The sequence below is a fragment of the Gymnoscopelus microlampas genome (genome assembly GCF_963454915.1).
Source record: "Gymnoscopelus microlampas genome assembly, chromosome: 21".
Lineage (NCBI taxonomy): Eukaryota > Metazoa > Chordata > Actinopteri > Myctophiformes > Myctophidae > Gymnoscopelus > Gymnoscopelus microlampas.
In genome coordinates, this window is record NC_139958.1 from 20,548,528 (window position 1) to 20,677,784 (window position 129,257).

Sequence of the window (129,257 nt, forward strand, 5' to 3'; positions counted from 1 at the left end):
TCATCGAGGTTTGGATACAATTTATGGAGCAGGAACTGTTTTGCATAATCAGTTTGGAAATTTGTAGCAATTTTACTCTCCTCTGCTTGGCTGCTGGCAATTTCCAGATGTGCAACAATAGATGTTTCCACATGTGCGGCAAGAGGGGAAATCCAATATTCCTCCATCTTCATATCTTCATGTCTGGCTGAGATTAGTTTCATTCTGACCAGATAGATTACAATGTTGGAACTACAAAATTGCAGAAGTCCATTTAGAAACATTACAGAGGCTCTCTATACTGTGAGCTAAGTTATGCCTAATTTATCTTCCAATTTATCAACAATATATTTCTTGAAGTTATATCTAGAAAGCCACTGAATGAAAATGGTGTTGGAGGAGAGTTAAGAAAAAAGATGACATTAACGCGTCTAAAACCTATAATTTTTATAAACAACTAAACGAACATCATAAACAACTAAACGCACAGCACACACAGACCAATTATGGAAAAAAAAAAAAATAGAAAAAAAAAAATACATATATATATATATATATATATATATATAGAGAGAGAGAGAGAGAGAGAGAGAGAGAGATCAGAAGTCTATATATATATGTATATAATATATATATATATATATATATATATATATATATATATATATATATACACATATATATATATATATATATATATATATATATATATATATATATATATATATATACATATATATATATATATATATATATATATATATATATATATATATAATATAATATATATAATTATTATTAACAATAATGTAATATCCTACTATAATTCTAGTTATTATAATCATTATAAAGCTCAATGGTTCACAAAAATCACCACACTCATTTGAGCATGCGCTGTGACGATCAACTCGCGAGATCCTCTGGCTCGCGGAGCTAGGGGTCGGCACGTGTGTTGCTCGTTTTTTTTTTTTTTTCCTCCTGAAGTGTGTGTATCTCTGGGCTCTGCGTGTGTGTGTGCGAGCGTGTAGTGTGTGTGAGTGTGTGTGTGTGCCGATCGAGGACCTCGCCGCTCGAGCTGCCTGCCTGCTGCTGCTGCTGGATGGCGATGATGGCGGAGCTGGTGCATCAGGGACCAGGACAGGCCTCGGTGTCGGTGTTGGCTCAGCCTGGTGGTGTCGGTGGAACCAGTAATAAGGATGACTTCGCAGACGCCATGCACCGGATCAGACAGGTAACATGAAGCAGGGAAACCCCGTAGTAATAATAATAATAAGGCTTTCAATCGGATGGCATAAAAAAAAAGAAGCCAGACCCACTCTTTCCTTCCATGTGGCTTTTGGAAGTGCATTTTGTCCAGTACAGCCGTACCCCCCCTGAGCCCCCCGAAGTCCCCCCCCCTGCTGAAAACACTCCATAAGCCGTGTTTATAATTCGCCCGTACGACGGTGTCGCGCGTCAAAAATGGCAGATCTACAAGCTCGCGGGGCGTAGCTAACGCGATGCCCCGGGAGCTTGTAGATCTGCTATTTTAGTCGCGCGAGCGACACCCTCCTCCGTACGACGGGGAGTTTAACTTGGCTAATACACCAGCAAGCTCCTCAGTCACAGTGCTAGCAAAAAGCTACACAACACCAGCTCCCTACAACAACCAATGTGTGTGTGTCTATACATTAAAGTAATAAAACTACAATAACAACGAACAACACATGTCTGACGTGTCAAATAAACGTCTCATCTCAACGTCGAAGCGAATGTAACTTTTTAATAATGAATAAAGCGACACGAGCAGCCCAAAGTGCAACCTGTTGTGAAGTTTCAGTTAGCCTATTAGCTCAGCACTACTACTAACACGAGCTCTGAGCATAATGCAGCCTAGCTGCTGTTATATTATAGTTCCCTAAAGAAACCAATGGCTGACATGTAGAAGTTGAGCTCTTAAACCACTTGCACTGTTTAATAACAACACGAGCAATAGAACAGTACTGTTTTTGTCACTGGAAACGTGTTATGTTTAAGAGATTTGTTGGAAAGAAAAGCAGTGTCGGTGCTAGGTTAGCTTGTCACACACTCATCCTTAGGTCCCACTACTAGACGTTTAGCATGCATTAGCATGGTGTGGTTTGGGCGTACTGATCAAATGAGTTTATTAAGGATCACAATAACCTCGTTGGGCAGCTTTAGTAGAATTTGTGAATTTTCTCACAAGTGGCAAAATCGGACGTAGCCCAATGTATGCCAACAGCCACCTGTTCAAATAAGCCCAGCCCTTGTTTAATACACTTGGGATTGCCCTTTTTTACTTGCAAATAGTTGTGGAAGACACAATAAAACACTACAACATATGTTTTCAGAAGACTGGTTAGCTGATATTCCTCCAAGTTATTACAACCTATAGGTATGTTGAGTTGTCATAATGTGTGTGTCTTTCCAAAGTTGCTTGTTTCATAGTTGCACTAAATGTAAATGTGCCTGGGAAAGAGGAGTTTACCTGGACACTGCTGCAGTTTCCACAGTGTCAGCCATAACTTTTCCCATAATGCCACTTAAGAACATTTTATGAAACCTCTTAAAAGTTGGACAGAATTCTCTTGCATTGAATAGACATTTAGTTACAGTTTGTTCCTTCAGAATCGCCCAGATAAGCAAAAGCACATCATGCCTGGGTTGTACTGGTGTCTACTGTCTATTTCATAATAGCGTTGAGGACTCAGCTGTGTACTTCGCATTAGAGCTGGGACTGGGAACTTGTGTACCAATCTGCTTCATCACACTAGTGTTTCTGGTTTTAGTCTCCCGGATTGAAACAGTTGTTGTAGCCAGCTGTCCCTTCCCAGCATTGGGGACCAACCATAAATAGACTTAACAAAGCATCAACTCATATCATATGTATTAGTCAAAGTTGTAGAAATCTACTTAAATTCAGTGAGTTGATATTGCATGGAATTATGTGTTTTGACGCTAGCACTGACACTTCACATATACACTCCCAATACTTAAAGGTACTTTTGCAGTATTTATTGGCCGGTGAGTTACACATCAATGCTAGAGAATTACACTTGATGTGTGCACCGACGATCAAATAAAAAAATTAAGTTGGCCAATCAGTCTTTCCCCTAGTAGTTAATCAATCAGAAGCCAAATATATGAGAAGCAGTTTGAAACTGGAAGAATCGGTAGAAAAGCGAAAAGATAGAAAAATGAAATCAGCTTTGAAAAAATATATAATACATAGGAGGAGGATTTAGTCCCTAAATGTTGTTGTGATAATCTGAGGAAACACAATAAACTTGTTGTTACACCTCCGGCAATGCCACAGAGACCTGTATGAGGAATGCATGACACCTAGAACAAAATATAAATGCTCTGCAAGTTCATTCCCAGGCAAGTTAAGTTGATTGTTGTTGATACTTGTGACTGAGTGTGTTAACCTCAGAGTGAATCTCACAGAGGCACAGATGTAATTATGTAGGCTAAGTAAGTAGGTCGAACTGGCTTATTGTCAGTATCGGCCGAGCAACGAGGGCCTCTATCCCCTTTACAATGTACTAGACCCTGGGAGATGGATTGCTGAGGTGAAGAGCCACACCTACTGCCAGCTCCCATTACTTACCATGTATCTTAGTTACCCAAGCCGTGCTACTCATACGACGAGTTGGCGGTGCCCAGGATCATCAAACTAAGAACCTTGCTATTCAAAGGCAGGCGCTTTACGGACTGATAGTCTGTGTACCTTAAGGCCAGTCCACACCAATGCAACTCTGTGCAACAAAACCTTTTTTGCAACAAAAAACTTTAGAGACCGTTGCAGTGGTCTGGACTGACCAGTTGCAGACTGGTACCATTTGGGGATATTGCTTGCAAGGAGTTGCATTGCTGTGGACTGGCCTCGGTTAACCATATCTGACAACAAACACAAAATAATTGCCCAAACAATCGTACAATTCACCCCTACTGCTCTGCTATATTCCCTGTACAAGTGCAATATTATATAGAGCAAAGGGTATTTTTTGGAAAAGCGATAGCAAGAGCTTAAGGCTAATAACACTAACCAGTCTTATCTCACAGTATACTTAACCTATAGCAAACACACTGAGACAAAAGCTAGTCCATCATAATCGATTTCTAACACACCTGAAACTGACACATGTTGACATCCTCACAAAGAACAAAGAGAAGATACAAACTACACATACAAACAAGAAAGGGGTGCTCAGTGGGGCACATATCTCCACCGCTAGGCATGACTTACTCAGGGCCATGTAAAAGTCAGAACGTGACATGGGCAGGAATGATAATTTGGAGCCTGGCATCCACCCAAAAAGCATGCACATGGGCAGACATACGTGAATGTATAGTAAACAAATGACTGTGGATGTCACATCAGGAATTCTTTATTAGAATCTATAGGCCTAGACATATACAGTTTGTTGTGATAGATGCAATGTGAGCTGTTGCAATATTGCAAACACAAAGCTGTATGATGGCACTGTTGTTCCAGTTGTTCCGATAACAGAGATGAAAGTGTTACAGATTGGCTGAATAAATTCAATCGTTTGACTTCATTAGACTACACATTATGCTATTGCATACTATGTACATGCACACTGCACAGCACTATAAAATACAAGGTAAAGTTTTGTTGACAGTTACAAAACAAAGTTTTATAGGTGTGCAATAATGTGACACATTTACATGCATACACTAAATTGGGGGGGAAAAGTGTGTTTGTTCAGCTACTGTTGGTTGTATAGGGAAGTGTGTGAATGTGTGACTGTGAAAGGCTGCGTAGGTGATGTAACAACGCTTGAAGTTGGTAAAGCCTGTGTTTACCTAACAAAATACACATATATATGGGCTCATATTCTGTTTTGCAAATCTATAGTGCGCCTATCAGTGTTAGACCAATATTGGTGACCTGTTTTAATCCGTTTCAATTTATTATGGTTTTGATTACTAGGCTACTAATCTGACACAGTGTCCCAAACTGTGAGCACTGGAGTCACACACTTAAGTAGGTCACCAATTCTGGTGTAACTAGCCACCAAGACAGTGAAGTCATCTGTGTTATTTTAGCTCTGAGAGTGCACCAGTGTAACCAAATGGACCCGAATTCGTGACATTATAATTACGAGCACAATACACAGAAATCAACAATAAAATCCTCAGGAGTTCATTTAACTCAGATGCTGAGTTAGTGGCGGCAAAAGATGTAATCGGCTACACTGTCGTTGAGTTGCGCTGTTACTCAAGCCACACTGTGTAAATAAAAAGGGTAGGTTTTAACGGCACAGGGAACTGGTTAATGGCAAGAATTAGATTTTCTTCCAGGAAGCAGGAATTGTGGGGAGAGAAAAGGTAAGGGGAAATAGTGCAACACAAATATATTTGACGCTTCACTGCGTCATTGGAGTGCTGAAAAAAGTTATCACGTCACGCAGCGACAAGTGTCGGGCGTCAGTTTGTAGCTTAATGTTGCTGACTTCCATTGAAAATGACTTGTAGCCTTTTGCTTTTTGGCCACTAATGTGATCGCAGCTTGAGTGTGTACAAATAGGGGAGAGGGAGGGAGAGAGAGAGTGGAATTGGGGGAGAGAGATGAAGCAATCTTGACCAATGAGACCAACAGTACTTGACCACAACAATGTTGGTGTGAATAGAAGACAAGAGTTGCAGGAAAATATATATTTTTTACATGTATGCAATATCAACTATGAGGCAATAGTAGCACAGCTTTAAGTGAAGGACGGAGCAATGAATTGGCATAGTGTAGATGCCAGATAAGACAGCTTGCTCCAGATTGGCTAGACCTACTGCATACCATCGAGGACACATATATAGCCTGGATGTATGGTGTCTGAGAATAACATAGTTGTCATTGACAGATGGGAAAAATATTCCCGCGGATACAGACACACTTGAGCGCTTTTATCACCCGTATGTGTGTCTGTGTGTCTGTCTCCTGCCCAGCCTACCGGCCTGGTGGAGATGACCAATATGGCTAGCCAACCGTGACAAAAGTATTCGCGAGCTTGTGATGTAAACAAACAGTTTCATTGTTTGTGGCCAGTGGTTGCCTGGATGCAGATGGGGAGTGGGTTGTGTCAGTATTGCCAGGATACATGGATCGGCATGGCTGCAGAGGCAAAACTAGGGATCTGGTCAAGGCATGTTTTAATTTTGATCGGTAACGGCTAAATTAAGCTTAACTTTCTGAGCATTTGTATATCTTCCACACCTCGCTCCTGACCGTTGCATGCAAGCTACAAGCATGTATGCAACTATATTGCATCCTATCATTTTGGGGGTCCTTGACATGAGAAACGTTTGGGAACCACTGATATTATAGCAATAAGTGAAAAAAAAAAAAAATACAAAACTGTTAGGATTTAGAAAACATTTGTAGAATCCCCAGAATCAAAGATTTGAGTTACAAATGTTCGCTTTAAAAATATATATAATCTTCAAAGATTTGCACAAATGTTCACGATTTTTCTACAAAATAGCAGATCTACAAGCTCGAAGCTTGTAGATCTGCTATTTTTGAATAGCCCAAAGTATAAAATAATGGTTATAGCTGAAAATCTAAAATGACACAGTAGCCTATGCATTCCCGGATTGAATGGGTTAAGTGCATCCAAATGCTTGCTTTCAAACTGACACAGCTGAGTGAGCCACACTGTTTGCTGCGCAACAGCTATGGAAGATGGGAAGGCAATTCCACATTAGTGGCAGCAAAAAAAAATAAATAGATTTTTGGCAAATGTGAATTGATTCAGAATCATAGAAATTGAGAATCTCGATTTTTACATGAATCACCCCCACCCCTAATCCACAACTTGTGACAGCTAGGTAGAAATGTGTTTACCATTTAACAGCGGTTAAAATGTTGAAAGTGCAGACGAATTGGATCGGCAAAGCTTGCACCAAAACTAATATAATACAGTGTTGTCTTGACATCAACCATAGACATAAAATGGCATGTTTTGGGTGATTTGATAGGGTCATCCTTCATTATACGTCTAACCGTTTTGCTTGACACAAATAACACATTTTCAACTGGAAAGGCTCACAAAAGGCATGTACACTGTTGATTGATCGATAACCAGACATTTTTTGCTGAGGTGTAGTGTATTTGTGAATTGGAACCTCTCACTCACTCACACACACACACACACACACACACACACACACACACACACACACACACACACACACACACACACACACACACTCACACTCACACTCACACTCTCACACTCTCACACACATGGGGCACACAGGTCTCATTCCTGAGACTACTTTTGTCATTCCAAAAATCTAGGTTTAAGAAAACAAGACTGGGTCAAAGCATTACATAAAACATGATGGGTAGCATTCTTAAACAAAGTTTGTGAGGTAAAGGGCAAAATAACGTCATTGCGGAGCAAACAAACACATTGCCGAAGTTCGTTTCGGCAGTTCTTTCACCTCCCAAGATTTAGCCGAACATCACCGCAGGTGCAGAGACACCAATGCGAACATTGTGTGTGTGATTGGTGAGAAACTCAAAGCGCTCGTGATTCATAGTTTTATTTCTGCAATCTTCTGTCAGGGACTGCAAACACAACCAGATGGCAATTAATTAATAGAGGGTGACAGCACACCCTTAGTCCACTGTGTATGTCACCTGAAATGGTGAAATCTCAGAGACAAATTATGTTAAAGAATGTTGGAGGTTGGTGTAAACAAACAGTGGAGACCCAGTTGTCAAAATCATTGTTGAGGCACTGTATATACAGTTTGCTGAGTTGTAACGAAATTGTATCAAATGGGGGCTTGGGGCCTAATGCATATCAAACAGGTTGAGAATCACTGCTCCTCTCTCTGTCTCCAGGTGGTGATGGGTGACCAGATAGACAACTCCCTGTACAGCTATGGAGGACAGAAACATTCATTGGATGATGTTGGTAAGGATCCTCACAATTTCAGTATGTAAAACAATAACAGCATTGTCCTGAACATTCCACTATTGTGAACTTCCTATTTGTACTAGCCATTGCCCGGGGAAATCACATAAACTCTAGATCAGATCAATCAAACTACTCATTATTGTTATTGCTTTAATTTTATTTTATTTGTCAAGTGGTCCAGCTGTGCGAGGCTTTTTGTCTCGGCCCCTGGAGGAACAGATGCATTGGACCGATTGGCGTGAAACTTTGCATGCACACTCCCAGTAGGCCAAGGAAGATCCGCCGCCCCAAATGTTATAACGGGCCACTTCACGTTTTGGCCTGTAACTCTTGAACCCTAGGTCGTTAAATCAAAAACAACTTTCGCCAAAATATAATTGTAATTTCTTCAACATTGACATTAAACATTGACGTTCGTGCATCTCTCTCTCTTGCTCTCTCACGCACACACACGCTTGCTTGCTTTCTCCCGCACTTCAGCTTTCTTTCCCAGTGTTTGCACTGGACAGATGGCGAGAGTGAGAGAGTCCCCAGTATATACTGTAGATGTTACGTCTATTCTTCTTACCGATATGTTGAAACATATACTACTATGCAATGACTCATCATAATGTGGTTTAGTTCAAGACAGTCGTTGCTGCTAACCTTTAAATCCAAAAGCCATTTCAAGCCCTGTATGTATACAGTCGGGTGACCAATGTAAGGAAAAACCTGAATAATTAAGGGGAGAAACATAAAGAATGCCACTGCTTCTATGCTGGTCTCGCATAGCCAGACGATCAGAGATCTCCGCCTACTGATAGGTCTGGGGAAATCAAAATTTGAACAGTGGAGAAAACCAGGCCTAACAAATCTGCACCCACTGCTTTAAACAAACCATGATTCCGTGACAGTCTCGGTTTGCATTGGTTCTGCGCTGCTGTTCTATTTGTTTTATTTCCAAATTGTTTCCACCCAGTTTTGAGTCCATTCAAGGCCTGAAAGCTTAACCCCTTCAGTAAAGGGGCCTGGTGGCTCCATTATGCTGTGGGAGGCATTTTCCTGGCATGGTTTGGGTCCACTTGGGTCACTGCAAATTAATACAAAGTTATTGTGAGTGATCATCTTTATCCTACCGCTATCCTGTATGATGAAACGTTTCTAATCCATCCTAATGGGTGTGATCTCTTCTAGGATGCCTCAATCCACATAAAGGGCACGAGGGGTCACTGAATGTTTTGATGAGCATGAAAATGATGTGAATCATAGTCACCAGATCTCAGCCCAGTTGAACACCTATGGGAGATTTTGGACCGACGTGTTAGACAGCATTCTCCACTATCGTCATCAAACCACCCAGCAAAGGAATATCTTTTGTTAGAATGGTGTTCCATTCCCTCCAGTAGAGTTGTAGAGACTTGGTCAAAAGCTTCATTCATTGGATTGCGATTGGTATCCTAAATTTAGATTCAGACCACTTTTATTTAGTTATTACTTTATTTTACTTATACTACACACATTGTGGAGTATTCCGCAAAGTCAGTTTATGTGATAGGAAGTGGATATTCAGCCATTGGACAGCTTCGTGGCCAATGCAAATGGCCAATGCATCTTAGGGCTGTCCTCTGAGCTCTAAAATGACATTCAAATTTTGTTCTTAAAATTGGCATATCATTTTTATTTATATTTTATTATTATTATTATTTTGCATAGAGAATTATGCACATGCATGCTATGTCAGAACGGGTCACTACCGTTACATCTACAAGAGGTAGCTCCCAGCCGATGGTCAAGAACAAGCTTACAAAAGGTAATGTGAACTAATATTTATTATCTCCGCCAGGCCAGAACGGCTGGGGGCGGGGATTATGTTTTTGCTACTGAGAGTCTGTCTGTCCAATGTCCATCTGTCTGTGGGCTGCTAATCTGGGACACAGCTGGACCGACCTTTATTACATTTTTGCCAAGGAAGAACCACCACCCCAATTTCTTTTCATCAGTATATGCCAGTATATACAGTATGGGCTTATCGGTCGGATCGGCGGTCACTCTCTTGTTATTTCAAGAGCAGGATTATCTGCTCTCTGCTTGCCACAAAGTGAATTAAGTTAGGTCAGTACAGTGACAGATTTCTTGCCACCCATAGTAGGCCACCCAGGGAATAGTTCTAGCTCTCTCCTCCCACGTGCTGCACTGCTGAAGAACCACGATGAACTCCAGACACCACCATTGTAATAGATTCTCACTTGTTTAAGAAAGTCAACTGTGCTTGGTGGCACACCACCCAAGTTGTCTTCCCTTAGAAACAAGCCGTGTGTAGCAAGCGCAAGTGAAACGGGTTTGTGGTCTGAGAGGCAAAGTCCACTGTGAAGATAAACTGAGACTGTGTGACTGCCACTGATGGTGAATTGCCAATTCAGTATATCTGGGTAGTTGGACTTTTCTGGCTAGGCTTACGTTTTATAATTGTAGTTTTTGCAGTATATTTCACCTTGTTAACCCGGGATAGAGCAATTGCTTTTGACATTTTTAGGGTTTTTCTGATGTGTTGGATGCTTTCCCTTAAATTAGTTTTTCATGTTGGCATCTTGTATTGTGCAATCATGCAAAACTATTCAACATTACTGCAGTATTGCAGCCTTCCCATAAAGGAAGCCGTTTGAATGTTGTTGAAAAAGATCTTGGTGTAGAACAATTTCTCTCCAAATGCATGCCTCTGTAATGTGAGGAACGACATAAGAAAACTGCTTCTATAATGCTCATAAAGATGATGTTACTCTAGCCTTCAACGTTATTAGCAAGGATTTTATAAGGCATGAAAGACATATCTGATATTTACAGAGTCGTTTTTTTTTTTTAGATTGTCAAATGTCAATTTAAAGCGGCCATCTTGAACTTGTTTTAATGAATAAAATGTTACTTCAACTAGTCGGTATGGTAGAGTATGTTGATATAGTTAGTGCATCTGCAGTGGTTGGAGGTGGTCTCCATACTCTTCCATTAAGAAATGTAGACCCTGATGTCGGGTAGGACTAGGACACCTACTAGAAGGCAAACGGTATTGCAGCACAATATCTCCCCAGGCCAAGCAGGTGTTGTACTTGGTCTCTCTAGTATAGACCCAGGTTCGATACCCAGTAGGACATCAACTTATGGAACACAACTATTGTGAAGTGTAGCAGTATGTGCTGTACTAGGGTAGTGTTTTTTTATGTTTACATTTAGAGGCATTGTGTTTGAACTTGAAGATTCATTTCTTATTTGCTTTCATCTACAATATGGTTTTAAGCATGGCTTCCATTTGTAAAGGTCCTTACACACCGGCGAAAATAGCGAATATACGCAAAATTCGGACTCGTTCCGAATAATTAAAAGACGCTTTTTCGCTTCGCTTTTTCGCTTTTTCGCTCCATGTACGGAGCCATTGACTTTATAAGGTTTTTAAAAAAGACGCATTATTCGCACGAAAAAATCGCCCCGGTGTGTAACAACCTTTATAGTGTATTTAGATAAACCCTCATATTTTAGCGGAGGCTTTTATTTTCCTATTGAATAAGCTCAATAGTAAGCTGATGGTCTTCAATTACAAGGGATTTGCCTTTACTGACTTCAGGTGACAACAGTGCTTATGCCTATCTAGCTCATGACAGCTCCTACTGAGCTAGATAGCCAGCTAAGCAAGCAGATCTGGTGCCAGCTGTAAGGCCCACTGCCCACAATTGCAAAATTACAACATCACTTTTAGCTATTCTAAAAATATAGCAAGTATCTGCAGATGTTTTTGCAAACATTGTCTGAAGACAACAAAGTTATGGCAAAATCTAGGCCAGATCCGAGGTTGGTCCAGTCACTTCGCACTGGCCTAGTCACTCTGCACACACGTCATGCAAAGTCCGGCCCCTCTGGCCTCTCCTCTCGGCTCCTCTCCTCTCTCCCCGCTTTGCGGCCCTAACCTCTAGTCCCAACCTCGGTCATGTGATAAAGAGGTCAGACTTCCTGTATCTGGTTGCTATGGCAAACTGCCAGATCAGGCTGAGGGTCTGATAGGCGAATCAGAGAATCAATCAAACCGAGAGTCCGATCACTGATTGAGGTGGGGTAAGATGCCTGAAACATAGCCATAGCTCTGATCAACAGTCTGTGACGGGTCTTGGAGACATGTGGAGTGATCCTGTGCTCGCGAATCGCTGCCGAACTTCGGAGCTTTTGTCAATTATATATAATAAGTAAATTAATGCAATTTCCCCAAATCCTCTAAAATGGTCATTTATCGTGGCAATATTGTTTGTTTGCTATCTTGACACACTGGCTAACCAGCTCTCATTTGTAAATGTCAAAATAAGTCTGTGCCCTACCACTCACTGTGAGAATGCTCTGATCCTACAAATGCACTGTTCTCTTATATTGGGTGCCATGCCACGAGTACGACTGCCCATTTTCCCAAGTACCATTAGTCTGACGGCAGCACACATTATAACTAACAATACTAACCCTAACCTCACACTAACCTGACAGTTTTTGGACTATTGAAATTGGGACATACTGCAGGAATAATGTGCTGTCAGACTAATGGGCAGCCCCCCTTATCTCTGAATGCATAGCTTGATCAATTGTAGCGTAACTAGTTCCGTGTGTCTGTGTTTGCTGTTAGTCTGTTTTACTTCAATGTTTCACTATGTTAAATTATTGAAATTATACACTGCAAAGCTGTTCTCTGGGTAGCATTTTGCTAGTCTTGTGAGTTCAGGGCATTACAGAGTTTGTTAAACATTGACAAACACTCCAATGACATAGGCTAAACCCAATGTTTTTCCAACAGAAATGAAACGGTGCAAACGTCCATAACATTGATTGAACCTGATATCTATCAACAGAGATGTTGAGGTTGTTTGCAGCATATCCTTAAGTGACCCCTGGCTCTAGTGGACCCCCTGCTTGGTGCTACCAGTCAAAATTCAATTTTACTCCATCAACCACTGACCCAGCGGCTACCTTCTTTTTCCGAACAACCACAATCGAAACAACACTCAAAAGCCTAATTTCCATACTGATGCAGACTCCCTGCCGTGGGTCAGATACTAGGACACACAGGATTTGCAGGACCATCTCCATCTGCTCCCAGCTCCTTTAGGCATGACTTATTATATCTAACAGGCTGAAGGTTTGTGTGTGGTGTGTATATCTGTGGCAAATCTCACAAACTACTAAAGGTCTTACATTGTCCATCTCAGATTTCATTTTGTTGCTCTGCTTCAACTTAAGGGATTCTCTCAACTATGCTCTAGATGGCTGTGTCTTTCTCCTACTCTCAGTTCTCTATTGTTGTACTGTCTCCTCCACTTCATGTATTTTCCTCCACTTCATATATTTTCCTCTTAAGAACTAGTGTCTGTAGACTTCAGTATTAAGGAAAACACAGGACTTCTTAGTTAGCGTGCGTGTGTGTGTGTGTGTGTGTGTGTGTGTGTGTGTGTGTGTGTGTGTGTGTGTGTGTGTGTGTGTGTGTGTGTGTGTGTGTGTGTGTGTGTGTGTGCTAAAAGGAGGAGAGAAAGTGACAAAGAAAGTCACAAAGATGAAGATACAAAATTGATAATGAAAAAGATAATACTTCACAGAAAAAGAGATGAGAGGAACTAAAGAACCAGGCAGACAAACACAAAGAGATGAAACCGAGAGAGATGGAGAAGGGGTCGATGTCGCGTTGTCGCCATAGTCTGTGTCACACACTTGAAATACATACGCATCGCGAGCTGTCTGTGCGAGGGAAGGGGGAATCATACTCCCCCCCCATCCCCTCCTGCATATCATACTGCCTTGGCACAGACCAGAATGGCTCTGGAGAGAGGGCACACACACGCAGCGCTATGCTTCCACACAGTTCTCACACATTTACGCTGGCTGATGATATTATTAACAACGCTGTAAATGTGTGCTGAAATCTCTTGCATAATAATTGCTGAATTTGTGGGAATAAATGAAGGCCCTAACGCGAGACACTCTGGTGGAGATATGTCCTCAACTGAGTTCCTTTCCATTACTTTAGTCTGTTTTGTTGCTTTTGATTTAGTAGAGATGATTTATTGGCAATTGTTAATCTCAGTTTATTACTTGCATGATGACTGGTTTTCTCTTCTGTCGTCTCTCTCTGTAGGAAACCACATTGCTGGAATGGTACATCAAAGGTGAGATATCTATGTAACACATGGGTATGTGCTAATGTACATTTTTTTGCCAGTATTTGGAAGAGATACACCGGACCCATACTACAGATAGAATTAGTTTCAGAATTGATTGTATGCAAGGTTCAGAATTTATTGTATGCAAGGTTCTAAATGGTTTTGCTCCTGAAACTGACTCTAATCAGACCTCTGATCATTAGACACTTGTGTCCTAACTACCTGTACCTAGAGTAATATCTAAATATGCTGATGGTGTATTAAGTAACTTTTGGTTTTATTCTGCAACAAACTGCCTGATGACCTGAGATCTACTGCAGCTGAGGGATCTTTTAAAAGCAGACTTAAGGCCTTCCTATTTTGTCCTTGGGTTATTTTGTGTGTGTGCATGTTGGGCACATTACTGTATCCTGTGTGAGTGTGGTTATGGTATCAGAATCAGTATCACAAGGACACACAGGAATTTGTTGTGGTGTAGCACAGCTCAACGGATAGAAAAACAGACAGCACAACAAAACAACATACTCAGGATATGATACAATTCTAAAAACTACAGTGAACATTTCTAAAATGGTATATAGATGCTGTATTTTGTGAGTGTGTGTTGGTGAGGGGCAGAGAGGGACTCTTTATACATGTTTATTGTGAAGCACGTCAGGTTTACTTGTATGAAATGTGCTTAAACAAAATGTAATTTACTTGACCTCTTTATTTGACTCGGTACAACTTACAAAACATGTTTTCTATGACAGAAACCTTTTGTAGATGGATCTAGATTATCCATTCATCCTTGGTCAACCAGGGTTAATCATGATGTCTCTGATCTCTTACAGGGTTCTTACCACAGAAGACTTCAAAGTGCCTGATAAGATGGTGGGATTCAGTAAGTAGCCCTTGGGATCACCAAATTCTGTCCTGGTATTGACATTATTCTGCTTCATTTTTGGGTCATTGCTGGGGTTCCAATTTAAATTCACAGGGGCTTAAAAACTGGCCTTTTCTCTACCTTCCCCTAGTCATTGGAAAAGGAGGAGAGCAGATCTCAAGAATTCAATTGGAATCTGGTTGTAAGATCCAAATAGCTGCAGGTAAGATAAACCTGTGGACAGCTTCCTGTTATCCCTGCTCTCTTTTTCCTACTTAGCTGTGTGGATTTACCGGTTATTACCAATACAAATATCCGTTGTCAGTGGCCTATATAGAGACACATCAGCAAGGCCTTTTCGGATATTTGCCAGTATTCTAACCTGGAATTAGTTAAAGATGTTAGATTTCAGACCAAAGTATCTCTGATATTCCAGAAGCCATGCTATTTCATTGTTCTTTGCTAATTTTATAATAGCTATAGTGAGCCAGTCAGATTTATGAACTCCTGAAATAAATTATATTGGGCCCAATTTCTACCTTCTTAGATCATTAAAGGGGCACTTCGCTGATTTTGAACCCAAATCCCCTCTTCATGAAGTTGAGGACATGATTATGCAGTGTTTCTTACGTGTTTTTGTGTATTTTGAATTGGAATTCCCCCTTTCGCAATCCATGACGTATGAAAGGTGATCTCAGTCTTTTTCGGACTACACCGGACTTAGATCCCTTATCAGATAACGTCACACTTATAGCAGCCAGTATGTGAGCGCAGGCTGGCTGCAAAAGAACCTGACCGCTCATAAGGCACAATGGAAAAGAAGTCGCAGCACTCGCATGTGAAAATGCATTCCATCAAACGTTCAGCTGCAGTTTTCCTGCAAGTGCAGGGGAAGAAGGCTTAGGATGTTGACTGATCTCTCCCTCTTGAAATGCTACTTGGATTCTGTTTTGAATAAGCGATAAAAAAAAAACAGTTGTCCTCAAAACCCTGCCTCCAGTCGCTGTGATTAGCCATGAGAGGCACGGAGGGCAGTCACTCTCCCGGCGTCTCGCCTCGAATGAACCGAAACGGTTGTAAGCATTCCGGTACTTGTAGTAATATGTTGTGGATAGCAATTCTGTCAACCTGACTCAAACGCACAAAGACGACATTCGTTTTCCAGTCATACGGTGCCAATTTCAAACATTTATACTTTTTCAAACCGCAAATAATACTAACTTTGAGTGATTGCAGCAGTGAAGTGCCCCTTTACGTGATGTACAGTATATCTGACAGGTTTCTTAATGCTTTTGATAGGAAAAATGGTGTCCACATTACATGAATGTATGCGTGCATGTATTCATACATACTGTAGCCCGATGTGAATGCATGAAAGCAAACTGACTAGACTAGACTTTTGTGCTTGGTATGTAAATAAACTAACCTGGTCATTGTTATTACACAGACACCAGAGGAACGATAGACAGACCCTGCACTCTCACTGGAAGTCCAGAGAACATTGAGTAAGTCCCCAAACTCAGTGGGCCTCATTCACAAAATGTGCTTACGATCATATTTGATTTTCATGACCATAGTCTGATTTTCTTTGTCTTAGCTGAATTTGTTTGTTGGTACACACACAACTTACGCTTGCTCTGTGGCATGCCTCTGTGTCTGAAAACATACGTGAAGTCACAATGCCTTATTCTTCATGCAAAATCAATTATAGTACTGCCAAACCAAAAAACAAAATGGCTTTCAATGCCCAACATTTGTCAAATAATATAAGGATAAAAAAGAGACGTTTAACTATCTATTGCTCCTTTTTTGAAGTAATCACGTAACTGGGCTTATAGACATGATGACCATTTAAACATAATTATGTCCCTCAGCATGTTTGACGTTTCTACCAGTGTGGCCGAAAATGGGCAAAGTGGACCTGTGACGTTGCTGCTTAAACTTTGTAAAGCTATCTTCTCATTAACACATGAGTGCAAACGTTTCATTTCAGTGTCACAAAAATTTGTTTTAAAATGGCATGCGCGAATCACTTGTCAAAAACACCAGATATAGCCTTTAAGCTGACAAGGCATTGCGATGTGTTGTCAGTAGCTTGTAGATGTGCTCTTTTTGATGACCAACACCGTCGTACTAGTATGGAGTATAATTAGGCTTGTTGCACACGACCCTTCGGTGCATGCTGTTTAACACCCTGTGTTTGATCAATGCAAATGATTTACACAGGCACGTGCATCCAATACACAATGGGATTCTTCATTAAATACACCTTTGTGCACACAAATACATACTCTCCCTTTACTTGAGAGCAGGGCTCCACTAAAATAGAGTAGAAATTTGAGAAGAGTTTTGTGAATGAGGTCCACTTTACTTTTCATTGACAAACTGAAAGGCTACTTTCAGCAGCAGTTATCATTTGCCGGGTACAATGCATAACATGCTCAATTTATACCTCCTACTTAATAGTGAAAAATTGTTTTCTCACAACCTCTAATCAATCACTGAACACTTCTTTTAAATTGCACTGTGCGTCATGGTTAGGGTGTAAAGCTATGATATTCCTTGGGTTGTAGAAAGATGACTCAAGTCTATTTCCCTTACTGGTTCTCCAGGAGAGCCAAGAGACTGTTAAAGGATATAGTGGAGCAGTGTCGGTATGGGCCAGGATTCCACAACGACATGGATGGCAGTTCCATGCAACAGATTCTTATCCCTGCCAATAAAGTGGGTCTTGTCATCGGCAAGGGAGGAGAAACCATCAAACAGCTGCAGGTATGATACACTCTGTTTGCGCATTTTAACCCTTTAAGACCTGAGGCCGCTTCTAAGAATTTTCTAAATCCTAACAGTTTTTTGGAAAAAGAACAAAAAAATATTTTTTCATGATTTTTCAAAAATATCAAATCTACAAGCTCGTAGCGTGGCACTCGGTGCTGCGCTATGAGCTTGTATATCTGATATTTTTGAATAGCAAAAGAAATCTAAAGTGACACAGATGCGTTCCAGGTATTAAGATATACTTTGGAGCCTTTTACTTTATTCTAACACAAAATGTTTTTTCCCTGAGAAACAAGTCCTGTGCATCGAGAAAATGAAACAGGTTTGTGGCCTGAAGCAAAGTCCACTGGTGAAGATCACTAAAATGGCATGGCTCCATGGGTGTATTGAAATGTTGACGCCACACATTGCTGATTCAGCAGATCTGGATAGTTGGGATGCAGTCCTTTATGGCTATGACATTTTGAATTTGTAGGCTATCCAGTGTATTGGATCGGGTCATGGCTCTGAATGTCAGATATTCTTTGGAACATATGACTTTACCTTATGTAAATGGTGAGGAAGGAAAATATTGGTTACCTCATCTTGCGGCTTATACGGTAACACACAGCACTCGATATCACTCTTCATACGCATCACGCATTTCATTATAAGGGACCGCAATGGAAATAAGCTTTCGGCTTTTTTGCATGATGGTGGTGTGTAAATGTGTGTATTTTTGTACATATGCATTGTCAATAAATATCTCAATAGAGAATAACCTGACCATCCACCTGAGCGACACTTGAAATTCTTGCCTACCAGGCTATATAATGTTTGTTGCTTTGTTCTAGTCTACAACTTGGCAAAGCAGTTGTGAAGCGTAGGTGGAACACTGATACTAATTTCTGCCAACAAATATTGGACACCTTTACAAACTAGTGCATAGCTAGAGAGAAGGAAATTTCAGTTGCTCTTATATATAATTACATGGGAAATACTTAAAATGATAAAAGAGTTAACAACTACTTAAAAGGCTGCAAACTGAGTTCATGACCCATGTAGTGTAGCTATTTGGACCCCAAGCTAGGGCTCGGCAATATATCAATATTGATATTGTGATCTGAGACTAGATTGTGCCTATATGGCATAAGTTTTCTTGGTTTTAAAGGCTGCATTACCATAAAGTAATTTCCTGACCTGACTTCTAGCTTTTCTATTATTAGCCTTTACCCACTTAGTGATTTAAGAATTATTACTCATGATTATTTATCATCAATCTTATTGTGTAAATGTGTTGTGAAAGCACCAATAGTCATCCCCACAATATCGATATCTGGAGAATTTGGTCAAAGATATTGTGATTGATTTTGTCCATATTTTACACCTGCAGGAGAGAACAGGAGTACAAATGTTTATGATTCAAAGTGACCCGTTGCCCACTGGAGCAGACAAACCCCTGAGAATCACCGGAGACCCCTACAAAGTGCAGGTCAGTCATGTAAAACTCGGGGTGTGTGAAATGTATTCACAGTTTACTCTCAATTTTACATATTTTATGCCGTCAGTGCTGCACGTGAAAGCCTACTGTCTACTACTTTACAGTCGTGCAAATTTATCCTATTATAGATAAAATAAAATATATTTTCGTAAACGGAAATGGCAAACAGATGCCAGCTTCTTCTCTCAGATTCCGAGAGGTGTAGTTCCAGACACTCTATAGCATTCGGAGATTGTGGAATAGTTGTCTGGCTACGCAAGACTATTTCTACACTGATGTTACTGTGTAGATTGAGGTCCCTAAAATAAAAACATATCAAATGGGGGTCCCTGTCCTAAAGAATATCAAACGGGGGGTACATGAAATTAAAAAGCTTGATAATCACTGACCTAGCCACAGCAGATCAGTGATTACTGTCCATTTGAGAATATGGTTTTAATTCAAGATTTCCTGTTTTTCTATTGATTTCCAGCTAGCCCGGGAGTTGGTGGTGAAGCTCATTCGGGACAAAGAACAGACGGATTTTAGAGCTGGCAGAGGAGACTTTGTACCCAAAATGGGTGGAAGCACGTTGGATGTAAGGATCTTAATGTTTGTCTTTATGCAAAATGTATACTCCTCTGTACGATGGTGTCCCATGGTGGAAATAGCAGATCGGCTATTTTTGGCACGGGGCACCTTCATACAACAAAGTATAAATCACGTTTTACTTACTTTGTGCAAAGTTTAAAGTTGACAGTTAATTTAGGCAGAAGGACGCCAGGCATATTAAAAAACAGTCAATTAGAAAATAACAAATACAAATTAATTAGCAGCTTTTAATAGCTAGAGATCTCAGCATGATCTTGAGATATTAAGCCTTTCCTGGAATGTTTTCTAATAATGATAATAATAATAATTATTATTATTATTATAATAACAACAATAATTATAATTAAGCAAGTTAAGTAATAAAAAATTATTCTCCATCTAAAAAGTTACATTTCTTCCTAAATACCTCTGCAGTCTGTTCTCTCTGCCCAGGTGTCTGTGCCAAGATTTGCTGTGGGAATCATTATTGGCAGGAATGGAGAGATGATTAAGAAGATTCAAAATGATGCTGGTGTCAGGATCCAGTTCAGACAAGGTAAATAATACTGCCAGCAGTGATGGTTAAACAAAAAAGTCAGGACAGATGGATACAGAATCCGTAGTTTTTCAGTTCTCGACAACCGCTGGTCCGGCCGAATTCCCATGTCGGCACACGCCAAGTTTGAGGTCAAACATTCGGACGATGGCGGAGTTATTCCCACGACAAGTCACTGTTATACAAATGGACACACCCAGACAGACTCAGGTTTTGGGAATTTATAGATATATAATCACATGGTACAGTAACAGTATATTGTTATATCAACCCCTTGTGATATTCATGTGGTGTGATATAACCACATGAACCCTAGCGTCCCTATTCTAGGTAGCTAGGTAAACAGTCAAAGAACATTTATTATTATTTTTGGTAAAGGTTGTTATGCAACATTCATGTTTAAAATGTTTGCACATTTCTGCCTCCCGAATATTGTTAGCAAACTTTTAAACTAGCCATCGATATTGAGCAACTGCTCGGCCTATTTCTCACCTAAAATGTTATCGGAAGCTGTTTTTTTTGGACATAGTACAGTAGGTGAAATAGTAATTGTTTGCAGTACAGCAAAGACCGTAAAGCTGCAGCCACTTGCCTCGTACTATACCTCTCGCCTGCTACAAAGGAGCATGTACAATGCCAATGTATCAACCAATGAGAAGGCATGATTTAACCAACCTTTTAAAATGTCTTCCAGATGATGGGGTCAGTACTGAGAGGATTGCCCAGGTGATAGGCCAGCCTGACCACTGCCAGCATGCAGTATGCCTCATCAATGAGCTGGTCCATACAGCACAGGTACTAAAACCATAGTCATTTTATACATATTGTTGCCCGTGGTGAAATGTGAGTTTCGGTCTTTAAAACACTCCTCACTCCTGACTGTAGTCTACTAGTTAGACAACATTAGCATTGTAATTGTTTGGCAATAACCAATAAATGACAAGCTTTATCATATTTATTTTTATACTCAAGAGACATCACGCAAATCATAGTCTGTTTGATTTTACAACATGTCATAAGTGATTCAGTGGAAAACTTTGATTTGCTGGTTAGATACATTTGCAACCAAAATTAACTTAAATGTGTTCCTATACTAAATATATGCGATTACCTTGTATGCGAGTACCTTGCTTATAAGTCGCTCTAGATAAGCGCTTCTGCTAAATGCCTAAATTGTAGTTGTAAATCATCCTTGTCCGAACCCTGCTTCCACATCATTCTAAGGGTATCACAAACAATAGCACACCAACAGTCAAGACAATGAGGAACCGTCTTAAGATCATCTTCAGAGCAACAGTTTGTGATGTCATGAATGCTCGTTTTCTCATGGACTGTTACTGTATAATTGAAACTACTAGCTAGAACTGCCAAGGACCTGGGAAGTGGTCCTGGACAGTCAGGTGTCCTTCTAGGCACACATTGCAGCGATCGCTCACTCCTGTAGGTTTGCACTTTACAACATCCAGAGGATCACAGTCAGACCCTTCCTCACCAAGGATTCTACCTACGCTGTAGAATAGATCCTGATCCAAGCGGCAAGCGTCAGTCATCTCCGAGCTTTACTACTGCACCGCCTTCCTTGCCAGTCTCCCAGCATGCTCTCTCAAACCCCTATAACTGATCCAGAAGGCTGCAGGTCACCAGGACTACAACTTTCCAAAACTTTAACATCGCCCCCCTTTTGAGCTCCCTTCACTGGCTTTTGGTTGCTGCCTGCATCCAATTCAAAACACTTGTGATGACCTACAAGGCGATCAAGTCCATAGCACTCCCCTTACTCTAGTACATGATCTAACCATGATCTAACCCTAGTATACTATTACACTATTGGGTGGTTTGCCAGCAGCCGAATTGTACGGCTGGCGTTAACGGACTAAATGCACTTTCTAGCTTTTTAAATATCATACTTAATCTTATTTCATTATGAAATAAAATACATTATTATAAAACAATAGGGGCAAGACCGCTTAACCCCACTGAAGGTCTCTGCAGAGTATCATGTATCTGCCAAGTGTTTTTCACTAAGGATCCCTCTCTACAGGAGCGAGATGGCTTTGGTGGTCTGCTTGGACGCAGTAGAGGCCGCAGTGACACTAACATGGGAGGGCCTGGGGCAGTGCAAGAAGTGACGTATACCGTACCTGCTGACAAGTGTGGCCTAGTGATCGGAAAAGGTGAGGAAATGTGTATTAAATTACGGTAAACTAGTTGAACTAGTTTCACTAAATAACCTATTGGTGTTGAACTTTTTCTGCTCCACCTGTGCAGTTGTCTTTGTTACTAGCTTGAATGTAATGGCACAAATTTCAAGTTCTTATTGAAAACAAGATTTGTCTGGCCTTCGGTTGCATTTTGCAGTCAGATGTTGTTTAAGTGATGAGTGAGTAAAAGTGTTCAACATTAGTTATTAACTTCTCCTTGTGATGTCACACCAGAAACAATTTGCATAATGTAGACTGCCTTTCCAGTTTGGCTCGAGCTACAGGTTGGAAAATCTATTCTGGCCATTAGAAGTGGGATGTCACATAGCCACTAAACCTCTGCAATGCCTTCCTAAGGATGGAGTTAGTTGTAGTCAGTGGCTGAAATTCATGCTAATATAACAGCCATGTTGCATTATTCTGTTCACACTACCGGAAACAAACAGGCTACAAATCAATTCCAATGGAAGCCGGTGACATGAAGCTACAAACCGACGGCCGACACTTGTCACTACATGACGGGCGTGACGCGCTCCAAAATAAGTTGAGCTGGCTTCAACTTGTTCCAGTGCCCCAATGACGTAGTGAAGCGTCAATCAATCATATGTTTTTGTTTCACTATTTCCACTCTCATTCTCTCCCCCTACAATTCCTGCTCCATTCCGTAAAAAGAATAAAAAAGTAATTCTTGCCATTAACCAGTTCCCTGTGCTATTTAACCTAACCCTTTTCATTTACGCAGTGTGGCTTGAGCAACTATTCAACAGTGACTTGGCAGCAATATAGCTGGCCATGCTCGGTCATTTTGTAGCTTTTTGTGTGAAGACTGTGAACACAGCCTTTTCAGGAAGGTGACAAACAACTTTTGATGAAAAGAATATTACAGATGCGTTTGATACACATAGAGTAGTTAGACCAATTTGTAAAAAAAAAAAAGAAAGTTGCATCATACGCCCTCATCTAAACGTAACAATATACAGTAGGAGTAAACTTAAGTATAACATAGCTTAGCAAGGTATTAGATAACTTTTTTGCATCTCATAACTGAATGCAGTGTGGCGTTCTAACACTGCGTCAAACTGAAGAGAAGAAGAGTGCGTGACCACCCTCCCCACCACCACCGCCACCCCAGGCTCATGTATACAGCACAAGTGGCATTCATTGGTTTCACTAAGGGCTTAATGACGGGGATAATGCGTGTAATGTGACATTAATTGTTAAAGGTGCATAATAACAGCCCTCAATCATGTGGAAGGCTGCCTGGCATCTAATGAGGGCCTTTCAGCCCAATAGAGTGCAGCGACGGAATGAAAAGGAGGAATTAGCTTATTGGCTATTCATTCCCACTCTATTGCCAGCTATTTAAAAGTCATTGACCACTGCATTGGAAGAAGGTGTGTGTGTGTGTGTGTGTGTGTGTGTGTGTGTGTGTGTGTGTGTGTGCGTGCAGTGGTGGGCGTGGTCCAAGGGGGCCTCTTTACCTATGATAAAAACATGGCAATAGAAATGTCAAGTGTCTTTTGTGCATTTAGTGAGGCCAGGGAAACAAATAAACCTGGGCGTTACGTCCCCTTCTCAATGCATTAGCATATGAAGTGGGCCAATATGGTGGAGATGGCGGTGGGGTCTGGGTGCTGTCAGCAATCCCTTAAAGGATGCAGTGATTAATATCTTTACGATGCCATATGCAGCCCATTTGCCCTTCTGTTCTGACCCCCCGTACGCACATTCTGCCTGTTGATGAATCAAGCCACCCACCAACCTGCTCCAACTTCACTAAAGAGGAGAATTCAGTTCAAACGGCATAACAGCCAATCTATTTTAGACATATTAGTCCATATGATGTCAAATTGCCATTCATAAACATGGAAATTCAGTAGGAGCAATTGTGTCGCAAGTGGGTAAACTTGATTAATTTGTTTCCTGTTAAAATTCCCAAAATTTCAAGTGTATAACTTGAAATAAAAGGTCTTATTCTTACTGTCCTGGATAAGCAAAGCTAAACTAGTCATCCACAATGGTTTTCTCAAGTCAGACGTAACATGATTTCACCCTTTTTTGTCTAACAGCTAATAGTTGTTAATAAAAGATCCTATGCACAGGACTGAACCACTTAAGTCCTATGCACTTGTTTGTATGATGAATAGCACAAATAGCCTATCTACAAGCTCACAATGCATCGCAACATGTAAGCTTATCAGCCAGTTTTGAAAATATTTAAATGTTTGACCTTTTTTGTTTTGTTTTTAATTTTTTGGAAACTGTTTAAAATTGGCATACAAGGTTTAAAGTGGTTAAAAGACACTTTTCATAGCCTCTGTTCTGTATGTTAAAAGAAATTCCCCATTGAATTTGTTAGATTTGTGTATTTATTTCCCTTGATACCTAAGAGCTAGTGTTAACATTTTCACATTACAGACACAGCAGCTAACCAGGCCCTTGGTTGTCCCCTAAATGCCGCCACCAGTTGCACTTTTGTCTCCCCGTCTTTTCTCCAGTTCACTAAACCAGTCTCATTAATAAGGCCAGTATTATTTGTCTGCACCAAAGCCTAGTCCATGAAATGAATAGTCAGGGTCTTCATTGCTCTCTGCTGTCTGACTAGAGGAGCTCATAATGGCTTCATTAAGGCAGAAGTTTCATTTGGTTGACAATGGGTTAATGGCCCATGTGCAGTCTATTGGCAGCAAGGAATAGGCTACAGGAGGAGTCGAGGTTTTTGATGAGCGTTTTCATTGCGAGGTCAGCCGGGGCCATCTTGAGTGTCAGCCACCAGTGAACAAATGTGTAATTGATGTTGGGACAGCCCCGGTGTCCCCCCGGGAAGCACCCTCAGCCCCTTTGTTGAAGCGGGCATGTGGAGGTGGTTGTCTTCGCCGTACTCCCACCCCTCATCACAGAGGACAACACAGAGTCAAGAATGAAAAGGCTAAAAGAGAGACAAACGATATCCCAGAAGGAGGATACGCTTCAATTTTGGCCCTTTTCTCCTGCCTGCAAGGTTTCATTTCTCCCTGCTGGTTTAATTGCTCTCCCCACACGTCGGCAAGCTGGCATCTGATTTGTCAACTTGGGAGGAAGGGGGGGATTCCTTTGTCTCTGATTTACATGGATGTTAAGATAGAATGGTGGCGAAGTGTTAGACACATGCTATGATGTTATAAGATATCACCACCATGTCAGTTCTGTCACGTGAGTCAAAACGGTTCTGATGAAGAGACATGATTCCTAGTAGCCTGATACATTCCTTGTTTTAACTTTTTTGAACTTGGATATAAAATTGAACCAGAAGCTGCTGTTTCCTGTGCAATTATCATTAATGCTTGATTCTTAATTTTTTAGGTGGAGAGACCATCAAGAGCATAAAAGAACACTCTCGTGCCCACGTGGAGTTACAGAGAAACCCGCCGCCCAACACCGACCCCAATGTACGCATCTTCTCCCTCAGAGGAACCCCTGAGCAGTTGGAGAAGGCCCGTCAGCTGATCGATGAGAGAGTTGGGGTAGGTGGTCTGGGGATCTGGCCCCTTATGGTACCCCCCAAAACGCTATTGTCTGGGCTGATATTCATGAGTGCACATGTCACTGTGGGGAGCTGCTGGGGCGAGCTTGGTTCCTGTGGTCCTAGCAGCCAGCAGGGTGTCACCAAGGGTTAAACATGAAGAATCCATCAAATGGACTTAATGGAGTGCATCAGTGGCCAGCCCTGCCCTCTGACCTTGCCTGTTGGCTCCTTTAACCACAAGTGTGGTCTCTCACTTGATTCCTCTTCCCTTTCTCTGCTTTAGGCCCCAATAATGGGGAGCAACAGCAATTTTGGTCTGAATCCTGTCACCCAAGGACCAACTACTCCTCCTCATCAGTAAGCAGCTTTTTTAAAACTTGTTTGCCCCTTCATCGTACCTTGTTTACATCAGTTTTGAAATGGATCTGCTAAGACATTAAGTGCTTCATGAATACGTTATTTTTAATTACCACTTAAGCCATCTATATTTTGTCCTACGATGAAAATGGCTGATCTGCAAGCTCAGCAAAGCATTATGAGCTTGGCGATCGGCTATTTGTCGTACGGCATAATATAGGGCGTAAATGATTGCCTAAAATGTGGATGCTGGTGGTTTTAAATTAATCTTCTAATAAGCTGTTAAGTGCTTCATGAATGTGTTCATGTTGAAGTTATATTTACATTACATCAGTTTTAAAATGGCTTGAATTCACATCTGCATGTTTCTTTCTGTTCTTGTAGTGGGCCTCAGACATTAATGACTGGAGGAATGGGTACAACATTTCAGATATGGCAGCCTCAACAAGGCCAACAGGACCACAGTAAGTTATTTAAGAAATATTATTGAAGGCCTACTTTATGGATCATCAATGGGAAATTACTTTCATTAGAGGTGTCTTCCTGAGCAAGGAAAAGATCTGTTTGATTCATCCATTTAAAATCAAACTGTTTCATAACTTTGGAAATGGCAACTAGTTGCTGATTTATTTGTAGTGAATTTATTACATTTGACTTGAACTGCAGACTGGGCTAGTTTTCTCACATTCCCTGTGGCTAGCCATGTTTTCTCTGAATGGATAAGAGGTGCTTCTCCAAATTAGCTATTCATGAAAGTTGTCAGGAAAGAAATGAGCCAGTATAAGACAAGTTGTAAGGGCTGGTGGTAATCGAAAACAAGGATCCCTGTCTGGATGGTAATCTGCAACCCAACACATGAGGCCATCATGTAGTATCTGTGTCTGGTTTCAGGTCACAATACACCCCATGTGAAACGGATGGACTGGATGGAGTATTTTAAAAAGCTAGGCAAGTGTCATTTAGGGATATCACAAAGGGCATAGGTGCCGTTTCTGCAGTATGCTTACTTGCTCTTTCACCTTGTTTTTTTTTGGTGGTAGCTTATCTTGTTTATCCCTCTCTTAATTGGTTCACAGTGGCTTAGTACAAACTTTCGTACACATTTATTATCTCACTTTTCATCCCAAGACTTTTAATAGATGATGTAATAAATTAATGTTGGCCAAAGTAACATGTGCATTATGGTTTTCTAAATATAATCTGAAATGATTGTGCTTCTGTTTGCTTACAGGACAGCATAACCCTGAATACAAAAAGGGCTGGGGTGAGTAACATTACTCATTACGTTTTAATCCATAGTAGCTGTGGAATTTGACCCACAGCTATGGTGCTGTGGACATCACAAATTAGTTTTCCTGGGTTTCACCCCTTGATTTATCAGCCAATCCAGTGGGAATGTTTAAGTTACGCATCAAATGAGAAGTTGAGGTAGACTTAAACTAGCCATAAGTGTGATTTATTTATTTACTGCAATCACGTCAAGCGTGTTTTTCTCCTTCTACGTGTAATGTAAACATCTTTAAACTATATCATTAAGAAATCTCACCATGGCAGCGTCCACATCCACTCCTCATTGACATACAGAAAGTATTATTTGGACAAAAGTGGCAAGAGGCACAAAGAAGTCGAGCAATGTAAAGACGTGTGACACAGAGGGCAGGGAAATCGTCCGTTACTCGGTTACTTAGAGTCTTAGAGACTCACAATCTTAATCCATTAAGACCGGGAACGTATCTGTGTCATTTTAGATTTCTTTGTCTATTAAAGAATAGCAGATTCACAAGCTCACAGCGAGCTTGTAGATCTGCTTTTTTTTTTTTTTATCGTGAACATTTTAGCAATTTGGCCGATTTACAAATGTCGTTGAAGGTTTTTGGAAAAAAACGTATATTGCTAGATCAGTGGTTCTCAAACATTTTCATGTCAAGGACCCCAAAAATGATAATTATGTATTTGGCCGCGGACCCCCATCAAAATATTTTGTTCCAGGGACCTCCAGAAACAGAGTTGAGTTAAAAATGTTGCTTTAAAAAATATATATTCAAAGATTTGCACAGATTTTCATGATATAAAAAAGAATAAGCATTTGCACTGCACAGCACGGCCACTCGCTTGCCTAGCGGCTCGTTTCGGGGGTGTCTCACCAAGGGCTCATAGCGCGTCCGCGCTATGAACTTGCAGATCTGCTATTTTTGAGAAATCATGAAAATTGGTGCAAATCTTGGAATATATTTATTTAATTTTAAAAGCGAACATTTTTTAACTCAAATCTTTGCTTTTAATATTTTAAGATGGGGGTCGGCAGCCAAATGCATGTCATTTTGGGGGTCCTTGACATGAAAAAGTTTGAGCACCACTGATAGAGCACCATAAGTGTTTTCAGAAAACTCTTAGGATTTAGAAGACCATTTTTTAAATCGGCCTCAGGTCTTAATGGGTCTTAACCCCTCGTATCCCTTTCTGATGCTCTTGTCCGTGTCTCGTTCTTCCAGACCCGGAAGCATCCCCTCGTTCCATCCAACAACACACTTATCTGGTTCCTCCGGGCCAGACGGCTGCTCCCAGCTCCCAGCAGTACACCTCTGAGTTCCAGGTCTCGGCCAGCGACGTTTGGAATGAGTGGGATCACATATTCACGCCAATGACCCTCCAGTCTGTAGTGGGGTGCACAGCAGACCTTGGCCAATGGCCTGCAGGTGAGAACCCAGTGGTGGGAAAAAGTACTCAAACGTTTTACTTTAGTAAAAGTATCAATACTGCAATGTAGAAATACTCTTGTTACAGGTAAAAGACCAGAATTAAAAATTCACTGGAGTAAAAGTACAAAAGTATTGGTATCAACATGTACTTAAAGTACCAAGTTTTCAAATGTCTAAAAATCTTTTGAAAATAGCAGATCTACACGCTCACAATGCGTCACATCGACACATTGTTAGCTTGTAGATCGGCTATTTTCAAATGGCCGAAATGTACATAGGGCTGAAATGGGTAATGTTTTGTAACAATAATCAAAATCTACAAAGTAACTAGTAACTTAAAATTTCAAATAGTTGTAGTGGAGTAAAAGTATAATATTTGCCTCCGAGATGTAGTGGAGTAAAAGTACTGAAGATTGGAAATCAGTAGTGTAAAGATACCTCAAAATGTTACTTAAGTACAGTACTTGAGTATATGTACTTAGTTACTTTACACCACTGTGAAAACCCATGTACAGCATCCCAAAGGAGGACATGTCACACAGTTGTTTAAACGTAATTGCAATCTTAGAGTTCAACAATAGAAATCGAGTGATTGAACTTTCATGAAAGGCACTGATGCAGATAATGGGAATGTGAATAGTTATTGCTTACGAATTGTGACCTTTGTTTTTTCCAGCATCACGAGAGGATTCCCTTTAAGATTTTTCAGTCACTGAAAGGATGGGAAACAAAACCTTTAATAACAGGGGTTTCTAGATTTGCAACGCCTTGAAGAATTTTGTTAGTGAGAAACACTAGCTTTAGAATGACTTATAAGAATATTTCTAAATCAGGAACAATTTATTTGTTACTAAATACTTACGTATACTGTTATTTTGAATAAACTATATCTGGGATCCCTTTTGGACTATAGAGACCTGTTTTGTTTTATATATTTACTTTGTGATTCAGATTTAATCGCCAAAATGAACCCAGGAGATGTAACATTTCAGAAAATGAAATATAATCTATTTTTTCTAGTTCTGTTGCAATAAAATTGTTAATGGGCTTAGCGGTCTTGAATACATTTTGTTTTGTTATGTCATAAGATGTTTAAAGAATGTGTACAATTGTTTGCTTTCTTTCCTTTTACATAAATCAGTGAAATGAAACTGTGATGTTTTGTTACAGGAAATGTATTTTTTTTTGTTACAAAGTAATAGGAGTGACTGTCAGCAAATGGCATTCACTTCCAAATGTAATTCCTGTGCTTTGTATTGTTTTTCATTGTCATTGTATTGTACTCTGGTTTAAAAAAAGGTGCAATATCTTATTTCATTTTTGAAACAAAGATGGGTTCTATATTTTGAAAGATTTTTAACTTGTAGTTTTAATTATTTTTTTTAATATGGAAATGTAATGGATAATTTATTTCAATGATATACGACTTAGGGGGATGTTGTTCAGTTATTGTTGTTTTTGTTTTTTTGCCTTTGCTATCTTGTAAAACATGTATATATGCTCAGATACTTGACAAAAATAGTTTATTTAAATATATCTATATCTATAACTGTATATAGATATAGATATATAGAGCGAGATATATAATTGAATCAAAGATTTTTTTTTTCATGGAGTCATTATCACAGGAAAACTGTCCCTCTTTTATTTTTTCATACTGAAATTGTTCAAAGTTTGTGAATGTGTAATATGAAATTTGATGTTGCATCTTGCTATGGACAAAAATAAGAAATTATAGGATTTTGTGTATTTTATGTACCTTAACTATTCAAGACTGCTAAGCCTTTGGAAGTGTATCTGTGTGATGATTAATTGTAGTGTTTTGTTTTGTTTTATACAGTATATACAAATGAATGAGCATTTAATTTGGAAAACCCCATTCACCTCGTTCCCACTTAAGTACATATTGTGCACTCAAAGAGTTGGACCCAGTCCAGTGCTAATAACTCATTTATTTTTATTTTTACTTTGTGTGATCTAATGCATTCATCATGACAGAAATTATTATAGTATTAACTTAATTTCCTAATGAAAAGGGATATAATTATGGTGTTTTCTTGTTTTCCCCTCATGTGTACAGTTAAACATGTATTAAAAACTTCAAGACTACTTTTATTGTCGACTGTTAAACTGATGCTCTTGTTTTCTCTATTAGAGTGGCTTGGTGTTCCAAGTCTCATTCCAATACCAAGTGTTGATTATGCTGATTTAGTTTTGCATTTGAAGGTTTACCTTGGACTTCTATAGTATAATGTACAAATTATGTTCTAAACTTATAGGGATATATACTGTAGGTGCAACTGTATGTTTTCTTGTTTTATTAAAGGAAAATATATTTTTTTCTATAGTGCATTTTCAGTTCCCAATTCAAATAAATGTTCCGCAAGCCTCTCTTGTGGTTGAAGCATGCAATTTCTTTTATTTCATAATGTTAAGTGCCAAAGATGTATGTCCTACAAACATCACGCCATTCTTTAATTGTCATTCAAGTGTATATAGTCTATACACACATGCAGTTAAAGTTTGTGCAGCACATAAAATGAATGCAGTCAATTACATATTTTACCAATCTCAGTAGAAAAGCCATGGAAGAAGGGAAAGCCATTTCATTGTCGGCTCACAATGTTTGCAAAAGGTTTCACATTCAGTTTTCTCCTGCCACCTCAGAGTAAAGCTCATGGGCCAAATCTCAGAGGGAGGGGTGGTCTTACTTTGCTCTCATGGGAAAGAAGTTCAGAATTGTATCAGTATTTGTTTCTGTCTTAGATCCGTTTAAACACGGTGAAGAGATGTGGATAAGCCAGTATTTGGACAATTTTCTGGAAGCATAAATAATGGGGTGGTAGCCTGTCATTTTCTCAGATTGGTATTTTTTATGGTGGGGTTGAAACTATTTGATAATAGATAAAAAGCTGAAATGCCTGCTACTCTTGTCAACCCCTCACAAGAACAATTTGAACGCCTTTTGGCATAATTGATCATCTATTAGAGTGCGAACTTTTCGGACTCAGACCGACCATATTCATTATCTAACAGTCTATAGGCAACTGTGATTCTTGCAATTAAAATATTGAAATCTAGGCCAGCGGTCCGGGCACCAAGGCTCCAAAGTAGCCTGACAGCACGTAGCGGGTTCGGGTCCCGATCCCGATGGCCTTTGCTGCATGCATGTCACTCCCCATCTCTCTCCCCATTTACTGTCAACCTACTATCCTATCAATAAAGGCATACAAAATCTTTGAATCCATTATCCAAATGGAAAATTAATTGTGGTTTTAGAGCACAATGACTGTTAACCTTTATTTTTTGCATTGGCAGTCCTTCAAATTGTTCCCATTAAATATCTGTGATCGTTTGCCTGTGATAAGTAGATCCTTGAGGGTCCTTTGGGTCGAATCGGGTGTCCGTCCGGTGGGATGGATGGCCCTCTCCTCTTCCTGCAACCATCTCCTCTTGTCATGTTGCATCTTTGCACTCGGCAGGGAGGCTCCCAACACAGAGGGACCCTGCTCGGCTCCGTATTGGCCCTCCCATTGATGCTGTGCAGCTGTTTCCAAATCCAGCCCTTGATTTTGATCCTCTTCCCTTTTTAATGTGCCGACCCTCTGTGGGACAGCTCTGGCCTGGTGGTCCATTGTTGTCCTGTCATAATTTAGTTCTCTGCAGATCACTGCCAGGCTGTGGTTGGAGAGGCACAATTATTAAGGGCCTTAAATACCATTCACTTTCAATGGTTTCTTTATGTTACCGTATTTGAAACCTAATGTGCAAGCAATTGATGTGTAGTGTATATATAGGGCATAGCAGTGGCGGCCATTTTGTGGTTCCACCGATCTAGTGCCCATCCATTTTTCCCATGGAGATTTACAAAATGATTTGTATCAATTATTTTAAGCCTAGAATCAAGTCACTCCAGGCTCCTGGTGAATCATGACCATAAAACTTTTGATTCTGTGAAGAAAATAAAAACCCACCAAACGAAGAGTATTTATTAAAAATTGTATAATTAAATATTCAAACTTTTTTTTTTCACAGAATCAAATGTTTTATGGTCATGATTCACCAGGAGCCTTGATGGTTTAATTCTAGGCTCAAATAATTTATATCAATATTTCTGGAAATCCCTATGGGAAAAATGAATGGGCTCTGGATCGGTGGAACCACAAGACGGCCGCCACTGCTATGCCCTATAACAAGTGAATGGTGTACCATAATCTGGGATCAAAATACTGAATGGTTGTGCGGTGCCGGTGCGTTAATGTGCATTCATTCTGCCAAGCTTTTCTCACGAATAGCTCCTCCTTACTGCAATGAATAGTTGATTTAATGAGCCTTATTGATCTCTTTATGTGTCCGTCCATATACTTTTACTGTTGCCATGTCTTTGGAAGAAGCCAGTGCACTGGGGCTGAAATAATCGAATGTATGTGGTTCTAATTCAATGACCTGATACAGCTCTTTTACCTAATTAATTGTAGCCTATGTACCCATTCAACCAGCATGGCACACTGGTCATTGTTAACTCTTTGGGAGGTTGTTGAATAGCTTAGTAAGCCTATACCAAAGTTATCTGTAACTTTGCCATCAACCCAGAGCTAAATCAGTGTAGTAGGCTAGCCCGGTGGTAAGTGGGGTCCGGGGACCCCCAGCCCCAGGGGTCCTTGGGAGGACTAGAGTTCAAGGGGGTGCCCAGCTAAATTAATTAATACATTGTAAACCCTTTATCCATTCTACATACGTTGACTATTCAAAAATAGCAGATCTACAAGCTCACAGCACTTCTTCTCTTCTGGGGTCCCTGGCACAAAACATTTTCAGATGGGGGTCCACCGTGGTCAAATGGATATCAATTTGAAAAAGTTGTGGCCTAGTCTAATTTTACATTATATGCAGAGAAAAAAAACTATTTTTATTAGCCTGTTACTTATTAATAACCAGATGTATCCACCTTCTTGTCAGTGACTGACTGTGCAGAGGCTCTGCTTCAGACAAGCAGGTGTCCTGCTGCCTCCCTCGGTGCTGTACAGCAGGAGAAGGGACGGAACCTCTCACCTTTGCAACAGATAAGCCGATCTACACAGTATCCGCCACGCTGTGACTCCTACCTTAATCTGTTTTTAATGGCCCTGTGGACGGTCCCTGGAGAGGAGACTCTGACACTCACTCCCAGCTGGCAGAGTCTGGGGTTCGCTTCGCACAGACGCAGACATGCCTGCCTAAGTAACGCCTGATTTATGAGTGTGGTGGTGTCTGACACCGAAAATAGCAGATCTACTAGCTCACAGCTGCATGGGGCTGCTATCTATGCTTGTATATCTGCTATTTTCGACACCATGAGCAACCAAGTATAAATCAGATTCAGGCCCAATTTGATTCCCAAACATAATGGACACTGCTGACTCCTTAGTTGTAGACTATCAAATTGAATATTTTCAAATGTTTTATTTTTTTAATTTCTTTAAATACATTTTTTAAGTGTGGTGTCTCACACCGAAAATCTACAAGCTCATTAAAATAACAGAACTGCATAGTTTGCTGTTTTTGTTTTTTGTTTTTTTTTACATCTTTTGAGTGAATATGACCATCATTTTTACATAGATCTAGTGCTTTTTATAGTAAGAGGCTTAACTACTTGTAGGCTATACTTATTGAATTAATGTATTGTAGGTTAGGTAGGCTACAATGCACGTGACAGGCTACAGTACATTTAAAAGACCGTTTTGTCATTTAGCTATTGCAATTGCTTTAATTTATGTTAGCATATTTGTTAGTGAAATGTTGAAAATGTTTGTTCTATTTTCGACATATTTAGACTGGAATAGCCTAGGCCAGTCTTTTTTTATGTTGATGAGCATTAACTATTTTCATTGAGAGCCTGCTTTTAATGCCCTTTCATCCCATCACATGCGCTATTTAAAATAAAACAATTACCACATTCTTTGTGCAATAATTGTCAATCATCTGTATTCATTTGATAAGCTTTAAATAGACAGAATAATGCTTTAAATTGTTTTACAATAGAACGGCTAAGCAGGGATGATTTGCTATTTGTGACATGCCTTGAGGCTTTACCAGCTCGAAATAATGCCATAGGTTAATGCATAAATAAGCAAATCAAATCCATGCGTTACCCCAATTCAATTCATTTAATTCCTCTTTAATAAAGAGTGGGCCCTCCCCCTTGGCCCCCCCGCCATTTAGTTTGGATTTGTGCAATGAATGCAATAAATGTAAATCAATCTAGATGAGAAAGAATGCCATTCACAGAGGGGACAATTTTCATCTGGGAAAAAGGAGACAAATGTGGGCGGGGCCCGCTCATAAAAAGCAGCTGTTTCGCCGTAATCTTTTTTCGTGCCCTGTCACTCACCTTGCCCTTTCTCACTATCTCTGCGTTCAAAACTACCCGCTATTGTTACTTATAGAGCTGCCATATTATCTTCTTCAGTGGTGGAAAAAAGTACTCACATTTCTTACTTAAGTAAAAGTATCAATACTGCAATGTAGAAATACTCTGCTACAAATAAAATCCCAGTATTTAATGTGTAGCCTATTTGAGTAAAAGTGCTAAAAGTAAAAGTACTCATTGTGCAGAATGTCCCATTTCAAGTTTTCAAATGTATACAAATCTTTTGAAAATAGCATATCTACAAAGCTCACAATGCCTAGCTGACCATTGTGAGCTTGTAGATCGGCTATTTTCAAATGGCCGAAATTCCGAAATGTATAGGGATGAAGTGGTTAATGTATATTTTGTAAATGTAATAATCAAAATCTACAAAGTAACTATACAACTAAAGTTTTCAAATAATTGCAGTGGAGTAAAAGTACAATATTTGCCTCTGAGATGTGGAGGGTAGGAGTAAAATAGGCTACTGAAAATTGGAACTACTCAAGTGAAGTAAAAATACCTCAAAATTGTACTTAAGTATACAGTACTTGAGTAAATGTACTTATAGTTACTTTACACCACTGATATTCGTCCATGCAGAGAACCCAACTTGCCCATTTTGGGTATTTTTTTCGGACAATCCCCTTGTAGTTGTTGGGAGTGAAAGGAGTGCCATGGATGTCAAATTGCCCTCAAAACACCATGAAAGATTGATTTGCAGCACTGTTCAGGCCCCTGACATTACTGGGAGAGGAGCTGAATAGGGAACCCGTGAGCCGGTGGATGGAATAAAGATGTCCTCTCTGTTGGAGGAGAAGGAAAACTGCCCATTTTACCCCCCAGTCCATCAAGCCCGAAAAATAGGAGCAAGGAGAGGAAAAAGACACAGAGGAACTGTGACTATTGAGAAGAAAAGAGCCGTATATACTCATCTAAACGTTGTCACAATATACTGGGGCCATGAATATTAAACCGCTTACCTCAACAAGGGCTAGAAAAGTGAACCACGTCAAAGCAGCTTTGCATTTTTTTTGCATGGGAACAATGCAGTAAAAGCACGTTAACGTGCTTTTACTGCATTGTTCCCATGCAAAAAAATGCAATTGAGCTTGTTTTCTATTCTATTTGTTCCCGCGCTCTAACTCTTCACACACAAATTCATATTGCCATGACATGAATACGAAATAAATGCCATGAGAAAAAAACCTTTGAGCCACTCCCAGACCCAATGACCTATATTTTCTTGTTGACAAAAGTTTAAAACGAATATTGACCTCGCAGTGTATCAGTGATAGCCAGGTCTAAGTTGACAGCAATGTTTTTTTGAAACATAATTGAGCATGTGTCACTTGTATTTTGTTATAGCAACATTTTGAAACGTGTAGTTTTGAAATCAATTCCAACTTGTGTGGCAGATATTTGGATTATGTTTCAATTTAAAACAAATAATTAACCTCTTGTCAGTGTAAAAAACCTGATCTTCATCCTTTCTTCTAGGAACACAATGTGCTTATTTAGGCCAATTTATGCGTCTCTAAACTGTGTGGATGACATCAGCACTGGCCTACATTAATTTGAGGTCCACGTGGAAAAGGGAAAGTGTTAAGCATTTTGCAAAATTGGTTTGTTTATTGTTTGGGGTTCTCTCTCTCTCTCTCTCTCTCTCTCTCTCTCTCTCTCTCTCTCTCTCTCTCTCTCTCTCTCTCTCTCTCACACACACACACACACACACACACACACACACACACACACACACACACACACACACACACACACACACACACACAGAAAGTTAGAGGCTCCATGGTCTTTGTAGCCAGTGTCTCACACACGCACACGCACGCACGCACGCATGCATGCACACACGCGCGCGCGCGCGCGTGCACGCATGCATGCACACACGCGCGCGCGCGCGCACACACACACACACACACACACACACACACACACACACACACACACACACACACACACACACCGTTTCATTGCTCCTGGCGAAAGGAGGGGTGTGTGTGTGGACTAATGGTGCTTTTCTTGTGGCGGAGGAGCAAGGCAGGTCTGTACTGGGACTGGGGGGAGTGTCATTAATAACTAATTAGACAGGGGTCACACCACCAACCGACCACTTATAAAGAGGCTCTCGCTGCTCTGCGAGGCAGGCAGCGCAACACAACACTCTCCACATAGACATCTTAGAAGAAGGACGGAGAACAAACTGATCAGCCTATATAGACTAATAAACATCAGCCTTGCGACATCATCATGGGCTCCGTTCTACCCACTGATACCGTGGCGCTGAAGTCTGGATTTAAGTGTCCGAGTCGCTCGTTGATGTCCGACATCATCACCTCGGACATTCTGCACAGTTTCCTGTACGGCCGATGGAGGAACGTGCTGGGGGAGCACCTGATGGAGGAGAGACACCACAGCACTGTCAGCCCCAAGACAGCCTTCACCGCGGAAGTTCTCGCACAGTCCTTCGTGGGAGGTGATTATTAATTATTGATGCACGATCGTGTGGTCGTTTTCTGTGTTTTGTGCAGGTTTCCTACCGTTATTATATCTTGTTTAAAGTTGTTAATGTCATCTGTGGTGATGGCGTAGACTTTGATTGATTGATTGATTGATTGAATACTTTATTAACAGTTTGCACAAAAAAAGCACAGGAAGTAGCCTACAGTTCAGTACAAAAGGATGCTAAACGGATTAAACCCAAGAACAACACTTATATGGCTTGTTTCCATTGGGGTCCTGTGTATTCAATTGTTATCTTAGTCGATATTAAATAGGCTATTTGTTTTTTTGTTGTTGTTTTTTTCATTTACAAACTTGATGACCTATTTAGACAAATAGGATATTTGCCTAAATAGTACCCTATTGCCTAACCATATTTATTTAGCCTACATGAAACTTTTCGCGGACAATTTCTAAATTAAGTATGCAATCAAAGAAGAAAACTTGCATCTTCTCATTATGACAACTAACCTACCTTTATTTTAATTTCACGAGGCCCTATAATTTCCCGGGTGTTTAATGCGTGGAGCCTCCTACAACCCGCATCGCTCTTCGAGGTTTGACCGCAGACAGTGAGAACTTTTTCTTCTTTATTTCCCTACAAACCTTTCCCAAGGTTTCTGTGCCTTGTTGGGCTTATTACCGTTTCCCCCCAATTTTAGCTTTTTATTTCAACCCATTTAACGCATTAACCCGTTTAGGGGCTTTTGAGACCTTTCATTTAGAAGCTTGTTAGGCGTGTAACCGTTGCTGACTGAAAGACGACGGGTATTAAATTCATTTGGTTAACTTTGTGCTTGACCTGGGAAAGTTTCCACTTAAACCCCGAGGAGAGAAAGGTTCCCTTTCTTTGAGATGTCCCGGGTTTTATCCTGCATTCATCAATCTCCCGACAGTTTCTTTTCCTCTCTTGGCAGCTATGGGGCAACCAGAGCCTTTCTCTTTTCTCTCTGCCTTTAAAAGATCTCTGTTCCTCGCATAATGCGCCGTGAAGGTCTAATTCTAATGCTATTCATTGCATGTCAACCATCTAATCGCCTTTCCATTTTTTTGTTCGAGAAATTCCTGGGTCTTTTAAACAAGTCCTCGTTTCATTCAGTGCAAATTTATTGCTACAAAGTTCTTAAAAGGATAATGAATTTGGAATTAGCCGTTTCTTTTCCAGTAAGGTTTAATGAATATCACATCTGAAGCATGACAAATTGCTGGACCCTTGGCAATAGGAGACCATTTAACCCCCAGTCCCAAATACAACAAAAAAAATAATCTTTGATTCCGACATTAAAGAAAAGCAAGAGTTTTTCTTTTTTTTATATTCTGAATGAGGATGAAAATGCTCACAGTGGAGTTTCTCTTCCCAACAGAAACTTTTCACATCAGCCCCGCTAATCGAATTAAACGGCGGATGAGATGTATAGCTTAATATTTCGTGACCAAAATGCGGTCCATTTAATGCTTTCAGGACTTTTCCAAAATCCTATTTCGTGAGAAGCATGGGTTTTAGGGGGTTTGCGCCCTTTGCTTTGGCAGCTTTTTGACAGCAGAAGTTTTAGGCCTATACAGGATTTAAAACATTGTAATTCACACTTTTCTCACACTATCTAAATTCAGTGTAATAAATACTTTCAAGGACCTAAATGTCATCTTTCACCAAGCGTGTTATTATATTATTATTATCTCCAATAATAATAATAATAATATTATAATAATAATAACAACAACAAATAACAATAAAGTTGTTTTCTTGGACTACCAATAGCTTAAAACCCATTAAATCCGGGAAAGCATCTGTGGCATTTTAGATTTTTGCGTTGGCTATTCAAAAATAGCAGATATACAAGCTCACAGTGCATCACTTTGTGCCACGCTGCGAGCTTGTACATCTGCTATTTTTGAATATCTAAAAAAAAAGTCTTAAAAGTGTGAAAACACCTGATTTAGAAGGCATTTCTCAAATCGGCATCAGGTCTTAATGGGTCACATTTTCTATTTTTTTCCAGAGGTGCAGAAGCTATCCAGCCTCGTGCTGCCCAGTGAAGTGATCATTGCCCAGAGCTCCATACCTGGTGAAGGACTCGGCATCTTCTCAAAGACATGGATCAAAGCTGGCACTGAGATGGGTCCCTTCACTGGCAGAGTCCTGTCCCCTGAACACGTGGACCTGCTGAAGAACAACAACTTAATGTGGGAGGTGAGTGCAATGATGCCTTGTTTGTATTATTTGAGTTGAAGGAGAACGTCATTGACAGCAATGGTGTAAAGTACATTTACATTTACTTAAGTACAATTTTGAGGTATGTTTTACTTTACTGGAGTATTTCCCATTTTAAATACTTTTACTTCTACTCCACTACATCTCAGAGGCAGATTTTGTACTTTTACACAATTGTTTGAAAAGTTTATTTACTTGCTTTGCAGATACAAATTAATATATTATAAAACATACATTAACCACTTTAGTCCAATTTTATACCACCGAAGTATATTTGATGCCAATACTTTTGTACTTTTACTCAAGCAACATTTTGAACACAGGCCTTTCACTTGTAACATAGTATTTCTACATTGTGGCATTGCTACTTTTACTTAAGAAAAATATCTGAGTACTTCTTCCACCACTGATTGACAGTTCTTCTCTAAATTTGCAGCATTCTAAATCGCATTCCATATGTATGTGCCTCCAGGTGTTCAATGAGGATGGCACAGTGCGCTGCTTCATCGATGCCAGCCAGGAAGATCAGCGCAGTTGGATGACCTACATTAAATGTGCCCGCAATGAGCAGGAGCAGAACCTGGAAGTGGTACAGATTGGTAGCAGCATCTTCTACAAAGCTGTGGAGGTGAGAATCCCTTCAGTCTGGTCTAGACCCAGAGAATAGCATAACGCTATTCACCATATTGCACATATTGTGATCCCCACATGAACTTAAGCAACCACAACAAACGAGCCTATGTATACTAGAAGGAAATACATTTTGTTGTGACTCAAGGGAATTTCACCAAAAGGCACAAGCATGGGCAAACTGTTTGCATAATAGCACACCATGATGGCCAAAAGTATAATAGCATATTTTATCCATTTTCTAATTTTGGCAAGGCCCCTGACTCAGTACACTGTTGTAGCAGAACAGCAAACAATAGAAATATTACTTGTCCATTATTTGACCAGTTTCCTTCCTTCCTTTCTTCATTTCTCAGACCATACCGCCAGACCAGGAACTTCTCGTCTGGTATGGAAACACCCACAACACATTCCTTGGAATTCCTGGTGTTCCTGGCATAGAAGAAGAACCTCTGAAAAAGATTCGCAATGGTGAGGCCCTTTGCCTGCAGGTTAAATGAGAGAAGGGAAGAGAAGGGAGGGAGGGAGGGGTGATCAGTATCATGGCTATTATGATGGTCATTATCTCTTTAGGCATATTTAATGAATATGTGACTTCTATGGCTTTAGCATGATTTCTAGGCCTTTAGTGGGGGTGGTAGCCTACTTATAAATGCCTCAAGTTAGTCGAGTAACAGTTTTGTCTACCAACATGGTATGTTTACTGCAATCTTCTTCAGTAACACATTTTCCTGTTTTTAATGTACTTTTATAGATGAATCCCAGCATCCGTGTGATGGCTCCTCTTTGTGCTCGCCCTCCTCCTCCTCCTCGTCCACCAGCAGCCGAATGCGCTGTGTCATCTGCCACAGAGGTTTCAACTCACGCAGCAACTTGCGCTCCCACATGCGCATCCACACCCTGGACAAGCCATTTGTCTGCCGCTTCTGCAATCGCCGTTTTAGCCAGTCGTCCACTCTACGAAACCACGTGCGCCTGCACACCGGCGAGCGACCGTACAAGTGCCACGTTTGCCAGAGTGCCTATTCGCAGCTGGCTGGCCTGCGGGCGCACCAAAAGAGTGCCAGGCACAAGCCAGTGGCAGCGGCCGCCGACGCAGCCTCCCAAGTGTCTCCTCCTTCCACACAAATGACAAGCATGCCCCATCAGCACCAGATGCCCATGGTACACCACATCCCCACCATGGTGCTATGATTATACTGGGAAGGGTCATAAGAGACAGTCATGCAAAACAACATTGCACTTTAGCGTATAGGGTAATAGTGGAGAGCTCAAGAGTCAGGTTGTGAGGAAAGACCCCATCAAATAAATGGGTGTATGTAATAGTACAGCATTTGTCAAAGACATTTCAATTGGTTGCCTTATTTGTATTGAAATTATACTTTTGGCTTTTTATGTGATTACAGTTTCACATGGAACAACAGCTTAATGATTGTCTATATTTTGGAACCCGAGATACAAAAAGAAATGTCAACAATGTTTTATTTTTTTAATTAATTTGTCCTTGCTGTTTCTTTTTCTATTTAATATGAAACAAGTGTCACATCTCCGTATTACAGGACATTTTAAATGTGAGGAAATATCTTATGTAACTATGTAAGACAACACAGCTACTTCTACTGTTTGCATTACATTTATTTTACATCACATTCCCACAAACTCAGGCAAATTGTACTATCAAGCAAGTGATTTATTTGTACAATAGGTAGAGAGGGTCAATGTGGCCATCTGTGTACATGGTTTTTGCTATATCAAAATGTCACTCTGTAAACTTAAATTGTCACTTTATTCTTGTACATAATGTGAACTTTTGAGCATTGTCTAATTCGAAAATTGTAATGTAAATGTGAATGTAAATACATTTGTGCTTTCTTATAGTCTAAATAAATAATGATGTTGACAAAGTAGCTTCACTCTGTCTAACCTCTGGACCAAAGAATATTGATTGATGATAAGATTTGTTTTTAAACAAATGTTAAATAAATATGCATTATAACTATACCAGTGATGTTTCATGTAGAATTACAATCTGTCTTGGACATTGTCTTCAGTGTCCAACAAATATAGGAACACGGCTCGGGACTAGTTGCCTGGGGACTGTCTATCTTTTTGTCAGGTACTCATTCTGAGCATGTTTCCTGATGCAGTTTAATTCAAAAAACATTCTGGATTCTTTTGTTGTTGGAAAAGCCTAAGTGGCACTTAAAAAGATACAAATTCTAATGTGAATGTGAAAACCCACATAATTGCTAGATGTGCGCCAGGATACAGGGTAAGAAATTACTGCATAGTCGTGTTGACAGATGTATTGGCCTTGGCAAGGTTGTCACTGTTCTTAAACACAGAGCAGAGACAGCACAAACATTTAGGCTACATTATTAATTGAAGTAATTAGGTGTTCCATTGTGTAAAATCATAAATAATCCACACCTGTCTGGTCTAATGATTCAATGTTTGGCGCAAAGTGCATGAGTCAGCATCTACAGTACAAGATGTTTTTCTCATTGGTTGCCTCTTTACTTCCACAAGATGGTGCCAGATGCTGAGGGAAAGAGACAGAAAATGAGCAAGATCTTCCAAAACTGAATAATAAAATACTCCCCCCCCACAAGAATAATATGTCAAACTCTGCTGTATTTCAAACAAGTGCACTAAGCAAAGAACAGCTCAGACAAATATGTGAGGTATAGCCGTTAGTGTCACCCCAAAAGCTGTGACCACGAGGTAGGTTGAAGAGTCATCAAAGACTGATCCAGCAGATCAGAAGAACTAACTGAAGTGAGAAAAGTGTATGTGTATGTCATACATAGCTATAGTTAGTTATGTGTTGTAGGATATCTTGCATATGAATAGTACTATACCAGAAGCGTTATGGGCAAGTGAGGAGAGGATGAGTACAAGCCCCACTGGAGAGCATTGTAGGATGATGTAAAAAACACAAATTACATGCAGTCTGATGAGTAACATAGAGCAGAATATTGTCGCTTTTGGAGACCAAGCCTTGATGATACGGCAAGAAAAGGTGGACAAACTCTCTTCAATGCAACACCACAGACAGTGTTCGTTTCACCCACAGGAGTACACTATAGTATAGATGCAACATGACCTTTATGAAGAATACATAATGAATGGGACAACTTGCCAACTTGAGGTTGAGAATACAGATGCTGCTAACCTTCGGCTACATTGAATAAGGGCCAAGAAACACAAGTGGACTGTTCAAAAGCCCTGAACCTATATGCCTGTGTGCAGTGAACTTGCACTAGAGACACTATAGAGACCACAAAGGCAGAAGAGACTGCCTCAGAAACTCCAAGACTTTGTAATTAGTTGAGCTACACATTGGGGTAGGCCTACATCATGAAAACTAAGCTGAAAAGTAACAACTGAAACTTTAATAAGTAACAGGCTATAACAGCTGTAAGGAAAACGTGTCTATTTGATTATTCACAGTATATTTAAGGGGGGTGAGGGGTCATAATATATATATGAGTATAACACACACACACACACACACACACACACACACACACACACACACACACACACACACACACACACACACACACACACACACACACACACACACACACACACACACACACAGGTACACTACATCTTTTAGATGTGAACTGTGAATCGAGGATGAGGTTTATTTACCTCAATGTTGCCTGAAGAGTTCCACACTCATGTATTGCTGAAGATGTGACAAGGGGTGAACTTTTACTTTTGGTACCTTAAGTATATTTTGATGCCATTGCCAATACCACCATACCACTGCTAAGTGTTAATTTCACTGTATGTACCTGTAAATCTTACCAATTCAGCTAAAATTCCTTTGGAGAAGACAAGCAAGTTTTGAATGCAACCACTGGAGGGCGCCATGTGAACATGAAAAGAAAAAGGTCTCCCCCTGATGCATAGCTCTATGCCCTGATGTAGTGTATATTATTATTATAAATATATGTAATAATAATAATAATAACAATAACAATAATAATAATAGCAATATTAATAATTACAAAATGCATTCTGAAATAAAAAAGGGGAAAATGAAAACAAGAAATGTAAGTTTAAAAAAGTCTGTGATGACGTCACTTTAAGGCGCCAACACAGACCGACAGTGAACCTAAACTGCACCAAGCATGGCTGCTGACATGAGATTACCAGTTATTCGGAAACAAGTTTCACTGTCAAAATCCTCTCTAGATCGAAAGGATCTGGTGGTCCCCGGTGATGTGATCACTTCGGACGCAGGTTTTATGAGGTAAGAAAGAGTTCAGATCAGAACATACAGACCTAGACAGCTGTTGTTTTGTTTTGTTTTGTTGTGTTGTGTCTTGCCTTGGATCAAGACGTATTTTACAATGGTGTAAAGTACATTTACTCAAATACTGTACTTTAGTACAATTTTGAGGTATTTTTTTACTTTACAATTACTGGAGTATTTCATATTCAAATGTTCAATACTTTTACTTCTACTCCACTACATCTCAGAGGCAAATATTGTACTTTTATACTCCACTACAATTATTTGAAAACTTTAGTTACTAGTTACTTTGTAGATTTGGATTATTATTACAAAACACAGATTAACCACTTCAGCCCTATATCCATTTCGGCCATTTGAAAATAGCAGATCTGTAAGCTCACAATGATTGTGAGCTTGTAGATCTGCTATATTCAAAAGATTTGTATATACATTTTATACATTGGAAAACTTGTGAAATGGAACATTCTGCATAATGAGTACTTTCTACTTTTGGTACTTTTAAGTACATTCTGATGCCAATACCTTTTGTACTGTTATTCAAGTCAATTTTGAAATTTTACTTGTAACAGAGTATATTTCTACATTGCAGTATTGATACTTTAACTTAAGTAAAACATGTGAGTACTTTTTCCACCACTGTATGCTTTGTATCCAGGGGTCATGGTACTTACATGGATGATGAGAATCTGACTGCCTCTGTTGCTGGAGAGGTGCAAAGAGTAGACAAACTGATCTGTGTCAGACCTCTTAAGACAAGGTAAGTAATACCTTTCTAATCACTGCCAAAGTGGAACTGCTATAGTATAGATAGAGATTGTGGTATTGTTGTTGTGTGGGAGTGTGGTTGTGAGTGAGTGTCTATTACTAGAGAGTAGAGGAGACACATTAATATGTGTTAATTTAACTCTGAGAACACATGTATTCTTCATGCCTTGCACTAAAAGTTTAGGCCTAAATCTTACAGTATAATTCTTACAGAGTATGGCTTTCTTGTGGACGGATAATTTGCTATTAAAGTATGTAAGCATGATTGTTTTGCCACATTTCACTGTTTTGTGTTGCAGATACTATGGAGAAGTTGGAGATGTGGTGGTTGGCCGAATCACTGAAGTAGGATCATTTTTCTTTTAAATTCAAGGAATTATTTCAGTGCATGGTTATACCAGGGAAGCATCCGTGTCTGTGAATACTGATCATGTAGTGAAGACTTTGAAGGAATTTAATGAATGTGTTTGTCAGGTCACAGCAACCTTTTATTATTTTTATCAAAAAGAAATACCCCTTTTTGTCCCCAATTTAGTCATTATGCCAACTGATTCACCCCCACACACAATTCTGTGTTTTGTCACTGCTGTTATATCGTACTGGCTCACCTGCCTGTGAGGAGCCCCCAACGGGAGAACGTAGCCCCTCCGGCCTACTCCTCCCGCCCAACACTCCCCGCTGACAGGTGCGGCCCCAGCCTGTAGGAATACGTGCATTGATAAATATCACCCTGCCCCCCCCCCCCCCCCCCCCCATCCTAGTTTCCCTCCCGGCTCGGTCCGGCTTCCCTCCCCGAACACGGGGGAGGGAATTGTGTTCGTAGACGCTCGATAAAGTCGGATGCAACGCGGTGGATTCGAACTCCTTACTCCGTGGTGGTGGGCAGGTACTTAACCACTGTGCCACCGGAGGGCCTCACCCTTGACCACTTCTAATGAGTTCATTCTTGAGTCCAAGTGGATGTTTGTGCTAAATGTCAAAACATTTCCTCAAGGCATTCACAAGGTTGGGACGGAAGGACAACCTAAAAACATAATGCAGCCTGTCTGCCAGCAGCGGCATACAAATATTAGATTGTATTTAAGTTTGTGTTTCGATTAAATATTATAAGTGTTATATAATTAAGCGTCCTCTTGTGATATGTGTAGGTGCAGCAGAAACGTTGGAAGGTGGAGATCAACTCCCGACTGGACTCAGTTCTCCTGCTATCTTCTGTTAATCTGCCTGGAGGAGAACTGGTGAGTTATATGTACACAACTCTTACAAACTGAAATTATGATTCATTAGGAGAAGTACTCCCTGTGCTACACTGTTTCCATCATAGCTCTAGGTCCGGTGTGTTGGTTGTGGCTGTGTCTCTGTAACGGTAACTGTACTTCTCCTTGCTGACAATGTGTTCCCCTTTAACTGCACCCTTAACCACAATAAAGGCCTTTGCAGACAGGGTACGATTTAACCAGCAGTTTTCACCGCATGCGAAAAGACACACAAATCGAACTGGGTTCGATTGGAGAAAAAAAACGCATCGCAACAGCCACTCGCCACACGGCAAATTTGGAGCCGGTGTGCATGCGGTCATAGAGAACCATGTGTTATTTAAAAAAATATTGTCCGTTTTCATCGTGCGAAAAAAGGCACCCTGTCTGCAAAGGCCTTAACTCTGGTGTCACTATTTTGTTGATTGTCATTGCATGTATAGTGAGAGTTTTCCAAAGAAATACATTTTGATTTCAATTCTCGACAATCTTTAATCAAAAGTTTATAGTACCAATTTGGTGAACTTGTTTTAAAAGAAGGCAGATGCACACCTCAAAGGTTAGTAAAAGGTGCGTAGGACAACCATGGAGGTCCAAATGTACAGAAAGGGATCTATGATATCAAATCAAAGAAAAAGGTCCCGCACACTGTCTGGAACTTGCTAAAAGGATGCTCTTTATTAAATCAACGTTTCGGTCGTTCGACCTTCATCAGGGCCAACTTGTTTTGCAATCAATTGTCTGAATTTCTTTTTCTTTTTTAAGAGGAGAAGATCAGCAGAAGACGAACTGACCATGAGGGAGTACCTCCAGGAAGGAGATCTCATAAGTGTACTCACATGTTTACAATTTGCAATAATCTTTCCTGAGTCCTGACTGTAATGAGCTATTTTGTCTTAAACATAATTTTGATTTGACATTTTTCTGGTTCTTTTAGGCAGAGGTACAGTCAGTCTTTGCAGATGGAGCCCTATTGCTTCACACCCGCAGTTTAAAGTATGGAAAGGTAAGTTACCGTATAGCAAAGCATCTTGTCACCTTGTATCAATTACAAGTGAACCAATACAATGAACACATTTCTGTTCACATATATGACAATATAGGGTATTCAGTTTAATCTAGTCACATTTTTAACGGTGTAATAATGATTGTAATTCCTTGTTATTTGATGTCTGGAACTGGGAGAAAACATTTAATCTGTCTGTATATCTATCTATCTTTTATGTATGTATGTAGTTAGTTAGTAAGTAAGTAAGTAAGTAAGTAAGTAAATATGATATATAATGCCTGTTCAAACATGACAGTCATGAATATGACAGAATCATGGCAGCACCAGTACAGATGGCAGGTACAAATGACAAACTAAAGAAAAGGAAGGGATGTGCATGGCTAGTGTGTAATGTTACTAAATCAGTGTTGTTTTTAATCTAGCCTGAAATATTGAATTTCTGATTGGTAAGAAGCTTTTAAATTTTGTGTCTCTTATTTCATTCACAGGAAATGTAGGATTTACATTGAAAATAATATCACTAGATAAACAACACTTCGTTGCCCTGTTGACACAGGGTTGTTTTTTTAATAACAAACTACTTTATCTAATCGTATCCTCTTTTGATGTTTGTGTCACTAGCTAGGTCAAGGAGTGTTGGTGCAGATCTCTCCTTCCCTGATCAAGAGGCAAAAAACCCATTTCCACCACCTTCCTTGTGGAGCATCCATCATTCTGGGAAACAATGGCTTTGTGTGGCTGTACCCAACCCCACCACACCAGGATGAGGAGGCTGGGGGTTTCTACACTAGCCTGGAGGTGAGAGCAAAATGTGTTTGTCAATTAAAATGACAAGCAAAACTGTTTTCTTTGGGTCTTGTGAGACATTTGACCACTTACGTTATGAACCACTTACAGTACATTCAAACTCACTGTTTTGATAGAAAATGAAAATGGAGGTGATATTCACTGTTACCATAGACCCACTGCCATGTACCCTGTCTGAGGGGGGTATTAAAAGCTTGTGCTCATCAGTCAGCTGCTGTATCTTCCCTAGGGGTAATATGGCAGCTCACTGAATTCCCCTGTGCATGAACTGGTCAGGCCTTTTAACAGAGCCCAGCACAACATGACTCATGACTCACTGAAATCTGTATTGTGAAATGCCAGAATTCTCATCTGCGATGTCCTGTAAGCCTTTAATATCCTTAATGTACGTACATCGTTGGAATCAATCTACAGATCAGATCGCAAAGGTGGTACTCCAACAGACTACTGTTGGTGGTCCGATGTCGGATGATGTCTTTTTTTGATTGTTTGATTGAGCACTTTATTGAAAATGAATTCAAAAGGATAAATACAGGTGTCCAAAAGTTCTGGTCACCGCACAGACTATAACAAACGGTCGGCCGTCAGAGGAAATCACATGAAATAACTCTCCATACCAGGAGGTGGCAGTAGTCTGCAGTGAGGGGGACCAGAAGCTGAGGCACAAGCTTGGCCAAAACAAAAATAACGAGACAGCATTTTTTGCGCTAGTTGTAGACGTAGTAGGCTCATTCGTCAGTCTGTACAGGAAAGACACCTGTCCCTCCAAAGTCCACGTTCATCTTTCATTGCGATTTAAAGCGCACCATGATGGGAACGAGCGGCTGCTTTAATGTTATTTCACCCCTGGTGAAAGGCAATGGATTAATCCAGAGTGATTTGATAGGTCGTAGCCACAGTGGGTTGTACCAAAATTACAACAAGATAGCGGGAGAGAGAGAGACATAGGCATATGAACTGATTTTGCTGCTCATAAACAATATAGCAGGAATTGTGTTGAACAGTAAATAACGGGTGGCTCTTAAAAAAGCAGATTTTTGTGTTTTTGTAACCCAGAGAGGGCACAAAATGAACCAGCACGCCTGTCACGGGTCCATTTGGTTACACTACCAGAGTTAAATTAACACTGGTAAATTAACACTGGAGGGGTCCCTCTGTACATTTTGTATCTGCTGTATGTGCTTGCAAACAAAACTAGCCTGTCAACACTGTGTTCTATTTGCACCCGAGTCCCAAGTCGAGGTGACATCTCACCGAGGTGGTCCTGCTCAGTCTCCCCGGGCAGTAGGCTCAAGCTGCCGACTGGGTAGGAGGTAAAGGAGAGACTGAGAGCGAGAGAGAAAAAGACTCACGCCCGACTCACGTCTGACAGCTTGGGGAAAAATGATGAAAAATAGAACATAGTTGCTCAATCTTTCTTTTGTTTGGGGTTTTCTCTATTTGAGGCGCCCTGGCGCATAGAATGCATGAACGCAAAGTGTGCGCAACACGCCTAAAGCTGCGCAATGCCAACAATTGCAAAAAGACGGCCACATACTGTAGGCAGACACAAAGTTAGTAGTGACTGTAGCCTGACTTAGTAAAAAGCAGGACATTCCATCGTGTCTTTACACATGAAGCATCTGTTTTTACAGTGTATGTAAAGACTTTTCTTACAATATTGAATGTGTGAAATAAGGATTTGTCGGAGACTGGAGCTGAAATATTTACCAAGTACAAAGACCTGAAGATGTTAATTTCCGTAATAACTTTTTATTTGCGTTTTGAGTTTTACACAGAAAGTTGAAACATGAATTTAAACAAACTGGAATAAAATAAATAAAAGACAAACACTACAGACAAAAACACAAAAACAAAACAAAAAACAAAGTAATAACAAAATAAGGAAGGGCAAGAGGCATATTACAGTGGCAATATTATAGACACACACACAGTTACATATTCATACATACATATAAACAAACACACAAGAGCACATCAGTAATTAAATTGTAAGAGTACAAGCCTACTATAATTATAGTTTACATAGATTAGATAGAATATAGATTATTTCTATAATAATAATGGACTACTGGTTTAATCCATGGCTTTTCAACTGATTATGAACCAGGGACCACCACTCTGACTAAGAATCAACCTGGGGACCACTGTTGTGTTGGGAGGGGAGATATGGGCCTGGTGTGGGGGGGAAAAGCTTGAAATTAAATAATGACTGTTAGGGCTGTCTCCCACCTTGTCTCCTTGTTCTCTCAGCCTGTATCTCTGTCAGATCGAGAGGTGATCTCACGGTTGAGGAACTGCTTACTAGCCTTGTCTGCACACAAAGTCCAACTATATGACACCAGTGTTTTCTACTGCTATGAGTCTTCTCTTCATCACCAGGTAAGACACTGGTTGAGATGATTAGATACTTAATTCTATTTAGGAGATCATGAGATTCCAGGCTTATATCAAACATTTTCAATATTCTGTTTTCTTGTCTCTGAAAGCTAAAGACAGAAAAGAGATGGTAAATACACTACAGGCAACATTACAAGTACTGCAAGTTTGAGCTGAACGTAACTGAAGTCCTAATTTAGGGCATAAAGTCCCTAGTAGTAGAGGCTTTGTAGCTACTAATTTAGATACGTTTGTAGTATAAGTGAGTTACTACATTTTGTTGCACCATGGCTAATTATGGCGTAACTTTTCTAAGTAGTGCATAGACTGTTCGGAAAGTAATGTATAGTCGCATAAAATTATGTAAGAGTAATCCAATCCAGTGAAAACCGAAGGAGTAAACGGAGAGATACAGGCATGAACTCACTCACTTGGCAACGATAGCCCAGAACCATCGTCTTCAAAAGCAGCGGTGCCATTAACTGTTCCGTTGAATTATAAAAAGATAAGGCTAATGTTTTATCCCGCGTACTGATTATGATCAATTATTATTTATTATATTAGTTTTTATATTTAGGCACTGGCTAAATATCCAATGGATATAATCTATCTCGCAAAGCGCGTTTGTTAGTCGTTTGTTATGTTCAATTGTCTTGACATAGAAGCCATTTACACTATAACTACGCTAAGATACTTAGATTGCGGTAGTGCAACGGGACACCTTAAGATAAAACTAAATCCCTGGAGTTCATGTAGGCTACACGGAGTGTTTTCTAAAACAGTGTGCAGATATTTATTCCATCCAAAGCCTGAGCTTTAGATAATTCTAAGTGCAACAGGAGAGTTAGTATTCTGCTGTATTCATTTACAAGTATTTACATTTCAAAGGGGGTTTGAGAGTCTTAATGTTACATTTAAAGTGGAAAACGTTTGACAATACGTGTGACAATATACCGTATACCTTATACTGTAAGAATACGGTGTACATACGTATATATTCCCTGTATAGTATATTAAAATCAAGTATTATGATGTTAATATTTATGACTGAAAATGTTTCTTTCTTCTGTAAGATGTACATAACATGAACTATTACTACACAGGATGGGCATTTTTTTTGTTCAAAAATGCTTTTGTGGTGATTTAGAGCATTCTAATTAATCAAAGTCATCCTTTAATCCTGAATAATTTGTAAACATGCTCTCTTTATAGGTCAAAGACATTTTAAAACCAGAGGTGATGGAGGAGATTGTGATGATGACACAACAGAAGCTGATAGAACAGGAGGGATAGATGGGGACAGTGAAATGAAACCCCATCCTACCTACCTGTCTTGTCAGGCAAAATACTATGCCTGTCCTGCATTCCAAGTCTAGGAACCAAGATAACTTAGTCTCGCGTGGCCAGAATGTTGCCTCCCACAATTTTCAAATGTTTCCGGTCATACAGTCTGGGACTCGGAAGCTCTGATCATGATTAGAATATAAACCGGATGTGAAGCTTCCTCCCCACTTCCGTTTCGTCTTTACAGTCGCGCAAATTTATCCGACTATAAATCAAAATCATTTAAGTACCGTATATTTAACTTGCTGCTTAGCAGAAATGGAAATTAAAAAAGAAAATGTAAAGATATTTTAAAATATATTTTTGTGAACGGAAGTGCCAGTTTCCTCAATCGGATTTCGGGAGTTGTAGTTCCAGACTCTATATAGCATTCGGAGATTGTGGAATAGTTGTCTGGCTACGCGAGACTAAAGATAACTCAGATTGAGAACCAGCCCAACAACTGACATTGGATTTTAACATCTCTGTTTTGATACAGTATAATTGGCAGCTTGACTCCCGAGTTTACTTTATGAAATCACATTGGTTATCATAGTTTGATTTACAGTATCAGAATGATGTGGCATTTAAAAGCCATCAAAGCAACTATTCCTTAGGTTTGTTGGTGAATATTTTCTACAAGTATACCCTATATATAATTAGTATACAAGTGTTGATAATTTGTCATTTTGTATGGAGAACTGTTGAGTGAAATAAATAATAAAAAACGATCATGTCATGTTTGTTGACATAATGTAACTTAACCAATGTCTGTGGTTTACTACAATTTGTTGTCTTTGTCTTGTGGAATATGTTAGTAATATAAAGTACATGTTATTTTGCACACGTAACTCCACAATTTATTTTGAATAAATTAAATTAATATTGGTCATTGCACTGTACACATTTCATTTGAGTAGTGCTGGTTCTCAACTTGGGGTCTGGGGACCCCCAGGACTCCTTGAATGGGGTTCCAGAGGATCCCCGGCTAAATAATTGATAGTCAGGAACCAAACATTATGGGTCTGTAATTAATAATAATAACAATAACAATAGTAATGGGCCATTACTATGGCATTAAAACAATGAGAAAAAAAAGAAACATTTTTTTTCAACTATTCGACTAGTACCAACAAGGTCGACTAGTGGTTATACTAGTCGACTAGTTGGTGAAAGCCCTAATATATATATATATATATATATATAGATATATAGATATATATAAAAAATGGGGGGACCATGGCCTAATAGTGCATATCACACTGGGGGTCCTTGAAAGGTTGAGAAACATTGAGAATCACATAGACCAAGCCATGAATGTATTCAGTGAATTCCTAATGTGCCATAGTGTCTACACAGTATGCCAATGTGCTACACATTTTTAAATGGTAGTATTTCTGAATTAATTAAATCAGTGTCCTAAGAAAACCTGTATACTGGCTTTATATATATTATACAGGCATCAATGCAGCATGGTCCAAGTCTATTCAGTGTAGGGATTTCAACAGTGGTGGAAAAATAACTTTTTTTTTTTTTTTTTTTTACTTAAAGGAGGAGTTCACCCAAAAAATGACTTATTTTCTATCAATTACACACCCCATGAAGCCTTGATTTCATGTATTTATTTTTGTTTTTGTGGCATTCCTAAGACAATAATTTGATGACCGTGTGTATAGCCGGTAGGAGACACAAATAATCTACTTTGTGTCTCCTACCGGATACATTAGTTGGTAGGAGACGGGAATCAAATTATTAGCTTGGGAATGCAACAAAAACAAAAAAGAATCCATGGATTCAAGGCTTCATAGGGTGTGCAATTGATAGAAAATAAGTCATATTTTCGATGAACTCCTCCTTTAAGTAAAAGTATCAATACTGCAATGTTGAAATGCGCTTATATAAGTAATAGTCCGAAATTCTAAATTTACTTGAGTAAAAGTACAAAAGTATTGGTATCAAAATGTACTTAAAGTGCCAAAGGTAGAAAGCATTCACTATACAGAATGTCCAATTTCACAAGTTTTCAAATGTATGAAAATCTTTTGAAAATAGCAGATCTACGTGACGCATTGTGAGCTTGTAGATCGGCTATTTTCAAATGGCCGAAATGTATATAGGGCGAAGTGGGTAATGTATGTTTTGTAATGATAATCAAAGTCTACAAAGTAACTAAAGTTTGCAAATAATTGTAGTGGAGTAAAAGTAAAATATTTGCCTCTTGAGATGTAGTGGAGTAGAAGTAAAAGTATTAGAAATTGGAAAAAACTCCAGTAAAGTAAAAAAAAATCAAAAAAACATCAAAATTGTACCTAAGAACAGTGCTTGAGTACATGTACTTAGTTACTTTATACCACTGGATTTCAATAATTGGGTTTTCAGTAGTAGGTTACAGTCAGTGCACCTTGATGACCTCTGACACTAACCAGCCTTGAGGGAGAAGGTAGCTGGTGGGCGTCTCCTCAGTACTAGCCCACGCACGCTCAAGTGACGTACGAACGTAGCCCCACCCACATATTTCAGTAAACCACCTTGCATAGATAGAAATATGGCGCCCTTAGCGACAACTATTCGGACAAAGTTTACTATTGCTCATATTTTCAACAATGAATAGACACGGCGCCGAGCCGAGATTCGTGCAGCGAACTAAGAGTTTGGTGTATTTATAATGATCGCCGCCGGCGGGGTGTTTCTTTTCTGCAGAGAAACGATCTGACAACAACACCACTGTGACCCGCTGCTCCTGCCTCGAATCTCTGCCAGCGTTGCCATGTCTGCTTAATATAAGCGACTTTGGGCTTGTTTTTCTGTAAAGTTAAGGTCATAAATTGCGGTTTTTGGGGTTTGTTTCTAAAGTGTAGTTGCTCATTTGGGCTCGTTTCACATTAAATGTTGTTTAAACCAGTGGTTCTGAAACATTTCCATGGCAAGGACCCCCAGATTAATATGCATTTGTCCGCAGTCCGCAGACCGCCCCATGCCCCCATCTGAAAATCTTTTGTGCCAGGGAGTTGGGGACCCCAAAGATTTGTGTAAAACACACAAAATTACAAAATAAAATCCAAGATTTTTGTCCCCTCTTTAAAAAAAAGATACAAGCTCACAACGAGAGCTTATACCTTGTAGATTGTCTCAAATAGCCATAGTCGAGTAGTGGCTTCTTTTGGGTTTGTTTTCATAAACCAGGTTGCTTGTTTCTCTCGCAGAATCTGGCAACACTGATCTCTGCGTCTGGATTAAAGTGCCTCTCGTTGCACGAGCGAGAGAGAAACTCTGCAAGCAAGACAGACACGGAAGTTTGGAAACTTTTTAATTGAATGCCCAGGCAAAGGGTTGGAATGGATGAGAGATAGATGGACACATTGACCAAAGCGTTAGTCAGTTTCACAGTTAATGTTTCGGCTGTAATGTGAACATTAAAGGCACACTAGTCTAGTGTCCGACAGTAAGTTACCGCCGGCGTGTTATCAGCGCGAGCCAACTGTTGATGTGTGTGTTTCAATCGTCTCGCGCTGTGCTAAAGAAGTTAGCCTTCGTAGCTAACTATCTTCCAACATTAGCTTTGGGTTGCTAACTTTGGTCAGACAGCAGTGTGTAGACTTTGTTTGTTTGGCCTTAACTATGATGCCTTTTCACACGTTTGACCTGTTAGTGTAGTATTTATGGAGCAGTCCTATTGTCTGGTAGAAGTGTGTCAATTTTCAGTTCATTGGCTAAATAAGATGGTTTCATGGTTTTTGACAGTGTCTTTTTTTGCCATGGGATGGGGAAGGATCTTTACTTTGCACCAAATATTATATTAGCATCAACGTTATGGCTCAATAGTTTGTGTGCTTTTCAGGAGTTGAAAGCTTTAAAAGCAGGGTTCAGTTTCTTCAGTACAGAGATTAAACGCCTGTGTTGCCTGTCAACTTGGGACGTATTGATGTTGTTTGCATCCCCATGGCCTGCTGTGATGCACAAGACGTGTTTGACCTGTTAGTTTGTCAGATTGCTGGTCTTCATGGTGAATTGAAATGGCATTACATTCCAATATCCCAAAAGAAGATGAAATGTTTTACAGAGTAATGCATGTCTCACATTGACATGTGTGCTACTCCTGTAGACTAGTGATTTGTAAACAACTTTGCTTAAAAAAAATGTTGAATGCCTACAGAAGAAATGTAAGTTTTACTGGGCCATTGCCTTAGGAGACAATTGCATTATACACTTTTACTGTAGGAGCTAATTGGTCTCTGGATAATGTATACCTTTAGATATACCTCTGTGATTCTCTTGGGTATAGTTTACCATTGTGCCATAGTGTTGTTCACTAACCTCTAGATAGAATATAGCAACTTCATTTTAGTGCTGTCAAATAGGCTTACATTATGCTGCTTCTTGCATTTGTGAGGCGTGTGAATGTGTTTTTTCTGTCAAAAAAGACTACAATCTGCCCTTAGATCATCATCAGTGTATCTGATTTATTATTATTATTTACCCCCTCATATTAATGTAAATCACTTTTATTTGAACTCTGAAACCCCTGGGTGCCATTAATGCATGATAAACTGAGATATATCAAAGGAGCAAGGACCTGCAGTAGTGTTCCTCACCATCACCTGCTATCCAGGGGAGGCCAACCTGAGCTAGCAGAAGGGACTCCTGTTTTCTCTCCACTTTCTCACTACCTGACTGCTGACTTTTGGACGGTGAGTGAGTCCAGCTTGGAGAGGTCCCGGCTGCGGCCTGGCACCCTGCCCTTATGGGGCAGCAGCCGGGGAAGTTTGTCGGGGACCAGAGGAGACCCAGTCTGCCGGCCTTCATCAAGGCTGGGAAAAGAGAGTCATCGCGCCATGGGGCCCAGCACTGTAATGTTTTCGCTGTTCACGGTAAGAGAAAATGCTTTCTTCTACCATGGAAATCAAGCCAGTCTAAAAGTCATACTTCACACAGTTGGTCATTTTATTCACGAGGCGTGTGTCATCGCTGATGTGTTTTATCACCTTTTTGGTAATTTGATAGTCTGTAGTTCATGCAGTTGTTTTCACATACCGGTACACAAGTTCCTACACATCTTGGATGTTTTAAAACAAATCTTTTAACATGTTATATTACAATAAAAACACACCTCATGTTAAAGGCAGATTACATAAAGCCAATACACAAGAAATCATAGTCTTATGTCTATAAATGCTTCCTTTTGTGTCATAATTAAGCCTTTAACCATTAACCAGGGTCTTTGGCATCTCCTACAGCCTATCTGGATTGCTCTGTGGTTGAGCCAGTGCTAAGTATATAGGCCCATGGAGATTTTCTATATAAGAAAAAGGCTGTAGGCAGGACTAAGCACCTTTTTTAGCAATGGGTTTAAACTCTAAACCCAGCCAGATTATGGTTCTAAACTTTAGAGCATAATCTGGCAGCCGGAATGTGGAAAGGTATGATATAAAATAAAGCATTAGTGAGGCATGGCAAGATGTCAATGGAAGGCATTGGTGACGTGCATCCTGAGCTAATCATGATTTCATGATCATCACAAATTAAATGTAGGGAAATCTGTTACTTGAGATTCATTTTGATAGTTTGATATTTTAAAGTGATTGCCATTGAATCGGATGCACGCCATTGAGTTAAAAGCTGATGACATTACCAAATGAGTCCTGACTGCCGTGGCAGCCAGGGATACATTCCACTCATGGATCTTCTTGCACAATACCGAGGGGAAAAAGACCTTCACAGGTCAGAAAACAGAATAAAAGGTTGTGCCCCCCCCCCCCCCCCCCCATCGCTACCACTCCTCTGCATTTGGTGAGGAATAGGTTATGAGAGGGATGTGACTCACGGTGCAAGTGGAGGGTAATGTCAGCACATACTTCTACATCAGTGTTATTCTTCCTGGTGAGCCTAATGCTAGTTGTACAATTGTACCAATTGTACAATGTTAGCCAGCGCCATGCTACCTCTCACCAGGCAGGTTCAGGCCTCTGCGTGCAGCCACCTGGGAGAGAGAGTGAGGCAGTGTAGGGCAAGCAAAGACCTGTCTCCATTCTCGGCACCGTTGAGTACTGTACAGTGTGGAGGTATGCTGTCATTGGCTAACTTGAACAGCGTTTTGGAGAGATCTGTCTGAGCACATTGGAAGCAGAGTTGTTATTTGCAGGGATAATTCATATTCATGCATATTTGGTTCAGGGGAGCTACTATGTGTTTTGCCCATTTGGTTGTTTTTTAATGTCCCTTTGTTGTTAATTACAAAGCACAGCCTGAGGCCAAATCTCATTTACTACTTAATTTTCATTACTACTTCTGTGCTCTGGTAGTCACTGTGATGTTATCATGTAGCTTGTTAATTTCTCATTGTTCACATGTTGGGTATTTAATTCCGAACATGCTTAGAATAGCCAGTGTCTGTCTTATGTTGGCTCTGCAAAACAAAGCAGTGAATTAATATATATAAGGGACAATCCTGGTTCGGCTGGCTTGGCCCTAGATGGTGATATACCAGCAAATAAGGCACATTCTATTATTTGATTAAAACGGCATTGTGCAATATTGTGGATGCACATTTAGTTTTTCTGCTTCATGCTAAGAATGTCTCAAAATCTCTTACGTTTCTCCTTAAACTCGCAGTCACTCACACTGTCAGCGAAGTGATAAAATGGCCAGCAGTCATTCATGTCCAATGGTAGCTCGGCGGCTATACTGACTCTGCAACATGGACTGGAGTGGTGAGACGCCTGGCGACATCTCCACGACTTGCTGACAAAGTTGAGAAGAGTTCGACTTCATCCAAATAAGTACAGCTGCAACTATCGATTATCATCTTGGCAATTATTCTTTCGATTAATCGAAAAATCATGTTTTTTATACGTCAATGAATTGATGTGAAAGTTATATTTGACAAAATCAAATAATCGATCAGTCTGATCACTTAAGCCTTATCTTATACTTTGTTGTACAACTGTGTCACACAAAAATAGCTGATCTACAAGTTCATGTTGCGAGTAATCAATTTGTGTGATTAGCTGTTGCACCCCTATAAATGAGCAGTGTCAAAAAAAAGTTTCATGCACATCAACGACAACAAGTTTCGAGCGACGGCCAATCAGGGCAGATGTGTCTTCTTTTGCTGTGACACGTTCCTAAATTTGGTTAAATCTTTAAACCAGCTATTGTAAATGTGAAATGAATCAATATTGAGCAACTACATGGCCTATTTGGTGACTTTCTTTGCTTATATTCATTTTATTTATATAGGTGAAATACAGGCCTAGATTGTTTACAGTCAACCCGACAGTCACTGTACTTGAGCACCACCAGAGACAGACACAGATTGTCTGGTCTTCTCCTATCCACCTGTGAGCTCTTCTGTCACGGAAACAAACAATAACGCACATCCAATCACTAAAGTACCACACGGGATCATGCTCCAGTTTTATAATATTGATTGGTTCCTTTCCACCATTGGAGGTGACCTTTCGAGCCTCACCGGCTCTTCATCAGACAATGAAGACAAGAATCAGGCTTACACCATCATAAAAGTCAAGTGAACAAGAAGAAAAACACTCTTGGAAAGAGTTAACCTATACTATTTAGAGGCGCCTCTGCTACTCTAAATATGTTGGAATAAATTAGACACATGGACCCACAGCCGCATTTTAAATCCACATTTGTTGTCCAAAGTACACACATTTGCAAAGCAGATTAAGTGGGACTCCAAAGAAGACTCACTTTGGATAAAGGTGCTATATAAATGCACCATTTACCATGTAGCTATACAACCCATAGTTGAAGTTTAACATCGTTAATGAAAATATGTGTAGTCTCATCCTGTAATGAGTCACATTTCAACTAGTTAGAACTTTGAACTGCGGGGTAATACTGAAATCCAAATTTTACATGTTGTAGTCATTGTGTTATAATTACTGTGGTTGCCAACTCTACAGTCCAGTGTTTACTGTCATAACATGTCACTGTCCTGGATTGATTTATTATATTATAATGTAGCATTTTGTAGACAAAATAATCACAATCAGAGACAAAGTTTTCTCCTGAACTTTTTGAATTCTATGCTACAGTAAAGTGAACATTTGTAGCACTTGTGTGTTCCTTTCAATTGGCATATACTATATATACTTGTTATAGTTTTGTATAGTGTCAGTGCATTATTGGAGTTCAGAACAACACATGTGGTAGTAGCTGTTTGCTTTGCTAAAAGTTGACGTTGTTGAAGGGAATGAGGGAAACAGTCGGCGGTTAGTGGGCAGCTCTTCTCGATTAGTGGGTGGCCATTGGCCACTAATGTCTATGGTATGGGGAAACACTTGAGTGTGTGTCCACTCTGACTCTCCACTGTCCAGTCTAGCCACTGCTGCAACATCCCTCCGTTGATTCCCTGCGTTCTGCATCTGCTGTAGTGTTAGTTTTCTGAGGGAACTAGGATGGTGCCCGTTCTGTGTGCCTGTACTGTTTTTGCTGGGTCTATATGGAAGTGCTGTGTAAATGTATCTAATGAATCGGTGATGCTCCTCATTTGTTTTCCTGCCGTTGCTGAAAAAAACAACACTGCCAGAGGAAATGGGAAGAAAACCCACAAGATCTCAGGGGTGGAGGATGGAGGCACTTAAACCTACTAAACACTATACTCTGTTTCCAAGGGCCGGATTTAAATGAGCTGTCATATAGAAGTGCGGTATGTCAGTTATGATCGCAATATGCTTTTGCGATCATTCTGTCCAAAATATAGCTCCACGGCACCTCTGCATCTGAAAACAGATGTGCAGAAGAGCACTATATTTCAGGTAGCTTCAGTTCACTTATTAGAGGCAAGCGTAGCTATTTTTTTGCGTCATCGGGCGAACGGAATGTAGTGAGGAAATGCACTCAGATCTGTGGATAATATTCCTCATTATCTATCGATCCTTTAATTAACCAAATCTGTGTGTGTCTGTGTGTCCCGGGCAAGTCGGGAGCCGTCCGACCAAACAGCCTCAAACTTGGCATGTGTGTCCCATATGACCCAATGTGCAGTGCCGAGCAGCAATTCGGTCGGACCAACTGTTTCTGAGAACCAAAAAAACACTAATATCTATCTAACGACTACATCAGGTAAAGGAGAATTGCACAAACAGGTTGGCAATGGCATGTATTCCCGACTTGCATTGTTCCTGACTTGCATGGCCCCGACTTGCAAGGCCCCGAATAGACACATATTCTTTTACATTTGTGTCTTGTCAAGTGAACTGCTGATAACAATTGCCCTACAGCCTCTAGGGTATACCGTTTCAAATTAATTTTCTTTTAAAAGCAATTGTGAAAAAGGTTAACAGATTTGTTTTCTTTTTTTTGGCTTTATTTTTTATTTTCTTTATTTACTCAGGAGAGTGTAGAGAGACAAGAAAATGAAAGGCAGAGATGAGGTATGACTTCGCAACACAAGTTTCCAGCTGGAAATGAAGTGGGATTTTGGGGTGGTCAGTAACTACTGGCCTTAAGGGAAAATGTTGTCATGTTTGATTCTAAAAAAGTAAAACATGGCACAAACATACTGATCCTTTTTCCCCCCCCAAAACTTAAACCAGTTGAGCTTGAGTATGCTTATTAAACTCCACTGTAATTGAAATGAAGAATTATCAGTGGACCTTTTTTTTTTCTTCTACCCCCACCTTGCAGTTACAGTCCTTATGGTGTCTACTTTGTATTGTAGGCCAGCCCCTTTGTGGATTCCAGTAAATGTATCGAATGTTTTGCATATCTAGAGTGGGGGTCAGACTGAGGATTAGTCACACGTAGGTTATCAAAGGGGTCATATTGTTCACAGACCTTTTAAACGGCTACAAGAACTGTACCCATTGTAATGGTTATATGAATTAACCTTTAAAAATATATTTTTTAATTCATGTAAGGTAGCAAAGGGGAGATTTTGGGGTGTGGCCAGATTGCCTGACCCCTCCTCTATTTTAGTCGTTATATGACATCATCCCCACTTCCTGGTATATTCAGCATTCTGTGTGAGCTTCTCTTGCAGCAGCTGCATTCAGCATGTATGGAGTCAGTCAGCCCACTTCTCTCTCACTCTCTCTCTTTCTGTACCTCTCTCTCTCTTGGCTGGAACCCGTGGAATCTGTACAGTCTAGACACCAAATCTCCCCCTATGATCCCCATGGGTCCTGAAGATGAGGGGGGGGTTTAGGTGTGTATGCACACACAAACACAAGCACACACACAGAGTAGGCGCCTCCTGGTAAGGCTCATTCAGGCCAGCTGTTGGGCCCCCGGTGGCTTGTCCCTACCCCTGGCTGGCCACGTCGCAGCCATGTGGCTCCAAAGAATGAAAACACACACATTCAGACTTTTAATCTGTTACCCTGCACCCTGGTTCTCTCTGGCTTTAGCGTAAACCAACAACAATTCATTGATATTAACCCATTGAGACCTGAAGCCGATTCTACATGTCTCCTAAATCCCAACAGTTTTCTGAAAAGCATATGTTTCTATATCAGTGGTGCTCAATCTTTTTCATGTCAAGGACCCCCAAAATTATATGTATTTGGCTGCGGACCCCCATCAAAATATTTTGTTCCAGGGACCCCCAGAAGCAAAGATTTGAGTTAAAAACGTTCGCTTTAAAAAAATACATATTCAAAGATGTGCACACATTTTCAAGATTTTTCAAAAATATATACTTTAAAAAAATATATTTTTCAAAAATAATACAAGCTCATAGCGCGGCACCGAGTGCCGCACTACGAGCTTGTAGATCTGCTATTTTTGAATAGCCCAAAGTGTAAAATAATGCTTTTTAGCTCAAATCTAAAAATGATACAGTTCCAGGTATTAATGGGTTAAAACAATTTGGTGTTTGATGTTTGGTCACTTTAGTTTCAGAAACAAGACCAATTAAGACCAAACATTACCTCCAAGTTGTACTTGGCATTGCATGTCGGTGTCAAAAACACTAGGTCAATTAAATTATCCTGAATTACTGTACAATTTCTTGTAATTTGAAAGTAACAGATATCTAGAGAGGCCTCTCTAGAATACAGAACACGTGCATGAAGTGAACAATGAGGCTTAGCAGACAGAAATGTATTGGCTTTTCTAAACGCTTTGAAGAGAGCCAAAACAAAACCAATAAGTCCTACAGTATACTACCGTGATATGCAATCTTACTTTCTTATGCCCTTTAATTGTCTGCTGATTTAGACTAATTGGCAGCTACTTTTTCAGTTTCATCAGTCGCAACCCCATGTTTGTGCAATTTGCCAAACGGTTTTGGCATGTTGATGATAAAAAGCTTTGGAGATGTAGACTTATGCTAGTTGAATATAGTACTATAGGTGAAATTGTAGTGCAATATGCAGCTGCATTGTTTTGGAACTGTTGGCATTAATAATAATGTTCAATTGCCCTTTTTTCATTGTTGCATACATGAGTATTGTTTAATTACATCATGTTGATAGCTTCCAGTATTCAAAAAGGACGCTTGCACGCTGTTACAAACTCCCTTCATGTCAATAGGCTCCAGCTGTTGATACAACAATACACAAGTAAACAGCTCAGTCAGCCAGTAAGCACTTTATAATACAGACCGAATCGTATAAACATTGACAGACATTTACATACTGATAAGGTCAGTCAGTAGGTCTAAGCCTTACTGTGACATTCTATAAACAAAAAATAATCTGCCAGATTTAAACGGATCTTACCACCCGTTCTTATTACCAACACAAGTCATTAGCTTCACATTTGCGATACATGTTATACAATAGGTTAAATGTACATTAAAGTCTTATCACTGGAGGGGGGTGTACACCCAACTGGCCAAATCATATTTTTTAGCCTCCACGTCGGAGCTTAGTAGGATTTAGCAGGCTTTAATTTAACAGATTTTAATCACTGTATATTTGCACATGTGAAATGTGTCCTCTGCATTTAAGCCATCCTAAGTTTCGGAAGCAGTGGGTGCTACGGAGGCAGCGCCCAGAGATCAGTTAGGGGTTACGTGTTTTGCTCAGGGACACATAGACCGGGGCGCAAACCTTGTGTTTCCCAGGCGGCCTCTCTACCCACTCAGCCATGGCTGCCCTATAAAAGGTCTGTGGCCCGTACTATCTGTCTTTGGCTGCTCAAGCAATGTTGAACCAATTAATCACTGTTTATTTGCACATTATGAGGAAGCATTCGAACTTGGACTTGAAGGCAGAAAACTGAAAACTAAGTATTAAAAACTGTTTACCATGCCCTACCGTTTCCATCATGGACCATGTAGTAGATTGGAAGATAGTGTGCCAATACAAAATTAAACTATCGTTTTAAAAATCATGAATCGCCTTCACATTGGTAATCCCTGATAGCAGAGATGAAAAGGCTTAATTCGTTATTTTGAAAATGTAACTTTACAGGCCCTCAGTTGAAGGAATTATATTGGATATTTGCCATGTTTGCACACAGAAAAACATGTCTTAGATAGGAATTATGTGTGGGAGCTTTCTGCCACTCCTAAACACCGAGAACCCCCACCCCTCTATTTCTCTTTCCAGGCCCTAGCAGGCAGCACTAGCCCCAGACACAGCTGTTGTTTTCTCTGCAGACAACCTGCTACCTAGGATGCCAATTCCATCCCGTGGTAAAAATTCCATCCAGTCACAACCTTCTCATTCTGAAACTCTGTCCCCTAACAGAGCACAAAAAAAAGTCAGATGGGGATAATTCCTGTCATGCCAATTTCTGTCTTCTTGAGATTTACATCAGATGAGGGTGTTGCTCTTTTCACCTTACATCAAACAAACCGTTCTTGCAATGTTTCTTTTTTTCTGTCATGCTTTGATTGATTGAATACTTTATTAGTCAGAAATGTAAACCGCACGAGGTACAATCAGACATTAAGGCTAAAAGGATAACACAAAAAAGTCCTGGGGACTTGTTTCCATTGTGGTCCTACTTAGTAGCAGGACCTACATAGGAGTCGATGTGTTTTGTCTATTAGCAGAATATTAACTTAATCATCATAGCACATCTTATCTTTGTATAGTGTTGCTGTTGGGTGGAAACCTTGTATGTCCAAAACAGTTCCTTTTTAGCGGCGCTAGCCGCTCTATACCTTTAGGTCTATACCTTTAGGTATAGAGCGGATCCTGCTCTATACCTGACTTTGTCCGTGTTCACCGTCAACGTTCTGATTGGTCAGACCCGTCAACAAAGTGATTGGTCAAGCTTCATGTGACACATGGCTATAAACACATTATAAACACATATCGATGACAAAATGTATCAAGGCGCCGCTACCTTCACATAGGGTGTGATTTTTTATTACTATTTTAAAAACATTTTAAAATAGTGAAAATAGCCGCTCTACAAGCTCACCAAGCTCTAGCCCTCGGTTGGATGATAGCAACAACAAATACTTGGTGATTATTTATCACATACATACCAAAAAATAGCATTACTTATTTATTCCAAAAGACGACCAGAAAATATAATTTCATCTACACTTTTAAGTTAATAAATAGATTACATTACTGTCAACAAGGAACTGCCCTGGTGAATTTTGGTTCCCTTGCACCCAGATAAACTCTAAAGCAATCAGGTTTGGCGGCTGAGTTTCATCCATGTTTGACATGGTGACTGAGTTGAGTTCCTTCTGCAGTGAGCTCACTCATGGTGATTTTTCAGCACAGGATGGCACTTTGGGTTGCACTGATCTGTCAACTGCCCTCAACTGATATGGCTGACCAGTAAGCACAAGCTTGTCACCCTCTTGACCCTTTTATTTACATATAAAGTATTCTCTATCTACATCTTTCCTTTTTTTTAATAATTTTTTTTATCCCACAATTTTTGTAACCCCTTTTTCACCCGGTGCCAATTATCTAAGTGATCCTGGGCGCTACACTCCCCTCACCAGCCTAGGGAGGCCAGGGCCGAGCTCATGCCTCCTTCAATGCATGAGAGCCAACTGACTTTCTTGTCACCTGACAGGGGGGAGTTTCCCCGGTAGGACGTAGCGCGTGGAAGGAACACGTTATTCCAACCAGTTCCTTTCCCCTCCATCAAGCGCCCCGGCTGTCATGGGAGAGGCGGTATAGCGACCAGGATTACTACATGTTTTTTTGAGGGTATCAACTACCCTGGGAGACACGGGGAGAACATGCAAACTCCACACAGAGTAGGCCCTTTCGCCAACCCCACCTAGGGTATGGGCGCTGATGACGCGGAGGAGAAGACACGCGCCCACAGCGTGGCCCGGCGGGAATCGAACCCATGACCCTCTAGCTGTGAGGCGATAGCGCTACCGACTGCGCCACCATGCCCCCTATCTACATCTTTCCTAATATGGCACCTGAGCATTCAATGCAAGCTGTACTTTCCCCTAGGGCTGATACAGCATCTGACCAATCAGCGCAAGCTGAAGTGCCACCACCTGCTGAACAGTCACCGCGAGCGACCTCACTGCTGAAGGAAAATTCATGAGTTTATCTGGACGCAAAGGAACCAAAACACAGAGTGGAAAACGGTAACCTGCAAAGGTTCACAGAATGCCGACTCTGGCCGTGTTTTCAGCCAGCTCCCAGATCACGCTGTTGGGAAATCCATCCATTCACCAGGGCATTTCCTTATTGACAGTAATGTCAATCTATTTATCCAATTAAAGAATTGATCAAATGCTATTTATTTGTTTTCATTGTGAATAAATAAGGCTATGGGTATGTGATAAACATATTATAGACCAGCATCAATCTCGGGATAATTGATGAAGGATTTTGGATAACCTCATGGGATATTGGATAACCTCATGCAGCGATGAATGCATTGAAGACAAACTACAGGGTATATAGAATCTGTACACCTACATTCCCCCTCCTTCAGCCATCATGTATCTGTTGGCTGACTGAAATTAGTCTCTCGCTTAATGTTTTTTCATCAGTCCAGTCCATCCAGTGCCGGTATTCTGTCCTGTCTCTTTGTGTTTTGCTAAGCTCCTCTCCATAGCGCTATAAGAGGGGGGCCTGCTACGCACACTGCATCTGGATCCACTTAAACACAAAGAAGAGCCCAAGCAGCTCCAGCCATAATGCTTGCTGCAGTCTTGAGAGCTCCATAGTCGTAGCTGCTCTTACTGTGGCTCTGTCTGTCTCGTCTCTTTACCTCCTGGACAGATGGACAGACAAGTATAGACCTCACCCAGACATCTAGACAACGTCTGCAAGACATTATGTCAAGGTTGATAAGTCTGTAAAAAGAGACAGGGAATTTACTGGTCTTCTCAACCCTGTTTACTATGCCTGCCCAGCTAAGTGTATATAAACTGTACTCATTTAAGTCTAAGGAGCAATCACAGAGTGATGGAGATACGTTTGCTTATTTGGATGGCATTCCAATCCTAAATCATCACAGCATGTTTGTTAGGTTTGCCAAATGAATAAACTAGAGCCATGCTAATGGTAGAGAGTGTAACAGATTCCAGTGTTTCCCCTAGGATGAAGCTGTAGCAGCGGCACTGAACCTTTTATCTCTTTAGCTGAACCTCAAAATGTGTTAATTAAACATTTCCCTCAAAATAAGAAGTCGGGTGTCTTTGAGATGGCCAGATGTCGCGGAGTCACCAAGGCCTCCTGAATCGCCTCGAGGCTAAACACTGTGTATGGGCAGTACCGAGGCTTCTATCTTTTTGTATGCATTTTGGATCTTACAAATGTTTGGATCTTACAAATGTTTGACAGATGTTTTGATGCACATTCCAATCAAAGGATTATGTTTGTAACGTTAATACTCAATCGTGTGTTGCTTTCTTGACAAAACAAACAGATCTACTGTTGTAACTTGATTTCATTTTAATATGCTGAGATGATCAGGTAAGCGCAATGTTATTGACCTGGATATGAAGCGATGCGCTGTTAATAGTCGAATATAATAGTCGAGATGGAGCCTTGAATCAACTATGATAGAAGCCTCAAGCTTCAGCTAACTCGCATTGATCAACAAAATCTGCGTTTAAAAATCATGTAAGAAAAGCTATACAAGGTATGGAAGATATATCTGCATTGAAATCATGTTAAAGCGATACAAGATAGGAAGATGTATGTTTTAAGTATTCCAACTAGATTTACATCAGGATACATGTGTTTATAAATGTGTGTGTAATATACAGTGTATACACTATACTTATCACATGCCCAGCCTTTATTTGAGTGAGCAATGTGGTAAAGTACCAAGGGCCTGATATCAATCCGCTCGTATTGTTCACACATGATATGTCATCAAGTCAGCTTGTCAAAACAAACGGCTGTAAGAAGAACAGCAGAAGTGTGCTCTCTTTGACGAAGGCACGGCACTAATCAGCTAGACATTTTTTTTCTGCAGAAAATGTTAAGTGGACTTTATGTTGAACAAAATACTTGAATGGTGTCTGTAGGATGAGCAGCGAGAGTGTGTTCATATATACTGTATATATCTATAAATAGATATATAGATATAGATATACAGACAGACACATACATACATACAGAAAATGCATGCAGTATATGCATATTTCTGCTGTCTACATTCCTCCGTCTTGGTTTCCAGCATTCCACTGTGCGATGAAGAGATTAGCACCGGTGCTGCTTCCTCACCTGGCATACCCTGCTTGTGTTGTCCTGCTACCGCACCTGCTAGCAATCCATGGTATTATGAAAATACTTCTCTGGCCGGTACCAATGAGCAGGCCGGGCTTGGTTTGATTCCCCCTACAGTATGTCAGCCTGGCCTGTTTGTATCAAACACTGCCTAATGGGCTGTGATGACAGAAAGGCCTGTTTTGGCAACAGCTAAAATAACAAGCTAAACAAAATAGTGAAACCAACTGTATTAGTCAAGGGTTCTTATGGCTTTAATATAAGTTCATTTTCGGGTTTTTTGATGAGATAGTGGAGTAATATTAGGCTACAACTTCTTACGTGTCCGAGAGGAAAAGACACACCTCGTAGCCTGGCCACTGGCCATCGATGTTGGCCCTGCAGTTCGTCCTCTTAGGTTGAATAAACTCCACTGGTTGTCAGTGTGATTTGGATGTTTGGTGTGTGGAAATACCTCTTCATTTTCACTGGTTTTAAGCTTTTGTGCGTCGGAACTCGGAACCTCTGAGCACAGTCCACGTTGGGCGCTGATTAATTTCATAAAATGGCAAAATTCCTGCTGGTTCGTGTCTCTTTGTAAGTGGCTGTGTTTTACCCACTTGAAATTTCTCACTTTCGTGGGTGTGTAGTTAGCTACTTTTATATTGTGAATGTTACTGTAAAATTAAAGTGAGTTCCATCCACCGTTCCGCAGCCCTATCCATTGTACGTTTACTAGCGAGAACGGGCTCTCCATCCACCGTCCCCAGGGCTGTTGATAGCCACAGGTCCACGTTGTAGCGACAGCGCAAGCAATGTTACAACTTTCGCTGTTGTCATATTTATGAAAGTTTCTTAAACGTAACTTTCAAGTGAAGTTTATAGGGGTAAAGGGAGGAGGAGTCTTGCCTGCTGCGCAGAACCAACGTGGTCTGTCTCAGTCTCAGCGTGACCAGGGAGACAAACACAGGCGCGCGGCTGAGCGCGCACAACACAGACACATTGCTTGCCAGTGTGCAGTGCATGCAAACTTTATTGTTGATCATGTGTGACGTGATAAAAGCATTTGTTTTCACATAGGTCGGTCAGGAAGAGAGTCATCATTAGATGCTTTACTCTGTACATTTATGGAGGACAATATTAAAACATTAAATTGGCAATTTCAGTATTCAAAGATTATCATTTTTTCATATTCGAATTATATTCGATCCCACAATTCGTTCCGACAGCGTGTGTGTGTGTGTGATAGAGAGAACTGTCTGTGTTTGAAAGAGGGAGTGTATAATGGTTTTGTATCCGTGTGTTAGCAGACACATTTAGGTTGCCTTGGTGGATCATAAAAAGTGTGTTGAGTGACAACTGGGCCAGTCTCAGGTTCTGGCGCATGAATAATTTATGACGATGTTCCTATTAGGCTCCAAGCCTTAAGCCCTTAACCTTCCAACTGCCACGGGTCCCCACCCTGAGTGTAACATCTCCCAGCCCTGCTGTGGGTCACGCTGGCAATGGAATTAGGTGGAATCCAAAACCCCTTCTCCTCATCTCTACTATATGCCTGCACGACTCAGACACTCTGGCTACATTCTCCAGTGGGCTTCTGAGTAAACAACCACACACACTTATATGCAAACACATGCGCTTGCACAGTGCCCAGTCCTCTACTCTCCCCTCCCATGCCCCCTGTAATTAGAAGGCTGCCTGGTTTTAAGTACAATAACTTGCGTTCGGACATAGAGGGACAGGACGGATGCCAAGTGTCAGTTGTCTGACATTTTTGACATTGTTAGACAAGAGTCCGATTTCATCTCCTGATGCACATGAGACTGTGTGTGTGCGTGCGTGCATAAACCGAGGAGGAATGTGTGTGGCTGTATATTGTAATGGAGTGTGAAACTGAGCAGTCACCAGTTGTTTTGATATGGGCCGTAGTGTCATAACCACATGAACCCTAGCGGTCCCTATTCTGGGGATGAACGTTCAATGAAAATAGGATATTTACAAGCTCACATTTTTCATTGAAGAGCTTTGGTGTAGAGGGAAAAAAGATATAAGTATAGACTGCTGGGGGATGCCGGTTAGCTAATACATAGGGTTAAGTTAAGTGTAGAGTATAGCAGAGTATTCGATTTTGTGGCATCCCCCCAGAAGGTTCATTACTTGTGTGTGTGTGTGCAGTGGTAAAGAATTCTGAATCATGGAACGGTAACACAGTAAAAGTCTTCAGTGTTAATTGTAACAAGACAGTGTCTAATAATAACAGCGTGGCTTCCCTGTGGATCTCTGACATTGATGACATCAATCTTGCCCAAATATGGAGGGCTTTTTTTTATTATCAAAATGTAATTTGTTTTTTTTTTAGTCTAGTTAAATATTCTCAAATAGAAACTTCAATCAAATCTAAGATTTTGAAGCTATTGCACTTTTTGATAAAATGTCAGTCAAAACGTCAATAATCGTGGTCTAGGATAGGACCCTCCAAAATCGGGATCGGCATCGAACCCAAAAATCTGGCATCGGTCTGGTTCTAAGCAAGAGGGGGCACAAAAGTGGAAAAGGCCCAGAAACCATCCCGTGGGTGTGTGTACGTCAGCTAACTGTTAACATACCAAGAGAGACCGGATTATAAAACGCCAGCGAGTGATTCTCCTATGAGCTCACTGCCAAACAATGTGCTTCATGTTTCTCCATCTGCAACCTTTTTTTTCTTCCTCCTCCTTGGTTTTTGTAGTCCGTCTTCCCTTCATCTCCTCATTTCCCCAGAGCTGTGTGACTGTGGTATTGTTAATGGGGCTTTCTTGGAGTACAAGGAAGCGAGTGCATTTCGCCTTGATTGCACAGCAAAGTCCTAGTTGAAGTTGTAGCTGGTAGCTCCAGTATGTGCATTAGTGGCATGATGATAAACATGATTGTCATGCCACTACTGCAGTGATGATGTAGTAGGGCTGGGCTATACAGAATCTATTAGATCAATATTGTGATATGAGACTAGATATCGTCTGGGATTTTGGATGTCGTAATATTGTGATATGGCATAAGTTTTGTATTGTCTGGGTTTATTTTATACTTTTAAAACGTGTTACATTTTCTGTAGCCCATGCACAAGATCCAATGCATTGCGCGTTATGCTTGTTGTCCGGCTATTTTTGAAAAAAGAAGACATTATCGTCACAACACAATATTATCACACAAGGTATTTGGTACAAATATCGTGATAGTTAGTTTTATCTATCGCCCAGGGTTAGTAGGTAGGGCCTGATATCATGAGATTTGTGAAGATGTCATGACATAGGGCCTGTAGGGCCTTGTGTCATGTGCCTCCAGGACCGGGAGAGATTTTTGAAACAAAAGTCAGCAAGTGGTCAGCTCTGGTATTGCAAGCTTAGGCCCACACAATGACCATTATGCTCGACGCATGAGCTCGCTCATTGGAGGTAGTTTGTAATGCGCACGCTCTATTGTTGTCATCAAGTTGATGACCAAACCCGGGGCGGGGGTGTACTTCCGGTGGACTATGCGCTGGTGCCTCCTCCAGTTATTATATATATATATATACTAGAGTTTCGGGGGGCTACGCCCCCCTCAACCCCAGCCGCGCACGGGGCCCAGCGTGGGTGCGTGTATATTGGGGTACCCAAATCGGCGGAGTAAAAGTGTCCAAAAGGAAGAAAAAAAAAAAAAAAAAAAAAAATGTTAATAGTGATTGTTACTTTGGTGGTCCGCGGACCCCCTGGTGGTCCGCCGACCCCTGTGAGTGTTGGGACCCCCGGGGACCCCCCTGGAACATGGCGGACCCCTTCGGCAGTTTTTTTTTTTTTCATGCACGGTTTGCTTGTTTCTGTCGCTTGTTTTTTAAAACCTGGCAGCAAACTTGGCAACCCGACTGACATCACTGACCTATCCTTGGTATTTGTACTTCCGGGTTGCATAATGATGACATCACTGTCGAGTCCTGTGGTGTCATGAACCTAGGCAGGTTTGTTTACCAGATTACCGTGGGCAGCGTGCTGTGCTGTGGCTGTTTGTTTTTGTGTTTGGGATGAACATGGCACGTGAAGGACGGACATATTGTGAGCGAGACATGAGTGAAGTGAAAGTAACGGCCTGGGTGGAACAAAGGAGGTACGTAAGAAGGGGGGGGGGGGTTGAAGCAAAGGAGTTGTGTGTGTGCTGTTGTGGAGGACATGGGCAGAGTGCAATGGCGGCCGCTCGTGTTGTTTCGGCGAAACCCGTCGCCGTGCGGTGTCGGTGGTGTGCACGGTAAACGGTACGAAGCTGCCTCCCCTTCCGTTTTGTCCGACATTTGGTGAGTAGAATTAATTATGTTGCGCGGTGGAAAAGGTGTAGTGAGCAATGAGATGTCCCCTACGCGACGCGTAAATTCAGCGCGGCCGCCGTGGCGAGTCAGTTGGCGACATGTGGTCTGGCGGTGCGTTGTTTATTCGATAACAGAGCTGTGGGGTGTCGCACCTAGGGTGCGGAAGTTGCTCGCCATTTATATAGTTAGATGTGTGTGTGTGTGTGTGTGTGTGTGTGTGTGTGTGTGTGTGTGTATATATATGTATGGTAACTCAATCAATGCTTTTCATGTGACTGGGTTATGTCATGAGGTAGGCCGTGGTGTCATGTGACTTGGAGCATTTTCAACCTATCCATTTTCAACCATCTGTGGACACTTCAGTAACCCGCCTACCAGTGACATCATCATTAGGCATGTTTTTTTTTTCAAACAAGATTTCAACATTTATTTTTCGATTTATATTAAGAGAACGATGGCTTCCATTATAGCATGCTAACTTCCCAGGAATAGAAAGCGTGCAGTTTCTATTAGCTTGGATTCCCCATCGATGATGTCACTGGTAGGTGAGTTTCTGAACTGTCCACAGCCCTCCTCTGAGACACGGACGGGGTAGACAAAAAAGCTACCATATTATAATAATGAGCATTAGTGAGGACCAATTATATGAAGAGAGGTTGAAAATGGGTGAAGTCGTCCTTTAAAGGGTCTACACCATGAATTTTAACTTTTTCTTCATTTTTGTGTGTTTTTGGTCTCCCCCACCTCTCTTCTGTTCCAACAAATACCCGACTTCGAGCATGCAGGCTTTCATAGGCTATCTGTGGTTTTTATGTAAATTGGTCTGAAAACAGTCCGTCAGATTTGTTCCCCCACCCTACGTCACGTCTGGGAACAATTCCTCCCGTTTTTCAGTTCTAACCAAAAAAAAAAATCCCCCCCCAAAAAAAAGAAGTTTTTTTCATTCCCCCCCCCCCCCCCATTTTTTTTTTTTTTTTTTTTTACTTTTTCCACACAGAACCAGGACATAACATGCATACAAACTGGCTCAATAGCGCCCCGTGCCAAACAGGACAATGTGGTATTGCAGGTGAAAGTGCTTTATAAGCCAGAGAGAAGTTAGTTGGAATGAGTATATCTGAGGCTTGATTTAGGCTCAAACCTTTTGAAAAACGTTTGAGGGACATAAACAATATGATATCAAATATTATTATTATTTTTTAAATTCATGGTGTAGCTCCTTTAAAGCTTTTGTGGCAAGACTTTGTGGCATTTATAATGTTAAAAGCACTCTTAATTACATCATCAGTCCCCACACCCAGCAGGAAGTTGTGTACGTACATACAGTGCGGTGATAGACTCATCAAGGGCCCTTTTTGTTTTCATGGTCCGGGGCCATTTCTATTGGGTCCATTCTACAGGCAGTTATCTCCACCAGGCTGGATGGCCGTGAGGCGGATATTAGGCTTTCGCCCCACTTCCACGTGTGTGTGTGTCTGTTCGCAGATACTAATCTTGCAAACCGCTGGACTGACATAACCTAACTATATTTTCCGTTATTTTTTATTTTATTTAAAAACATATAGACTGTTTTTGATCCTGCGGCCAGTGCGGGGGATATTCAGTTGTCATGGCATTATAAAAAACACTTACTACTCCTACAGATTTGGTCCAAAACTCACACAAACCTTATCTTTAGAGTCATGTGAGAAACATGTATCATATAAATGTTTCATATTCTGTTCCATTTGGCTATAATTGGCTTGAAAAAGGGGCGGAAGGGGCCTATTTCAAATAAAATCATAAATGCCTCATCCGATCAACCCCAAATGTAAATCTGATGTTGAGGGGCCTCTAAACAACACACAACCCATAGCGTACACAGCCCTTGGTAGGCAACCCAGCCCGGTCAAGATATGCGCTCCATGGAGCCCCCCTTTTTTCTCTTATAATTGCTATGGTGCTCCATACAGTACTTAATTTGGCACTAAATTAAAGAAGGTATTCAACATTTAAAAGTTCCGCCTGTTATCCGATGGGGCTTGTAATAGTCCATGTTCAAAGCAGGAAGCATAGAGATCAGGCTTAAAGACATTAAATATAAATTTTCAACATTCAATTGAATAAGTATAAGCAATATGGACAGTCTTGCTTTGCCAATATGGATTTTGATGATTGTAATCATACGGAATCCATCATCTGTTATCAGATGGAAAATTAATTATAAATTTAGCAAAGGTCATAAAAGCCATTGGGCTCAGAGAAGAGTAGTCTTCAAGGGGTGTTATTTCATAGCTGCAGTGGCAGCCACCGTGTTGGCCTCCACAGCCAACACTCAGAGACCATCTAACATTCACATTTGCACCTTTTTTTTCTTGCTTGGCACGTTTCCTGCACCAGTATGGCCGAACCACTCAACCTGTCATGAGTTGCGTAGAGGCATGCTTGACGACAGCTGAGAAAAGGCAGAAGATAGTGCAGTCATGTCGCAAGAGCCCCTGGCTTCTGCCAAGGATTCTTTGTTCCCTCCAGAAATGGCTAAACAACTGTTCCTTTTCCAAAAACACATGGCTATGCATGTTTCCCTGAAGACAAATGTCTTCATTATGATCACTTCAAACATACATTTCACAATTCACCTCCAGTTGAGACAACGCATGGCAGGCAGTTGTTTGAGCAGTGCTTTTAAGTTTGGATGGAAGAAAGTTGAAGGTTATGCTTTCCTCCCTGTTATCAGTTCTGTGCTCCCAAGTTTCAACTGTGTGTTTAAAAAGCCGGTCCAGCTTCCAGAACTCATTCTTTGTCCTGTAAACATTTTAGACTTAAGGAAAGGGAAAGAGCATGGCTTGGAAGGAGAGAGAGGGAGAGGAAAGGCAGAGAAAAGGGGGGGGTTGTGGGTTGATATGTGGGAGGAGGGGCTTCTTGTAATCATCTTGTGATTCGCAAACACAAGAACAAGGGAATTTTTTCTCCCCAGTTCTTTTCGAAATCTGAATTTGTTTACAGTTGGATCTCATGAGCTTTCATCACTTTGGTTGGCATGAGCTTTGCATGCTGGTGTGGTTTTGTTTGTGTTCTTATTATCAAGTGTGTGGTGGTGGTTCTTTCCTCTCTCTCTCGCGTGTGTTTGCTAGGGAAGGTAGGAGGGGCCTGGCCAGCTGATGTCATTCAGCACAGCAGGCTGTGCCTGAAAGAGGGCCTTTGTTGGCAGCTTGTAGCATGAAGCAAGTCCCTCTGCTTTGCTTTGGACACACGCTCACTCACACAGGGGACAGGAGAGAAGAATGGCAGTGTTTGGACGGCAACGCTGCCCACTCCACTGACACATCTGCATGTCCGGCACACTTTTTAGATTGAATGGATGCACTATTGGGTTGATTCTGATCTTTTTTGAAGCGGAGCTAGCAAAGGACTAAAGGGAAAAACAAGATGGAGCCACTGGGAGGAAAAAGTTTGTAGACTTTTGTTGGGTAGAGCGGAGTCCACTTTTCTATTTGGAAGAAGACTGGAGAAACTGGGGTTACAACAGCTGGAAGAATCTGAGAAGAAAGTATATAAGCACCCTTGATGTCTTTGTACTATGTCTTTTTCATCTGTTTTCGGTCCTTTTGCGCTTTAGAAGTTTTTTCTTTATTACCACTAGTGGAAAGGGGACATCCGAGTGACATCCGATTTGAAAAAGGAGCACATTTTTAGGTGGGAAGTGGAAAAACAACAAATGAAAATGTTGGAGATTTGCCTGAAATTGGTGGGGTGTAAATCTAAAAAAGGCCTCTCATCCTCATCCAGCTGCTACTTGGAAGGTAAGAATGTTTTGGGAAGGCTCCTCTGTACGTTCATAGGGTGGTGGTGTTCATTAAAGTCTATGGTAAAGGAAAAGAATATTAGGAACGCGCTATATTAGACAAGTTTTCTCTAATGGAGCCTTGGCTGTCCGTTAGCTCTGGAAAGTGTGTGTGTGTGTGTGTGTGTGTGTGGAGGAGGGGCAGGGGGTTAGAAAGCTGTAGAGTGCAGGGGAGGGTGAGGGAGGCCAGACACACTGGCTAGCTGCAGAGAGGAGAAGTGGAAAAAAAGAGGGAGAAGAGAATACAAGGAAATCTGATTCCCAGCCATGTCCCATTTAACGTTTGTTTATGAGGAGAGTGGGCTCTAATCTCGGTCTGCAACCTTTTCTCTAGCTTTCTGATCTTTTCCCCCTCTTCCGTCCTGCTCATTGCTTCTATGCATAATGCAGTTGCAACATAATGTAAACCTATATGCTTTAAATTCCTTTTCGTTGGTGTGCAGGCTACAGTTGACTTATTTTCCATTACTTCAGGTTGGCGTAGGATCTTTTTTTACTCAAAGCAAAGTGGGCTAATTGGATTTGCCTTGTCTGAATGAAAGATTAATGCAAATCGACGAAAAGCAGGGTACATTACATTTGGATGTAATGAACAGAGTAATTGATTTGTAATGGAATAGTCAGTGAAGTCCGCTCTGTGCCAGAGATTGTGCAACCAAATGATTTAATGGAGCAAAAAGCCATGCAACACTCCCCAGTAAAGTGAATAACACTGATTAACCACTTTCAACATGGCCTCCCTATTTTGGGCAAAAAGAGAAGATCTATAATGCTCAACTCGTAGATGGCTTGTAGATCTGCCATTTTTTTTACGCCCTCGTAAGACAAAGTAAACGATAAGGCTCAAGTGGTCAAATGCCTCGGTCATACACAAACGCCATGCATAGATATGGCATACAAAATGTCATGCATAGATATGGCATGGTTCTGAAGTGATTTATTTTTGTAGATTAAACCTTGGGGCAACAAAGGAAATCTAACAGAAATGATGAAAACAGTTCAGTTAGTAAGCCTTAATAGAGAGAATTCTGGGGTTCTCCCAACTCCCTTCAATCACCATATGAACAAATTAAAGAGCAAAGAACTTTTTCTCTCTTAACTCTAATCTAATGACTATAATCATGGTCTTCCACCAGAGAGGCTGTTAACACTTCTCCCAGATTCAGTAGCTTGTCAGTCTCAGCCCTGGTATTTCCAACACTTCCCCAGTCTTCAATCTGCATTTTAGGGCCTCAAGATCTAAGGCCTGGTTCAGCTCTCTGTGTTGTTCTCCACCACCTCCCACCCAGGTGATACAATAAAAGTATCCAACCAGGAGGGTATCCTTTACCCCCCTCAGGATGTGGAGTTGTGTGAATTGGATTATGATGGTCGTTGAAATGACTTGGTTACCCTGGACACATGACATTCTTTATCACATATCGGTATGTTGTGGTGAGAGTTTTTAAGTGCTCTCCTATTACGCACAGCGATGCCGTCATAGTTCCGCGAGAGCTTCAAGAATTCCACTCATTTAATCACTTTTGAGTGCCACTGACAAAAATGATGCATTTTCCACCTTGAAAAGTTTTAAGACTTTTTCTGGAGAAAATGTGTAATGTTTTGTTGAGCAACATGTCGTGGCAGCACTGTTTAGCTTGAGCATAAGTTCGTGTGAGTGTGCTCCTATTCAGTAGTACATGTGCCAGTGTACTCTGACCATCTCACAAAGAGCTGTGGTATTTGTGGTCAGTAAAATGGACATGTGTGGTGGGGGTCTCAAGTGCAACTGAACACACGCGCCATGCGCAGAGTAAAAGCCTCGGGGTTCATTTGTGGTGTTTGTGTAGTGTTTTTAATAAAGCACCAAAATGGACTGTATCCAATTTTACACTCTGATTTCAATTAACACTGGGGCTTTGCCTTTTACTGTGTTGATAGGTTTCGATTCATTATTACACATTATGACCAACCTACTCCCTCTCACATTATCTGTCCTTGTTGTTTTCTTATCCTTGTTGTTTTCTTATCCAAACTTATCTTGAGTTCTCTTATCTTGCACAGTGCTACTTAACTAGTTTTATCTTTTCCTTGTGTTGAAGCTGCAATCCAGAACTTATTTTAATCTTTATGGAGGAGAATGCTAATACAATATAACAAGCACATCTGTAGTGGTGTTAGGTGGTCTCCCTTCTCTTCTATTGAGAAATAGGTAGACCCTGGTGTCTGGTAAGGCACCTACTGGTTGACAGGTAGCCCTGCCTGAAGCTCAGATGGGCAATATCTCGCCTGACCAAGCTGGGATTCCATCTTGGAAGAGCAGTAGAGTAGTTTGGTCTCCCACGCGGGAAACGTGGGTTCAAATCCCATGTAGGACATTAAACTCATGGATTTGCTGCTTTAATTTGAAGAAAATAAATCACTGCTGTTAGGCCATTTGTTTCTTGCTTGAATCACGTCCTTGTCAGTTTCTTTTTCTTTGTCTATTCTCAATATCCAGGAAAAGAAAACGGTTGAAATATATATATATATATATATATATATATGGGTTGAAATGTAATCCTTTGAGCAAGTCTGTCTTTACCATCTATCTTTGGGGCGGCCATAGCTGAATGGTTAGTGAGCCCGCCTAGGGAGCCAGAGGCCCTGGTTGCCCCAGGTTCGATTCCAGGCCAGGTCAGCATATGTGTCGATGAAATGAAATTTGTCCCTGAGCAAGACTCTTAACCCCTAATTGCTCACAGGTTCTCATTGGAAACAAGACCGCAAGGACTTTCATGAACGACCTGTTAAAAGGAATTATCCTTATACCACAGTTAACCGTAGGCTGAATCTGTCTAGTTCATGGGCAAAGATTAATCCTTATCCTAGAAGAAGTAACATTTGGTGATAGATACCATTACCTACCTACCTGAAAGATTCATTTTAATCCATGTTTATGGAACCAGCCACTAGAAATTACCCTAGAAATTCAAATTATGCTACTGTACAATACTCATTTGTTTTTCTGAGGTTTAGCCTATACTCTTATAAGAGTCCCCTCAGTAATGTAAATCATATACATAACACACATGCATACAAAATGCTTTTTTTTTCAAGATGAAGTCCATCATCGGATACTATTCAGCCCGGAAATATTTATTCAGTCAGTCTAAAATGCAGTTGTTGTTTGTGCTAATCATTTTCTTGCGCATCCTTCAGAACGATGGCAAATACATGGGAAATTAAGTTATAATTATATGCACCTTTTGTTTTTCAAGATGGGAGAAACCATGTTCTGTTGCTGCTAGTAGACCTTCTACATGTTGGTGCAGTGTATGCTTCCACAGTGGATCTGTGCATGTGAAAGTGTATTTGTGTACGGATTACATTTAGGCAACACACTTCATCACTTACAGGGCTTTCACAGGACGAGCATAGGGAGACTGTGCCGTTGGTATTGATTGAGAGTGGCTTGCCGGCCGCTTGCCAGGCTCGTTGAGCCCTGGTGTCGTGGTGAGCGCTGCGCATCGCCACTGTCTGCTACTGCACTCAAAAGTTCAAACAAATTACATTTTGACCCCTCTGGCCGCTGACCTTTCAACGCACAGCGCACATAGCTAAGAGAGAGCGGACAGAACTGAACAGACCGACTTTGCGAATTCACGCACAAAACTGTGTGTGAATTCCCTCAGTTGTACAGTCAAACATTCTGGACTTGCCCATGACAAATTAAACCATACACTTTGTGAACTTATCAAAACTTTTTTTTATGCAAAAACTAAACCGAAGCTGGCAAACATATTTGTGAAACTATCTGAAAATAAACTAAACTGAAAAAAGAAGACGTATAACCTTGCCCAGGACACATTCAGTAGGCAATAGGCATAGGCATTTTGTCAGACAGAATTTGAGTGGTGGATGATATGATAGATCATGGATGATAGCGCAGTGGTATTTTTACTCCATAGGTCTGATAGTTTAACACTAAAATGACATTATCACCAAATGCCTCATTTGACAAATCCTAAGCCTTCAAGTTAAGCCATGGAATGATGTCCTCTCATTGTAGGTGTCATGTTGCGTAAGGGTTGACATTGCTCATGAATGTTGTGAAACAGATGGATAGCAGCTCATTGTCCCAGACCCCCAGACCTCAGCAGGTCACCAGATGCCTCTTGCACGTAATTGTCCATCAGTCTGTATTTCTCTAGCCTAGCAAGCAGGACTCTTTTTTTCACTCTCGCTTGTTATTCATTCTATTTCTCTGTCCTACCCATTTGTCTCAGCGGTCATTATATTAAACTATTAACGACCCTATAGGGTAGCAGTATAATCAGTGGTGGTTTTGCTGGCGTTTTTGGAGCTGTAGTCAAGATGACACGAGTGCTTTATCCTCAGTTAACATTTAAGACGTAGTTTTTTTTTGTGTAATTAAATGTTAATTAATGAAGTGCTAATCTTTTTTGTACCCTCAGTCAGATATCCCTTTCTACTTTAACATCCTCTACAAACAGAATACAACACCCTTTGAAAACCTGTTCTCTAGCTTGTTGTTACAGCTGTAGAGGTGTCAGTGTTTAGTATTGACCGTATTAACCATGTTGACATGGCAGCCATTTTGCTTTTATGTCCTACTCAACGGGGGTGGGAATCCCCAGCCGTTGGGGTGAAGATGTAGGTGCCCCAGTTACATGTGTGACAACAGCTGAGCAGGGCACACAATCGAGCTTCTGATCAGACCTTTGTTTTCCTAAGTTAGTGGTTGTCCAAGTAGGGTCCTTGAGGGGGTTCCAGGGGGTAAGCAAAATAAGGAACAGTTTAATTTCGCTATTATTTTACAGAGTAGAATTAGCCCAGTGACAGAATGTATGAATGACTATTCAGATCATAGGTTTCACTCTTTCCACTGTTATCTCCCCACCTACATTTAGACAGAATTCTGTGCAAAATCTGATCTACTAAATCTGATCTAACAACAATCTTCTCTTATGGGGTACCTGGCACAAGGTATTTTCAAATGGGGGTCCATGGCCTAATAATGCATATCAATTTGCAATCTTGCAAAGATTTCAGAGATTGTTTAAAGCCTTCCTAGTTCCTACAGTTAAAATGAGTTGGGTTTTGTCACTCTCTTATAAGGGTATAATTGTGACTGTAGTGTAGAACTGGAAACGAGGGGATAGTGCAGGAAATGAAAAGCAGACATCGTGGGGGCATGGCCAGGTGGATGCTCAGTTATTAAATTGCCCTTTTATTAAAGGTTTGGAGTCAGTCATTTCTCGGATAGGAGGGATCCCTGCCGCTGTGCTGACGAGTTGAAGTAAAGCAGCATTGATTGTTGTTGACAGTGTGGGGGGTGTAAATATGAGGACTACATTACCCTAGGGGAGGCTATTGTTGAATCAATTTGGTTTAGCAACATCTATGCCATATGGAATGGTAAAATCAATACTGCATATCAATGTGTCACATAAAAGCATACCAAATTGCTGACTGTTGCATATCACTAATATATATCCACACATTTCACATTTATCCCATCAACCATGCTTCATGTTGTTCGCTTTTCTCCATTGTCCACAGTGTTTGCAGATTTTAGTGTGCTGTATATGTTGCTCCGTTATACTGATGTGTTGTTTCTCTCTTTATGTTTCAGAAGCTCTCCAGAGACCAGACTTTGAACCCCAAGGTCTGACAGAAGCAGCCCGCTGGAACTCTAAAGAGAATCTGTTGGCTGGTCCCAGTGAGAATGACCCCAACCTCTTTGTTGCCCTCTACGACTTTGTGGCCAGCGGTGACAACACCCTCAGCATCACAAAAGGTTTGTCCTTTAAGGATATGTGTTTTGACTAGACTTTACTGACAAATGTGAAGGGCAGATGTAAAACAAAAAAAAACTACTTGAAGGGCAGATGTAAAACAAAAAAACATCCTCGCTAGGCAGTGGAAAACATTTCCAGAAAGACAGGTGACTGTTTTAACTTTATTTGGATGCTCTCCACCAGTACTTTTCACTTTGGGTTTTAATGGCTTGTCTTTTCAAATGAACGAAAGGCTTTGATCTGAAACCACAGCTGATAATGAGACATCTAGGAAATCACAAGGCAGTGGAAAACATTTCCAGAAAGACGATGACTGTTTAAGCTTTATTTGGATTCTGTTCACCTTGTAGGCGCTCTGTCTGTAATGAGGTGGTTGGCTTCGTTTGCTGCAGTCAAGTGCTGATGTCAGTTGGTCATGATATGCACTGTAATGTTAATTTGTATAAATATAACATGTTACGATTTACCGCGTTTAACCGCTACCACTCCCAAGTGTACATGTTTACAAAACTATGCCCAAACGCCCATCCCTAGTTTGGTTTCAGCAGCAGCATATAAGTTATAGTTTATGTAGGCCTAGATTGTCTTTGCTCAGAAAGGGCAAGATGAAAGCCATTGCAAATTATAGTAACAGTTGGGACGACTTGTTATGATGCTCTAAGTTGTAGATGTAATGATGTTTGCATTTACTAACAAGATTTCTCTGGTGTCCGAAGAGGTGAAGACATACAGTACCAATGTTGGCAGAGTTAAAATATGGTTTTGCATTGTTCAATGCCAATTTGTCTTGTCTGCACGCATCTCCTCGATCGGATATTTTGGAAAAAAATTCAATAGGGCTTTATTTGTTGAATCAAATAAGTTCACTTTATGGGTATTCTATATTTACTTGTTCAATCTTTTCGTTTTTTTATCCATCAAGTAATTTGTTTATTTTTATTTGTGTACAAGTTAAATGTTTTGAAATTGTAATCAAATCTAAGATTTTCAAATAGATCAAGATTTTTCCCCCAAAAAAATCTTCTTCAAAACATTATTGTTTTTTCAAAACGGTAATCAGTGGTCTAAGACTCTAAAATGGGGATTAGCATCGGTCTGGTGCTAGCCTTCGGCTGAGATGGGATTTGTTGCAGGTGTTTATAAGCATGACGAGCCTGATTGGAAATCCACATATTTGCTTTCCGTCCTGTCGCATCCCCCGTTTATCACTGCCTCTGTGACTCTCACTTCCTGACTATGGGCTCACACATGAGTTCTTTCCACTGAAGCAACTGGAAAACAACACTGCAGAGGGAGCACACAGACAAACAGAGGAAGGAAGGAGAGCACACATACTCTGGAATAAGCAAGGAAATGCACTCTTCAAAGCAATTATGTATTTAAAAAAAAACAATTCCTGTGCGATTACTGCGGACCTAGCGATTATTACAATATAAGACTGGATCATGATTACAATTCATAATTATTTTGCCATTAAATTTACAATATGCCGAAATGCAATATCAGTTACATTACATTTTAGTAAGTACTATAATACCTGTTCACAGATATTTATTAATTAGTACTAGCTGATAATTTGTTTATTTTACGGTATGTCAGTATATTTCAAACACGACTATACCTATTACTTATTACCGCTGATGTGGTGCCAGGGTGTCGTATCCAATCTAAACCAACCTCACACACAAGCAGTGATGTCAGTGGGCCTAGCTGACACCATGACCAGTGGAAAACAAAAGCCCCAGCCAGCGTCCCCAATCTGAGTAAACATGACATTAGATACAGTGGATTCCTGCAATGTCTGACTTAAAAAACACACTGAGCGCTTTGGCCATAACCACTTAAACCCTATATACTTTGTTGACCGGAGTCCCCTGGGGTCTATACTAGGCCCCCTCCTTTTTCTTCCCTCTGCTCCGAATTTCTTCACTGAAATTAGCTGATCTGCAAGGTCACAACATGTTGCAATGCGATACTTTGTGAGCTTGTCGATCTTCTATTTTAGCAGAACGTTCGCCCCCAGAATAGGGATGCTAGGGTTCATGTGGTTAGATTCCTTTACAGTGGCAATTTTATTTCCACCTCATCAAAACAAAGTATTTGGATGCTTCTCACTACTAGTTGTAGAAATACTTTGTCTAGGTCCTAGCAGCTAGAAATAACACTCAACCAGTGTGATGAGGTGGTTATACTAAAGGATATTTCCGGTCCTTGATTATGACTGGCTGAAGCCGTTGGAAAATGCTCTACAACTACACACCTGTGACCGCATTATTACTGTGCCAACCGCGTCTTTACAATATTCGCCTTTCGGGACCTTCCATTCATGTGCATAGCAACTTCCTTGTTTGTGCAGGCAGTCAGGGACTACTTTCTTGTAGAAATTATTCTGGTAGAGAAATTGTAATGAATAAATAAAATAAAAGAATAATTATATCTATGATGTATCCGTTACCATACTATATGTGGTAACTGTTTTATAAAAGCAATTAGCCCTGCGAGGCCATGGTTTACAGTGACTCTAAAACGCCGTTGAGGTTTTAGTCCGGCCCCTTAGCTATTCTAAAATCACTGTAAACCACATTCTCACTGCCCTATTATCAGTCTAATGCTTTGTCCCATCGTATTCCCAACCAGGAGAGAAGCTACGTGTGCTGGGATACAACCACAACGGTGAATGGTGTGAGGCACAGACCAAGAATGGCCAGGGTTGGGTGCCCTCCAACTACATCACCCCTGTCAACAGCCTAGAAAAGCACAGTTGGTACCATGGACCTGTGTCGCGCAACGCAGCCGAGTATCTGCTCAGCTCCGGCATCAACGGAAGCTTCCTGGTCCGCGAGAGTGAGAGCAGCCCCGGCCAGAGATCCATCTCCCTTCGCTATGAGGGGAGGGTCTACCACTACAGAATTAACACGGCTTCTGATAGCAAGGTAGGCGTAGGTGCCAGGAGAGTCACAGATGGTGTGGAAGTGCAATTGTCTACACCACCGGTTCTCAACGTGGGGTCCAACGTGAACCTTTTTAAGCCTTTTCCAGAACTAACAGACAGATGCCTATAGCAGAGTTCTCCACCACCTAAACTAACACTACTTTACCCCCTCTGTGGAAAAAGCTTTTTTTTTTCCTTTAACAAATTGAAGCACAGGTCTGGATTTGGTTAGAGTGCTACAAAGTCCCCAAAAGTTACAATAACATCCCTGACTCGAGCTTGCACTTTCATAAATACAACTACACACAGACTGCATAACGTCTAATTTACAGATGGTGGTACGACGTAAGACGCACAAAGAAATCCAATAAAGTTGACCCCCCCCCCCCCCCCCCCTCCCCTCACCAGGCCAGGCCATGTCACTGTCTGCTTAGAGCTGCCGACCTGGCTGTGTCATTGCTGTATCTGTACTGTAGAGACGTGAGATGGCTTAAGGAACGACAGGCATGACAGGAATGCCGCTAACCACTACTATCCTGCACATAATGGCCAGTAGACACAAGGCCAGACCAGAAGGCGAGCCCCGACGCTGACACTGATATTGACTCAGGCCATCTACACAGACACGTATGCATGAAAACACAGACACACACAGAAAGACGGGCGACACACGCACACTTGACCACTTCAGCCTATATACTTTTTTTAACATTTTGGAAAAATAAGAAAATTCAATTGTGGGGAAAGATTTACATTTAGGAAACGTTTCACCTGTAATGCCATGCCCTCAATAGGGAAGCCATGTTAAAAGTGGTTAATGCTGACACATTTCATAGAAAGGAATACCAGCACTCACTTTAGTACACCTTATCCCCCCAGCAGCAGCTCATACAACGGACGTTTCAGCCCACCGGCCTTGCTCAGCGTAATGCTGACACATGCCTGAAGAGACAGACAGACACACAAACACACACACACACACACACACACACACACACACACACACACACACACATACATCACGCAGCGACGTATGATGACACAGACCTCACAGTGTATTACAGTACTGATGCCTACAGATTTCCATTGTCAGAAGTCTGGTATGTCTGACTTTTTCAGTCAGTACTACCTCTGTGTTCAGCACTTCCAGTTCTCACCCATGAACCTCCCCAACTCACTACCACACTGACTGGGTGATTAACAATAACATAACTGTTATTACTCAAGCCCCTTGTCAATAAAACCAACAGGAGCAGAATGGGCCTCATTATAAGCAAAAATGTTCAAAAACATTCCAAAAATCATGAACATTTTGAAAATGGCAGATCAAAAAACCCAAGTCGCATCATGGCTCGTTCTGAGCTTGTAGATATGCTATTTTTGTAGTTTATAGTTTAGTAGCATATAGGGCTTAAGTGGCTAAAGTGTCCATGAGGGTTAGCTAGCATAAGAGTTTTGGATTATGATAGATCAATAAAATCCTTTTAAGATTTTTTTCTCCCCTTACAGCCAAAGTAACTCTTTCTGTACTGCTTAAGAGCCCTTTCATGAGTGACAAAATGACCTGTATGTGTTCAGTGTGAACTGTGGAGTAGTCTATGCATGGAGCAGAGTGGAGAATGAGTAATTGAGGGTGTTATGTAAGACCTGGACAATGGAAAAGACTGTCCAGTCAGTCCTGACCAATATCCCCCCATGCAACAAACGGCCTGACAAATGCCTTTCTCATGCTCATTCTGCCTTGTGAGGGATCTGTGATGATCCGTATTAGAAATAATCTAAAAGTAATTTTTGAATTCTTAAAGCTGCAATCCATAACTATTATGTGTGAATAATAATGATAATCAGTGGTTCTCAAAGTGGGGTCCAGGGACCCTCAGGGGTCCTTGAGAGGGTTCCAAATGGACCCTTGCAGGTCTTTAACTCTGTACAAAGGAAGCCAAATGGACCCCTATTGGTCCATTTGGTTCCATTTTCACGCCCTCAGAGTTATGGGGTCCTTGAACCAATCTGTATGGTAGAGTATGTTAAAACAATATAGATTAAACACAACTGTGGTTGGAGTTGGTCTCCCTGCTCTTCTTTTGAGACATGTAGATTCTGCACCCAGGTTCAAATCCCGGGTAGGACATGAAAGTTACGGATTGCAGTTTTAACCCTTTTGAAAAATCTCTAGATTTGAGAGATTGACATCACACTCACACTGTTGCGTATACGGTGTCTGCATTGTTTAGTTCTAATTCACAAACTTGAATGAATGCTATTTTCATATGTGAACTTTGACTACAGACACAAACTCAAACTTGGCAAGTGTAGATGAGCTGACTTAAGGTCATTGTAATTAGCTATTAAAGTTAGATATTCATAGACATCTCCTGGCTATTTATAGTCAAGAGTCAAACGGAGGGTAATCTGCTGTGCTTGTCAAATCAGTTATTAAAACGTGTGACATTTCTAATAAGACATGGACTCATCAAAGGTCATGTATATTTCCTCCAGCTGTATGTGTCATCAGAGAGCCGTTTCAACACGCTGGCAGAGCTGGTGCATCACCACTCCACGGTGGCCGATGGACTCATCACCACTCTACACTATCCAGCTCCTAAGCGCAATAAGCCCACCATCTATGGCGTGTCGCCCAACTACGACAAATGGGAGATGGAGCGCACCGACATCACCATGAAGCACAAGCTGGGAGGGGGCCAGTACGGGGAAGTTTACGAGGGCGTCTGGAAGAAGTACAGTCTAACAGTGGCTGTCAAGACACTTAAGGTATGGAGTAGAGCAGCAACTGTCGATTATCTTCTAAGTGATTACTTTTTCGATTAATCAAAATAATCGAGAAGCATGTTTTGTAGATCTGCTATTTTTGGTATATTTTTTTATAGGATATGAATAGAATCATTTAGTTGCAACCCTTGCCAGTTTTGACCTGAGGCTGATTCAAAAAATGCCAGGTTTCTGAAAAACGTATGTTGCTATATAGTATATTATATAGCTTAAATCTAAAATGACGCAGATGCTTATATATATATATATATATGTGTGTGTGTGTGTGTGTGGGAGCCTATACCTGTACAGTTTAATCTTGCTTGGCTGTGTGGTGTTCATTATACCGCCACCTGATGGTGCAGCGAAGCAACTGCTGGCAACTTATCTTGTGGGAGACACTTGGACTGCAGTTGACTCTGTGCTCTTCTTTCATTCTGTTAAGGAGGACACGATGGAAGTGGAGGAGTTTCTCAAAGAGGCTGCTGTCATGAAAGAGATTAAACACCCTAACCTGGTTCAGCTACTGGGTATGTTGGCCACCCTGTCCATCACATGACTTACTCCCTCGAAATGCCTTTATCAGCACTGAAATCTATGCATGGGTGTATTTCATCAATAAAGGTGATCATTACGGTATGCCTACCAGTAGTCTCTCAAGGCAGACAACTCTTCGCCGTTCAGACCGGAAGGGTGGGCTGACCAATTATGACGCTGTGTTCATGATCATGTATTTTAAGATATCTTTAAAAATATGTGTTTGCATTTACATTTCTGCTAAGCCATAAGGTAGATGGGCTTTGACTAGTTTGATTTACTGTAAGCTTTATTTACGTGACTGCAAATGCGAAACGGAAGTGGTGGGGGACACACTTCTGCTTTATTTTCTTTGCATTTCGGCACTCTCCGATGTACACATTGTTGGGCGGAATCATTTGAAAATTGTGTGAGCCCCAGCAGTCTGTCTCGAGAGACTACAAAGTGTGACCCTAGCGGTGTGTGTGTGTGTGTGTGTGTGTGTGTGTGTGTGTGTTTGTGTGTTTTTTGTGCTAGGGGTGTGCACGCGAGAGCCACCGTTCTACATCATCACAGAATTCATGACGCATGGCAACCTGCTCGACTACCTGAGGGAGTGCAACAGAGAGGAAGTCAACGCAGTGGTGCTTCTCTACATGGCAACGCAGATCTCCTCTGCCATGGAATACTTGGAGAGGAAGAACTTCATTCACAGGTATGCGGAACTACAGCAGTCTCTGACTTTACTTTGGCCCATGTTCAAAAAGCATTGTTTTTTGGGGGGTTCCAAGGCCTTATTTTATACTTAATCGCCACTTTATTAATGATATGCTACACAAGTGATCTTACTTCCCAAAGATTGATGCTGTAGCTGTTGAGGCCCTGGCCTCCTGTTCAGACACTTAACTGTATGTGTGTGTGTGTGTGTGTGTGTGTGTGTGTGTGTGGCTAATCTCACAAACCGCGGGACCAATCATGCCAAACTTTAAACACACTGTCCGCAGTTCCTCCACTCATTTTTCTTTTGTATGCATGTAACTTTCATTCATTTTATAATGGAAGTCAATGGTCAGCTCTGATCGGGCTGAAACCTTGTCCAAGATGTGTCATAGTCGACTGATGTCATAAATGACTTCACAGGCTGATTTCACAGGCTGGCCACATGAAATCCGAGATCCACATTGTAGCCATGCCGTTCTTCTCTTTACCTGTCCCTCCTTCCATACTCCCTCTTTCTCTCCATTCTGTCCAGCTCCTTTTCTCACAGCTCACAGACAGAAAGCCATCTTTTGTCACAGACATACTGAAATGTATCATAGTCAAGAGGCTGTGTTGCAAGATAGCTAGTGTTTGTTCTGGCATGTTTAATGAGGTCCTCTCTAGAGGCAATGATGATTTATGTCTTTTTATATTTGCCAATCTTCGTCCAAATTGTCAAGCCTGTCGAGACTCGGCCCATTACTCTGCTCTACACACAACACGAGTGGAATGCTAACTCTACGATGGATGTTGTGATAAAACACTATTGATTATTGATGCTACACCATACACACACCCATTGAACTTTATTTTATTATAACTATATTGTCTATTTAAACTGGCATAACCTCGAAACATAATTATTAATGTGTCCCATGAAAACATGGTGGATCATGACAAAAATAAATCTGAATTGCACATTATGTCCTTTCTTTGGCTATTCAAAAATAGCAGATATACAAGCTCATATCGCGGCACCGAGTGCCTCGATATGAGCTTGTAGATCTGCTATTTTTGAAAGATCTTGAAAAAAAAAATGTTTAGATTTTTTTTCCAAAAAAAAAAATCCTGTTAGGATTTAGATTTTTTTTAAGAATCGCCTCAGGCCTTAATGGGTTAAATAACTGTATTCTGCTGTATGTCATCTCTGCTCCAGGGACTTGGCTGCTCGCAATTGTCTGGTAGGGGAGAACCACCTGGTGAAGGTAGCTGACTTTGGTCTGAGCAGACTGATGACTGGAGACACCTACACGGCCCACGCTGGAGCCAAGTTCCCCATCAAATGGACTGCTCCAGAAAGTCTGGCCTATAACAAGTTCTCTATTAAGTCAGATGTCTGGGGTGAGCATGCTGAATCTCACTTATATAGCAGCCATCATGTACAAACGTTAATGTATATATCGTCGCCGTCTGCCAGAGACCTTGTATTTCCACCTTTTATGTTTTCTTCATAAACGATTGCCCTATTTATACTTTGTCGTGTGACAGTGTAATGCAAACATAAATCTGTGTGTTTTATAAATATATAACCAATGAAATGTATGAACAAGAGCATGTGACTAATGACTACATTGGATCCATTAGAACACAGGTTCTTTGTTCCAATTTCAGAAAAGTATCGGTTTTGGACCTAAGTATTCTATGCCTAGTTTGTCTTTGTCAGCAGGGAGTCACTTTCATATTGCTTCCTGCAGAAGATGTATGAATTATGTCTTGGGAAACATGGCACAAAAGCCCCTCCGCCATGGTGTTTTTCTTAAATTTGCATAAATCCATTTTACAGTGCCATTACAATTGGTTAATGTCACCGTCATTCATTATTGTGTAAACTTGTGAAGTCAAACCTCTAACTAAGTCTTTGTGACACCTCCAGCGTTTGGTGTGCTGCTTTGGGAGATTGCTACCTACGGCATGTCTCCTTACCCTGGCATCGACCTGTCCCAAGTCTATGAGCTGCTGGAGAAAGACTATCGTATGGACCGGCCAGAAGGCTGCCCTGAGAAGGTCTATGAACTCATGAGGGCCTGTGAGTTGAAGAAATCATAAATCATCTCTATATCCACTTGATTGATAAGATACAGATAAGATGCCGTAGGAGAGAACTCTAGTGATGGTTCACAGAGGGGAAGGTTTCTATTTTCAGTATCTATCTGCTACTGCTCACCCACAACAATGTCATTAAGAGGCGATTCTTTAAAAAAAGCTTTGGGAAAAAAATCTTAAACATTTTTTTTTCAAGATTTTTCAAAAATAGCAGATCTACAAGCTCGTAGCGCGGCACTCGGTGTCGCGCTATGAGCTTGTATATCTGCTATTTTTGAATAGCCAAAGACATCTAAAGTGACACAGATGCGTTCCAGGTATCAATGGGTTAAGAAAAAAAGATTTGCAATTAGATAGTTCTTATATACTTCTCAACGTCAGCTGGAGGATTGATGTACAGACTGATGGGGTGTTTTGGTGTTCACGCCAGGTTGGAAGTGGAACCCTGCAGAGCGTCCGTCTTTTGCTGAGACCCATCAGGCCTTTGAGACCATGTTTCAAGAGTCCAGTATCTCTGATGGTCAGTACTTACTTTCTTTCGTGTATGGAGTCAATATTGTAGCTCCAGCACTCCGAGATGATAAACATTTGCTATATAATACAAGTATCATTATGATAAACATTTGCTATATAATACAAGTATCATTATGACATTGTTTTTTGCTCAGCTCAACTCACACACTCCATGTTGTCAGAAAGTAGCAATGTTTCACTTTTGCTGTTATGTCTGTATGCAGAGGTGGAAAAAGAGCTTGGAAAGAAAGGGAAGAAGGTTTTTCTGGGACCTATCCAGCAGGCTCCAGAGCTTCCCACCAAGACCAGACCTGGACGCCGGAACATGGACAACCGAGACGGAGACAGTCCTGGTGAGACTTGCATACATATACCAGACCAGAGTAGACCTGTTTTCTATGTTTACACCCCTGGTTCAGGGGTGTATTGTCACCCACACCCCGTCTGTGTGTGTATGTCACAGCGATAACTGACAGTTCTAATCCGATTTAGATTAAACTTGGGGGTTGGGTCTCAGAACCTGCGCTATTCATTTCTTTGCCCCAAAATACCATTATACGGTCAAGGTCACAACGCAAAGTAAACAAATTGACCTACAGTATGCTTAGACCTGGCATGTAGCATCATTGTAGCGTCTCTTTCATTTCTTGTTAATCAGTGTGTTTAAAAAAAATGTACTCTTTCCTGTCACTGACTCATTGATTGTTCCCATGTATTTTATGTGCACCCTCAAGACCCCGTGGAGCCAGAGGGGGCTGTATCGTCACCCATGCTACCCAGGAAAGAGCGGCCTCTTCTCGACAGCAGCCCGAGTGAAGACGACCGCTTGTTACCTAAAGGTCAAGATAAGGACAAGACCCGAGGCAGCAGCTTCCTCAACCTCATTAAGAAGAAGAAGAAGAACGCCCCGGCCCCACCAAAGCGTAGCTCTTCCTTCAGAGAGATGGATGGCACCCTAGAGAGGAGGGGCTTAACCCCGGAGCACAGAGATATGGATGGCTTCAACAATGGTGCATCAGTAGCATTAAATGACTCTTTAAACTCTTTAAAGTTCCTTGGTGCAAATAACAATGGGGCAGGAGGCATCGCCAATGGGGCACCCACCTTCCCCGGTCCACTTTTTCCCAGGAAAAAAGGAGCGCCTGCAGCGCCTGGTCAGGGGGTTAAGACGGCTACCACTCCGCCCAGTGAGGAGGAGCTAGTGTCCAACTCCAAGCGTTTCCTACGGTCCTCCTCTGCCTCTAGCATGCCTCCTGGCTCACAGGGCACTGAGTGGAAGTCTGTCACCCTTCCCAGAGACCTTGGTCAGCGGCATTTTGACTCGGGAACCTTTGGGGGCAAGCCGGCACTCCCACGTAAACGGGCCAGTGAGCAGAAAGGGGAGAACACCCCTAGACTGGGAACCCTCACGCCCCCACCACGTCTGCCTAAGAAGGTAGAGGATACACCAGATGAAGTGTTTAAAGACACTGAACCCAGTCCAGGCTCCAGTCCCCAAGCCTTAACACCCAAGCTGGTCAGGAGACCAGGTGGCCAAATGCTGGACAACTCCAGAACCAGTGCTCTACAGGCTGAGCTCCTTAAGCCTGGTCTGGGTGCAGCTCTGGGTGCAGCCGCGGATGAGTGCAGGGCTCGCCGAAACAGACACAACACGGACTCCTCGTCTACAAGGGAGAGAGGAAGGTTCCAGAAGCCCAAGCCAGCCCCGCCTCCACCCCCACCCTCCAATGCCAAATCCGGCAAAAATTCCCGTAGCCCCACTCATGAGTTGCCCTCTCCCTCAGACACCAAAGCCAAGGTCCTTCCCACTGAACCTCACCACCCAACTGTTCCCTGTGACCAAGCCTCTAAGAAGCTGCCTCTGGGCTCAAGCTCCAAACCTCAACCATTAAAGACCTCTGCCTCCTCCACCTCAGTGTCCACCTTCACCTCCAGCCAGAGCATGGGTGGCTTCTCCTCCCTCTCTTCAGCGGGCGACCAGACCTCCCCCACTGCCTTCATCCCCCTCATGAATACCCGACGTTCCCTCCGCAAAACGGCGCCCCGCCAGCCAGCCGAGCGCACGCCCAACTCGGCTGTGACACGGGAGATGGTGCTAGAGGGCACGGAGCTGCTTCGCGCCGCCATTGGTCGCAACTCTGAGCAGACGGGCAGCCATAGTGCTGTACTGGAGGCTGGCAAGAACCTATCGAAATACTGCATCAGCTATGTGGAGTCCATTCAGCAAATGAGGAACAAGTTTGCCTTCCGTGAGGCCATCAACAAGCTTGAGAGCAGCCTGCGTGAGTTGCAGATCTGCCCCAATGCCACTGGGGGCGCCAGCGCCCAGCAGGACTTCAGCAAACTTCTTTGCTCTGTCAAAGAGATCAGCGACATTGTTCAGAGGTAGCACCACAGACCCCTCGACCTTACAAGAGAGGAAACTTGAACTGATACAGAACTGTATGCTTACTATCCATCTCTCTGGGTAACTGCATGAACCATGGTTGTTATGATTATAATATGGCCCATGCTGATGTCGCTGGAGAGTACATGATAGAGCATGGTAGTGTTACAGCAGAGTGTTGTAGATTTACACTTTGTAGTACACTTCAAAACGCTAAAGCCTGTGGTTACTGTGCGTGGAATCAAAGGAATCATTCTCTAAAGCCTGTGGTTACTGTGCGTGGAATCAAAGGAATCTTTCTCCAGACGTTTTCAAACTGAGTTGAATATAAAAACATTAACTATGAATGGACATGATGTCTAGTGGCCTTACTGAGAGGCCTGGGGCCAATTCTGCATCAACATGACTTTTCACCAATCATTTTTTTGAAATGATCATGTCTTATGTTTTTAGTTGTTTATCCTCTATGATGACACTACTAGTTAAAACACTTTCACATTCATTTCTACTGTCAGTGTGTTACATTTGGCATTGTTGCCATTGACAATGTGCAAAAACAACCCTAAACCTCGCTATGTTTGAGGATGCCTTTAGCTCTAACATTAAAATATCTAATCTCATACTTTGCCTTTCAACCTGTAAGATTTAGGGAGCTTCTGGAATCGCACAATGTGTGCATAGCCTAATGTCACACTAGCCACATCACCTTTGCCCGTAGCTTGTACCATTTATTTCTTGTCAATGCATTGTGACTCCTCTGCAGATTGTGTGATATATATGAATGATGGTAACGAGTGCCTGTGGAGACGAGTGCCTGTGTGTCAGTATTTAGTCTGAATGAATGTGTATTGCAGTATTTGCAATTATGTGCCATAAAGGAATGATGGATGCAAGCCTACTAGATGGATTGAACACTTTTTACTTCTCAGCACATGTTGGCAATAAATAATAGTGCCTTAAACACTATCTGTAGTACTAGGTTTTATAAAAGAAAAGTTGCCACCTTAACCACTTACGCCCTTACTTTATACTTCTGGTATCACACTAAAATAGCCGATCTACAAGCTCACAACGCGCCACGAAACGTTATGAGTTTGTAGATCTACTATTTTTGCTATTTTGGAAATGTTTTGAAAAGTGTTCACCTATGACATACCCAAAATAGGGTTGCCTGTTGAAAGTGGTTAAGAAGTGCAACAATGTGGCTTAGGTTAACGGTAGCCTTGTTAATCTGTCTCTGTTGGACTGAATCATCTGATCTGTAAACCAAACACCACTGTCTCCAGTCTACACTGGAGGGGGAACCAGGGTGCAGTGTCAGGGACTCCACGGATCTGAATGTTGTTTTTTCTGCTGTCCTCAGAGTGAGTGCTTACCTGTTTTTATGACTTTTATTCAACATTATCTACAGTACACACACCAGTCACAAAAGCCATCAGTAGCATCTTTGCCTTAACACACACACACACACTTTCTCTCTCTCACTGTTGGTTCTGTTGAGAGAAATCGGACTGAATTCACAGTGTTTCCCCTACCACTGAACAGGCTTCTAGAGAGAGCTTAGTTTGTGTTGCTCTCAATTGGGATTTTGGTGTGATGGTTCAAATGCTGTTTCAAAGGTCTTTTACACCCCAGCAAAAAAGAAAACACAAAATAAAAAACCTGGGGGAAACACTGGACTTAAATGTAACTGTGTGGATGATACCTGTCACTTGCTGTCTTACAAGATTTTAACCAAGCTGACCATTATAAACTGTAAAAAAAAACAAGCAAATCAAAATTCCACTGTATATGTTCCTTGTACACACTTCTGTATCTCTTGTGGGAACAATATATTATTCAACAGTATTTGTGCTGTACCCCACGCCCCATGTGCCCAGCCCTGTCTGACTGCGATGCCTGAGGACACAAGTCGACCACAAGTTGCCTTGATTTCAACATAACATGGTACTGTCAATGTTGGCTCATGCTTAGTCTTTTTAATCTCTTCCCCCTTACCAATCATGCCACTACTTCTCTTTTGCATCCGAGCCTTTTCACTTATTTTGTAGAAAGTTGTGCCTTTGTTTTCTTTTTACATTTTTTTTTGTAAATACATAATTTCTTTTCGTCTTTGTTCCTCACTCTAGCCTTGGTGCAATTTTTGTTGCAATAAAATACAAAGCAATTGTGCTACTTGAAATATATTACAGCCTTTGGTGTGTGTCTTTTTTGTTTTGTTTTGATGACTCTTACTATTGGTGATCGTGAGGCCAGCCATGTCCCAGTTGTAGATGTCTTTGTTTGCTGGTGTGAAGAAGCATTCCTACAACTTAATTGTCACACACTAAAAACGTGCATTGAATTAGAAGACCTCCACCAGTTCCTCAGAGTAGTGTCATAAATGGGTCAGACAGTGGGTTTGGTAACCACTTATACATATCTCGGTTACATTATTGACAATCGTCTGAAATTTTATTTCAATACTGAAATGGTATGCAAGAAAGGTCAGCAGCGCTTATGTTTAACGAAGCTAGCTAAATTTCAGGTTGATAAGTCCTATTGATTTTGTTCTACAGGGCTTTCATAGAGTCTGTAATTTTCTTTGCTGTTATTTGTTGGTATGAAAACCTTGGCGTAAGACAGAAAAATTACCTTAATGGGTTTGTGAGTGGGGCTAGTAAGATTGCGGGGATACAATTCATATATATGACAAGCAGATGCTTAAAGTGGCTTCTCACAGCTCTCCTCCCTTAAAGGGTAAGACCACTTTGGTAGAGGTTTGGGTTGTGTAGTTACCTTGCCATGATGTAACCCCAAAGGTGGGCAAGAAATCAAAAATAATTGCTCCATTGATTAGAAATTGATAATTCAAAAATATGCTCCTCATTGACTTACATTGTACGGTAAAACAGCTCTCAAAGTCACTCTTTTAGCACATAAATGAACCCAAACATAGCTGATTCAGGCAATATAGAACATCACCAAACCCAGTACTGTTTGTTTTTTTAATAAAAATGTCAACTTCCTGTTGATTTTACTATTTGAAGATCTGGATCCGGATCCGCGGATCATCAACATTGTGCCTTTCTTTGTTTCTGATAAGCCTACATTCTACAATGTATTTGATATTACCTTTATATTATTTAATAAATTATGCATTTCATCCTCTATATATTGTCCAGCAACCTTTATGATAAAGGCGAAAAACGATAGTAAACCCGTAGGAGCCTGATTGCTCAGATGCCGAAGATCCTGTACTGGGATTCAATCCCATGACCTTGTGGTCTGAAGTCAAGAGCTCTTCCAGCAGAGCTAACCAAGCACACTAACTTTCGTACATTGGCATTACATGAACGTGGTGGGTCATTCCACCAAATTAATTAAAGCCATTTGGCTCATGCACTTTACAAGTGAGCTTATTGTCAGCAACAGCCAAGAACACAGGAGTCTATCCCTGTTACATATCTGTGTATTTAAGAAGGGTGCTATTTATTATAATTATTGCACAGTGTTTGGTATGCACCCTGACCTTCATTCATTCAGCTCAGGTCCTGCTGTGGAGGAGACCTGGCAGCCACTGATTGGCTAGGGCTAGGCACCTTCAATCAGACTGGACCAATCACTGAAGAAGGCCTCCTATTTAAGAGCTGTCAGCAGCTGTGTGCATTGGCAGTGTGTAACATGCTGGCCATGGTGTTACACACTGTCCATGGAGATGGTGCTCAGGGAAAGTTTGGTCTAAATGTGGTGTCCAAAAGTTTGGTAACACCACGTTCTTGACATGCACCCTCCTGGAATTGTTGAACCCGCTCATGTTCTGTTTTGGTACATCCTGTTTGTGAAAATGTTGAACTTGCTGAGAAGACATGTTAAAATGAAGAGTTTCGGGGCAGCCTTCGGCTGACCGATTGTTAGATTACTTGTTAAGCAGTTTCATTTGATTCCTCCATAATACAACTCTGTTTGTGATTTTTGCCTATAGAGCTACTGGCACCAGTTTCTTGTACAAAGCCAACTTTTGATATAGTTTAGATTTAGAGTAGTTAGATTAGAGTAGAGTTCTCTTGTAATTTTCATTTTTGTGTAGATAAGGTTAGTAAGAGGTTTAAAAGTAAGGATAGGTTTTAGCTAGGTTTATTTGGTTATTGCTTTGTGCTGGGGCTCATTTTCTGTGTATGTCTAAAAGTTAAATTCTTGTCTTGAAAATTGTCTATTTGCAAATTCATTGTATGTGCAAATTCATTTCAAACCTAAAAAGAAACCAAAGGAAGGTCATACAATAAAACACCATTTCACTTGCCAACTTTATGTCGCAATCCTTCACTCCTAGACTATTACAGCACTAGACCCCATGGAGACAGACACATGCTGATTTGCCATTTCCAGGATTTGATTTGAGTCACGAGTCCCAAGACTCAAGACCCAAAAGAGTCTTGAGTCGAACGCCTTAGATCCAAGTAGGCATCAAATTTCTCTTTTGGGCCTTAAGTCCCAAGACTCAAAGGCCCAAAAGAGAAATTTGATGTCTACTTGGATCAAATGCGTTCGCGGGAGTAATTGGTTCGACTCAAGACTCTATTGGGTCTTGAGTCGAACCGATTACTTAATATTTTGGACACAGCTGGTTTCTGCCCGACAGCACAGCTATACAGTAGGCTACTACTGTCAGGACTTGACTGTGACAAACTGATTATTTGTATTGATAATTTATCATTTGTATATAAACGCAATGAGATTATTCTAATGATGCTTAATCTCTAAATATATTATTTTGTGACAGTGTGAATACCAGACTGGTACATTTTTTGTATTTAACTGAATAAATTGTTCAGTTTGATTACAATTCATATTTATAGCCTTATACAGTTTCCATACTGTTAGCTGATACATAAAGATGTTCCCTTAATTGTGTCTTGTGTCTCTTTGTGATTACAGTTGGTTGATGAACCATAATTATTGTATTTTAGTCATGTTTAATTCTTGGTTATTACTCCATCAATCGTTCTGTTTTTGTTGCTTAATCATTTTAAATAACGCTCACCTTATTTTAACTGAAGCGTTTGTTGTTCCCTTCAGATTGTTGTGTTGACATCCGTCACATCTTAAATAAACAGCTTTTAAAAAGACGTTTCGTGTATGTGTGTTTGGGGTATGTATGTTTGATTGAGTGTTTAACCCTCTTTTTGGACAGACTGACTAAAAAGACAAAAAACTGCTGTTTGGACGTCATCTAGTGTCCATCAGCAGACACTACATCTGTCTGAGGATATGGGTGTAAAATGTATTTCAGATGTCCCGGTGGAAAAGTGACGCATGTGCATACTCTCTATTGATTTTATCCCACTGTTAGGGTTGTTTTATATATTTTGTTTAAGACTTACAGTAGGCTGCCTTGCCCCACTGGAATAAACAGTGACTGATATGAATTAATAATATACTGGACCATACGTAAAATGAAGAATACCTTTTGATGTTAGTGACATTTTATTACAAATGAAAATAAAAATAAGAAACAGTGCAGTATACGTTTTCGTATAGCAGCAATTTTGCATGTACAATATAAATATAAATATATTGTCTGTCGGGCGGAAACCTCATTATGGCCAAAACTGTAGGGGTGTTTTTTTGGGACGAGCTATTCCGCAAATGGTAGATAAGCAAACTGAAAACAGGCTAACGACTAGCCTCAGATAACATGCTGAACCCGCTGAGGCTGCGTAATGCTATCGTCAAAGATGTTTAATTTAGCAAGATACGCATTCTCCAGTTTACCTCCCGTTTCTGCGTGACGTAGTTGGACTCCAACTTGCTTCCGGTCTCCTAAAAAGGCGTGTCCACCAACGTCACGCAGAAACGGGAGGTAAACCGGAGAATGCGTATCTTGCTAAATTAAACATCTTTGACTGATAGCATTACGCAGCCTCAGCGGGTTCAGCATGTTAACTGAGGCTAGTCGTTAGCCTGTTTTCAGTTTGCTTATCTACCATTTGCGGAACGCTCGTCCCAAAAACACACCCCTTACCGCTGCGGGTAACGGCGACCCCGGCCCGGAGTCGCCCGGAGTCGGCCCGCCTTATACAGTTTCCATACTGTTAGCTGATACATAAAGATGTTCCCTTAATTGTGTCTTGTGTCTCGTGTCTCTTTGTGATTACAGATGGTTGATGACCCATAATTATTGTATTTTAGTCATGTTTAATTCTTGGTTATTACTCCATCAATCGTTCTGTTTTTGTTGCTTAATCATTTTAAATAACGGTCACCTTATTTTAACTGAAGCGTTTGTTCCCTTCAGATTGTTGTGTTGACATCCGTCACATCTTAAATAAACAGCTTTTAAAAAGACGTTTCGTGTATGTGTGTTTGGGGTATGTTTGATTGAGTGTTTAACCCTCTTTTTGGACAGACTGACTAAAAAGACTAAAAACTGCTCTTTGGACGCCATCTAGTGTCCATCAGCAGACGCTACATCTGTCTGAGGATATGGGTATAAAATGTATTTCAGATGTCCCGGTGGAAAAGTGACGCATGTGCATACATACTCTCTATTGATTGTATCCCACTGTTAGGGTTGTTTTATATATTTTGTTTAAGACTTACAGTAGGCTGCCTTGCCCCACTGGAATCGGGCAGAAACCTCATTATGGCCAAAACTGTTACTTTTCAGCATAAACATTCTAAAGCAACGAGGTCTACCTCTTCTTGGATAGTTACTCTATCAGTGGTGTAAAGTAACTAAGTACATTTACTCAAGTACTGTACTTAAGTACACTTCTGAGGATACATTTTACTTCCTCGTATGATTCCGGGGAGACATCAAATTTCTCTTTTGGGTCTTGAGTCAAGACAGAGGATCCCGCGGAGACATCAAATTTCTCTTTTGGCTCTTAAGTCCCAAGACTGAAGACCCAAAAGAGAAATTTGATGTCTCCCCGGGATCCTCGTGTCGACTCAAGACTCTTTTGGGTCTTGAGTCTTGGGGCTCAAGGCCCTAAATGTAATTCCTGGGAACGCCACTGTTCCATGACCTGCTGCAGTGCTGCTGTTCAGCCACAGAGAAGACATTTTGACATCGCCAGTCCAGGGTGAATAATAAAGTTTGACTGTGTTCCTGACGTTGTCTTGCGAGCCTTCCAGTTTAGTAGACCTTGTATTGTGAATTTGTGCTTCCATGTACTGTTGTTCACTTGTTCTCATCTCTTACTAAATAAAGTACATCAATCAATCAATCAAGATGAAACAATGGGAGAAAGAAAAGCTGTTAATCTTGACATTCAGGCCTGGGCTGCGGCGTGGTGGTCCAGGCACCCTAGGCTACAATGCCAGCGTGACAGCGTGTTCGAGTCCCGAATCCCGATGACATTTACTGCATGTATATTATTATTATTACAAGGAGTGGAGCAGTCCAAATGTCCCATCCACAGCCACCCCGCCCCCACCCATACCTGCCAACCTAATTATGGAATAGCAGATCTACAAGCTCACAACACATTGCAATCCGTTGTGTGTAATGGTGTAATTGTCAGGCTTTCAGCTTGGAGATTCCATGTTCAAATCCCAGTCCTCCAACAGTTGATGGAGTGCTTTAAATTTTCGAAGGCTAAAATACAAAAGAACAACTCAAAAGCACTAGAAGTTAAATCTGGGGTTGAACAGGAAAGTTACAATATTATGCAGCTTTAAATGCTGAAGTATTTCAACTTTACAAACTGAAGGCTACCATACAACATAATGTTTCAACAATACTTGGAGACATCTGCTGAGTCACTGAGCGATGGTGTAATGGTCTCATGCACATTTCTTACTGCCCCCAATCAAAGCAGTCAAGAATTTCTACATGCACTATGGAACCGTTGTAAAAGTACTGTATTTTCCTTAGTTGGGACTAATATTACAGGTTTGATTGTAGTAGGCTATTTTACAGAGTCCGTATATACCAAAGATTGCTAAACCAACTGTTAATAATGTAAATTAGGAATATGCTGGTCTCCTATGAATCTGAATAGACAGGCAGTTGTGTGGAGGGGAGGGGGCTGAGTGTAATGAACACAGGACACAATGTCACAAAGTATGTATAATGTATTTCTGTCTAGAGCATTTTATTGTTATTAAAATCAAAATGTCAACATTTTAAAATCATATACACGCAAGAACGCATTTAAATGTTAGCACAGCTCCTTCAAAATTTATACATATGTACTTTTTTTAATCTTTTTTTTTTTTACTTGTGGACAGACAAAAGCAAGTGGTCACTCAGACAGCAGAGGTGGGACACAGGAAAAGGAAGAACCATCGCAAGCCCCTCCCACCAACTAATAAACCAATCCCCACTCCCCAAAATTAAGACGGCAATGCAGGCGTAGAGGAGCTATGACATGGTAAATAAGAAATACAACATACTGAGAATAAACCTAACACTTAGGAAAAGTGCCACATTCTCCACTCCACCTCCTACAGAATTAAGAGAGGAATCGGCTTTGATATAAATATCGATTTGCACACCATCCAACTTACGAACTCCCTTCTTCCCTCCTGTACCCAAACTGACTAAGGATGAGTGAAAATAAAAAGATTAAGGAATCACCAGGTTTCACTAGTGTGCAGAGAAGGGTGAGTGTCTGTCCATTACATACATTTATTCATAGAAACTATGTTACAGAATTTCCCAAGCATGAATTACAGGCAACCCACTACCACATCAACTGTACATGTCTCAAGAGAGCCAGCAAAGGTTTTCCATCTCCCAAGTAACATGGTCATCACCAATAGTTAAAGCAATATATATACACAGCTGTCCAATCAGGGAATCAGTCTTTATGGTACAGGGAAAAAAAAATAACTTTGAACATAAATCTAGATTTCAACAAATCTGTCCCATTGCGGGATCGGTTTAGGTAGGGCATGCTGCTTGGTGTTTTATTAAACAAGCCTACTGGGGAGAGAGGACAGAGGAACAGCCGTCCAAATGAATGATAAACTCTTCAGCGCAGATACACACAATATACAGGCATATCCGAGTTCATTATTACATCCTAATAGGCTCCTAATACGCATTTGTTAGGAAACTTCAACTCTTTGTTTTTTTTCCAAGCAGCTTCTGCTTGCCACATCTCCTGTGTTACATATAGTTCCTGTTTTATTATCCACAGAAGTATCACAATTATTGTAAAAGGGTTGGTTTATTTAACAGAAGTGAGTCCGACAGCAGTATGTAGAGCAAGCGCAGCAAACCCAAAAAGATTAACAGTAATAGTAATAATATTAACATTAATCAATACAATAAGGCAACAAACAAACAACATAAAATGCTGGTAAAGACATACAGATTCTATTGATATGAATGAGGAGGGGGAGGAGGAGAGGGGGGGGTCCGGTGCAAAGAACATGGCGATCGGAAGGAATCCCTCCCAAAAAAAAAAGAAATAAAAGAAACATCTTTGTTTAAAGTGTCATTTTAACTTAGTCAATGAAACCCACACACATTCTCTCACACACGCGTTGGAAAAACACCCACTGTCCTTTCCTGTGACGTTATGGTGGAAAAGAGAGGAGCCATCACAGGAATTTGTGGGGAATTCCTTGTCTCCTTGGTTTTGTTAAAGGTGTCTCTTGACAACATGAAGGGTTTCACATACTTTGTTGTGCACGGTATCGCACACCCAAAATAGCGGATCTACAAGCTCACAGCACATCGCAAGCTTGTGGATCTGCCGTTTTCGTTGAACGACACCGGCATGCAATGAAGTATAAATCTGGCTTCAGTGTTTCCACTTGGGACACAAATTCACTTTCTACATACCAAGCAGCAGAAAGTGGCTTCAAATTAAAAGACTGGAAACCCACGAAAAAGCTCAATTTAACACAGATTTGACCCATTTTGGGGGCATCTGCTAAAAGCACATACTGTACACAGTCATTTGTGAGCGACAGTGTGCCTACGTAATACATTACGCAATTTCCTTCGCTATCCAATCCTGCGACTAGGACAGAAGAATGAACTGTAATGAGGGAGAGCTGTATCGCACGCACGCATACGCACGCACGCATACACACACACACACACACACACACACACACACACACACACACACACACACACACACACACACACACACACACACACACACACACACACATCTTACTTCAGTTCAATGATTACAATGCTAAAATCGGGAAACCATGCGGGGGGGGGGGCATCAGGGGTCAAGGGAAGAGTATCAAGATAGTTCAGTGGCCTTAAGATCTAATTCATAATTATATGGATGGAACTTGCATCTAGCTTTAAAAAAAAACATAAAAAAGAAAAACAAATCAATAAACAGTCTGTTTATTGTTACTGTATGGAAATAACATCTATCTAGGTCAGTAACCGATGTGATGTGTTCTGAGTTGTGGCGTCTAGGATCCAATGGCAGATGAACTAGACCAAAATGGTGTGAGGAGCAAGAGTGGAGGAGAGACAGGAAAATGGTAATGCACAAGCTGTAAAGAGAGGAGGACCGAAGCCAGAGACACAAGTCGAGTGAAGGTGGAGTGGAGACAGACAGGTGGAGAGGGAGTGGGGGGGGGGGGGGGGGGGGGGTGTAAGTCCACACAGTCCAGCCCAGGTCAGAATCCATCCCCTGTGCCTTCCCTCCACGGCCCCGTTCTCATGCAGCTCCTGGTGCAGTAGGGGTGGGGGAAGGGCGGTGTGGAGAAATGAGTAGAGGGGATGGCAGAGAGGGCAGAGGGTGGGTAAGAGAGACGAAAAGAGTGAGGGAAGGGCGAAGGCGGTCGCTTGGTTCATTAGCAGCCGCAGCCTTCCCTCTGGGGCTGTGGTTCGCTGGTTAGCCGGCCGCCCTGGGGGGCCGAGGGCTTATGTTGGACCCCTGACTCGGCGGCATTCAGGTCCAGGCTGCCATCTTGGATGTTCTGGTAGATCTTCTTGGCAGCCTCCAGGAAGGCATCTTCGACATTCTCACCCCTAAAGACGGGGGGGAAGGAAAGAAATGTACACATGCAAGGTGAGAGATGAGATACGGCAAGGAGTGAGCTGTGCAATGGAGTGATTAAGTACCCCAAATGCCCATTCTGGTTCTAGAGTAGCACACACTGATAAAACTGACTTACGTTTTTGCACTGGCTTCCAGGAATAACAGACCTGTGGGACATTACACATAAGATGGTGTCAGACGCCACAACGAGGTAAAATAATTTCTCCAACAGCCAAGTCTTCATTTGCTTTCTTTATCTCAGCGAAATGTACTCTTACAAAGATCCCCCCACAATCTTGAAGCTTTCTGCTTTAAATGAAATATTTTCATATTTCATTTAAAAAGATTTTTTTGCTTCTATTGAGACAAAAATCAAACACATAATCTAGATCGCCCATCTTCGATTGTACAATGAATTAACAAATTACAATTAAGCTGTGTCGTGTCCCCATTCTGGATATTTTTATACAGTACATTTTGCACACACTGGTCTCTCTTTAAAAAAAAAATCACCATGCCAATCTACAGTGTAGTATATGTTCTACTTATGTACCACATCACCCCTTTAGTGAGAGCGTGGTGGGCAGCATTTTAGTCTATAAAAGCTCTTCTAAGCCCTTTCTCACCGTTCTCCTCAGCAAACTGCTTAGCCTCCTCATATGTGACATCCCTCTGGGCCTCCAGGTCAGCTTTGTTCCCTATGAGAATGATCACCTGAGGAGAAGAGGAAAATTACAGTTCATTTTGATAGCAACGTGCCCAGGGGAAATCAAGTTTGCACAGTCACATACAGTCATAGCAAATCAAGTACAAAAAAAATTAAGGAAGCAAATAAAAACTCATAAATGTTCTTGTGCAATCTTTTTCTTATTCAGCAATGCTGTGCTTCATACTGTACAGTTACACACATTCACACCAGGGGGCAGCCCAGTATAACCAGTCCTAACCTGATGGCCACTGAGCAGCTGCACTGGATCACTTTTGAAGTGCCGTGGTACTTGGAAGTCATTCTGAGGCCAATTTCAAATGCATGAGGTTTTAAATCAAAGGGAGGCATGGTCTGCAAAGTGTGGCCTTGAGGCTCGTGAGGCGCACCTGAGTGAGCATTTAGGTGAGCCAGTGCCTGCGCCAAGCAACTGATGGCTACCAAACCGTGGTGGACGAAATAGGTTATCAAGTGAACCAAAACAAATCACAGCAATGGGGGATGTGTTTTTTTGTGTTGGAAAAGCATTGGAAGCATACACATGCCTTTGACAATGGCACTTCCAACGGTGGGTGTTGAGGGAAGGGTGAGTGTTGCTCATTCACTTCCCACCCCGATTTCACTGCTGGTCCTGCAGATCGAATAGCTAACCTTTCAGTAACAACCTGGCTTCTTTAAACTTTAGGCCACTGCTGTTATGTTGCCAATCAAAACTTTGCATAGCAGTGGATTATCGTGATTATACAACTTAGAACCTCCCAATGAATTCAAATTCAACTGCGTTATAATTGTCTTTTTGGCTGTTAGAAAGTATTGTTTTGTATGTTTATATGTACCGGTAACTGTCTTGACCATGATGATGGATGGAACCAAATGTGTATTAAACACTGGTGGTATATTTATGTAGCATAAGCACTCTGATTAACTATTTGGCTAAATTGTTCTAACAATAGCCCTGGTTACAAGGACACTTTTATTCCATTCTGATTGAAATCAATCTGATTAAAGGTTTTGGGTCACCTGTTTACATGGGATGTGATCTAATCCGATTTGGAGTATACATACACCTGTTTTCAATCTGATTAACTGTGACGCAAATGATGAAATACATTGCATTTCCCCGTATACATTAGTAACAATATATATAATAATATATAATGAAAATCTTTATGGTTATGTCTGAGTCATAGTGACGTGGCCCTGGCTATACAGTATATGGGCCTATCGGGTCTGTTTATGGATATGTCAGAGTGACGTGGACGTGGTACGCCTGCCCGCCCTCCCATTAGCCAATTTTAATATAGGATATTTATCCAATGAAAAGTATTAAGAGCTTGTGACTAAATAATAACTATAGTTCCATTGGAACACGGTTTATTTTTTCGATTTCCTCAACCGTTTTGGATATACAAACACATTTGAGCTTCAGCAGTCATGCAACTGTAAATTTCTTTCTCCATTGAAGCAAGCAGTTAATATTTCTGAAAACAGCTGTGTATAAAACATTTTCCTATCGTCTTTATACCAGAAAATCATAGCTGCAACAGTCAGGACATGGGATTTCATGGAAACTGAAAGTGCACAGGGCTCAGTAAATGAGAGCAGTATGATTTAGAAGTAATCATATTGACAAAGCAATCCAATTTGTGAAATGGACAGGGCCAGGGATTCCAAGAAAGTTCACCACAGCGACAGAATGAGATTGGAGAAACAGAGGAAGAGTGGAGAGGGAAACACAAAGATAGTAAGAACACAGATTTCACATCACATGAGTAAAAACTAAAGGATTGAATATTCTATTTTTATATTGGAATTGCCATTTCATATGCACACTGTATACATTTCCTCTGCTTGTTTTGGTAATCTTGTTCCCATTTATTTATTATATTTGTGTACACAACATACAGTGAACCCTCCCATGCTCTCTTGAAAGAGAAACTGTCACTCACTCACTGTATGTTTATTTACACATGCTCATTAGACACATTTATTAATGGATTAACCCACAAAATAAACTATTTTAAAAAACATCCAACTTCACTTTATAGTCATTTGACAAGTTTACAGGTGTAAAAGGGTGAAAGAGGGGTGAAATTATTTTAGTGAAAGCTACCCACAAATTGCATTTTCATTTTAACCCATTTAGACCTGAGGCCTTCTAAATTCTAACCCAAGTTTTCAGAAACAACTATTTTTTATTCAAATAATTTTTTTAAATGTCCTGTTGCTATATACAGTACATAGCAACATCTAAAATGACAGATGCTTTCCTGATTTTAAATGGTTAAAGGGTATAAATATCACAAAGTCTAGTAGTCAGTCATACTTCTCAATATTTATAATTATGACAGAATGTCATGGACTGATAGGTTTATACATCATTCCAGTAGTTTCACTAATAGTGCACCCTTTTGCTTACATTTACTACAAAAGAATAATGGGATGGCTGCTCAAAACGTTTGTTGCCAGTCTACCATTTCGACTCAGCTGGTCATAGAATAATATACTAATAATAATACTGGTGGAACACTTTGTGCAAGCCAGTAATGATACACCAGAGACCACAAACCAGGAAACATGCTAATGCAGCAACTTGGGAAACTCACATGAATCAAAGTTCACATTTATATCAGTATACTTACAGTATTAGGGTTGGTGAGGTTTCTTGCATCCGTCAGCCAGCTACTGAGGTGGTTATATGTGCTTCTCCTAATGTGACACAGAAAAAGAAACACAAAAAGACATATACTACTATGACAGCTGGTAAAATATAAAACACAATGTGACAGTCCTGGGGAAGGATCAATAGGTTGACAGTAGCATTAAGTAACAACTGCTATAGTATGTTTGTGCCTCATGGCTATTACAGTACACACCACCTTTAGACTACATGTCATCTACATGTCATAATTTGGTGCTTGGGCAGATACCTTTGCACCCTCATGCTGGCGCTGAAGGCAGCCTTTTGGGTACTATATTGATGCTGAAGGAATGCGGACCATGTTGACTCAATGCGACATGCGTTTTGACATGAAGGTTAGGCAGAGCTTATCCGTGGCCAAGTCATACCATAGACTATAAAATTGGTACCCAATGCCTCCCTGCACGTTGGAGAGGTTAGCTCACTGAAAGAAAACTACAAGCGGAATGCGGTGGGGTCAACCACGGTGGTCATTTCCTATTGGTTGACACCTGCTCAGACGCGTTGAAAGCCACTCGTGTCAATGTCGTCAACGTGCCGCAATGGGAAACTCCACCCCTTTGCTCCCATAGAACGGAATGAATCGGGGAATCGTGTGACTGTGCCCTAAAAGGTTACAAACGGACCATGTTTAGTCCACATTCCATCGGCGAATGGTCCACATTCCTTCGGCATCAAAATAGTATGCAAAAGGTTGCCCGCAGTGTCGGCATGTGCACGGCTGCACGCTAGGGGTGTGCCGATACACTAATTTCACGAAACGATACGATACGATATTTGGCTCACAACTTCGATACGATTTCGATACGATACGATAGCACTTTTTTTATTATGAAAATATATGGAGGAGAAAAACTTGTAGCTTTTCAGCTACAATAGCCGTTTTGAATCCAAATAGTATGACACCTGACCCGGAAAAAAAACATGTTGTCACTCTTTTCACTTCGGGGCCGTTTGCATGCCTGATTATTATGATTGTAAAAAAAAAAAAAAAAAAAAAAATTTTTTTTTTTTTTTTTTTCAAAAACGATATTTTTTCCCCCCAAAACGATACATATCGTCGCGAAAACGTATCGCGATATATCGCGGGACGATATATCGGCACACCCCTACTGCACGCCAAAGACACCTGCTTAAGAGGCAAAATATGATGTCGAGTAAGGCATGTGAACAGGCTGCTTTAGTAGATACCATTTCTGTGACTACGAAGGCCTTAACGGGGACACTGGGTGTGGACCGGACAGACATTCCCCATGCTGAGCCGTGTTTACTTAGCAAGCCACTGATACCATCTCACAGTTTGGATAAGGAGGAGGGAGTCGGGGCCATAAGAAAGACTGGCCATGTTTGTTCAGGGGGTTTTACTACCAGTGGGGGTAGTTATCAGATGCTTTTGCCGCTGCCTATGTATTGTACAATAGGTGGACAGAGGCACTGAGGAAACAAAAAGCTAGAGGCAACCTATGTTAAGTGAATGCACATGCAAACAACAAGCCAATACCTGGTGATGTCATAGACCATGAGAGCCCCTGCAGCGCCACGGTAGTAGGAGCGGGTAACGGCCCTGAAGCGCTCCTGGCCCGCTGTGTCCCAGATCTGGAGCTTGATCTTCTGTCCGCTCACCTCAATTATCCTAGTACCGAACTCCACGCCAATTGTGTGGGGGCAGTCTGCCATGACTGTGGAACACAGGAATGAAGATACGGTCAAGTGTATAGCTGGTGATTAATTATGAAAATAATATTGGTTGTTGATCCGTTTGCATTCATCCCTAGAAGAATCTTCTTTTTCCACTGCAGAATAATAAAAAGCAAAAACACAAGTGATTCCTTTTTTTTTTAAGTTAAGTATTTCCATCTACCATTTTCTACCTACATTATTTGAACTAGGAAAACCTGGGTTGCAACACATGAGTAATAACATTCCCAACCCCCTAATCTTCATTGTGAGCCAACAGCAGATGGAGACAGCAGCAGTCTCCCAAATGATCATTCAGACAGTTGTATCCATCTACATCATTGTCGCTGTCGGGCAGAAACCTCTTATGTCAAAATTTCAACTGAAAACATTTTTTCATAAATGAATGCCCTCCTTGATCATACTACAGTGTCACACAAAAATAGCAAATCTGCAAGCTCGAAACAAAGCGACGCGTTTTGAGCTTGTAGATCTGCCACTTTTGATGTTTTTGAATTTGAATCCTGAAAATTAACAGTTTTGGACATATGAGGTTTCCACCCGACAGAGACGTCATACCATCAATGGCAGAGCAACTACACTTGACGACACTTATCCGGAGTGTTTTCTAAAGCAGTTCTGTCGTGTGTGTTTCTAGTCTTTGAGCCATGCAGGATGCGCTGGTGGATGAATGTAAAGCCCGATTTATACATAGTTGCGTGCCAGTGATCGTGCACCGAAAATAGCCAATCTACAAGTTCACAACGAGACAAGGCGAGATGCTTTGTGAGCTTGTAGATCCGCGCCACCATGCACACAACCAAGTATAAATTAGGCATGATACGGGAGCACAGCATCTGGCTTGTCAATAGCGGCATAAAATGTGACTAGATGAGGTGAATAGTAATGGGAGGCTGCAGCTGACACATACACACACTCAATGAAGAGTCTCTCACACTTGAGCTCACATTCGACTTCTCTTGAACGTCTCACTTCCCCTGATATAAAGAAATCTAAGAAATGAAAGCCTCTCCAGTGAAACCTGGCATCCTCGCATACAAAGAAGAAAATTAGCCAGTAGAAAATGAGGAACAGTACTTACATTTCTTCTCTGTGAATTGATGAAGCAAACACGACTTCCCTACCCCCATGTCCCCTGTGAAAAGACAAGGCAGAACGCAATTGAAAAGGACAGACGATTAGGGCGTTCTCACACCAGCCTCGTTTAGTCCGGTTGAATAGAACTCTAGTGTGTTTTGTTTACCCCTTGGTACGGTTTGTTAAGGCAGGTGTGAAAACTGAATCAAACTCGGGTAAGACCAAAACAACCACACCAAGACCCTTTTGAGAAGGTGGTAACTTCAGAATAACCTTCATAACTCATGGTGGCATAACATTTACTGATGACCATGCATCTGTGATTAGAGCCAGCTTCAGGGAAAGTTGATTAAGCTTTTGCAGAGATCTGGTACAGTCTCCTCACAGAGCTTTTCAATTCCAAGTATTCAATGTATCCATCTACTGTATGTGATTAACACTGTGGTTTCACATGCACGTTTGTCAACACCACGATGTGAACCCGCAGTGAACGAATGTCCGGTTGGATGCTTCATCTTCAAATGCGTATGCAATGTTTTGTCAATTTGGCGTTGCGTCACACAGCCTGCAATTGGCCTCGTTTTCATTAAATGTGTAACACTGTGTATGCCCCTCTCACATGAAAGTATATCTGAGAGAGAGAGCATGCTCTATTCTTCACTTTGTTTAAATGTAATATCAAGCAGCCAGCAGTGTGAACAATACATCAATTTACTGCACAGTAGTATTAGCCTAGCCTATATTTAGGTTTTAACTAAACCATTCTTAAAAAACAAATATATAAAATCAAATTTGAAAAATGAAATTCGAATTTGGAGACTGTCACGAATATTCTGAAATTTGAACATTTGTGAAAATCCCTAGTTGAAAGGCCACTGGGCCACCAGAATCAGTAGTCTTGGGGTCAAGAAGGTGTTGTTTGGATCATCCTTAGACACACTGCTGGTGGGGCTGACAAGATTAGGGACGTATTGCAATATTGTTTGGGACCTGGGAATGGACAGTATGTCTTTGATTTATACTGTAAGCCCTGCCAATCAAACACAACAAACGCCAGTCAGCTATACTGTGGGTCAAGCAGTGCTGACAAATCATCACTCTTGCTTTTACAGACAGGTCATAACAATGTGAGGCTACAGGCAAAAGTTAAATTAGGTATTCACAGCAGATACAGACTATTGTCTCTCTATTTCTTGTTAGGTCATGGCAGAAGTCTCCTCAGTCTCCCAGCCCTACACATCGTTAACATTATAACATAATAATAATGTAACAATATTGTCACAACAATAATAACATGATATTAGCATTATTATCATGACATTACTCTGCTGCTGGTATGTTCTTTCCAGCAGCAGCGGAGTAATGAGTAAAATGGAGCCTTGCTGGTAAGTCAAGCAGCGAAGAGACCTTGTGTTCACAGCGATCATGTGTGAACATCATTTGCGCAGAGTCACTGATCTTTACAACATCCGTCCTGCAAGAAAACTTGGCAGATGTTTTGGGGATCAGCGAGACTGCACTGACGATCTCTATGAACACAGATTCACACGCTGACGTACGTAAACGTGTTGCGTCATTTAAAGACCCCACTTACCAATAATGATGTATTTGAAAATGTAGGAGTAGTTGTACGGTGCGGTCGCCATCGTGGCTCTAAGAGAGAGAGAAATAGGAATAGAAAGAAAGGGGGAGAGAAGGCGTTAGACATGGTGTGTAAACTACATGATACGTTGTTTACTCAAAAGAAAAATAAAGTGGATCATTGGATCCACATACGTGGCTCCAATGTGGATCTCTCGGACTTCATGTGGCTAGCCTGTGTGACATCAGTCACCTCACCTATGATGTCAGTCATCTATGACATATGACTACAAATTTGGGCTATGCAAGCCTACAACGCATTGCAGTGCGATGCGTTATGGTCTTGTGGGTCTGCAATTTTCAGGGTGACTGATTTACAAGCCCACAACGTGTCACAGCGTGATGTGTTATGGGCTTGTGGGTCTGCTATTCACCGACCGACGTGCAACAAAGTATATAAATCAGGCGTGAGTCAAACAGTCCTACCAGCTCTGTATCCATAGAGACTAAAGAGACAGTGACTTAATTCAATTGTAAAAACAATTTTGGTTTGCAAGATTAGCTCCGGACATACACATGCCACGTCCATTCCTGACTTGATAAAACAGGATCCCCCCTTGCTCTAACTGGCGCTTCAATGTTGTCTGGTCTCAATGATTTCAACCAATTCTAACTCCCAGTGAATGGCAATCTAACCGGAGAAGAACCAACCAGTCTTGCTGCTCTATCACTAATTTCAGCAACACTAGTAGGCTTTGGAATAGACAAGACATTTATTTTAGTAGTGGCAACTATTACGTTTATTAAAATAGGTTAATTAAGTACAATTCTTATTTACAATGTACTCTATTGGAAAGAGCATAGTTAATTTGTCAGTATGCAAGTACAGTAGCATTGATGACTCATATAATGTATACATTAAAATCTTTAGGCAATCAACTGCATGGAATATGTAGGCATGAACAATTAAAGATAACTTCTCTGTGACACCATATAGTTGTCACAGCCCTCATACCGATAGCAACAGAAACAAGAAATATGAATATGGCACCGATCGGTCCAGTGGTTTTCGAGATTAGCCACGGACAGACAGTGCACCAATGGGCAAGTCAAAATCTCAAGGCACACCTGTAAGCGAAAATAGACAATCTACAAACTCACAACGTATCACATGTGAGCTTGTAAAAATGACCCCCTGTATTGGGAAACGAGTGTGTGTACAAAGTACTGATACTTGTCCTTCGGCAAACCTTTTGGGAACCACTTTTCCGGTCCAGTAGTTTGCGAGATTAGCCACAGACAAACGGAAACATAGACAGACATGCAGGGGTGAAAACAATCTCCCCCTTTCCCTTCGGTCTGGCGGAGATAACAGAGGGGCGGTCGCCGGTCAGTGGGTTAGTGTTTCACAGAGGTGCAGTCCGAGGGATCAGACTTATGTAAGGTTGTCTCCTAATGATTATTTTAGTGCTTATTGATTGATTGAAAACGATTAGGTTTAATTCCTGCTTCCTACGTGCCAATACCGTTTAAATAACTCTGTACCTGAAGAAATTTGGTGCCAATCGGTCCGGTAGTTTGCAAGATTAGCCGCAGACACACAGACGGACAGAAAGACAAGAGTACCTTTGGCCTGGCAGAGATACAAAAATTAAGTGTAAAGTAAAATGCCGTTTAGGAGCAGTGTGATGAAAAACAGCGGTGGAGTAGGAGCAGTGACATCCAGTGAGGAATAGAAACGAATGTCTCGTTCTAGGACAAGAGGCATCAATAGGATATCAGTGCATAGTTGCATGGGTAATTAGTAGTATGAGGGTAATTTAAGGCCAACATGTCACACTTAAACCTCTCCTCTCTAATTAAGATCGTCAGCATGGGGTCAGATACCCTCAGGATGGCATTCCAGCTGCAAACTGCAAAATGCAAGAAACATAATTAAATAAAAAAAGAGAGAAAGCGAGCAACTGAAGTTTCATTTCTCTAGAAGCTAGAAAATGTTCAATGATAAAAGAAAATCACTGATGATAACTAAAACGATTACTATTAAAGCGTTTATGGTAAGCGTATTTTATATCATACACCATGCCAGAAAACAAAAACAAAAAGCACAAAAAAAAGTTACAACTGTAATAAGCTCTATACCGCCCTACGGTATGCATCACATAACGGTATTGCGGTAAAACGTTTATTATCCATACAGCCATACTGACCGAACAACATTATTTTTTTCCCTCATCTCTGTAGAACAGTGCCTGCCTATAGTTTTTGCACCACTGAACTACCAAATGTGAATCTACTGCCATCCATTTCATAGTTACTTAGATCGATTCACACCTTCTTGCTGTGTGTGAGGCAACACTAACTACTGAGCCACCCACTGTTTCCTTCTTAGTCATTTTTTTTAATGAGGAATCTGAGGATATGGCTTAACTACACCGTTTATCTATTCGGTTTACCTGACCACTAATAGCAGTTGTCATGGAAGCTCAGCGATGTAACGTCACCTGTCAACATATAAGCAATATTCAAGCTGTTTAAAGGAATAGTTCCATTGTTTGTTTTTGTTATGCACTACAAATTAAATCCATATCTCAGGAGTAGTGTACTGGTCGACCAATAAGTGTATTTCAAAGGAACATTTATTTAACACCAAATCATTAATGTTATTTGCTTGTATGCTACACAACAGGGCAGATATGGATCACATAATGACTCTTCCAGCCAAACCCTTTCATCTCAAATCTAGCAGACACATGACCACTTTAATAGAACAACAAGGACAACCATTTTCCCTACACTTAGCTCTGAAAACAAAACCAAGCACCAAAAGACGTCACCACTTGCCAAAAAATGTTTCAACACCATCCTACATATGAAAAATAAAGGCAACAAAAATGCTAGGTCTAGCAAGGACACGGCTCGAGGACAACATCAGCGGAGATAACGCACACTTCATGGAGAGGTTGCACAAACCAAAGTAAAAAAAATTACTTTGGTTGTAAAATGTTTGAGCGGGGTATGGCCATGAGTTGGGATTTGGGAAAGTAATATAGTGAGTCAGTGACAGTTAGCTGGAGCCTGCATCTGAGTGATTGTTTCCACTGTCGTTCAGAGATTGCATTTATGATGCTACCTGACCGTGACCATACTGGGTCCAACAATATTAAACCTATTTAAAAGCCCTGACTGGTTGGACTTCCATGGGGGCGGGCCTAAAAGTTTTGAGTCTGGTGTCCTTTTACGCTACAGAATAATGAGTCAGGATGGGCATCACTGTCGGGTTGGGTGGCCCAATTGAGGGTAGAATAGAGGGTTTAATTGCATTGTGTAGAGACTGCTTAAGGATCAGTATGATTCCCCTCTAAGTGTCATCTGCTGTAGTATACTGTAAATGGAAACAGCAATTGATACAAAAATAGGATTAAGTACACAAACTTATAAGCACATTTTATTTAACCCTTAAGCCCTATTAAAAGGTAAAAAAAACACGTAGACATAATGTATGCTATATTGCACATGTTGAAATGAAGGCTTGATAGCAAATTTTAATTTGTATTGAATTTTTGTTAATCTGTAATTTGACTCACTCACGCATTTTGGAAAGTAATTTCAGTATAGGGTGACAATATTGTGCTAGGTTTCCCTGCATGCTTGCTTGTATAGAGCCTATTTTGTTGGAAGTGGAACACAAATATTCAAATAGTTGCTCGGAGATCACAAAGAACAAAACTCTCTCACTTCCCTAACTAAGCTACAGTACAAGAGAAGGCAACAAAAATTGCAAAAATATGGCATACGGTAAGATTACACCAAGGACGAAAAACTATTCAAGCACAAACAAACAGCTGCTGACACAATGACACAGCCATTCACATCGGACTGATTTTGTGGAGAATTTGTAGCAGCAAACTGACAGAGTTTCTTTTCACTCCAACCTGCCTGATGTAAAATCCCGCCAGAGAGCCTGTCTACATTCTATTTTCCTGGCTACTACTACATCCCCTCACATGACCCTCATGTGGTGCCTCTAGCCCCAGAATCCTGTCTGAGGCTTTTCAGTGCTGTAGGAGCTCAGCTATAGGTACAAAGCCAATAACAAGAGCAGAACCTGTATCGCAATAAAAAAAGAATTGCCTGTTACACTGCACTTTCTGTGTATTAATAAGAAATCAGATAACCATCTGGCCTAATGCTATGTTCAGATTACCGACAAAGCAACAAACAGGGTAGTCATTTTCAATAGAAGCTGATGACATGAAACTACAAACTGATGCCCAACACTTGTCACTGCATGCTACAAATCAGAGTTGAGCCTTTGATTAGCCTCAGTGTTTTTTCAGTGCTCCAATGACGCGGAGAAGTGTCAACCGAACCAATCATGTTTTGTTTCACCATATCCACTCCCCTTCTCTCTCTCTCTCCCCACAATTCCGTTCCGTAAATGTTAGAAAATCTCATTCAATTAACAACAATTTAGGCATTCAGCAGAAGCTCTTATCCAGTCGCCCTGTGCTATTTATCCTTATCCCTCTCATTTACCGGCACATTACATAATCACATCAACAAGCACTTGAGAAACAGTTCAACGGTGATAACATAGCTGGCCACACTTTTGCAGCTTTTGTCGCTAGTAGCCTGAACACAGCATAAGAGCATGCATCGATGAGAGGGAGAGTCACAGTAGCATGTGACTGGACTGCAGCCTCAGCACTTCCCCCTCAATTCTCCAGCACGCCGATTCATAAAACAGACAAGCACAGTCACTGCTGTACCACCTCTCAACATCCACTTGCTGGTGGCATGGATGCACTGCAAGAGATACAAACACATCTGGACTGATTACCCCGAAGTGAATCATAGTCATCATGCTTTCACATTTACACCAAATCATGTGACTTGCTTCTCAGGGCCAACACAATGATGACATCATCATCATCATCACCACTGCTAATGGCAGGGATGACCACACCGTTCAAATACAGGAAAAGAATACATTCGAATTGATTTACTGTCACCTGAATATACAGTTACCGGTAAGTCAGATACAAAGAAAAACTTATTTAACAAATAATGTAACACACTTAAGCTTTTATATTCAACAACTAATAAGGCGTACACTGTTGATGTTAGGATAAACGTGCTGTGACATTTCTTTTATAACTGGCAAATACTCATATTTATTTTTATACACCAACTGCATGGGCTGGGGGGTTGATTTTGTGTCCGACTTCCATTCTAAATGGCAATGTGCCTGTCTGTCCCATGTAAAGAGGCATGTACATTGTACAAAATGAAAATGCCAAATTGATTTAACAGGGTTTTTTTTGTGTCTAATGCTGTGATGCTAGGATGGTAAAACATGTGGGTCATCGATGACCCTTCTATCTAGACCACTGGTCCTTGAGGGTGTTCCAGGGGGTGCATCGATTGATAGTTATGAATATGAACCAAATGGACCGGATCTGTAGCTCAAGAGTGTAAAAATCGAAACAAATGGACCCATTCCACTTTATACCCTGAGGATTTTACAGTGCAGATTGGGGTCACAGATCTAAATAAATAAATAAACAAACAAACAAACAAACAAACAAGAAATGAGGGGTCCGTGGCCTTAGGTATATTAAACTGGGGGTCCCTGAAATGAAATAAGGTTGAGTCACTGTACTAAACAAAAGAAAAAAAGGCAAGGGTCGTCAACACACACACACACACACACACACACACACACACTTTCTCTGTTCCGTCAAAATCAACTGAATCAGTAATATACCCGTCCCGAACGCTGGCTAACTTAGCATAGCAGACCCGGCGTAGTCAGAAGTCATAAGAAAGTCATTTACATCTAGAATTAGCCTGCAAGTTTATACAAAAATAAAAACAAATATTAGCTGCTAACGGCAGAGCCAGGTGCACGCAGAGGGAAATGTGTCACTATGTGCTCAAATAGGTTAGCTTTAATAACAACCATCAGGCCTCAAGGATGGACGTTATGACAGCTGATCCAATAGACAAATATAACGCTGCATTACATCGAAAACAACAACAACAACAACAACAATATTGGCCCAGAGTCACAATTATTTCACTAATATCACTTTAACTGCAGATTAATAAGGCTTATTTATTACTTAATTCGTCACACGACCCTTTTTAAAAAGACATAAGTGTCTCTCGTCTCGACAAGAAATGATCATGTATTTAACATTACAAAAGGGGTCGCTTTTTTCAGCTGAAAATGTTATTTTTTGTATTTTTGTTTGTAAGTGGACATCATGGTATAAACTGACAGAGTCGAAATGATTTGACAAATCAAAAGCTATTAAGCTAGCAGGCTAGTTAGTTAGCTCGGGCTATTAAGAAGTATCTAATGTCAAAGACAGCATTTTGTTATTGTTTTATCTATGGTGACCGTGGCTGTAACGGTTGTTGCTTTAAAACAGTTTTAATGTGTCATAATAATAATAATAATAATAATAATAATAATTAAAGGAATCGTTCTCTTGGGGTAAAGGTAACGCAAAAAAAAAACAGCAGTTAGCTACCTGTCAAGCAGCAAAGGCTAACGTTAGCCGAAAACAGCCGATCTGCAAGCTCACAGCGCATCGCGACAGCGACGCGCTGTGAGCTTGCAGATCGGCTGTTTTCGGCGCGCGAGCCCGTCTCGCGACGAAGTACAAATCGGGTAGGTTAGCTTGCCCCGCTTGGCTAACGCTGAGCTAGCTAGCTGAGGATGTTATTACCCCACCAAAACATACATGTTTCTTTACATCCACGCGAAGACACGCACATGTTCATACTTGCCCTTTGTGTCTGCGTGCTTACCAGGAGTTGTGTGTGTGTTTTATTGTCCCTGTCTACCGTCTTGAGCACTACCAGAAGCCGTAGAGAGAGAGAGAGGAGAGTCTGACTGCAGGTTTATCCTAGTGGCTGAAGTGTCTCTCTGCTGCCTTGACTAGTCTGTCCAAGATGGCTCCTTTCCTTCCTGCACAGGGTTTCCTCCCATAGATACAATGGGCTTCTGGGAGGACAAAGAGCAATAGATAGGCTGTATGCGGCGGTTTTGCGCCTGTTTTGCGGCAATGGTGCGCACTAAAGGGGAACTCACCTGCACAGGTGTATATTCGGGGAAGTCTATATTGGCAATTCTCTCTGACATGTAGCTAGGAGGCCAGTGATTCTCAAACTTTTTCAATTTCAAGAACCCTCAGTTTGATATGCATTTAGGGGCCAGCCAGGCACTGACCCTTTAGAAGGATCCTCACCTGCACAGATGTATTATATTCGGGGAAGCCTGTAGAGCGCATGGCAATTCTCTCTGACATGTAGCCAGGCCAGTGATTCTCAAACTTTTTCAATTTCAAGGACCCACAGTTTGATATGCAATTGAAATACCGGGCCATGTTGGACCCCCATTATAAAATGTGTAATGCGCACTGCCACTGAAGAAGGAACCTCATCTGCACAGGTGTATATTATAATTCTCTCTGACATGTAGGCCAGTGATTATCAAACTTTTTAAATTTCAAGGACTCACAGTTTGATATGCATTTAGGGCCACTGACCCCCCATTTGAAAATGTGTTGCGTTATCTCTGAGAGACCCCAATTTACACTGTGAATTTAACTCAGAGCTGAACAGGTTGTGTACATTTGTACACTCTCTGAAATAATTGTCCATTATTTGTTCCCATAACTATAAATCATAGTTAGGAAGCTAGGATCCCTGGGGGTCCCTGGACCTATGCCATTGAGAACCAGTGTGATAGAGAACCTCCTCACAAGTGTATTCAGGCTCTGACATGTTGGCCTATCTGTAGGCTACTACTCATTCCAGATTCTGTATTATCAACACTGGGCACTGGAGGTTATATCTGAAGGTTATAGCTTCGTGTCAGGTCTGCTCCTAAATTTGAAGTTGAGCCAATCATGTGAAGGCTTTTATACAAACACACACACACACACACACACACACACACACACACACACACACACACACACACACACACACACACACACACACACACACACACACACACACATTATTATGACTTGATATGATTATGACTATATATTTATATATATATATATATATATATATATATATATATATATATATATATATATTTTTTTTTTTTTTTACTATTTCCTTGTTGTAAACTTAATCACAGAGACCATGATCTGGTACCACCCATATTACCACCCACATTTAGATAATTTAAGACAAACATGGGAAAGTTCTCTTTCTACTGCTCTGCCACCAAAATGTGGAATGCCCTGACACCATCCATTGAATTATTCAAAATTGGCCTGAAAAGACATCTATTAGGAGACCAAAACGGGAGATAAATGTAATGTTATCTTTTGTACATACTGTTTGTATTTGTTGATGACATGTATTATTGTGTTAATTTTTGTAATGCTATGTTGATGAATTGAATACATAGGACCACAATGGAAACAAGTCCCCAGGACTTATTAGTGTTATCCTTTCAGCTTTAAAGCCTCACTATATGTAACTTTTTTTAATGAATACAATTTTGTCCAATGTGGTATGTTAACACAATATAACTTATACAATTGGGGTGGTTGTATTTTTGTCTCCCTGCTCTTCTATTGAGACATTTTGATCGTGTCAAAGGTCATGTCTCACCACAGGATCACAGGATACGAATTTTGACCTGATGGTCAAGATTCAATTTATCCCCTGAGCAAGCAGGCAGGCTCTATATTAGCTCAATGGTAAAAATGTCAGAACTTGCGCTGGAAACCAGGTTCAAATCCAGGGTAGAAGAGAAAAGTTACATAGAACTGTGTAGAGCTAATGTCTACTGTACCACATGCTGTTTACAGTTCTGACAAATAAAGTAATCTAATCAAAAACTGGCAAAAACTGGCAAACAATTGGGACCCAAGGAAATCAATACTTACCAAATTTTCACATTTAAATTAGCCTAAGCAAGAGTGAGCCCTACTCCATTTATTCCTTTATGTATATCTGTTACTGACTTGAGCATTATTTGTATTAAACCATGTGAATCTCGAGCCATTTTTAGATGAGTGATTATAAGCTATATGACTGTGAAGTGTGAACAATCTTTAAAGCAGTGCATCAATGGTGATAATAAAACGGACAGACTGTTTAGGTCATAAGACTTAAAAAATATGAAATGTTTTAATACAGTATCTCACACATTACATCATTTCACTGTACAATATTTCTTACAATCACAATATAAATACATGCAGCATGCATCTTCAAGCTTTGCTTGAGCTGGACAGAAAACTGCTAAATTGATTTCATCATCTTAAAAAGAGCCTATCATTTAATCTTTACAAGAAAATGTACATTTCAACAGAAAAAGACAATCTTAGTTTTGTTCATGGTCAAAATATCCTCGAATAATGGATTACTATTTTATCTCATAAATGTCAGCCTTCATCTGAGCAACTATAGGCATGCAAAACGAATGGATTGGTGGTGATCGGCTGCATGATTATCGCTTGATTTATAACTTAGAACTGAGGGAAAAAAACACTATATACCATTATTTTCCATCATTATGATAGCTGAAATGGCATTCTGACAAAAGCTACTGTATATTGCACATAGCCTTGAATCAAGACTATCATATATGTATTTTATCGAGTCAGATCTTTGCTTTAAGTCCGACTTGATCAAATACATCTATGATAGTCTTGATCCAATGCTATATTGCACATGGCTCTGTGGACAATAACAACATACTAAATTAATCTTCCCATGATGAAGCCCTTAACATGAACCAACACTGAGATTAATTTATATAATGCCTTTATATAAATTAGCATTTGTCCCAAATTCCACACGTGATTGTGAATATTAGTCCCTGCGAGCTGACTCCACATCACAACCACAAAGTTATTAGTATGAGACTGCTCAATGCATAAACATAGTTCAGTACACTTGGTTGCCAGGAGGAGGTGCTGTTACACAGGTCTGAGGCACAGCAGTGGATGCGCACACCCGGCAGCTCATGTTGCTGGCAGTGTCTGGATGTGGCACAGCCACTGGTCAGGACAATGTCCAAAGCCGCTGCAATGACAGGAGGACAGAGACAGGACAGGAATCAATCAGCCAGGAGTGACAAGACAGTCGTGGGCTCAGCAAGAAAAAAGGCATAAGTAAGCATGCGTGATGCAACAATGTATGAGGGGATATTAGAAGAAATGTTCACCATGATCTAAAGGGGGGGAAAGAGTGCTGGTATCCAGTATATATTTCCACAGTAGATACATAAATATGGCATTCTGCACACAATGTTTATCTTCTTTTTTTTTTAAATCAATAGTCCTTCCTTAATCACAACAAGACAAGCAAGTCTACATGTGCAGCAAAGCAAGTGTGTTGTGCTGTGTGTAGAGTATCCAGGAGAAATATTAGTGGTGTGATTATGGAGAGATGTTCAACAGCTGAGGACAAAGGGTACTAGGACACTAACTCTGTTCTGAAACTGCATCAGCATCTGCTTTGTTTTGGTCCGACTGGCCCATATGGACATTAGCTGGAGGAATGGGCACAAAGTACTCCCAAGACACTGTTGAAAGATGTTGACACAATCCCTGACATGCTCGAGTGTGATGATGGACTGCTGTCAGCCCTCGGCTGGCCCCGTTATTGGAAACAGTGCCACATCAGCTCTCACCTAGCTGTCACGGAAAGCAACATCTGGCTCTTCCATGCTTCATTGGCTATCAGCACAACTGTGAGCCATCATCACCCTGTCTTGGGTGTCCTCCGCCTTCATTTGATTTAACCACACCAACCCTATACCGAACCTATTCTGGGCATGTCATCATAGGAGAACATTCAGCAGTTTTGTTTCTGAAAACTATGAGGAGCTTGCACAAAACAAAAAATATATATAATAATTCCACCCACTTCTTCACACCTGTAAACTGTGATGTGACAATGAAGGGGATTGTGATTATGATTCTGATGCGTCGTGAGCTTGTAGATCTGCTATTTTTGTTGTAGAGGAAAAAAGGAGGGGACCAAGTATAGATCACTGCATGCAATTTGTATGGTAGATACAATATATATTATATAATATATATAGCACATCTGCAGTGGTTGGAGGTGGTCTCCCTAAACTGTTCTACTGAGAAATTTAGATCCTGTGTCGGATGGGACACCTACTGATTGACAGGCTCGTTAGCACAATATATCTCCAGGCCAAGTGGAGATTGCCTCTTGGATGATGAGTGGTAGAAAGTTGGTCTCGCGTGAGACCATGCAGGGTTCGAATCACGGGTAGGATACAAATCTTACGGATTGCAGCTTTCACCATTTTTTAGCAAATAAAGACATGTACGTACTGCTCTCTGTTCTGATGCAGAAGCGGTGTTTGAAACCCTTGTGTGAGGTAGTGCAGGTAATGACCTCTGGGTTCGAGCAGCCCACATCCACATATTTCTGCCCCTGGATGATATTGCAGCCATAGCACTGAAGACTGTGGACTGTGGAGGAGGAGGAGGAGGACACATATTACTGTTCATAAGGAGACTTATACAGTACATGAAATTATCCAGTATAATATCCAATATACAACACAACAGTAATTGTAATTAGTATAGTAGGCTATAAAGCATTAATTGTACACCGAGATGTACACATTGTTTCATTTTGTACATCTCTCTGAGTTCAAAATGGATGAATTAACACTGAGGATGTATTGTCTCGTACTGTCTGTAGTAAAAATAGATGTCCTTAGTAGACCACACTATTATAACAACTTGATTGATTGATTGATTGATTGATTGATTGATATTTAATGAACAATACAGCCATACAATGCATAAAATAATTCAAGTACACATATCAAATTCAAAAGGATAAAGAACAATAAAACCCAAAGGCTTTCAATTGTGGTCATTGTGGGGGGGGGGGGGGGGGGGGGGGGGCATCGTAAGGTGCAGTACAATAAAAACAGAGACAAACAATGCAAAAACCTGAATGAATGAATGAATTTCAATTTCCGTATCTTGTTCATGGGGGATAAGGGATGGCCCTTATAACATTATAAAACACCAAACACACAACAAAACAAAAAATTGCTGGAAAACACCACAATCGATTCACAACAACTGAAAGCTGCACGATAAGCACAGTCCATATAAAAGTAGGAACACATGGACACAATATCTAAAGAACAAAAGCCAAACTAAATGCACAATCAGTATTAGAATCAACCTCATGGTGGCACTATAAAAGGCACGATTTGGCCTATATCTCTTGAATCATATTTTCCACCATTTTGTGTTTTCTTCAAAACATGACTGACAGCCCTGGCCTAGTTAGGCAACCTGGCATGGCAGAGATCTGCACTAAGAGGGTCAGACTTTTTCAGTTTGGGCACTGAATTGCAAATTGTTTAAGCAATGTTTTTATTGGTGATGATGACTACCCATATGCACACATTCTGCCAACACCTTCAAGTCTCCTGATGGAGAGATCACAGAGAACTTCCAGATAATTTTGCACCTCATCATTGACAGTGACATGACAGTACAGTACAGTACAGTAGTAGTTGGCTGAACTACCCTCAAAACACAAAGAGTTGTTTATTTATGAGGTATTAAGGGAACTACCATTTTACATTTCATCTCATATAACATTTAGATGAATCTCTCAGCATACTCACAACTCACTGTTGTCTTTTGTCATTGTGTTCCTGTTTATTTCTGGTGGCTCCAGATAGGAGCCAACCTGTCTGAACTGGATGGATATGGTCACATCAGTCAGAGTTGGGTTGAAAAACACTGGCAAGACAGTGTTAGCACTCTGTGCCTTGTTCTGCTTCGGACTGGCCTGGCAAAACTTTAATAAGGTACTACTATTAGTGTCTCTTAAAGGCTTGGCTTTTGGATGGGATTTGGATTTAAAAAAAAAGGTGATCAGACAGTCCTTTTCAGCTGAAAATGAAGTACTGTAAACCTGCTGGGTTTGAACTGGTGTAACAATGTACATTTTTAAAATATGATTAGACTTGGGTGGTACAGTTACACTTACTGTACTTTAAGAATGCTGTCTGTTGTTAACATCAGACAGATGTCAGGGTTCCCCGTAGGAAAGTAGTACAGAGGTTCTACAGTAATGCCTCAGTGGGAGGGGTGAGCTACTGTAAGGTGAGATAAATTGTGTTCCCATAGATCAGGGTTCCCCAATTACTTTCACCCATCTTAGTGGAGGTGTTCAAGAATTCAGTGGCGAGGGCATAAGTCCACTAAAACGCTCGGTGGGAAACCCTGGCTTATACACAGACAGACAACAGCACGCACGCACGCACGCACGCACGCACGCACGCACGCACGCACGCACTCACACAAACTGTGTTTGCCCCATAAGCTTGTGTGATCCTAAAGCCCTTTCTTCTTCTTGTTCGAGTTGGTTGTGATTTTGGTCACAGGGTTTTTTGTGCCATTATGATTGTACAGCATTGTGTCATGATTTTTAGTTTCCTTTAGGGAAATTAGCAAATGGGTTTTGTCCTGGTAAATGAGGGTTGGCCCCGTGTTGCCCCATTATGCAATTTTATACTGTTTTTGAATTGTTCAGTAATATCAAAGTGTCCCAAATATCATTTTAATCCTCAGGCCCTCTTACGTCCCATACCACTGCCACAACTTTTAAATGGCTAGATAGTAAAGTATCTTAAGAGAGTGTGGTGCAGCTTATGAAGCTCAAATCCACTACAGCTTAAGCCCTATTTAAACTTCATCCTGCGACGGAGTATGAATTGAGCATTAGCTATTGGGCATGAATGCATACCCTTCACACACCTGTGGATGGACTCCAAAATCCCACAGATACAATGTAGAAGATTAGCATTTCCTGAAACCAATCAACCAGTCTTTATCTGTGCAGTCCTGTGGGTTCAGTACAGGTGCGGAAAAGGAAGGCTAGAGGATGCTACCTCTACTATGTTAAATAGACGGCCAAAAGCAATCATGGCATAGCCTGGAAACTAGACAAATCTGCTGAGCAAAAAAATAATAGCCCTCTGGTCCCGCTTAGTTGTGATTGGATTTCGCTGCACCCGAAGTTGTGGGGCACCAATCAGGAACCGGTATGCAAATATGGGGCGGGTATATCACCAGAGGCATATTTTTTAAATCCACCCCTTGGAAATGCAGGTTCCACACAGAGATTCCAGGCTAATATCTATGCAGTGATATTAGTCTGGCCATGCCAGGCTAATCATGGCACTTTCAGAGCAAACCAATATCTTGAAAAAATCTGCTGAAATCAATGTAAAACCCTCACAGGGGCAGAAAGCACATATCAGCCTTTAGGGGACATGTCATTATTATTACATCAGTGGGAGTACATCCTTATAGTGTAAGCTCTCATAATAGTAGTGGAGCGTATCCATATACAGTTGGTGACAGGTCTAGAAATTATGATAGTGAGAATATGATAATGGTAAAATAGTAATTTGCAGTTGGGAGAAAATGTTATTTGTGAAACTGTTGTGTTGTGATGCTATTTAATTTTTTATAGAAAAGGCATCCCACTGTGAATATCTATCATCGTAATGAGATAAACATGGGGAATGTATTCAGCTCTCACCAGTAGATTTATTGCCAGTATCAATAATATAAAAGAAAAAAATAAACACACACACACACACACACACACACACACACACACACACACACACACACACACACACACACACACACACACACACACACACACACACACACACACACACACAATCTATCTGTCTATTGATCTACGTGTGTGTGTGTGTGTGTGTGTGTGTGTGTGTGTGTGTGTGTGTGTGTGTGTGTGTGTGTGTGTGTGTGTGTGTGTGTGTGTGGGGCGGGGGGGGCATAATTTGCTATATTTCAGAGCCTAGAAAGGATACATGTTGCTTATTGTCCACCTGCAAATAGCAGCTTTGCATCTTGTGACTCTCAAAAATACTGAGCTGAACCCGATTAACATAAAGCCCTTTTTAAATTAATAATTATATTATGTTCTTATAATACAATATCATTAAGTTGTAGCCATATAATCAATTTACTTATTGGTATGCTACTTCAGAATTGTACAATATATGTTTTAGATTGCAACACTGTTGAATGAGACCATTATATTGCTCACCATTTTCTAACACTATGATTTATAAGATTATAATTTTTAATCATCACATTGCTGCACTATTGGTGAATACCAGATCACTAATCTGCCTAGGAGAGCACTTGATAAGAGGTTAAATAGTCCTACTATAAATTATATAATAATAATCAACAAAACCTATACTTAAGCACACAGGAACCCCATTTTCCATTGTTTGCCCCCAAGTCACAAAGATAAGCCAAATGAGGTCAATCATTATTGCTCTATAGGGAAATCTAGCTCACCACCTTGGGTTATTGCTAATTGTAAAGGGCATAGATTGTAATTCACAGGGCAGTTACCTGCAAAAC

General features: G+C 40.9%; 5 protein-coding genes across 8 annotated transcripts; 4 read left to right on the top strand and 1 right to left on the bottom strand.

Annotated features, from left to right (window-relative positions):
* Nucleotides 1–914: 914 nt before the first annotated feature.
* Nucleotides 915–31,203, top strand: fubp3 (far upstream element (FUSE) binding protein 3). Its single transcript, XM_084047813.1, has 19 exons — nucleotides 915–1,210; nucleotides 7,853–7,925; nucleotides 14,059–14,089; nucleotides 14,917–14,966; nucleotides 15,100–15,171; nucleotides 16,396–16,453; nucleotides 17,561–17,720; nucleotides 19,099–19,197; nucleotides 19,679–19,783; nucleotides 20,230–20,332; nucleotides 21,027–21,127; nucleotides 22,374–22,506; nucleotides 25,876–26,036; nucleotides 26,322–26,395; nucleotides 26,780–26,859; nucleotides 27,287–27,343; nucleotides 27,627–27,659; nucleotides 28,888–29,091; nucleotides 29,771–31,203. Exons 1-19 carry the CDS (start codon nucleotides 1,079–1,081, stop codon nucleotides 29,791–29,793), a joined length of 1,749 nt encoding a protein of 582 aa, XP_083903939.1. The 5' UTR covers nucleotides 915–1,078; the 3' UTR covers nucleotides 29,794–31,203.
* Nucleotides 31,204–37,747: 6,544 nt separating this feature from the next.
* prdm12a (PR domain containing 12a) lies at nucleotides 37,748–42,035 on the top strand (the record flags this gene model as incomplete). Its single annotated transcript, XM_084046516.1, has 5 exons — nucleotides 37,748–37,973; nucleotides 40,000–40,190; nucleotides 40,684–40,839; nucleotides 41,198–41,312; nucleotides 41,596–42,035. 5 exons carry the CDS (start codon nucleotides 37,748–37,750, stop codon nucleotides 42,033–42,035), a joined length of 1,128 nt encoding a protein of 375 aa, XP_083902642.1.
* Nucleotides 42,036–44,970: 2,935 nt separating this feature from the next.
* On the top strand, nucleotides 44,971–53,442 carry exosc2 (exosome component 2). 2 transcript variants are annotated; one of them, XR_014599999.1, is made up of 10 exons: nucleotides 44,971–45,108; nucleotides 45,770–45,871; nucleotides 46,179–46,224; nucleotides 47,028–47,117; nucleotides 47,901–47,966; nucleotides 48,073–48,141; nucleotides 48,766–48,942; nucleotides 51,205–51,333; nucleotides 52,543–52,729; nucleotides 53,103–53,438. XR_014599999.1 is itself a non-coding variant. In XM_084046996.1 (9 exons), exons 1-9 carry the CDS (start codon nucleotides 44,987–44,989, stop codon nucleotides 52,621–52,623), a joined length of 882 nt encoding a protein of 293 aa, XP_083903122.1. In that variant the 5' UTR covers nucleotides 44,971–44,986; the 3' UTR covers nucleotides 52,624–53,442. The 2 variants fall into 2 exon arrangements, 1 of the variants encoding a protein (XP_083903122.1); XM_084046996.1 differs by having other exon boundaries at nucleotides 52,543–53,442.
* Nucleotides 53,443–55,807: 2,365 nt separating this feature from the next.
* Nucleotides 55,808–97,252, top strand: abl1 (c-abl oncogene 1, non-receptor tyrosine kinase). 2 transcript variants are annotated; one of them, XM_084045987.1, is made up of 11 exons: nucleotides 55,808–57,521; nucleotides 82,983–83,147; nucleotides 85,786–86,081; nucleotides 88,580–88,852; nucleotides 89,295–89,379; nucleotides 89,903–90,080; nucleotides 91,281–91,465; nucleotides 91,998–92,150; nucleotides 92,598–92,687; nucleotides 92,905–93,033; nucleotides 93,415–97,252. In XM_084045987.1, the coding sequence occupies exons 1-11, from the start codon at nucleotides 57,395–57,397 to the stop codon at nucleotides 95,067–95,069; spliced, it is 3,336 nt and encodes a 1,111-aa protein (XP_083902113.1). In that variant the 5' UTR covers nucleotides 55,808–57,394; the 3' UTR covers nucleotides 95,070–97,252. The 2 variants fall into 2 exon arrangements, with proteins under 2 accessions (XP_083902113.1, XP_083902114.1); XM_084045988.1 differs by lacking the exon at nucleotides 55,808–57,521 and adding an exon at nucleotides 76,592–77,324.
* Nucleotides 97,253–103,109: 5,857 nt separating this feature from the next.
* Nucleotides 103,110–120,751, bottom strand: rab14l (RAB14, member RAS oncogene family, like). Of its 2 annotated transcripts, XR_014599978.1 has the most exons (9): nucleotides 120,607–120,751; nucleotides 113,798–113,856; nucleotides 112,208–112,261; nucleotides 110,930–111,107; nucleotides 109,370–109,436; nucleotides 106,648–106,735; nucleotides 106,158–106,188; nucleotides 103,460–106,011; nucleotides 103,110–103,416 (listed from the first exon to the last, which is right to left on the bottom strand). XR_014599978.1 is itself a non-coding variant. In XM_084046741.1 (8 exons), exons 2-8 carry the CDS (start codon nucleotides 113,847–113,849, stop codon nucleotides 105,834–105,836), a joined length of 648 nt encoding a protein of 215 aa, XP_083902867.1. In that variant the 5' UTR covers nucleotides 113,850–113,856; nucleotides 120,607–120,751; the 3' UTR covers nucleotides 103,110–105,833. The 2 variants fall into 2 exon arrangements, 1 of the variants encoding a protein (XP_083902867.1); XM_084046741.1 differs by having other exon boundaries at nucleotides 103,110–106,011.
* Between the last annotated feature and the right edge of the window lie 8,506 nt (nucleotides 120,752–129,257).

Excerpts from the sequence above, each read along its gene's own strand:
- fubp3 (XM_084047813.1), top strand. The coding sequence starts at position 1,079 with ATGGCGATGATGGCGGAGCTGGTGCATCAGGGACCAGGACAGGCCTCG. Across the intron at positions 14,090-14,916 it reads GCTGGAATGGTACATCAAAG|GGTTCTTACCACAGAAGACT; the intron begins GTGAGATATCTA and ends GATCTCTTACAG. Across the intron at positions 21,128-22,373 it reads AGCTGGTCCATACAGCACAG|GAGCGAGATGGCTTTGGTGG; the intron begins GTACTAAAACCA and ends CCCTCTCTACAG.
- exosc2 (XM_084046996.1), top strand. The coding sequence starts at position 44,987 with ATGGCTGCTGACATGAGATTACCAGTTATTCGGAAACAAGTTTCACTG. Across the intron at positions 45,872-46,178 it reads GTCAGACCTCTTAAGACAAG|ATACTATGGAGAAGTTGGAG; the intron begins GTAAGTAATACC and ends TTTGTGTTGCAG. Across the intron at positions 48,943-51,204 it reads GTTTCTACACTAGCCTGGAG|CCTGTATCTCTGTCAGATCG; the intron begins GTGAGAGCAAAA and ends TTGTTCTCTCAG.
- abl1 (XM_084045987.1), top strand. The coding sequence starts at position 57,395 with ATGGGGCAGCAGCCGGGGAAGTTTGTCGGGGACCAGAGGAGACCCAGT. Across the intron at positions 88,853-89,294 it reads TGGCTGTCAAGACACTTAAG|GAGGACACGATGGAAGTGGA; the intron begins GTATGGAGTAGA and ends CATTCTGTTAAG. Across the intron at positions 93,034-93,414 it reads CCGAGACGGAGACAGTCCTG|ACCCCGTGGAGCCAGAGGGG; the intron begins GTGAGACTTGCA and ends TGCACCCTCAAG.
- rab14l (XM_084046741.1), bottom strand. The coding sequence starts at position 113,849 with ATGGCGACCGCACCGTACAACTACTCCTACATTTTCAAATACATCATT. Across the intron at positions 106,736-109,369 it reads ACCTCACCAACCCTAATACT|GTGATCATTCTCATAGGGAA; the intron begins GTAAGTATACTG and ends TCTTCTCCTCAG. Across the intron at positions 106,012-106,157 it reads CTGGAAGCCAGTGCAAAAAC|GGGTGAGAATGTCGAAGATG; the intron begins GTAAGTCAGTTT and ends CCCCGTCTTTAG.